At 45.9% G+C, this 139,654-nt stretch overlaps 10 protein-coding genes and 1 long non-coding RNA gene across 17 annotated transcripts; 3 read left to right on the top strand and 8 right to left on the bottom strand.

Annotated features, from left to right (window-relative positions):
• Window positions 1–41,219: 41,219 nt before the first annotated feature.
• gadd45ga (growth arrest and DNA-damage-inducible, gamma a) lies at window positions 41,220–42,732 on the bottom strand. Its single transcript, XM_057033762.1, has 4 exons — window positions 42,573–42,732; window positions 42,380–42,481; window positions 42,069–42,279; window positions 41,220–41,947 (listed from the first exon to the last, which is right to left on the bottom strand). The coding sequence occupies exons 1-4, from the start codon at window positions 42,623–42,625 to the stop codon at window positions 41,834–41,836; spliced, it is 480 nt and encodes a 159-aa protein (XP_056889742.1). The 5' UTR covers window positions 42,626–42,732; the 3' UTR covers window positions 41,220–41,833.
• A 1,740-nt stretch (window positions 42,733–44,472) lies between these two features.
• On the bottom strand, window positions 44,473–49,240 carry creb3l3l (cAMP responsive element binding protein 3-like 3 like). Its single transcript, XM_057032303.1, has 10 exons — window positions 49,080–49,240; window positions 47,917–48,057; window positions 47,342–47,735; window positions 47,124–47,227; window positions 46,941–47,033; window positions 46,696–46,802; window positions 46,347–46,415; window positions 46,187–46,271; window positions 45,985–46,078; window positions 44,473–45,852 (listed from the first exon to the last, which is right to left on the bottom strand). Exons 2-10 carry the CDS (start codon window positions 48,055–48,057, stop codon window positions 45,467–45,469), a joined length of 1,473 nt encoding a protein of 490 aa, XP_056888283.1. The 5' UTR covers window positions 49,080–49,240; the 3' UTR covers window positions 44,473–45,466.
• Window positions 49,241–49,766: 526 nt separating this feature from the next.
• Window positions 49,767–57,061, bottom strand: nim1ka (NIM1 serine/threonine protein kinase a). 2 transcript variants are annotated; one of them, XM_057032299.1, is made up of 7 exons: window positions 56,911–57,061; window positions 53,684–53,958; window positions 53,244–53,540; window positions 53,043–53,155; window positions 52,018–52,139; window positions 51,790–51,936; window positions 49,767–51,262 (listed from the first exon to the last, which is right to left on the bottom strand). In XM_057032299.1, the coding sequence occupies exons 3-7, from the start codon at window positions 53,537–53,539 to the stop codon at window positions 50,510–50,512; spliced, it is 1,431 nt and encodes a 476-aa protein (XP_056888279.1). In that variant the 5' UTR covers window position 53,540; window positions 53,684–53,958; window positions 56,911–57,061; the 3' UTR covers window positions 49,767–50,509. The 2 variants fall into 2 exon arrangements, with proteins under 2 accessions (XP_056888279.1, XP_056888280.1); XM_057032300.1 differs by lacking the exon at window positions 56,911–57,061 and adding an exon at window positions 55,012–56,904.
• Window positions 57,062–57,577: 516 nt separating this feature from the next.
• On the bottom strand, window positions 57,578–62,151 carry znf131 (zinc finger protein 131). 3 transcript variants are annotated; one of them, XM_057032294.1, is made up of 9 exons: window positions 62,005–62,151; window positions 60,976–61,123; window positions 60,789–60,890; window positions 60,379–60,526; window positions 60,139–60,241; window positions 59,856–60,047; window positions 59,398–59,776; window positions 59,159–59,289; window positions 57,578–59,016 (listed from the first exon to the last, which is right to left on the bottom strand). In XM_057032294.1, exons 2-9 carry the CDS (start codon window positions 61,106–61,108, stop codon window positions 58,492–58,494), a joined length of 1,713 nt encoding a protein of 570 aa, XP_056888274.1. In that variant the 5' UTR covers window positions 61,109–61,123; window positions 62,005–62,151; the 3' UTR covers window positions 57,578–58,491. The 3 variants fall into 3 exon arrangements, with proteins under 3 accessions (XP_056888274.1, XP_056888278.1, XP_056888277.1); XM_057032298.1 differs by having other exon boundaries at window positions 59,398–59,773; XM_057032297.1 differs by lacking the exon at window positions 62,005–62,151 and adding an exon at window positions 61,782–61,914.
• A 2,440-nt stretch (window positions 62,152–64,591) lies between these two features.
• Window positions 64,592–66,819, top strand: selenop (selenoprotein P). Its single transcript, XM_057032302.1, has 4 exons — window positions 64,592–64,819; window positions 64,972–65,184; window positions 65,281–65,398; window positions 65,491–66,819. Exons 1-4 carry the CDS (start codon window positions 64,617–64,619, stop codon window positions 65,830–65,832), a joined length of 876 nt encoding a protein of 291 aa, XP_056888282.1. The 5' UTR covers window positions 64,592–64,616; the 3' UTR covers window positions 65,833–66,819.
• A 405-nt stretch (window positions 66,820–67,224) lies between these two features.
• LOC130525483 (uncharacterized) lies at window positions 67,225–69,804 on the bottom strand. The gene is made up of 2 exons (XR_008950499.1): window positions 68,884–69,804; window positions 67,225–68,788 (listed from the first exon to the last, which is right to left on the bottom strand). It is a non-coding gene; the product is annotated as an uncharacterized LOC130525483 (long non-coding RNA).
• A 577-nt stretch (window positions 69,805–70,381) lies between these two features.
• On the bottom strand, window positions 70,382–87,371 carry ghra (growth hormone receptor a). 2 transcript variants are annotated; one of them, XM_057033230.1, is made up of 10 exons: window positions 87,002–87,371; window positions 80,868–80,998; window positions 76,202–76,337; window positions 75,937–76,103; window positions 75,446–75,624; window positions 74,933–75,086; window positions 74,745–74,835; window positions 74,496–74,565; window positions 73,924–74,159; window positions 70,382–73,768 (listed from the first exon to the last, which is right to left on the bottom strand). In XM_057033230.1, exons 2-10 carry the CDS (start codon window positions 80,992–80,994, stop codon window positions 73,015–73,017), a joined length of 1,914 nt encoding a protein of 637 aa, XP_056889210.1. In that variant the 5' UTR covers window positions 80,995–80,998; window positions 87,002–87,371; the 3' UTR covers window positions 70,382–73,014. The 2 variants fall into 2 exon arrangements, with proteins under 2 accessions (XP_056889210.1, XP_056889211.1); XM_057033231.1 differs by lacking the exon at window positions 80,868–80,998 and having other exon boundaries at window positions 87,002–87,369.
• Window positions 87,372–91,580: 4,209 nt separating this feature from the next.
• Window positions 91,581–96,694, bottom strand: fbxo4 (F-box protein 4). The gene is made up of 8 exons (XM_057031878.1): window positions 96,425–96,694; window positions 95,826–96,091; window positions 95,510–95,730; window positions 94,990–95,065; window positions 94,714–94,886; window positions 94,416–94,612; window positions 94,209–94,336; window positions 91,581–93,943 (listed from the first exon to the last, which is right to left on the bottom strand). Exons 1-7 carry the CDS (start codon window positions 96,587–96,589, stop codon window positions 94,253–94,255), a joined length of 1,182 nt encoding a protein of 393 aa, XP_056887858.1. The 5' UTR covers window positions 96,590–96,694; the 3' UTR covers window positions 91,581–93,943; window positions 94,209–94,252.
• Window positions 96,695–96,760: 66 nt separating this feature from the next.
• rimoc1 (rab7a interacting mon1-ccz1 complex subunit 1) lies at window positions 96,761–100,464 on the bottom strand. The gene is made up of 6 exons (XM_057031883.1): window positions 100,369–100,464; window positions 99,626–99,735; window positions 98,301–98,447; window positions 98,034–98,165; window positions 97,810–97,924; window positions 96,761–97,737 (listed from the first exon to the last, which is right to left on the bottom strand). The coding sequence occupies exons 1-6, from the start codon at window positions 100,460–100,462 to the stop codon at window positions 97,502–97,504; spliced, it is 834 nt and encodes a 277-aa protein (XP_056887863.1). The 5' UTR covers window positions 100,463–100,464; the 3' UTR covers window positions 96,761–97,501.
• A 109-nt stretch (window positions 100,465–100,573) lies between these two features.
• Window positions 100,574–124,722, top strand: oxct1a (3-oxoacid CoA transferase 1a). Of its 3 annotated transcripts, none has more exons than XM_057031874.1 (17): window positions 100,584–100,945; window positions 101,779–101,890; window positions 102,278–102,368; window positions 103,141–103,276; window positions 103,660–103,809; window positions 103,945–104,051; window positions 104,543–104,603; window positions 111,544–111,651; window positions 111,808–111,922; window positions 112,330–112,424; window positions 112,969–113,017; window positions 113,193–113,265; window positions 114,266–114,341; window positions 119,942–120,031; window positions 120,767–120,847; window positions 123,916–124,017; window positions 124,111–124,722. In XM_057031874.1, the coding sequence occupies exons 1-17, from the start codon at window positions 100,841–100,843 to the stop codon at window positions 124,144–124,146; spliced, it is 1,587 nt and encodes a 528-aa protein (XP_056887854.1). In that variant the 5' UTR covers window positions 100,584–100,840; the 3' UTR covers window positions 124,147–124,722. The 3 variants fall into 3 exon arrangements, with proteins under 3 accessions (XP_056887856.1, XP_056887854.1, XP_056887855.1); XM_057031875.1 differs by having other exon boundaries at window positions 100,587–100,945; window positions 101,782–101,890; XM_057031876.1 differs by lacking the exons at window positions 120,767–120,847; window positions 123,916–124,017; window positions 124,111–124,722 and adding an exon at window positions 114,696–114,748 and having other exon boundaries at window positions 100,574–100,945; window positions 119,942–120,030.
• Window positions 124,723–126,191: 1,469 nt separating this feature from the next.
• plcxd3 (phosphatidylinositol-specific phospholipase C, X domain containing 3) lies at window positions 126,192–138,133 on the top strand. The gene is made up of 6 exons (XM_057031879.1): window positions 126,192–126,359; window positions 132,153–132,409; window positions 133,849–134,022; window positions 134,862–135,037; window positions 135,500–135,601; window positions 136,201–138,133. Exons 1-6 carry the CDS (start codon window positions 126,257–126,259, stop codon window positions 136,355–136,357), a joined length of 969 nt encoding a protein of 322 aa, XP_056887859.1. The 5' UTR covers window positions 126,192–126,256; the 3' UTR covers window positions 136,358–138,133.
• Window positions 138,134–139,654: the final 1,521 nt, after the last annotated feature.

Raw genomic sequence — 139,654 nt, 5'->3', positions numbered from 1 at the left:
CTTGTGGTTATAGTGAAGACTAACGCTTCTGGAGGCGCCACATTCACCACTGTGACTGTGGAAGATCTGTGGGATCTGCTGATCCTTTCACACATGGACAACTGCTGCAGGTGTGTATCAGGGAATTATCAGCCGGTAATTTGTTACAATTGTGCATTTAACTGGGATTTCAGCAAAGTCAATTGGTATTTTGTTTAGTTTTCTGGTCTCCTGTATGGCTCCTGTGTCTTTTTAAATGTTAAATACACAGATTTTAGAGGACTTTTCACCAGGAAAAAACACATTTCCTCTGACTAGCTGCCAAGAATAAGATGTGATGTGAACAGTCCAGCAGATGTTCTGATGCAGCTCTGCACTGAGGGAGATTTGATAGACTGAAGCATCTGATGTTCCATGAGACCACACTGTCTGGAGAGGTCAGCAGCTGTGACCACAGATGTTGTTCACTCAGAAGACTTGATGGAGAAAAAAAAATATATATATATATGTATATGTATAAAATATAAAAATGAAATTCATCTTATGTTGCTCCAGCTGCACACCCCTGCAGGATGCATGAAGGGTCCATCCACCAAGTGGTGTTGCACTGTGGGACTATATGGGTGGTCCAGCTCCACCTCTGCAGATGTACGAGTGAGATTAGGGTAACCCTCGACCCTGTCATTATAAAGTCCCGTGGCAATTCCTGCATATCTGACGTCACGCTCCTGTTTGGCTGAATTAGAAGTTTGCAGATGCTGCATGTTGTGTGCCTTCCCCACCGGGTCGTCTGTTTGCACCACTGAGCGATTGAAATGAACCAGAGCCTTAGTCCAACCGTTTTAGTTTTTAGAGTGATTCATGTCCAAACCTGTTTAATACCAACGTCTAAAACCTAAATTAATGAATGTCTCTGTGTGTATTTCCAACCACCCTCTCATAATTGCAGCAGGTTCAGGTACACACACACACACACACACACACAGATGAGACATGTGAGTTTTGGATTGTGTGGCAGCAGCACATTGCATGATCTGGTGTTTGTTGTCTCTCGGTGGGTGGTCTAGTTGAGCCTTGTGAGAGAGGAAACACGCGGTGTTAGCGTTTCCTGTCTGTGGACCTGGCAGCCGTTTGCTGTGTGTGTTATTGATGTGCTGTTGACATATTTCTCTGAGAGCCGTCACGTTGCGCTAGAACACCTTTCTGTATTTGTATCCCTTAAAAAAAGTCCTCTCCTACTTTTGCACCCTGTATTAAATAATATTTCCACCTTCACTTCTGGTAAAAATGTTTTCCTCTGGAGGTCTTGTGATAATGTCCTTTAATATGATCACAGGTATATTCAGATGAATGTGAGTACAATAGGCACCTGGAATCCCTCAATGTTAAATCATGAATATGGCGATGTCGAGAAACCTTAGAAGGGAACTACCCACATTCGGCCACAAGATGGCAGCACATGCAGCTACGCCGCGGTCTCTATGACAGCAGCACAGTAATAATGTTCATTAAGTAACATTCATGGTTTTCAGTGAGACAAATTTGATTGAATGTGACGATGTTCACGGTTGAATTGTAAACTGGAGGTCCCTCGATACGGTAGATAGTCTGTGCATGACCAAATAATCCCATTTGCAGCTGCCGCGGCTGATCTGCCTTTACTGCTGTTAATATTTGACATTTAGATTAAAATAGTTCAGCCACAATCAGCAGCCAGTATGAAAATTCTGAGAAAATAAGAAGGCTTGGAGCAATATGCTTGCAGAAGGAAGGAAATATTTTCACTATCATTTCCCCTATTTATTCTCCCGAGAAGAGAACAGGCTCTTTATATTTCTGAGGAAAGGACCGCGGGGCTTTCAGTTTCCCAGAAATCACCGGGTTTCGGTACCAGAGGACTGGTCCAGCTCCAGCGAAAGAGAGATGACGTAATCCCATCGTTTGCACTGTAACTCTCTGCAGAACCGAGAGACTCGAACGGGAAATTCCTCCAGGCTAAACGAGAAACCATCCGGGAAATGCCCCGCTTCCTGCAGGAATCTGCACTGATTTCCGAAAACAGGGACTGGGAAGGGTGGGGGGAGAGATAAACAGCTGATTCGGAGTCAGCAGCTACGATTGGTTCTTTAAAAGCAAGCAGCCTGTCAGGATCTAACACTTCCACAGGGAGTGGGGGATTTCGGGAAAGCATGTGACAACAGCAGCCCAGACAATCATTCACAGGCTTTCTCCGATGTTGTCGGTGGAAATGCTGGCAGGATCACATCACAAGGATCGTGCGTGATCGTGCTACTGGGAAACGAATGGAAATGACCTCTGATATCGCCTCCAAAACAACACGTGACGCTACTTCCTGTCACTCCAGGGCAACGTCGCCGTTCTTGCTCAGCTCCGCATTTCTCCCTTTAGATTTCACCCAAATCACGTTAACATTCTACCCTGTGATTAACAGGAGAACAGGTGCGCCACTAAAATGGTTCGGTCCATCAAAACAAACCTGCTGGGGGTCAATAATGCCATTACTCAATGGGTTTAAAGACAAGAGTGGCTTCAACTCGGGCAGTTCAGAAAATGTCCAGCAGATGTCAGCAGATACTCGCTGATCAGATTAGCTTTGACGGTCTTTTCTGTAGCAGTTCGGTAACTTATCCAGGTCTTCACTGATAAACACTTGCTGTTCCTTATCCTGGAATGTGTTCTATGAACGCATGCATGCCAGACGCCACTGCAGAACACTCCTAGAACGCTAAAATTGTGCAGAGGTGGTATAAATCCTTGGTTTCTGGCGTTAATTCTGGATCAGGCTTTCTCTCCATTTTTCGTTATCATTGGTATTTTGAACTTTTCTCCAGGCAGTGTGCACCTTAGAGGCAATTGCGCGGCAGGATGCAGTGCCGTGACTTGCATTTTAGATTAAGTAATCGTGCATTACAATGCTCATGTGCCGGTCAGGCTCTCTCTCACATGACTGCAGTCAGGACTCAGACTGACTGTCACTGCAGGCTTGTTGGTCCTATCCCGTCACCTGACGAGCACGATGAGAAAGAACAGTAGGTTCTGTTACAGAGTGTGCTCTGTGTTAATTGCCTGAATCCCTTCGGCATTTTTGGATGGGTTTCGGGGCGGTCATGTGGCTTTGGTATGCAGAAGAACACTTCCCGGCTCCGCAGCTATGGCATGCGGTGACATCACCGGCCTGCTGACGGCCTGACTGCGGGAAAAAAAAAAAGACTATGTTTGGAACTGTTGGCATTGGTTCAGTGTCTGACAAAGCAATGATGGAAAAAAGTGAAACCCCCAAAGTTCTTTCCAGCCAGTCAGCCTTGTCCCAGTACAGAAGGGAGGCCTTGGCTTCTGTAACCTGTTAGTCTTTCCAGTGACATTCCCGCCTGTCTGGGACACAACCTCCTCTCAGCCTGCAGGACGTTACGAAAAGACTCCTGCCCTTCCCATCCCCACTGATTACTCCCAATCCTGTCTGACAGACACCAGCTAAGTCTCACACACGTCCTTTCTGGCTGTTAAATAAGAGCTGCAGGTCGAACGGTTTGCTTTCACCCCCAGTTATTGTCACGCCAACATTGCTGTTGACTTTGCACAATAGGAGAAAAGCCTCAGCTGGAGCCTGAAACCTGATCCAGACCTTATGAAACAGTGCTTGCAGAAGCACATTCACCCACATGGCTGTATCAGCCACTTCGAGGCATGAGCAGAAACAGCGGGAACCTATAAGAACCTATCTGAGATCAGCTGTAAATGACTTTTACGCAGGGTACATGAAGGCATCATGAATGCAGCAGCGTCAGACTTCAGCTTCTCCTGTTCAGCCGCGCTGCCAAACATTTCCCGCCACTGCACTTTGAAGCCTCTGCAGTGTTTCTCAGAGGGGAAGAGAGAATGCAGAAATGAATGTTTGGTTTCTGACTATCAATCATCACCCAGTACCCGGTGGCCTTTAGCTGTAATGCCTCGCCTTTTAGATTAAAAGAGGAACCTTTTCACTTTACATGCGCTTTGACCTTTGCTGCAAAAGAGGCAAAGGAGCCGCGCACCCTTTCACCATGAGCCACCCCCCCATTCCAGCTGAAGGCAGCGTTCAGTGATTCAGGCTCTCATTTCTGCTCGGGTCCCCATTAAAACTGTCGAGAGGTGTGAAGCTGCAGAAACAGCCAGCCGAGGGTCTTTATCCGCGGGGGATAAAGACCCTCGGCTGGCTGTTTCTTTGTCATTTTTCATGTACAGCAAAGACGACACCCCGGGGGTCAATTACCCAGGGCGAGTGAAGAGGAGAGAAGGGAAGGAAGGTGAGCAGAGGTTGTGATCAAAGTGGGGGTTAATAGACTGGAACGGAGAACAACATTAAAGATGGTGCAGGACATTCTGACCCTCTGTGAAAAGAATGGAACAGGCTGGAGTAACACTGTGTGTCTGCTTTGGCTCCCACAGCGACGTCCCGTGCCAAGAGTGCCAAAGGACACACACACACACACACAGAAATACAAATACAAAAGAGAATGTAGTTTGCATGGACACTTTGGTTCCCATAAGGCTTATGGGAACCAAAGTGTCCATGCAAACTACCATCATGTGCTTATGGCATAAGCACTATTGCACCAATGTCAGTGTTTATGCAAAATGTCCCCATTAGTCAGCAAAAACAGACACACACAGTTAACAGCGTTATCCAAAGAGAGCAGGAAGAGGAATCAATAGCTCTCAGGATGCACTGTGAGGTTGTATTTCGCTCTCTTCCCTCTAATGTGTGTCATGATTTGTTTCAGTAAAAGGCCTTTCCTTTTCCTCGAGCTACAGGCGGTTACCGTAACAACCAAATATTACCAGAAGCACTCTTTGCATTCTTCTGTACCCAAAAAGCTATTTTTGCCTCCTATCTCTAATTGATGACCAGGAAGACTCTGGTTTAGGAGCATCCCTCCATCCATCCCACAGCAGCCGCAGAAGATGGCCAGCAGAAACTGGTTGTTGAAGACGTTGAGCCCTCTCTGCTGGAGAGCACGGGCCATATTTACCGGCGCAGTGGAGGCTCTTATCCACGATTAACCTTTGCAGTGAGAACATTACACCTCACAAATGTGCCCGCCATAAATCCACACTCCTTTACTGGAAGTTCAAAGGACTTTTGTTGAAAGGACGCCGCTGAGCAAACTCTGAAATGGTTTCAGAATGTGCAAATTGTGGCCCTCTCGTGCCGGGAAGGGTGGGGGTATTCATTCATGTTTCATAACAATGTAGTAAAAGATGAAGGCCGGCGAGCTCCGGGTAGCAGGTTCAAACCAAACAGTTGTGTTTGCTCTGACTCAGCGTTCGTACCCGCAACGCCGCGTCTGCTGTCCTTGTTCTTGTTCTCTCTCTTTGCGTTTACACGTCCCTGTTTTCTCAAACCTGGGAATCAACTTTGCACATTTGTTTTTTAGCCAATCCCTCCTAAACAAGCAGATGTACCATCATGTTCTGTACACTGGAAACAGAACAGAGTGGTGAAACAGCAATCTGTATGTTTTTGGTGTAAAAAGTCTCCCTGAGAACTTCCTTGACTGTGTTGTCTCCGCGATAGAAGGTCGTATCACGGACGATCCGGTGCCTCGCTGCCGCGGTAGCGCCCACAAACCCGTCTTCTCTTATTAAACGCCACATGCTGGACTAACAGGAGGTCGCTCAGTAGCAGACTGAGGGGTCGCGGGGTCAGAGGTGGGCCCGTGTGCTGTAATTTTGCCGTCCCCTGGGCTGTGTAAGAGGCCGCGGACAGCTGTCCTCCCTCATAAAGATACATTAAAGCGGCCTCGGCTGAGTGCAGACTGGACATGCTGGTGGATGTCTCTTTAATTGCGCGATGATGAAGCTGAGCGTCCAGGCAGCTGCAGCAGCGCCGCGGCGTCCTGCTTCAACAGGAACGCACCACTCGCAGATCTCTGCAAGGCACCACGAACAACAGCCACTGTGCCTCCATTAAGGGCCGGCGCTCTTTGCCTGCTGCAGCTGTTGTGTCTCCCCAAGGGCAAAAGAAGGAGGGGGGGGGGGTAAAGAGGACAGAGAAGAGGGTCTCTGCACCCCCCCTCCTCCCCCGCTCCCTGTCGTGCTGCTGCTCTTCTATCTCTGCCCGCGTCTCGGGTTGCAGAACCCACACGCCTGAATCACACTGTCGCCGATGGAGTACACAAGTGTGTCTATTTGCTTTGCACACATACGCTCACACACACTTTCAGCCCCTCAGGGATGAGTCATGGTTACCCCCCCCCCCCCCACCACCACCACCTCTCTTTCTCCCCCGGGTGCAGTGACTCAGGCTGGCTAAGAGGAGCAGGGAGAACAGACAGAGCACAATACAGTAAAGCACGAGGGGAACAGAAAGAACATTGCAGTAATGCAACAATGAGCAGTCTGGCCTTCGGTGCTTCTGAGGAGGCAGCAGATGCTCTTCACAACGCACAATACCAGCCTGAGTCACCACGGCAACTGTTGTACGGAGCTGGCCCCGTCAGTGACATAAAAATCCGTTTTTGTAGGGCCATAAAGTCATTTTCATTTGTTCAAGGCAGCATTTAGGTAAAATTCTATTCTCTTTGCAAGGAACTTCTGGATGCAATATTGACGCGTCGAAAGAAGCAACTAAATGATTTTCCCCGCAAGGATTTTTTAAAACCCGGGCTTTTGTATCAAAATGGTGACCTCCGTGTGCCACTAGCAGAGAGATGAAGAAGCTAATCATTTATTCCCAGGAAAATGTGTTAATATGCACGGCTATGATATCAGGTTTTTGATTGGCTGCATGGATCATCGTCAACACGCTCCCGACCACAAGGGGCACATTGTGAAAAGCCGTCTGGGCACAACACCGCCGTGCACGAGCATCTGGATCATAACAAGTTTACAAGGCCTCGCCCGAACACGCAGCAAAGGCCAAACATTTTTCTAATCAATCAAATGAGCCACTTTGTCAGAAAGCGAGCTGACCTTCTGATCTCGCCGCATCTTCTGCATTTCTCCTTCACCAGCACTCCCTCCGGGCACGAGAGGAGCGACCGCCGTCTGTGACCCGACTGCTGCTAATTGGGGCCGTGATGGTGACCTTTTCTGCCAAAGCTGCTCGCTGAGTCAGAGTCTGTAAAGTGCAGCGTCTTCAAGCGTGTCCTGACCACATGGTGCAGGGTTGAGGGAGGGAGAGGACCTTTCTACATGTATGACTCACAGCTCTTTCTTTCAGCGGTACTTTGTGGGTGTAAATGTGTGTATGCCTGTGTGTGTGTGTGTGTGTGTGTGGAGGGGGGGTGGAGCAGGTAGGTGTGCTGCATGTACCAGCTCGTCGCCTACCCTTTCTTCGGCTCATATTTGGTATCAAAAGAGATGCTTTGAAGTGCACGTGCACCGGGGTTCTGGCTTTGATGGCACTGATCCTGAATTGATAATCGGTGATCAGAACTTTACGTTGTTGGGGCTGAAGTTGTTTTTTTGCAGAAGTGAAACAGCCTTTGAGGAGCTGCCCACAGTGTCGTGGAGTTTCCTTCAGTAGAGGAATCCCCCAAACACCAAACGCGCTCCTGTATCCGCCACTCACCCCCACACACACACCCACACGCGCACAACTGTGCTCTACTACTATGCATATTATAATCAGATAAGTTTTAGCTGATTCTCTCTGTTTTGCTTTATATTCCTTTGGCCTGTGTGTTCATGATAACGCTACTTTTATACCAGTTTGAGTGTCACTAAGACAAAGGTCATTGCTGGTTGACCCCTTAAACAGAGCAGAGTGAACTCTGACCTTTCTGATCGCAGCAGCTGTGGCACGTACTGACTCAGCTGGAGCATCGGCTCACGACGTGGAATGGGGGAGAGCATTCTAGCTGGGCATCGGTGCGCCGCTGTCCCAGCCAGAGAGGAGGAAGTGAGCGGAACGTCAGATGATTATCAGAGTGACAGGAAAGCCTTTTGTTTCTGGGGTTATCTCGCTGCCTGCAGAGGACATGACGTGAACACTGGAGGACAGAAAGGCCTTTTCACCATCACGCCGTTCAGACGGTTGCGCTCAGTCAACAACTGACGACGCCACGACTGCCTTTAATCACGCGGCCCACAACAGAAGTGGCGCGCGTCGACAGGAAGACCGCTCGCTGCCCACCTTCCATCGAGGATCTTTTCATCCTTTTCGTCCCAGCGCTTTGTCCCCGTTCAGCAGCGATTTCCAGTGTCTTGATGCTCTTTTTGCTTCATGCAGCACTTAAGATCTTCATATAAGATATGACTGATGGGAATCAGAGTGCAATGGCTCCCGAAGCAGTCAAGCAATTTCCTTCTCTCCTGTTATCACTCACTTCGCCTTCACCCCATATGCAAATGTTGTGCATCGACAGTAAACATCCCTTTAGCATCTATCCTGCACGCTCTAAACACGCGCGCATCATTGGTGCATCCAAATGGGTGAAAACCCAGGGGGCACCATTCATCGGCTTCCTTTAGCACGCAGGGCTCTGTTGTGTGGTATGAAGAGCTGTTTTTGAAGATCTGAATAGCTCCCGGGGAGATTTCTACATTTAGGTAGATTTGCTGTGTGCTCTGCAGGCTTTTGGGGGATTTTAGGATTTTTTTTTTGAGGGGGGAGGTTTCTCTTGTCACACTACCACTGCAAACCAAGCTGTCAGGTCACAGTGAGAACCCGATCATTTGCCCTGTTGCGCTTGGATTTTAATTTCAACGCTGAGCCAAGGAAGGACTCCCGCCTTTGTGTCCTCATGACACACGCGAGCGCTGATCTCAGGGCCCGCTGCTCCTCTGAGCTGATGAAATGGACTTTTAAGACCATAAGAGGGGATCTGCTGACTTGGAGAAGATGCTCCTTTTTTCACCATAATGCTGGAGCAGGCGGGGAGGCTCGCTAATCCCATTGACACAAGTTCTTTATCTAATTAGCCCCAACAGAAGGTGATACCGGGACAGGGCACGACAACTGCAGTCATGCTCTGATCGTCAGGAGTGATATTTTACCACCAATTTCATAGTTCATTCCGTCTTTTATTCCCTTCTCCGGTACCCCTGCTGATCCTCTTGAGCCTATAATTCCATGTCTGACTCGTCCAATGTTCTGAGCTGTCTGCTGCGCTGGTCATCCGAGGTCCTGGTGAGGGAGAAAGGTCGAAATAGGACGTGAGCCTGCCGGCACGCACGCGGCGGCGGCAGGCAGCACCTCACCGCTGCAGCTCAGTCTCTTGTGCTTCCTCATGCAGGCGTGCGTGCAGGTTTAATGTCCATCCCTGCCGTTTACATTTTTAAACGTAAAAAGTTTTATTTCTTATTTCACTTGCAGGATGTCTTTGTGTGTTGTACTAACCCGTGTGCGTGTGTGTGTGTGTGTGTGTGTGTGTGTGTGTGTGTGTGTGTGGGATGACCTTTGTCTGCAGCCTTCTGGAGGTTCACCAAAGGGCTGGGTGATGTTCAGACCTTCTGCTGTTACTGGCGATTCATCCTTCACACACTCCCGCAAAAAGACTGTTCACACGCGCACACACTCAGAGACGAGCACGCACGCCCTCACGCAGATGGTTCCAACACACCCACCACTGATTTTTTTTTCCATTCACGTGCACTCCCTGGCTCCTCGCAGTCGCCCCGAGCACAACGGTCGAGTGAAGCTGCAGTCACGTCGCACATGCAGACGCCGACACTTTCACTGCAACAGAAAGGGGAGGCTGCCGGAGCGAAATGGAGGGTTTTAATTCGAAATTATACCGTCTGTGTGTCATTTGTCGCTTTGAGAATGAGTGTTCCAGTTCTTCCCAACCTCACGTCTCTCGGTCTGAGTCAGGATCGGCTCCACCCTGCAGAGCAGAAGAAGGAGCAAAGCACTCATAGGAGTATCTGTAGATGACGAAGCGATCGCCTGGGAACTTTGTCGAAGCACAGAATCACACAGACAGAGTCATATTGATAAACTGCTGCATCAGAGGGCTGCTCAGGTTACAGCGGTGTCGTCCAGAACGTCCAAACCGAGGATATTCTGACATTCTGATATTCTTTATACCAGGTTTGCAGAGCTGGAGCTAGTGTGGAACATGCGAGCCGCCACAAACACTGAGCCTTACTGAAGGCGGCCTGTTTTGCAGCCGCAGCTCCTTCCACGTAACTGCAACCACATAAGCTTTTTTCCAAGGCCAGCACGTAGTCGATTAAGCTCCGACAGGTTTAGAAGGCGCTGGATTTAGAAGCAACAACAGCCTGGGATGGAAACCACGAGATGAGGCGCCTGAAATAGACAAAATAGTCCCTTTAAAAAGGAACAGAGGCTACAAAAATAAACCCTACCCGCTCCATTCGGGATTAACTCACCAAGAATAGCACACAGGCACTGATTAGCGGATATTTGCAGCCATGTCATCCACTTAAAGTTGCACATATTCCCCCTCTTGTCCCACATTTGTGTCCTCCCCACTAGACACTCACATAACCTGTGTTATTCAGGTGAGACTGAAACTGCACAGTTTCTAGTTCTCTCTGGTAACTTCTGGGCAGAATTTTAGCCCGTAGATGTAAAAAATAACTCAAGCGTAGCTGCTAATAATACAGCCGTGAGAGGCTGCGTGGAGCCGCCGTGCCTGTGGGCTGCTGCATGACCGTAGGTGTGTGGGAAAGGAACGGAGGCAAAAAAAGAATTGCTCTTCTGACATCTTCTAACACCTTTATAGTGCTTTTGTTTGCCGGTGCGTGATGTCCGTGCAGAACAGTTGTGCACTCTCCTTTCCAGACCCCGAGTCTGTGATCAGGCCCAAAGTCTGAGTTCAATTTTAGCTTCGAATGTGCGGATGTGCAAGAAAATCCTCCAAAGGTTCTGAGCACATCAAGCCGCTGAAACTTCTTTGACTGACAGGAAATGAACCGACCGGGAGACGTCTGAGAGACATCAGGCATGTGGTTAGCAGACCTTGATGCTCATGAGCATTTCTAAAACCCTGATGGATGCTGTCAAGCTGATATATAAGGATTCATTTAGTGTTTTCAGGCTAAACTAAACCATTTTAAAATACTCTGAAAGAATTATCTTGCTTCCTCTTGCTGTTTTTACCAAACTGATTCTTTTGCTTTTCACTGCTCTCGGCCATCTGCCTCTCTCTCTCTCTCTCTCTTTCACACACACACACATGTGTTTGCTGAATGGATCCAGTCAGGCATGTGACATGGCTGTTCACGGTGTCCCTGCTGTATCCTGCCTTTAATCCACTTCCTTCTGAAACACTTCCTTTTCCCTTCCCGACTGCCCTCACATACGTACACAAACTCCGGCTAACGCACAAAACACGACCAAGCGCACTCCCACACACTCCTTGCAGTCCCGATCCACTGATTCAAACCTCCCACTCGTCCGAGTGTAAATGCATCCGTGTGTAGGTGTGCAGCGTGTGCGTACGTGACGGCGCTTTCATAACGGCTGCATCTTTGTTCATGAAATTCTTCTTTGTCACCTCCATTTTACCCCCCCCCCCCCCCCCCCCCCACTCAAATTTCGCCTGCGTCCCATCAGACGGCGTATGACTAACAGCATCGGCTGCGCTATGAACATCGGTGTAAAATTTGCTCTCGAGCACTTTCAATTCACCTGCTCCCCCCTTTCTGGATGCGTGCACTTGCACTAGTTTCTTCTCAGGCGTCGGGGACGCCTTGTGCGACCTGTATGTGGCGGATGTAGGTCATCCAGGCCGGCTTTGAAACAGGAGCAGGTCAGGCCAACAACTGTGCGCTGTCCCAGCTATCACACCTTTGCTTTTGTGTTATTGGGAATCGGTGAATGACCCCACCCTTCGACATCTGTAACATTACGCTGCAGCTCTTTCTCCCCAGGCCTCAACATGATGGATGGGTAGCTGCAACATGATAATGACAACGAGAGGAGATTGAGCTCTCGCATTAGCGGTTAGCATCCTGTTAGCGAGCTGCAGGAGTCCGGACCAGAGGGGCTCCATTATTTACAAAAGCACCAGCAAAGTGGAATACTTACTTTTCCTGCATCTGCCCTATAATAGAGAGAGGCGGTAATTAGAGAGGAGAGCGGATTTTTGATGAGGCGGTTCAAAGAGAAGCCGTGACAGCTGCGCCGAGCACCGGAGGCGCTGAGAAACGGCCCTGCATGCGGAGGTGTTTGTATAAAGTCTATCTGACAAGATCGATTTAGCGGCCTGTGACGGGCTGCACCCTTCAGGGGAAGACGTGACTAAACGTCCAAATAAAAGACTCCAAGATGGTTTTATTGCATGTGCGGCACAATGGAAGTTATTTTTACTGTGCAAGCTGCAGACGTGTATAATCCAAACTCAAGAGTTTTAAAAAAGGAAGAAGAAGAAGAAGAGGTGAATGGCTCGGCACTGATTTTCTTCCATTTTCCATACATGAAACGTTTCACAGCTCACCACATGAAAAGGCTGGAAAAAACGTCATCCACAGCAACTTTCAGACATGTGTGCGCAACTCTCCTGGCCAGCATGTTTGTCGTCTGTGCACGTGCAGAAGCAACATGTGTGATGGTTTCATACCTCAGAGTCGCAGTTTCAGGAAAAAAAAAAAAAATTGTGTCATTATTCCACTTCTGCTGCTCACAAAACACTCTTGAGCTACTCTGATCTGGCTGCCATCACCAGAAGCCCCCCCACCCCCTATATCTGCCTGGTCCTGCTCAAGGTTTCTCCCTGTCGTTGATGGGTCCTATTCCTGTTGTTTGAGGGTCTGGCTCTGGGTTTATGCAGTGCCCCACCAGAGGCGATATAAATAAAGCTGAACTGGATTGAAAAGGAGCAGTAGATGATCTGAAGGCTGCACTGTTTTAACTTCTGACCTTTGACCTCCAGCTCATCCTTGAGTATGAATGGATGTTCTGTGCAACGGAGGAGAGGCGCTCTTGCGGTTTCACCCTCACAGTAGCCAGAACCGTCGGTCCGGGTGGAGGAATAAACCTGGAGCAGCTGCTAACGTCTGCCCCGCTAACATCTCAACCTGCCTCTGCCACGGTCTGCGCACGCCCTTCGGATCTCTTGAATGTCTGAATTCCTCGAGAAACTCCTGTCCGGATCCGAAAACACGCAAGGGCAGGACTGCCGAATGGTCTAAAAATAGAACCCTGTTTGTGCTCTGGAGATTGAAAAACCAGGAGGCTCTAAGCAGTTAAGGTCAAAATACACCTGGATTCTCCGCTTCTAAAAATATCCCATGGAAGCAGGGAGGGGCCAGTCCTCTTACTCACAAACACTCGTCCATGACATCACAATCCTTTTGAAAACACACACATACACACACCAGCACAGACAAAGGGAACGTTGTGTTTTACTGGGTCTATTTGCGTCGCAGCGGCTAAAAATGAGCCGCTCTAAAAATAGCCAGGCTAAACCATAAACAATGGAGGCAGGACTGCGGTTATTATGGATCCGAGGCCCTTTTATTTCAGCGTCGGTGCGATTACTGCTGCTGACGTGGTGCCGGCTGTCATAATGACCGCCCAGGGAAGGCTTGGAAACAGTCTGTGCCTGACCTTTCCCTGCGGCGGGAAATCACGCCGAAACCGAGGCTTCTGGAGGCGTTTCAGCGGGGCGAGGGAACTCTGTCTAAATGTAGTCAACCAGGCAGCCATCCACAGAGAGACGCCCCGGCTTTCCCAAAGAGTCGAGAATCCCGGCTGCATTCCTTGCTATTTATAGACGCGGGGGATTTCAGACGGTGGAAAATCCACGTGGGCTAACTTGGAAGCCTCGTCCTGCCCTGTGATGCTGTTCCCTTTTCTGTCTCCAGACCAAGTTTCCCAACCATTTACTCTTTTAACTGCTCTCCCAGATCAAATCTTTGTCTCCAGTCGAACCCTCGGCCTCTGTCTCCTTTCAGCAACAGCCGCTTTGTTTTCCAGCTGAGGGCCATGACGCCGGTGATCCTCTTCACTGAGCTTCCACAAACAAAATTAATACATTTTAACAACAGCTCCGCTCTAATCCTGATCAATCTGTTATGCCCCCCCCAACCTGTGGGCCCCCCCTTCAATCCTTGATCACAGCAGCAACCATATGTGTGTTCAGATCTCTCTGATACACACAAACACACTCCCCAGGGATTAAACTACTGAAGGTGGAACCACCATTGTCGTAGCATTATTGCTCATTATAGCATATTCTGGGGGGGGATTGTGGCATTAGTGAGTGCACAGAGGGATTTTCAGGATGATGCACACACAGCGATTAGCACCATCCAGATGTTGCTAACATGGAGGTTCTGACCACTGACAAATAAACATATGGCTTCTGCGTGACTAAAACAATGAGCTGATAAGGTTACCACGCCAGTCTTCAGGTAATTCGTTATGCAATTCGTTGCATTACTTTCCCAAATAGCCCATAAAATTTTACACTGAGCCCTCTCCTAAGTTACAGATGACTTTATTGGCGAAACGACAGGAAAGCTCGGTCCGTTAGCTTTAGCTTTATCTGAGATAAGGACAGCACGTAATATTACAGGTCTGACTGTTGATATACTGACAGATTTATGTCCCGATCAAAGACAAGCAACCAAACGGACTCCTTTAAACTCCTGGGTTTAACTTAACCATTTCACCCAGTTCTAATCTGTACATCTATTCTAAAGAAAGGAGGGAAGCCGCAGAAAACATCTGTCACCCGAGGCAAAGGCTAAGATCTAACAGCACCTCTCTTTAATGTTTTCAGGCAGGAAACTGGCAGAGGAAGAACAAAAAGCAGCTACAGGACAACTTTAGCCAGCACTCTGGAGACTGAAGAGCGAACCCGTTGATCCACAAGTCACCAAGCACCTTCTGCACGGCACAAACACGTGACAGTGCCTCGGGAGCACGGTATGCTAACACGCTAATGTAGCAGGTTCAGAGTTCACTGGGTGCGCCGCCATCAGTCCCGCGTCACCCAAACCACATCAAACACTTGTCCTTCCCCTCATCTCTCACTCCTCTGCTTGCAAGCTGGTCTTTTATTCTCTCTCTCCATTAGCCATGCTTGCCACTTCTCATCCCCTTCCTTCCACCTCTCCTAGCCGTTTTGTCCTGCGGACCCCTCCCTGATGCCTGACAGTCAAACAGACAAAAAGAAAGCGTCCTATTCTTTCAAATTTGCATCATATATCATAGAACCAGTGACGTGCAGTCAGAGGAGGCGAAGGAGGCCAGGCTGGTAAGAGACTACGCAACGGACACAGCACCGCCTACATCCGGAGGCCAGGTGTGACTGGGCCTCTGAAGAGGGCGGTGCTCTCGCTTTACGTCACTATTAAATGTTCAAATATGAATACTATATGAACTAAATTTTCATAGTTTATCTGATTTATATAATGAGCCATTGTTTTGTCAGCAACTATATTTCTGTAATGTGTTCCTTGTGCCACAGAATCGGTGGCGAAGGGCGGCCGACGCTTCTCCGGCCTCATGCTAGGGGGCACTAATGATGCCAGGGATTGGAATAAGCGATTTACAGGTAGCGCGTCAAGTGCTGAGTCATCTTTTTATTTCTTCCCACCTTGTCATACGTTCAGAATGGCGGATTATACTCAGGAGCTAAAACAATTTTCAACTGCCAATGAAATGGTGAATACGCTGCTCTGGAGGGCTCATGTGACGTTTGTAACTGTGACTGATGACGCCAGCACCCGTGAACATCACCGCACGTCACTGTCTTCCACTTCCGCTCACGTGTGGCTGAAAATCTGAAGCTTCTCTGTAACCACCGTCCTCAAACTAACCTACTGTATGCAGGCCGTAAAACCAGGTCAGTGTGTCAGGCAGCGCAACAGCCTCCCTTTGGTGGCCGAACCACACAGTTTATTGTGGCTGCGCTTTAGAGACCCCCCACCCCCCACCACCACCCTCCCAGACCCCCCTCTCCTTATCCATGTGGCTGCTGGCACCTCACGTCTCATTAACTCTGAGCCGACAGGTGAGAGCGCAGCTGCACAGATCTGCATACATCTGTCAGAGCCGAGGGGTCGAATGCAGAGAGGGAGGGACGCACACAGCTGTCCTCCCGTGCACGTAATGGTGATACAGTGGACGCCAGATGACAGACCGAGCCGCTGGTGACAGCCCGTCCTCTAGATTTAATAATCAGGGCTACGTTTCAATGTGTCTGCACAAGCACAGATACAAGACAGGGTGAGCTGTAACGACGGGCTACATATGTGATGTAAACAGTAAACAGTAAACAGTAAACGCGCTGCCGTTATCAGCTGCTGATATGTCCTGACAGGGCTGTTGCTTTTAGTGTGAAACGGTCAGTGGAAACAGGAAACACGAAAAGCCGCTCATCAGCAGCTGCATGCTGACCTCTGTCTCCTCCCGTCTCTCTCCACAGAGCTGGATTCCAACTGCTTTTGTGGCAGGTCCGAGGTCAACTGACCCACCGGAAGACGAGCGCGCTTGCTAATCTACCCGCTTTTCACACTTTAGGTCGTTTTTACGGCTTTTGGTTGTAAAGCCTTTCTCAACTTATCTCAGGAGCAACTCTTTGTCATTACATACACCCCCCCCCCCCCCACCCACTTACCCACCCCCTACACACACACACACACACACACACACACACACACACACACACAGAAGCAGACATTGTTCAATCCCATGTGGTTTCCAGCGAACCAGATCCCAGTCTGGGCTCCTCGGTGTTTGGGCTGATAAGTGAGGCCTCACCAGCCCACTTCCTCCTTCACCTTGATTGATGGTTCGCTATCAGAGCGCGTGACAGCCACAGCTGAACGTGGAGGTCAGGGGTCAGAACGAGAGAGATAACCACCTGCTGCTGTGGCTGCGGCGCCGGGACATACATCACGCGTCCCGGTGCGGCAGAGCGAGTTGACGTGGTCGGAATGATGAGCGGCGAAGGCCGAGCTAACAGATGTTAGCCGGTAAATGGTCCTAATGAGCGCAAGGCTAAATCTAAACACAGCTGCGCTACTTCAGCGCCACGTATCCCTCTGTGGATCAGCAAGGTGATGTAAACACCGAGAGAATGAGACACACCTTTAACAAGTTTGCGGAGCGATTAGCAGCCAGGTATGCTGCTTAGAGGGGTCGACGGGGGCCGGGCGAAGCCTTTTCATTAGGGATCACAGACGCAACACGTCGGCGTTAATAACTGCGTTTATCCACGTCAGCTCCACCCGGTCAGTGAGCATTACAGCACCAGTGACACCTTCCTGACAATGATGGTGGATCACCCGCCCAACTGAGCAGGAAGTGGGTGTTACCCAGAAGATGGAAGACTTTCAAAGGAACACCTGGGGTGAGCTGACAAAAGAGGACCGCAGCTCCCACCTTGTTAATGCAAATCCACAGATGCAAACCGCCTCGCGTAATTTCCAGCGGCCGACCCGTTAATCTGCTTTCCTTAATTAAATTGTCAAGTCTGCTCTCAGGACAGACCGACACACATGCAGGAATGTGTTTGTTTGTGGGCTGCTGGGGCTTTTCGCTGCAAACGTAGCAGTCCTGTGGGGCTCTGCGGCCCTGCACACCTGCTTCCTGCGTAGACACGCCGAGAACAATCGCCGACTGTAGCGAGAAAGGCGGCTAATTTCACGTTGATTGGAACCTGGTGACAGTGCTCGCCTTCGAAACGCACTTGTCATGTTAAGACGAGGGGCGAAAATGTCGGAGCACAACGTAAGAGGGGTACGCCAGCACAATCTCCTCCCCTCATGGTGTCAGGATGAGACAAATAAAACATTCTAGCAACAACTTCTGAGAATTTTCCTCTCTCCTGCTGCCAGAAAGCCCTCAGACACGGCCGACAGCGGGAGGTCGAGGCTCTCGAGGATGCAAAGTGGGCCTGGTTTCCTACTGGTGTTAGTTAACAGTCGATGTTTGCTGAAGGACGTTATTAATTAACATCATTTGTGTTAATGTTAATGATTTTTAAGTTGCAGTCCTGTTCATGTTAACTGTCTTCAAATGAGATTCCTTTATGACGTGTCAACCCCCTGTACCCCCCCCCCCCCCAGCTTTGTTGCACTGAAGGCCGTTGGCGCCCAATTCCTGCCGTTGGACACTTAAAACAACGATCTAAACCTGTCAGTCGCTGAAAAGAAGAACTTTTGTGAACTCACTCTGACCTGCTGAGGGTTTACTTTGCAGCAGCTGTTTAGCATTTTCCAGATGCCATTCCCGACCAAAACTACACCGATTCCTTTCTTCGCCCTGAAGATATTCCTCCTGTTGATCATCTACGGCTGAAGACATGACACCAAAGCTTTTGTGGAATCTAAAGAAGTCTATTTATCCTCCCAGGCTTTATGACAAGGCTTTTGACTCTATCTTGTCTATCTTGACTTCTGTATCTTGTGTCTAATTTGACTTGTCCGTGGAGGAAAGTGTCATTTGATTTCATTGTGATTTCATTGTGTGCCCCCCCCTCCCCCCAACAAGCAGCAGTGGCAGGATAAACTCCCTTTTACTAGGAAGAACCCTTGATCAGGACCTGGCTCGGACTGGGGGGACTCTACTGTTGAAGGCCAGCCAGGTAATGAAAAAAAAGCCCATAATGAGCTACTTATCAGATGGTTAAATTTGGGGTGAACTGTTTGGTCAGTCTTATCCAAACACCCTGGAGACACCTCCAGGGGGTTGGCTGTGCCGCTACCTCATCTGTGATGCAAAGCAAACTCCTACGAAGCCCATTACAGCCAGTGGGGTTGGTGGGGGGGTGCAGACAATACACAAAAGGGGTTATTGTAGAGGTACACAGCTGAGAAAGAAAGAGTCACATCAGGTCCAGCTGTTTTTAAAAGAAGCTCTTTAAAGCTGTAAATCAAAGAAGCCTGATCTGCATCAAAGACCTCTGCTGATCATTTAGGGTCATTTTAGTTTAACGAGACAGTTACGCTAAACCAAGAAGATTTTTGAAATGAAGATCACACATGCACACCCAACCACTCTCTCTCTCACACACACCCACACACACACGCACACACACACCCACCCACACACACCCAGGGGAGAGAGCTGAGGGAATCCCCATGTGGCCTCCTCTTTTGGTGCGTGCTAAACACTCACAGCAACAGCTGCAGACACGAGCGTGTGATCAGCGAAACCTGCTGCTGAACATCAAACCACCCAAAAAGCCCATCAACTCCTTAACAAGCCGGGTGGGCTCCTTGTTGTCGCCGCTTGCGGCCCCGCGTGCGTCTGAAGCGCTCACACCTGCGTGAAATGCTGATATCTGCGCCGGCGTATCGGAAACATCGGCCTGCTGTGACGAAATCAGGGTCAACTTCAGGATAACCTACAGCCACCACTGTTAATTTAAAACTCTAATCTCCATACATTCATTATCTCGTCCTCTCTGGTACTGGGGGAGATTACAACTGGAGGAACAATAGAGCAGTTCAACTCAAGATTAAAGATTAGGAGAGAAAATCAGGTGGGGAAACCGAGTCGCTTTGACGCCACAGTTCCTCTCCAGTGTGATTTCTCACTTTTGTAACTTGTTCCACTTAAAGACAAAAATGAAACCCCATTGTTTTGTCCATGGTTGTTTACGTTGCACAATCTTCCATATGCTTATCTATAAACGGCGGCTCCCCCTCAAAGAGCACACGATGTAATCCATCAGTGTCAGATTAGGGAACGCTTAAACTGTATTATTACCACCATATTCCTGGTTAATGGATGTGAGATTAAGACAGATGAACGTTGCAGGAGGAGCAAAAACAACGCGGATGCCGAATGATGAACGATGGGTTTCGTTTTAATCTGGAATAAAATCCCCCGTGCATTACAGACATCCAGTCAAAAACAGGCTCACGCCACAATAATTGAACTTATTGACATTAGGATTGATCTGATCCTCATTCAGCTACTGTACACACACATAAATACACACCAGTGTGTGTATTTATGTGTGTGTACACACACACAGGTGTCAGCTGCTACCACCTGCTGTGAAAAACATGCAGATGGATGGATGGATGGATGGATGGATGGATGGATGGATGGATGGATGGATGGATGGATGGATGGATGGATGGATTGATGGATGGACGGACGGATGGACGGATGGATGGATTGGGGGTTTATGAAGCATTGATCCTTCTGAGACGTCTCGTGTGTGTATGTAAACACGTGTATGTGGGGGGAGCTGCTGGATTTTTCACTTTTCCAGCATTCGGTCCATTCAGTCGGTGGGTTTGTTGACTTTTCGTTGGCGATCCTCACCTGAAAATGCACGAGTCATCCATTTGAACAACCATTCCTCCCCTCTGCCAGAGACCAGCTAGCTTGGCTTAGCGACAGCTGCCTTGAGCACAAGGCAGAAACAAATGGGTGAAGCAAGGAAGAAACAAAACCAGCTTCCTGTAAAGTCACCACCTCTCTCTCACTCCTCAGACAACAGCGCCTGAACAGGTTCCATCTGTGTCACCTGGTTCTGAGTCAGCATCGCGCATTGGCACAGCTCTGTGTTTGCGCTCAATGATAATAAGAGCTAAAATGAAATAAATATGCTCAGGGTAAACCCCCCTGACTTCATGCACGTGCCGCTGTGAGCAGCCGGTGTGCCGGGCCTGCACCGCGAGTTTACCTGGGGTAATCTCCACATGTGACCCAGATTACAGCTGCCTGTGCTCAGACGTGCTGCTGAGCTCAGGGTCCAGACGCGGCAGCGTGCTGTGCTGTGCTGTGCTGTGCTGTGCTGTGCTGTGCTGTGCTGTGCTGTGCTGTGCTGTGCTGTGCTGTGCCGTGCTGTGCTGTGCTGCAGGCGCCCCTGTGCTGATGCAACAAAAGGCAAGACTGGAGATCAAACACACGTGTAGCAGGAACAGTGACTGAAGGCCAAAAGCAGCCCCCCCCCAACACACACACACCCTTGTGTATGTGTATAATTTTTCTAACAATGCATCAGTTTATGGAACATTTTAACACGCGCTCTCTGGTGGGGGCCCCACGCAGGGGCAGCGTGTGTCCTCTGTATAATCAGATGGTGAAGGTTAGCGATGGAACAGAGCCGATTCTCTCCAGCGTCGGCCCGGATAACGTCAGAGGCCCCTTGGATGCGGACAGTTACAAGGTTGTCTGGGAGGAATCCAGAGGGAGCGGTGGGCCTTGGTGGCGAGGGGCAGGACTGACCCCCTACAAGAATGAGTAATAACCCCCCCACACACACACACGCACAGGCAGAGTTTGTTTGTGTCCAAGGTTCTAACAGTCCTGCCAGCTCGGTCCTCCTCTGCCTCCACCTCCTCAGGCTTCTCACTCCCCCCCCCCACCACCTCCCGCTGACTCCTCCAGCTCTGCACACTGGAACAAAAAGAATCCAGCTTCCCATTCATTCATTCAGCAGCCCGGCTCAGACCCCCCAGTACCGGCCCCAGCCCTGCCATCACGGCGCCGTTCCCTACGTGGTGGAGGGATGATAGCTCGATGAGCCAGCTCCAGTGGGAAGGGAAGGAGAAGAGGCGGGAGGTGGGACGTTTACTGGGGGGGGTTGATGACAAGCAGCACGTTACGGAACCGCCGAATGCGTCTCGTGTTTGACCGCGCATGTGTTGGCGCCTCGCGCACATTTAGAGAGGATTCATGTGAGAGCGTCTAAGGAGCTTAAAAAACGTTCTTCCTCTAGAATTTGTTTCCCTGGAATAACACAAAGCGAGACACCGTTTATTTATAGCTGCAGCGTTCGGAAATAAACTGATGACTCAGCGGAATTTCACATGTTTCCCGGTCTGTTCCCGTTGTTATCGGAACAAAATCTGGAGCAACAGTGCAAACCTTTCCTCAGAGTTCAGGAGGAGCAGCGCTGGGCTAAAATGCTAAAGAGCTCTAAGGTTCCAAAAATGTGTCAAAAACCTGAGTGGGTCATGCGGGAGTGTTTCTGTGATCGGTCGTGGGTTTTTTTTTTTAAGGTAATCTCTGCTGACAACAGGACAGCAACAATTGATGGCCCGAATCTGGAGCACCATCATCTAGGAAACAATTTGCTTTGCTCCACATTCGGTTTCCAGACACGTTGCAGCAACCGTAACATGTGCACGAAGAAACGTGCTTTCACACAGGCCTCATTCACTCAGTCTTTGTCATGTCGACCTATAAACGGGAATATTGAGATTTCTTATTTGAATGTAAATCTGGGATGTGGTTCTGTTGGAGAAAGCAGGCTGGGAAACAGCAAAAGGATCTCTGTGTTCTTGTTTCTGGTATGTGGGAGAAAACCAGGAGAAATTGGCGGAATGGGGACAACATTCCAACTTTACACAGTACAGCCTGAGCTAGAATCGAACTCACAACATCCTGCTATGAGGAGACGCTGCTAACTGGGCAAGATTATGCACCAGGCGTCAGCAACCCAGACCAAAAGGCCCCGATCCAGCTGGGTTTTCTGTCCTACCTGCTTTCAACAAAGGAAACTGGGATGTCAGGTGACAGCAGGTTGCAGATCTTCAGGACTGGGATGACGACCGCTGTATTACATCAGTGGTCGATAAAGTTAGATTGCCAAATGCTGCAAAAGAAGGATTAAATGAGGGGATAAAAGTAGATCTCTGGAGTGTGAGAAGCAGCATGTTAGCCTGCTCATGTTTATTAATTAGTGGGACAGAATGAAGGTTTGTAAACAGCCGATGAACATTTCCAACATCGTTGGTTTATCGCTCTGGCCTGTGTGGCACATTTCTGCATGCATTATCCTGCCATTCATCTTCACAATTACGTCTTTTTTCCAAGTTTGAATCTCATTTGGAGGGAAACACAGCTTTTGTGGGGACCGTTCGGTCCTCGTTTGGTCCCTAAACTGCTGCCCACTGCAGATACCATGTGAGGGGTCGTGTTTCCTTCGCCGACCAACAAACCACCTGGCATGTCCCAGCGCTGCGTCAAGGTTACGCAACCCTGCGTAACAGTCCAACAGGTGAAAGGCGATAACACCACGTGAGCTCTGCGTTCGCCCTGGATTTTCCCTATTCTGCATTCAAACGCAGCGTCCTTCTTGTTGTCAGCGTTTTAATCGGTTATGTGCACATTTCATCAGCTGATTGGATGATTTATGACACCCGCTGTTATATTCTGCCAACTTTATTGCTGTTTAATTGTGCTATTATCAATAACTGTGTCACGCCAGCTGTTTCTAGTAGCTAGTAGGAGGGTCTGAAGTACTGGACGGTGAAACAATGAAGGGTCTGAAAAGCTCAGCGGTGCTTTGTTGGAGGCAGCGGGATGTAAACGCAGACGCAGAGTCTGGTCTGTGATGCTGCACAGATGGCTGGTGTTGATGGGTGATCTTTGTCCATACTGCTCTCACTGGTTCATCCACTTGTTTTATCCTGTTTTGCTATGACAGTTAGTTGCAGCCCGACGTCGAGCGTGACTTTGGTGTTTCCTCCATTGGCGACTGAGGGGAAAAAAAGGTTTACTGTCATGCTTGTTTTCAGACATTTAGGATTCCTTGAGCACCCTAAAACTGTGCTGCTGCTCACAGAAACATTTTTAGCGCTTGCTAAAAACACTTTTTGAAGCCAGACGTGCGTCTGGCTGGTAGACAGCCATGAACAATCCTGCACACAAGTCTACCGCAGCTCTGCAATTACAGACGGTTCACAAACTACCGGTCCAGTCACTTAAATATCCGTTAAACATGTTACTGTAATGGCTTCTGAAGGCGCCGCTGGCGCTCCTCAGGCACCGCAGTAATTGGAATTCCTTGTTTACACTGCCGATTACATCTAAAATCATTTTAGTATTCATCTCTTCACTCAAACAGAAGCAGGTTAAAGGTAACTTCTGCATGCTAGTGCTGGAACATTTCAGCTGTGCAGTATTCATTCGTCAAAATGTCAGAAAAAAGAGTCTTCTTTCTGGAGCTCCACATTAGCGTCCATGCTGGGCTGGGTATTTGCATCTGATGCACGTTTGAAACCTCGTGTCAGCAGCCGCCAGCCTGTGTGAATCACACCCTGGAAAACACATTCCTGTAGGATGAACATGCTGCACGCTGCATAAACAGAATTTCTTTTCCCCCCCATTTCCTTTCATGTGCAACCTGCTCTCACAAACGCCCTTGTCTGAGACGGAGACGCTCCAGCCTCCACGACGACATCAGACCACAAGATAAATCTCAGAGGCTGTGTGTGTGTGGGGGGGTGGGGGTGGGGGGTGACCTCACCATCCACTTGTAATCTTTCTAAACTGTAAATACTTTAGACAAAGATACAGCTTCCCTCACAAAGGTGCTACACAGAAGATACAGGCCGCCTCGCAGCTCCACATCCGAAGGCCTTATCTCATCGCAGGTTCTCAGACAAGAGCTAATTCTTCGTACGTTGCTCTGTGTGTGCTCATTGTTGGAGAAAAATCCAGGCACAGACAGTCTGCACGAGGGCCCGGCTCCAGATTAGGTCGTGTCTGTGTGCAGCGGGCCTATCAGAAGTGACAGTGTGGAGCTCATGAACTTGGCACGTTGATGACATCACCTGGAAAACTCACCTTCCCCCGAGGTGTCAAAAACCACCCTCTTTTGTTTTTTTTCACTCTGCGTCATCGGAGGAGGAAGTCAACTGAAGTGGGCTATCCGTAGCATACGTGCAACCAAACAAAGGCAACACATGTTCCAAGCGTGATGCCTGGGCTTTAACACTTAAGCACCATTACAGCCATTGAGAGCCATGTGTTTTTGTCTCTAAAGAGCGTGTTATGGAGTTCATGGAGGTTAGATAATGCTCCTTCTGTCCCTGACAGTCAAACTGTCCTCCACTCACTAGGAGGGCTCTGGCGGTTTCGCCGCACATCCATCAGCAACTGTACAAAAACCTCCAGAAACCGGATCCTTTTTCAGGCAGCTGTCGCGTGCAGCTGGTAACCTGACACTTGGCTCTGGAAGAGGCTCTTAATTCCTCACATGTGGCGCTACCTGTCCACTGTGGATTTGAAGATTTTATACGCGTGGGGCAGCTGCTGCCACTCGTAAGACTGGATAAAGACCGGGAGGGGTCTGGAGGCCATGGGGAGGGGGGGGGTTTGACTGTAAAAAGTGGCCCTCCTAGATCGTAGCCGTACAAGCATTGGGTCATCCCTCATTCCATTTTTGGTGATTAACCACATGTGTTTGGACATGTCAGGAAAAAGGGAAGGAGGAAGGTGGAAATATGTCACCCTGTGCATCTGTTTATGAAACCTTATCACCGGCTGCTGCCGCACAGTTAGTCCCCAGGAGACACTGGACTGATAGACGGATGTTAGGGAGGAGGACAAGAAGGAGATACGTGCAGCACTACAGTACAGATAAATGCTAAGTGAATTCAGTGCCGCTACTTTGGGAGCAGCCTGCATTTTCATGGTGCACAGAAGCGTTTCTTTATTCACTTTTTCACTTTGATTCTTTCCCCTGCAGTTGGACAGAGGACTACCTGGAAAGCAAGACTCTACCAAGAAAGTAACTGTATCCCCTCGGGGACATCGCTGAGCCGTGAGTTCAACGGCACTTAGGAGCGTTTCTCAGTACCGCCGGACACACCCCCCCTCTCTCGCTAGTTGAGTTTCCTCAAGCTCATCCTCCGTCTGGACGCACATGTGTAAAAGGCCGATCATCTTGGATAATTTGTTATGGAGCGTTTAGAGTTTATGTGCGGAGGCTGAAACGGAAAAGGAGCCTATTTACGGAATCACTCTGCAGTTTTAACTTTTAACTTTTTTTTTCATGATTACTCACTCTGCAGCTGCTTGTGCTGTAGGTACTTCCTCCACCGCCGTCCTTTAATCTCTGTCCAGTTCGCAACTTGAAAAGAAAATATGCCTGGTGTGCAGGCGAGGAGGTGAATGCAGGTGAATGGGGTGGGGGGGTGATGGAGTTTCACTGAGTTTACAGTTCAACAGTGTTTAAACTTTTCACACCCTCCATGACCCCTTCCACCTTTAAACAAACAGGCCTGCGAGTCTGCCATTGAGCAAAGTGTTCAAACCCCACACATGTTTCTGACTCCATCCACATGTCCTGCCCTTGTGCTTTGTGCTTCCAACTTCCGCCACCTTTCAACACTAAAAAAAACCCATTGCAAGGTCTTTTTAAACACATGGGTGCTGGTCCGCCTGCAACGGAAGTACCCCCTAAAACCCGTGTTGGCACCGCTGTCACGGGGAATCATGCAGGCTGAAAGCTAATTGTGTTGCGGTTCCATCAGGGCTGCTTCAGCCTAAATAAAGCCTAGAACTGTGAGATGATTTATGGTTTAAAATCTTGCCTTTGTCCCAGCATACATGCACAGAAGTGCTCTCTTCCCGCTCGTTACTCTTGAGCAATTTCCGACTGGCCTCAGACAAACAGCATCCCAGAGGTAAACGCACAACTGTGGACAACATCGCATTTAACAGTCCAAAATAAAGTTGTTGAAGCTCCTCTGTTTACCTTTTCTAAGTGCTCTTCAGCTCAGGGGGGGTCAGGATCTGGTGCAGAAGACCTCGTCCAGCTCCAGCGTGACTGGAGGAGAAGATGGACTTTCTTCAGTCTCAGTCAAACTAGCAGGTTTACGTGCACTTTTGTATTCCACTTTAGGTCAAACTAATGCACTAATTGGTCAGATTTCTTGAAATTGTTTTGCACTGTGAAGCGGAGTGTTCCCAGGGAGGTGCAGGTCGGTGTAGGGTCCCCCACCATACAATAGGCCTGCGGGTAGCTCAGGCGTAGGCTCAGTACATGCGATTGATTATTGTATCGTTTTTCTTATTTGCTTCGTAACTCTGCATGTTTGAGCTTATTCACAGGAAAAAAGGGGCGGGGTTTCATCTCTGGCCAGGAGTTTAATGACCATCCGAGGACATCTCCCACTGACAAACAAAAGGAAGGCTAACTGATTAGGAAAGTGCTGCTTGCTTTAATTGTCTTCTAGTGGTCGCCGTAACTGCCGCAAAAGCAGCATGTGCACATTCTTTAGTGGGAGAGCCGCACCATACAGTTCCCCCCAGTTCAGAGAGGTGGCCGGAGTGGGAGAACAGGATGTAGGTGAGTTCTGATCTGCCAAGAAATAGGAAGTCTGCTTCACATTAGAGGGTGGCTGAGGTCAACGTGTGCACCATCAAAGCGATCCTGCATTAGCCGGAGCAATAAAAAATCCCACTTCATTGAGCGATCTGGTTTGGATGTGTTTATTTTGGGATGCTGGGTGTTTTATCTTAAAGCCAAACGCACGACAGCGTCTTAAACTTGCTCACACTCAAAGGCGGCGCTTAATGTATGATTATGTTCCAGGAACAGTGCTTCAAGATTAATTTTCTTTGTACTGAAGGATTAGGTATTTACAGAGTTTAAGCTTATCTGCCCTTCTAATGTGATTAATCCTCCAGTAAATGTATCATTTGATAAGGGATTACCCCCCGGCTCTTTGTTAGCCTTTCAGTCAGAGATCCTCCAAAGCTCAGATGCATTAAATCATCCATACGTGAGGGTGAATTGATGACAGAGAGCAGCTCAAACAAAAGCACTGATGAGCTTCTGCTGCAGATCATATTAGATCACTGTGGACAGTTCAGCTCACTCATCTCTTTGACAAAGACCAAAACTCCCCTCAGTCTGATCAAAGGCTTCGTTGAACTTCATGTTCTCTTTCTTTGTTCCTTTCTTTTCCCGCCGACTTCAAAGTCTTTGAACATCTCAAGCTGTGGCTTCACAAACAAGGGGGGGGGGCGGGATCTGCAGTGTGGCTGCTTGGAGCGTTAAACATAATGAAGCTGGCAGCAAGCACGAAAACAGCTAATAATACTGTACATACAGACGGCGCTTGTGGAGCGTCTGTTTCCCTCCCTCCCTCCTGCTCAGGTTGCATTTGGTGGAGGTGACTGTACGGTGAGTCAGCTCGGACTTTCCAATCTCTCCTCTGATCTCTGGAGAGCTCATGGCACCTTTACTGGCCTTGTGCACACACGCGCATTCCCTTACACACACACACACACACACACACACACACACACACACACATTCAACAGTCAAGCTCCACTCTGTTTTCTGCAAAAGGCCAAATTTCACACAGGTATTTGACATCTCACCTTCTGACTCCTCCTCCAGGCTCTACTCCCCCCCTCAACACCACCACCACCTTGGAGCAGGTGGTTGCTAACTTGTGCCTGGTAAAGACCCCTGGAATCCCCCCTTCTGGGTTGGAGGGAAGATTAGAGCGCCTTCCAGACAGCCTCACGTCACAAAAGAGTGCGAGGCCGACCTTTCACCTTTTCACTCCTTTCTCAGTTTTCACGAGGGCTCGGGCTCGTGCGCAGGCAGGGTCGGGAGCGCTGGTACGCTGGTGTGAGAGCACGCCGGCGAAGATTCTTACTTTGAATCCCACCTGAGAAATACTGAGTGTTTGTCAGATATGGCTGAGCAAAGGAAACGGCACAGAGCAGAGCAACAAGGATCTGTTTGTTGGGGTCGAGGCGATGGTTGTGCAACTCCTGATGCAGCAGAAGTCGCACGTGCGTGTGAGCTTTGGCACATGAATGCAAGGAGTGCATAAAGGGAAGCATGACTGTGCGGTTTTTGTTTTACTGTTACGACAACCGCTCTTGATTCTTATTGTTCTTTGGGATGTTCTTGTTACTGTTGACGTTAAAATCTGCGCTGGAGATGCAGAAGAAGCACTTCTCGTGATTCTGTTGTTGTTTGTTTATTTCTCTCTTAAACCCAAGCTCAAACGAACCCCTGCCACATTTACACCGTGCACCATAATGTGAGATCAACTCGATGCAGCGCTGTGTATCTGCAGGTCTGAGGGTGCTGTTCCGTATTTACGCCAGTCACTCACCCGTGACTCACACACACTCACACACACCTGTCTGGCAGTACAAGTCTGTCACTGCTAGACGCTTCTGCTGACTTGTCCATGAGCTTCAGGGTGAACAGCAGCCTTGGGTTGAACACAGTGACATAATCGGCACCTCGAGAGTCGTGCGTGTGTGCATGGGGTGAGGAGGAACCATGAGTCACTTCACCATTTTGTGTGTCTCTGACACTTTTCCATGCATTCATCTGGATCTGTTTCTCTGCATCAGCGCTACTCAAGGCTATCTTATGAAAGTATGCTGGCACTTGTGTCCGCGATGATGTCGTGGACGTTTCCTTTCACTCACTCCTGCAGCTGTGCGGAGGAGGCTTCTATCTAGACTTTAGTATTTGTAGACTTGTTTAACTTTGCACAGTCGGGAGTCGGGGTCCTGGAAATTCATGGCAGGAAATGAAATGAAAACGCATCAGTCGACTGACCTGGGTCATCAACACGCAGTTACATTCCTGGAGAGGTGTGTGTAGGGGGCTGCTGTATCGGCTCCACATCTCAATTCAGCTTTGCAAAGCTGTATTATTGGATGGGTCAGGAGTGAGGACGAGCTATTTTGAGTCTAGGTGACGTGTATTCTGTTCCACCTGATTGTCTTGTAACATTACTTTCACAGTACTTGTGAAAATGCCTCATGAACATATCAGACAATAAAGAGTTGGATAACTCACACACACACACACACACACACACACACATGCACAAAGAGCTGGTGATGGATTGATAGCTTCGTGGGCTACACAAGAAGCGACAGGATGTTCCTTCCACAGCCATTCCCCCGGCGCGTTGCTGCGCTGCGTGATAAACAGGTCTGGGTAAATCAGATCAGATGGCGGGTCAGCAGTAAACAAGGTGGTCCAACAGGTAGACTCAGTCAGGGACGGCGTTACAGAGCAAGTCAGACAGATCCTAATCAGCTGTGCAGCAGTTTGTTGTTGTTAGTGCAAACAGCCTGTCTAAAGGCTACAATCAAACTGCTGAAAGTGTGTTTCTGTGTCTGTTTCTGTCCATATGTATGTTTATATGTACACACAATGCAAACAGAAGATGTACTACAAGTGTCTGCGCTTGTGTGTGCGAATTACATGCATGCACACACAAACACAGTGTTTGTGTGTCATTGTGTGTTTGTGTGTCAGTATTTTTCCAGTCGTCATTGGATTCAGATATAAATCTGTCAATGTATCACAGAAACAGGCAGAGGAGGGTGTCAGAAAACCCCCACCCACTGACCCCCGTGCCAGAGGTCACCAGAATCACCTGACATGGCTTCTTGCTGCCTGTTAGGTGCCACTTTCCTCACCTCTGTAGATTCAGCAGGGTATATGTTTATAGTGTGTTATTAGCAACAACGTTAGCTAGCATTTGAACTAAACCTCATTATGTTTGTGTGGCTGGTGTCGTTCACCTCGTCCGACTGCTTCGATGTGTTCGGAAACCCCACAGTTGCTGTGGTTAATGTCAAATTAAACACATTCTCTGGCACCATCTGAATAAGCCATGCGCAGGCGTTCATTATTCATTGTTCTCCATTTGCTTAGAGAGCTAAACAAGTTTTTCTTTGCCAACAATGACAATGTGTGTGGCGCACAAAGACCCCGTAATTGAATCAACCGTCGTCCTAATTATTGGGACATCCTTCCCGTTAATTAGGGGTCGCTCATTGGTTGTCATGGGAGCGGTGTCAGTCTCCATAGAGCTGTCACTCTGGATCAGACTGACGTGAAAAGGAGGGTCAGTGGGTCTGCAGAGCGTGTGGAAGATGTAAGATAGGAGGAAGAGGAGTCAAGGTCCAGGCTTGAGCCGAGGGCTATCAGTTCTTCAGAGGTCAGCTTTCTACTGGCTTTTTTCCCCCCTTCATTCACCTCCATTAGCTGGATTTTGCAAACATATGACTCAGTGTTTTTGAAAGCTTTTAACCTTCACTGCTGTTTGCTTTTTATGATGCTTTAAGGTAAATGTTGGCGTTGCAGCCAGAAGGTTTATTTCTTTGCCCAGCAGGTGTGTATGTCTTGCAAAGCCTCTTTGCTGTGTAAATACGGTGTTGCGGAGCCCCGCGACTGCTCTGTCAACAAAACACGACTCTTTCCTGGTGATGCTATTGAAAATTAAAGTGCATAAAAACAGGGCCATAAAATGCTCATTAGGGTGGCCAAAGTCTGCCCGTCCCCCCTCCCCCCCACAGAATTCTGGTTTCCCCCGCAGAGAGTGGGCTGAAGTGTGCCGCTCTTTATGTCGAAAAATAAAATCCACACCCATTTAGTTCAAAAGCCCACACAGCAGTGGCCCCACCATTCTTCATTCTTCATCGCTCTCTTGTATTTATGAAAGGGCCTGGCTCAGATATCCTATAGGCAGGGCTAACAGCTGTCACTAAGCCACCATAGCGGGGGCCTCCACTCGGCACTCAGTGGGGACCCAAAGCTCTCCGTGTCTGTCACTGTCTCCATCCTGTTGTTGGGCCTTTGGGCTGTCTGCTGCTGCCTCTGTTGCCCGTCTTCCTGCCCCTGTAATTACGCGGCGTTCAATTTTCTATTTCCATTTTCTATTCAAGAAATAAAATCACACACGGCTACAACGAGCAGTTAAAGAAGCAGAGGCAGCAAAACAGAGGGAAATGACACAGGAGACGAGACAAACAGGGGACGTGTGTCTCTCGTCCATTTATTTTAAGGGCTAGAGAAAGGCTACACATTATCATTATCATCATCACTACACACACACACACACGCACACAAGCACACACCCCACCCCAGCCATCCCCTAATCTGTACTGTTCCACCCTGAGGGCCTGAGTCTGGGGCAGCTGCTACTGATGGAGCCAGAGACCCAGCTGTCCTCACACACATACATATGGGATCACCACACACACACACACAACACACACACACACCACACACACACACACATCTCCATTTATTCATTTGGGACAATGGAGCCAAGATAGGCGTGTGTTTGTGTGTGATTCTGAAGTGTGCCACAGCCAGGGGGAGGGAGGGGCCTCCACAGTCAGTAAAGTGGTTTTTTTGTTCACTTTGTGTCTCGGCAACAGTTGGCAGCACGTGTGTCAATGACACGGCTATCTCCTTTATTGTCCGTGAAGTCGGTGGGTTTAGGGTGAACGGGGGCAACCCCCGCTGACACACTTACAGGAACATAAACATGCAAGTGCACACACAAAGGAATGCGTGCGGCGAGGCAGTTATGGGGCGGAATATAAAAACAGATACTGTGAAAAGGACAAAAATAGACTGTTTTTCCCAACAATTTCATCGTCTCACACCACCTGCGACGGACAGCTGCTTTCTTGGAAGAATTTGCTCCCAAAGTTTGGACTTCCTGGAATGTAACTCAACAATTCTTGCACGTCTCTGATGCTATTGCACATTTGAGTAAGCTCTTCGAGAACAGCCCTCCGGTGCATTCAGTCTCTGCATTGTGATTGTTTTATCCCTATCTCCAACTGCTTTAAGGTGCCTGCTGCCATTGGCTGGCCCTCTTTGTCCCGGATTGGCTCAGCTGCTGGTTGCATTCAGCCGGAGCTGGCGGATTGGCGGAGCACCGGCTGAAAGGCTGCCGTGACTTGGCCCTGCTGGTGCGCTCACCAGTCGGGGCAGCCTTCGAAAATGCTGCAGCTGCTTTGGAGACAAGGGGCGAAAGCAAGCGCGTGCAAATACACACACCTGACGGCTGCCTCGCACCTGTCTGGGGCTGAGTAAGATTCAGATGAAAGAGGAGTCCTTAGGTCGTGTGTGTGCATGTGTGTGTGAGTGTGGTTGTGTGGCTTTGTATTTGAATGTTGCATGCCTGAAAAAGAAACAGCATAAATGCATGGTGCTGCAGATCGCACACAAGCACCAAAGAAAGAAAGAAAGAAAGAAAGAAAAAAGAAAGAAAGAAAGAAGAAAGAAAGAAAGAAGAAAGAAAGAAAGAAGAAAGAAAGAAAGAAAGAAAGAAAGAAAGAAAGAAGAAAGAAAGAAAGAAAGAAAGAAGAAAGAAAGAAGAAAGAAAGAAATTATGGAATCACTGTAATTATGGAGGCTGCAGGTTTTAATTTGCCGCAGGGGTTAAAGTTCCCTGACGCTCACACACACACACCCATCTGCCAAACCTACACACAAACGCGCACATACGCAATCAAAGTGAGACATTCAAAGCCGAGGTTCTTTCAGTTCGCCCACAAAGGCAACAGAGTCCGTCTTTGTCACTTTCCGAGTCAGACGTCAGCGAGCCTGCCTTGCTCCAGGGCTGCGGAGAGAGCTGCCCACACGGAGCCCCCGTGTGTATCTGCATTTGTTATGACCACCCACTCTCACCTCTACACACAGTGTGACGTACAGGAGAAGCCACTACTAGGGGCAGGAGGAATCTGTGATTTCCCCTCCGTGCATTCTAACTGCGGCGTGGACTCACAAACGGAGCGAGGGCTCGCTTTTGTGCGCATGCACGCCTGGGTCAGGGTTGAGGAGCGAGCGGAGGAAGCAGGTTTGGGTTAAATCCCTTCCTTTGTGTCGGGAAAGTCGGTTTACATCGGACTCAGTGTCTGACAGCTACTACAGGCAGTGTTTTTTAAGGGTTTTTCAGGGACAAAGTCAGAAACATTGTGGATTTGCTGATCGGGTTACCTCTCTCCTGGCCTGGGGCCATACTTAACTGTGAGATCTAGCTGGGATTTAAGGGAAAAGGCACAGAGGATAGAGAAAAGACAAAGAAGGGACGCCTTTTAAGAATATAAGGGGCTCTCACTTATGCTGTTAGGAAGCTCCTGTGTATGTACAGCAGCTGCATCCTTTATGGCAGGTAGCACACACGCGTGCTACCCAACACGTGCTTCGTTGTTTATTGTGGGGAAAGTGAAACAAAGATAAATAAGTCATTAGAAACATGAAACTCAGTGTTGCTTACATTTACTTTTATTGGTTCTTATCATATTTATCACAAGGTGGACAGTAGAGCGTTGTGGGTTTTTAGTGTTAACTGGAAGACAGAGAGATCCTGACGGTAAAGGAACCACAAATGGGTGCCAGATCTGCCACACAACCTCTGTCACCTGTCATAACAATAACAGAAGCTCACATGACGTTATGTGCATGTAATAAACACACACATACACACACACACACACACACACACACACACAAGGTGGAGGGATATAATCATTTAACCCATTTCCTAGTTTAGAAATCTGAAAAGTGGGATTTTCACTAGTTAATGCAACAAAAAGCTGTGCGCGCACACGCACACATGCAGCCTATCCCTTCATAACTCTTCATTGGAAGATTAGACTGTTGGTTTTTAATTGGCTTTACGCCCTGTGTTTGTTTGATCCTGGTATTATTGCCCAGCATGTTTTCCTCCATGAGTGAGCTGATTAAAATCTGCCGCGTGTCAACACGCTGCCAGATAGACGCCGCTGTTTGATTGATTCTCACGCACAAACACATGTCATAATCCCCGGACTCCCATTGGCCGGAGCAGAAGCCCTGTTTCCAAAGCAACATCGGAATGCCGGGTGTGCAACGCCCGCCCCTTTCAGGAAGTGGCCGCATGTAAACAAAGCCACGGTGTGCGGAAGGGCGCCTGTCTGAGTCTGCGGTAAACACAGTGTGACTGAGAACAATCACATGACCTCTGGGATTACATGTTAGTCTGCTGGATTTCAGTTCTGGGTATCTTTGCAGGCCTGGAAATGTTGTTTGTGTGCGATGTTTGAACTATGCATATAGAGAAGACATGTGGGAGCTGTGAAAGGATCCAGCAGGTGTAGATTTACAAGCGCGTGAGGTTGTTCTCCAGTTCTCTGGAGCAGGGAAAACAAGTGAAAGAGCAAACGGTGCTGCGTTCGTGTCATTGACCTCTCCTGCAGCGTCACATCTTCCCTCCCTACGCACGACGCATTTACAGGATGTCCAGCCTTTTCGTGCTACTGTGTTTGTTTTGCTCTGCAGCTTAGATGTTAGTAGAGTTTGTCACCGAAAGGTGCACAACAACTTGCATTTTCCTCAGCTGGGGCCCCTGGACCATAATGTCATCTGTAAGAGGGGAGAATAACAAGGTTACTATAGAGCATAATAGCAGAAAAACACATTCAAAACAGTGATCAAAATACCCACAAACTGGAACACCTATCCTGTTGAGCAAGAACTCTCAGCAGCCAATCGCATTCCTGTTACCAACAGCAACTGCGTGTGTTTATGCCTGCCTCTAGCTAATCCTGTCCCGTGATTGGCTGCTGAGGGGGCCACGCAGCACAGCCCCCCTCCACACACACACGCACTCTTGCTGTCTTTCCATCCCTACAGATTAAGTAACAGCGGCAAAACAAAAAGAGCTTATTTTTGTTTTTCATCAATGGCAGCGCAGCCACAAAAACACGGCGCGTGTTTGGATGCAGCGGCGGCTGCTGTTGATTAGCCGAGAGACGGGGAGGGGGCTTCAAGAGAGGGGGCTGACTGGGGAGGCGGGAGAGCGTCGAACACTGTTGCCACGCACCATCAGTCTGTTACTAGGTTAAGTATGGTATGTTGCTATGAAAAAAAAGCACGTGCAAGGAAGTGGGGTAATTGCATCATGTGTTTGCCAAGTCCTTGAAATCCTGCCTGTCTCCTTCAGTGCCCCGTGCAATACTCTCTTTGCATCATGAATTTCAAGCACGGGGTGCACGGGCTGGATCCTCCACTGCAAAACAAGACAGAAATCAACAATAAAATCCATTGTTGGCTGAAGATGCACCGCTTGTTGCAGTTTTCGGACGTTATTTGGCCAATTCTGCCCCACAGTCAGATGGTAAAAAATACATTTCTGACACGTCGCCGTTTGCTTTGTGTTCGCGTTCATCTTTTTGAAACACCTGTGGCCAATATTTCCTGTGCCTCAGCGGAAAATTTACATACACAGTGGGTGGAAATGACTTCACAGCCATGTTTGGATGAGGGTACGACGAAGGTTCAAAGGCATGAGGTAGATCATGGAACACGGTGAAGACAGTTATTATTAAAATATGGCAAAACATTAACACTACCAAGAACTGTATGTTCCTCCAGAATTGATGACAAGGTTGAGATTAAACCCAGTCAGGGGGGCTTCCAAGAGGAGCTGCAGGAATTTCCTGGCTGTGCTGGTTGTGTACGACTGTTCAAAAACAACAGCGGAGCTGAGTGGTGTCAGCATTGGGCTCTCGGCTGTTTTTCTTCAGCTGAAGCTGAGGCCAGTCCCAAATATCACTTTTGGCACAAGACCTTCTGACCTTTGTTAGAAAGATAAAGATGTAGAATAATATCACCTAATATCCACAAAGACTTAAAACATACCAAAATATGGTTCCACCAGAAGATTAGTCCAGACCTGAACCCAGCTGAACATCTGTGAGGCCCTCACAACCTGACAGATTTGGAGCGCTTTGCAAAGAAAGCCTGCGCAAGACGTGCCGTGTTAATAGAGCTGTAATAAACTCAAAAAAAGTTTCTATTAACAGCACAGTTTGGCATCTCATTCGAGGATTTGAGGCAAATTTCCAGGCGGAAATGTTCAGGTCAGGTCTCTATAAATAGCATTAAAGCCATATGTCAGTGTTGCTGTGACTCAACAATAGCGTGGATTCACTCTCGCCTTGGTGCAAATGTAACAGGAATATTTGTTTCTGTGAAAGCAGCTGATTTCCCAGGCTGTTCTACACACACTCTCTTCCATTAGCAGATGACGACAGCGCTCCGATTGGGCTCGGTGTTTTTGTCAAAAGTCTCCCGATTCCAGGGTTATCTCTTTTGTTGTTCTTCTCTTGCGTTGGAGTGCGAACATGTAACCAACTGCTTTTGTTTTGGGCCATCACAGCAGCGGCACTGCGAGATAAGATACCGTGCCAAGAGCGCGGACAGGCCGTCCAGCTCTGACTCGGTTACACAACCCTCCGGCAGTTCAAGGAGCGTGTTTTAGACGCGTCATGGAAACAGGCCCTCTGAAAACAAGCAGCGCTAAATTTAATATTTAACCCGTCGCAAAAGACCGCCGCGTTTTGGATGTATATTTACGTGCACACGCACGTTGTTTGTGCACAAGCGAGAGACTGCCACGGTGAATCCTGCGCGTTTGTTCCTCTAATGACCCTGACCTGCAAACCAATGACGACACAGCACAAGCAAACAAGGCCTGTGTCAGGGATCCTCCTCTCTTCTACTCTTCATCTCGCTCCTCTGCCACCCCCCCCCCCTCCTCTTCCTCTGTCTCCCTCCCAAGTGACGCCTCCGTGTCCTTTTACCGGGTCTTTAATTAGCATGGGCGCTAAAAGCAACGTGGCAGTTTGCACCTGTGATTGGATGAGCGTGCTATTTCCATATTTTGATATTTAGTGGTCTGCTTCCTGTAGGAAATGCATTTCTTCTGCTCTCCTGCGAGCCTTAACTCCATAAAAGTCAGAGCGAGCTCTGCTATTCCAGACAGCACTGTACTGGAGACTGAAATAATCTCGCACCTCAGCGTGGTGGAATGTGGAATCCGCAGCATGCGTGTCATCAAGTATCTCGTCTATCTATCTATCTATCCTTGAATAAACCCGGTCACCCAGTCTGCAGCCTCTGTCTGTCTGACAGGGCAGAGCTCAGTCTCCAACAGCAATCAGCCTGCGTCTCTTCTGCGCTGTGGCTGTTCCAGTGCATCTCTCATCTTCTCCGAGCTGCATGCCTGAATGCCCGTCCTGCCTTTCCGGCCCGCTGCTCTACACGAGGATTGCAGGTCATTAAAGAGGAAATTCCTGGCAAGTCTCTGAGTACATGTGCTTCTGAAAGGATAAGCTCAGCTATGTCAGCAATGCAGCGGCACAGTTACAGGCTGCGCCCCATATTTGGCAAGTCCTTTAGTCATTCGCTCCACCTTTGCCAGACTGGTAGGCAAACCACAAAATATGACGGGAATCCTGAAGATAACAGGAAAGGCATGAACAAAGACCGTTTGCTTCACTGAATGGCGCGGTTCCTTTGATATTTCCAGTTCATGCCAATGCCCTGAACTAGCCCGGAGGACCCGCCTTCATTTGATCGATTCTTTGATCGCTATCGCCGCTCATGCACGTGGGTCATGTCGGGTCGTCGCCGTGCTCCTTTCAGACCGCTTCTGTCTTCCTGCGTGTTGCGTGGCTGCTGCGCCGCTGTTTCCTTGTCGAGCGTGACATCTATGTCTGTCAGATCAAGTTTATATGAGGTCATTTTCATAATGGGGTCACATGGTGTCAGGCAGTAACGAGGTCGGACGTATAATGCGCCAGAGATACAGAAATCCAGACTCTTCCTGTCAATCCTCCCTGTTGCTACTGTACAAACACCCTGATGCAACCCTGGAGCAATTTTCTGAAAACAAACACCCAAACGATTATGCCGCGCACGAATGCTAGGGGTTTGCGTCGGCGCGCCGTCAATTCCACATTCAAGAAGACTGCCGCGCTGGTTCTTATCAGAGAAATGCCAGCGTGTTAGGAGGGTAAAATGGCATGACCTCAGCCGTAACTACCTGATCTCCGTGTCACTCTACTCCCCTGCAGGGAGGCTCTGGATCTTTTGCAGTGTGGATCAGATGTGTGTGTGTTTGTAACCTGGCCGCCGTCCCCTTGGCTCACAGGTGCTTTTACCCCTAATGATTACACACTCTGCACTAAAACGCTGTGTCATGTCATCTTGTCCAGTCAATCCTGGTTGTTTGGGCGCGTGAGTCCTCGTCCTGAGACAGGTACCTCAGCCCGCAATGTGACCGCCACGGGTGCGCAGGAAGCGCCTCGGGCCTGAGTCAGCCTCGCCGCCACGCCATCTCTGGGACGTGAGATCATCGAAAGCTGAGCAGTAGCAGGTGCAGGCGCAGGCGCAGCTTTAGGGCGCAGCTCACGTCTGCCCTGAGTGACACATAACTTAGATTAGAAGCTGTCCCTCCTCTTTTTATCACTCCTTCTGCTGCCCGAGCCAGTTGGGCCTTGAGATCATGGTCCCGAAGTAGCCAGACGGGTGGGAGCGAGAGCGAAAGTGAGGCTGAGCGCCGGGCGGGGCTCAGAGCGGCGTTGCCTGCCAGTGTAATCCCATCCTGCTGTGGTTACAGTAAGTCAGATCCAGACGGGGAACGAGGCAGCAGTTCGCCGTGAGAGTAATGGCTCTGGGAAACACACAGTTTAACCGTGCTAAAGTCCCACCACAGCATTTAGCGGCTACCGTGCGGCCGCACGTCTGGGAATCGCAGCCTAATCAGAACACGCGCGGGAACATTTACAATCGCTAACCAAGATGGATCATGTTGTAATGCAACAGCAAACCGTCTGTAGATAAAGGGGGATAGGCTAAATTGGGGAGTGTCAAATGTTTACATACTGGATGGGCCAGCGAGGGGGAGCTGCAATAGGGAGAAGAAGGTTTCGCAGGCTGAAGGTTTCAGTTGATACTGTGTAGTTTCGATCCCGCCTGACAAGAAACAACCCCGAAACACTTGGTTTTACTCTAAAAGACGAGCAGTCAGCTATTACTCAGGGTCGGGCTGTGTTTGCGACAGCCATCTGATCCATCAGAGATAATGTGATATTTTTGTCTGGGTCGGTACCTCCTGTGGGTGAGGGAAACCTCAAATGCACGTCACGTCGGAGGGAAAAGAAGCCAGCGCTCTGGAGCAACTTACTAATTTGCTGTTTTCCAGTTTTCTGAGCGGCTGCACACATCTGACTGCTTTTTGTTCACTAGCCTCCCTGTCTATCGTGGCCGTAGATCACTGGCTCAGACTTTGTGCCCACGGCCTCAGCCCTGGCAGCCACGGTCGACAGAGGGGAGGGAAGATGTTTGTCCAGAGTGAAACAGCCTCTTTATGACGACTGTTTTGCTCCCAGATCGCGCTGTTTAGACATAGCCAAAAGGAACAACAAAAAAAAGGTTTCAAACAGAACCCTCTCCACCTCCCTTTGCATTAAGTGAAGCTACAGAAATTAGCTCACAGCTAATGTGTGTCTGATGCAAGAAGAGAGCGCAGAAAAGCCTCACAAAGACCACTTACAATAGATAGATAGATAGATAGATAGATAGATAGATAGATAGATAGATAGATAGATAGATAGATAGATAGATAGATAGATAGATAGATAGATAGATAGATAGATAGATAGATAGATAGATAGATAGAAAAAACAATAAAAATCTATCTATCTATCTATCTATCTATCTATCTATCTATCTATCTATCTATCTATCAAGCAGCACTAGCCAAAACAGAAAGAGCTGCATGAAACACACTGACCTGCATAGACAAGATTCCCAGAATATTTTGAGTGCTTGGAAACTTTGTACAAGAAGTGAAAGAAAAAAACAAAAACAGAAGGGGAGAGACTTTTCCATTTCTATTTCTTTCTTGCCAGCTGCAGCTTTTCAAATTTTTCCCAGTCTGCTCCATCAGTTATTTGGGACTTTTGGGGGGTGATTTTCCTGGAGACATTGTTTGTGATACGCGGGTGAGCCGCAGACAGTCATCCAGCCGTACATTTGCTGCGTATCAGCGTTTCACAGCACTGCTGAAGCTAAATGTGGCAGCTCCTGTGATTGTGTGTAAGAAAATGACTCTCTTCTGTAAGCATTTCTGGTATTTTGAAGCCTCCCAGGTTCTTAATAGTGCAGATAGGAATGTCCTTGGAAAGCCCCACTCTTTCTTCTTTATAACTACAACTGGGTTTCTGAGTAGAACTTCCTCTGTTTTAGAGTATGATCTCTCTCCATCTCTCTCTCTCTCTCTGTGTATGTGTGTGTGTGTTTGGTGGGGGGTGGGGTAGCGGTTGGCTGAAGTACAAGACACTGCCAAGAAAAGTGAGTTCCTCTGAAGTCCTTTCACTTCTTCACATAGGCCACCTTTTACAGTCAGCCAACCACAGAACACACACGCACACACACATACATTTCTCCTCACCTGAAGCTCTTGCTGACCCCCGTGCTCCATTTGTGTGACAACGTGCGTTCACGTGTCACCAAAAGGAGCATCTTCTCATCTTAGGATCAGTGTTATGTAGCATCTCCAGCTAATGGCTAACAGGCTGTTCAGCCTCCTGTGTCTTATTGCAGATACTCGAAGCCCTCCAGTTGTCTGTGCACGAGCAGCTAAAGAAAGCTGTTTCCGGTCCCACCCCCACCCCTCCCACCCTCAGTGCCGGTGGATGTATGGTAATGATTGTGCAAGCTCCTAAGAAAGGAGTGAACGGCCAGTGCCTGGAAAGGGCAGCGCGTCACGAGTGTTGCCATGTTGCAACGACTCACTATCTCTATTAGTTTAATCTCTCTCACAGCAGCCCAACGTTCCATCTTCCACTGCTTCTTCCATCTCGCTGATGTCATCACTTCCTGTGTCTGCTGAACCCCCCACCCCCCCACCCCCCGGCCCGCCTGCACTTGGCTGCAGCCCAAGAATCTGCGATAGTTGAATATAAAGAGACATTTCTGACAAGAGAGTGTGTTGCCAAATGGTTTTTATTAGTATCAAAGTATTCAAATAATTCAAATCAATGTTGCAATTTTCTGCATATTTGAAAGAAAACAATGTCCATCAGGTATCACAGCTCACATCAGGATCTGCAAGCAAAGTCTCTGCATATTCCAAGAAACTTCCTGGTAGCTGTGAGGCAAAGTTAGGTCCATAAAGACAGTCTCTGCTCTTCCAAATCTTGCTCCCTGTCCTCTGTTGACACTCCGTCCAGTCTCTGAAATTTCACCCTCCTCTATTTTCCTGCACGGTCCCAGTCACCAGTGTGACCTCTGCTCAGTTCTTCCCCATTGTCTAACTGGGTCAAAACATGCCGGTGGCAGCGCAGCGCACGGGTCCTCCCTCAGTGTCCATCGTGGTTTCCACCCAGCCCGTCAGCACCGGAACACCAGTCCACGCTTTCCGTCTGAGCTGGAACCAATCCAGCCAGAACCAACAGTGGTGACCCACAGCTTGCACCGGGCTCCAGCCGCAGCCTCGTATTCCACACAAGTGAGGCAGAAAGGCTTGAAGCTCGGGTCCTTGACTTTCATTTCATCACCTTCCCCGTCGTCATGTAAAGCAGCGCGGGCGGAGCGTCTCCTCAGCGCTCCGGGAGGGTGATGGTGGGCACCCAGTCATACACGCTGCGGCTCTCCTCGCAGAACAGGCTCAGTTTGTCCAGAGATGGGTTTTTCCACGGGTTCGCACTGGGACTCTGGAAGGAAAACAAGGAGACGTTCAGACTCAGACACGGGAATCCAGACGGGGAGGGTGGGGGGGTGATGATGATGCATGCATGATTCACCGGCTGCTGCGGTGCGTCTGGGGAAACTTACCGTGACAAGAATGCAGTGCACGTCTTTGGGTTCGCCGCTCTCGTCCGCGCCCACGAGGTCGGCCAGGCGCTCGATGTCGTTGACGCGCACCACGTTGATGTCGTTGTCGAAGCAAAACGCCTGGATGAGCGTGAAGTGGATCTGGAGGGCGATGTCGCACTGGTACTCCTCATCGGTGGCGAGCACGCAAAACGCCACGCTGTCTGGGTCACTGTGGGAGGACGAGAGTAAAAGCGCGATCAGATCTCCAGGTCCGTGCGTTTCTTTTTCGTAAAAAAGAAGAAGTTCACGACGCCGGCTGCGATACTTACACATTCATGACTTTGGCGGATTCGTAAACTCCAACTGTGATGTAGTCCTGCTTCTTAGCAGCGACCAGCAGCTCCTCCAGGGCTGCGCCTGCACTTTGCACCCTTCACAAAGAAAAACGCACCCCATCAGCACACGGCGCAAGCAAAACCAACCCCAAAAATAAGCCAGTTAAATAAAAGGTGGAATATTTACCTATCTGTGTTTTCCATGGCGTTCTCCTGTTCGTGGATCTCTTCCAGAGTCATAGTTATAATCCAAAGGCGATCGTGATTGAGCTGTGAACTGAAATAGGCTCTCTGCTCCGGTCTCTGATCTGCTCTCTGTGCGTCTCCAGTGTTATTCTGAGCTCTCGCCGGCCCGTGGGAGGATTTATAGTTGCGCTGAGTCGTTTCTCGTCAAGGGGCGGGCCTATGCCCCACACGCCTCTTCCTATTGGCTGACGGAGCGGCCGGAGGGGGAAGGAAAGCAAAAGTCCCCCGCACCAGTTTCTCGAAACATGTTGACAGCCCCACGTGGGGTTAAGATTAACCAAGAAACCCCCCTCTTCCTCCTCCTCCTCCATCTAACCTTGTTTCACCACCTGCAGCGCCTCCTCACCTCGTCAACATTCAGCCTCACCGTGAACTAAATATTCCAATCCTGTTTACGCTGGACTTTCCCAGCACAGCTGACGTAACGCAGGAGGGGGGGGGGGGGGGCAGTGGATCGATGCAAAACATTTCAGGTCATTTCATAAGGCACACTATCCGTTTACTGCATCGTGCAATGTTGCAGGAATAAACGAGATTTTCTGTATTTTGTTGCACTCTAACTTTAGGGAATACCGGGAATTCTGCTTCGTGTTTTGTTGTATAATTTCTAGACATCAAACGCTTTCCCTTCCTGCGCGCATTGACTGTACTAAGAAAACAAATTTTTCCTGTAAATATTTATTTTGGTTGAACAAGTGCGTTCATTACTTTATGGCGCAAACATGTGCAAAGTGGACTTCCCGATCAAGGAGTAATCACTGAGGCGTTATTTATAGATCTTGCCCTGAAACGCCTCAGCAGGACACGCACCTGCGCGCATGCGCAACCTGGCGCGTTATTTAACGCCGTCCGACGTACGAGAAACTTCTCATCACAACCAGATCTGGGGGACAGGTCTGACCCCAACTGACTTCTGGGTAAAGTTGACTGATAATTTCTTCAAATTGTCACAGTCGTGCGCAGTCGTGCGCAGTCGTGCATCCCCTACTTGCCCCCCTCAAACACACACACACCCACACACACACCTAGCCAGCAGATGCCCGACAGATGCGCCACGTGCCGTGACCGGCGGCGTTATAATCTTATCAGCAGGAACGCGTGTGTGCGTGCATGTGTGTGTGTGTGTGTGTGTGTGTGTGTGTGTGTGTGTGTGTGTGTGTGTGTGTGTGTGTTCAAACAGAAATCTATTAACTTAATAATAAACTAGTATAAGATATTTTTGGGAAAACGTCATTAACTTTGCGATTTTTGAACCAGTGACAAAGAAAACGCGCGTTTCCTCGTACATGCCGACTCGAACTGTAAACCGGCCTAATCTTTGGCAGCAAATGAAGCCGTCCACATGACGATTAGCCGGGTTGATGTTTAACCTGGATTCTTGCGTCTCATCTCGGCCGAAATATTGTCCGACGGCGCCCCCTGTCGGCGACGCGAGAGGCACTGTGACCTTTCCCCTTCCGCAAAACTAGTCTCAACATGTTGATCGAGCACATGAGTCAGGGTTCCAACACAACACTTGTGAGTCACCAAACAGCCCCCGTCTGCCTCCTGTTTTCGCCCGACAGCTGAGGTTGCATCTTACGTCGGGCAAATATTGTTTGTCAGCTTTAAAAAATTACATTTAACGTAGAATAAGCAATAAATCTGCAGTTTCATTGGAATATTTAAGTATTTGATATTTGCCTGCCAGCGTACCAGTAGGACTGATAAATATGTAGTGTTGCGTAAATGTTACCACAGCTGTAAACATGTTTACAGATAGTTTTGTCCTAGGATGGCGGAATGGCTGTTGCACATGCATGTTTGATAATCAGTCGAATTAATGTCTATAAACACATCAATTGTTTCCATGATGTATAAAAACTTTATTATAATAGTCCAGACATGACATACATAAAAGTTTCAATGTACAGAAGAGCCACAATCATTTAAGCCTATTTACATTCCCTTCTATGTCAAATGTCAGTGCATTTGGACATTTAAAATCTCATTCACCTTTAAGAAAAATTTTTTTCCTATATAACACATGTATCATTTTTTACATTAATGCAACAACGATAATAGTAAAATACAATACACAAACAAAAAAATGTTTCGCTGAAAAAACAGGTCATTACATTTTCCTGCAAGACGTTTTATCGAGTCAACACCTGACGTGATAATACAGTAAGATCTGTCCCATAGAGCCATAAATGAGGGGCATCAAACATAGACTGAACTCCTAAAAATGTCTGTCCTGTTCTATTGTGTTGACGTTTTATTCTTTCTTTACTGTACAATGTAAAAACAGCATTCCATGATTTAAAAGAAGCATGGATACCCTTGTTACAAGGGAAATACAAGCAAACTTTACAAGTCTTCTAATGGCCAAATGTCCTGCAATGGCGTTTATAATAAGCGTTTATCATTTGGATCAAGCTCGATGAGTAACAAGCAGCCTAGCTTCTATGATGTGATGGATGTCTCCGGCTATTTTTCTGCAGACTTGTTTTTTTGAATATTCAACAGGAGTAACAAACCCGAGGCGTTTCTGGAATACTAAATAGCGTGATTTTGTGTGACGCCCCCACAGATTAAAAACACAATTGTTCTTCATTAGCACCACTGTGTGAGAGCCTCCAGTACTAAAATGACACGTTCTTAAACGTCAATAACTGATGCTGCTAAAATACGAGAATTTCCAGTAGTTTTTGGCTCACTGGCCTATTAGAATTAAAAAAGAAGCGTGCAAATTAAGTGACAGTAGTTAAAAATATTTAACAGCCCCCCCACCCACCCAGCCAAACATTAAGATTCTGGCTCCCTCTGCTGGACAGGATGAAAAGCACCGCTTTACTACATCTCATCTGAACGGCGCTTCTGTAATATAATGGACGGGGGGTTTCGGTCTATCCAGTTATCTTTAGATCCTGTGACCTCATAAGCCACAGCTCCATCCACAGACCCTTCCTGCAAGATCCCAACAGGACCTGGGGACATCTCTTTAGCTTGGGACGGGGCGGGGAAGTCTGCCGAAGAGTTGCTGTTGACTCCGGTTTCGGAGTCAGACTGCTCCACCCTCTGGTAGTCGGGAGTGTGATTATTCTGCCCGCCAGTGAAGATAGATCCGACGTTCTCCACCTCTGCGTGCGGCACCAGGAGAAGGTCACTCTCTTCAGGCTCGAGGTAAGGGAGGGCGTCGGTGCTTTCAGGTGGCAATGAGCGGAGGGTCCGGGAGATGACTGCAACAATAACGGGAAGATAGAAGCTCGGTAAAAGAAAAGAATCGACAATACTCTGACATAATTAGCCATGAAAGGATCAACAACCCTACAAAAACTGAGAAATGAAAGCCCAATTTGACCCCAATTTACCAGAAGAAGGGGTGTAGAGTTCCTTCTCTTGTGTGGTTTTGCCGAATGGATTGACTGATGGGAAGATGATGAGACAGAAAGAGAGCAGGAACACCTGAAGGCAAGACCGACAGAAGAGTGAGAGCAGCAAAACAAAACCCAGCTGAGGTGTGAAGCAGAACTACTTAACATTTCTGAGAAATTCAAAGGAAAGAGCACTTACCATAACACAAGTACTGGTTGTGCTGGCCTTCATGGTTGACATCTTCACCATGGTCTGCAGCTTCTTCAGTTGTTCTATCAAGGACCTGCGAAAGCAAAGGAAAAGCATTTAGTAGAACAAACCTTTTAAAAAGCCATATGACATGTGACATTTCTCTCACATGTTCTGTTTCTGAAGCAGCTGGACTTTCTTCTGCAGCTCCAGGTTGTGTGCGGTGCAGATGGCAACCCTGCGTTACACAGACGTTCATATTAGCGTTTGGCTAACTGATGAGCACAGACTCTTCAATTTAGTTATGCGTAATAACATAAACCATTTGGTCAAATTTAGAATTGTGCAACGTAAATAACCGATGGGCCACAATCCAACCAGGTTTTCTGACCTACCAGGTAAACTACTCACCATGGCCGGGAGGACATAAAACCTGGCTGGATTGCGGCGCTGGAGGACTGGATTTCGATACCCCTGACACTCTACTATTCCCTGAACGGCAGGTTCAGTTAAGTCACCTGTTTTCCAGTCCGTCAACATACACCTTCTTCTTCTTACGGCTCTCCTGCGCCGACTGCTTGTTGCGGATTTTCCTCCTGATTCTCTTCAGCGTGCGCTCTTCTGCCTGTTAAACAGAGACAAACCATTCAAATCATCAAAACAACATCAACAATAATTACTGGAGGAAAAGACAAAGAGTGGTGATGTAGTGGTGCTGGAGCTGGTTCCACAGCTGGTTTAGGTGGGTGTTTGTCAGCGGTACCTTTGTGAGAGGCATGTCTGTGGGAATAGTCGCCCCCTCCTTGGACAAAAGTCTCTTCTCCTCCTCAGTGAGCACAATCTCTTTAAACTGGAACTGTGATGACGAACAACCAGCGACGGCTGATTAGAACTCACGCTTGCAACCTGGGATGTTGTAACATTGCGTTTGAAGAGTTGAACTGACCTGCTCTGGTTTACTGAGCACAGCTGAGTTCTGCAGCAGGTCCTCCATGGCCAAAGTGCACGGCACAGTGGGTTCGTCCTCCACCGCCTCACTCACCAAGTCGTCTAACACACCAAGAAAGACATTTCAGCTAGGATCAAATCAGAAGGATTTAACTGCTCCATTGTTAAAGCCTGCTGCTGAGCTCAGAACTATCAGGCTGCCTTCATCACACCTACCCAGATCAATGAAGACGTCTCTGTCTGGTTTCTCCGCCCTGACGCTCTGAAGGACGTCCATGTATTCCTCACCGCTCTGAAGCAGAGCGTAGCTATGATCCGTCTGGACAGTTAAGGCCTCCTGGCTTTCTGGCTGCATCTCTTCGGGGACCAGTGCAGAGTCCGAGTGGACCGGGCTCGGCTGAGAGTGGCTGGGACTCGCCACCACGTCCGTGTCACTGCCCTGGGGGCTCAGACACCCCAGGAGGTTGTTGTGTCCAACCCCCGTGCTGCTGTCATCAGAGATACCGCTGTCGCTGCCCACAGGGGAACGAGAGGGACAGAACGTTTCCATGTTGCTGTCTCCTTCCAGCAAGCTGGACAGGAAGTCTTCGGTGTCCACACCAGTCAACATCTGGCAGGGAAAACAAACTGATTAGGCTCTAAAACCACAAAGTCTGTAAAGTAATCATGGCTTGAGAGATTTTGGCTGTTCTTTCTATTTATATGTACAAGCCATAAAAGTGTTTGCACGACCCCAGTTATATAACGGTGTAAACAAACGCAGAGACACAGCATCCCAGGCAAATGCTCACATCTTGTTCAGACAGCCAGGACTCCATGAGGCCGTTCTCGACAGGAAACAGAGGCTCGACGAGCCCATTCTCTTCACCCTGGAAAAACAAACCCAACAGGTCCGTTCCATCCATGTCTGGAAGGTCCTCAGCGAAAGACATCTGCAGCAAAACAGGTTGGAAATCAGTCAACAGTACATCAATGATTGGGAACAGGATTGGCTTTACACTAAAGCGTGACGTCACTCCTGATGCCGACAATGACATCTTGTAATTAAAGGAAAAAAAATATATATATATACCGTGTTAAGCTATTAGGAACATGATTTCCATGAATCCTGACAAAGAGTGTTTGTTTTCTAAACATACAATACAATTATTTTTTTTTTAATGCTGCTCTTCATAGTGATCTGTGGGTAGAACCTGAAGCACTTTCACTGTTTCCCTGCTTCAAATCACTGAAAGTGTCAGTCGGGTTAAGTCATGGAGTGCTCTTTGCGGGTTGTGCGCAGGCTGCACAATCTTTAATAGTAGAAAGACACGTTTGTGTTCACCCACGGCACAAATCTTGCGGTTCGGCCCATTTTCCTTGCAGCTGGTCTTCACAGTGACGGCTGCAGGACATGGGTGAAAATGTTCCGGAGGCAACAATCTAAACATTTACGGTGACGTGGAAGAGGTAATGTTAAACGGACCTGGTGATGAGACGCGCACATGAGACTATATTCAATATTGCGTCATCGCCACGTTCACGCCATGACCTCATCTTGTCGTGGGCCACGCCCACACAAGCCCTTTGTCACGAGATCCGCACAATAATCAAATGTCAAAACAAATACAACAGTTATCCTGCAGAAATCAACGATATCTGCAGAGCACAAACCAAGAGGAAAACAATAATTATTTATTTATGAATGAGGTGTAGAGCACTGTCAGACATAAGCATGGGCTTGGAGCGTGGGGCTTTGTGTGTCTACAGCCCTGTTTCTTGTTGTATTGCATACAAACGCGAATTACAACTCGTATTTCGTTCTATAATGAAAATACGATGCCACTTATAAACATTGAAGATATTTTTATCGCCACTATGGGCCACTACTGGCTTAATTATGCTAGCAAGAGGGCGCCGTCTAACGTGCCTTTTAAATACATCAATTTGTCATCTAACACCTTTATTTGCTTACCGTTCGATGGGGGAAAGCAAATTACCATTCGACCGAGTACGTCCTTTTTGTGTCTCTCAGTTTCTACTCTGCGTTTCTTCTCTGTTCTACAGTCACAGCGCTTCCTCCCGAAACCACCTTCCAACAAGGCAAAAAATGCGTCATCGCGTAAAGGCGGAAGTGGGTCATGTGATTTGCGAGGGCAGCTGGGAAATGTAGTACGCATAGAGAAAAGCGGCTTTATCGTGCCAGCATTAAATGAAAATTTGGAGATCTACAAATAAAGTGTTTACTAAGCAACAAAGGAAAACACAAAGTATGCATCGTTAAACTCGGTCTTATTCCTAACATTCATATAATCACCTCAGCTGGTAGAAATTTGAATGCTCAGTAAAGTTATGGCTAACTTCTGAGAGATTCTGCAGATTTAAGGGCCTAGAATCTAGGGACCGAATGTTACACTTTTGTATTCATTTTCTTATCAACTTCTGCTGCTATTTAACGTTGCTTATTTTCTTTGTTTTTAGTTTTGATTTCTATTTGGAGGACTTTTTCAAGTCAAAACCTGGTGGTGAACATTCTATACTTCCCCATGCTTGACAACATGCTCAGTGAGCAATATTTTTTTTTAAAGCAATATTTCATGAGGTCTTCCAATTCCATTTTGTTAATCGCTTCACATTTGTAAAAAAAAAAAAAAAAAAAAAACACCTTAAAATGTCCTTTTAATTGAATGATCACATGAACAGTGACATGAATTTAGATGATGTCATGATGAAAATGATTTTCAGGTAAAGCAGAAGAATGAATTTGCCGCATGAACAACTATGACACTAAAGACACATCCTAATATACACCAACATGTCAGCTCATCTTTATTTGATATGTTGGTATGTAAAACTTAATGACGTTTTAGGTTTCAGGCCACCAGATTATTAGAGTGATCAGAGTGAGGTCATTCAGTTATTCCTTATTACATCTCATACATCACACATGAACGTACTCCGAGCACTCTTTATTCATATTATTACAAGATATAAAACTAAGGCATCAAAGAAAAGTGCAATTCAGCATTAAAGACATTTCTAACGTCGCCTACACACTCCTTTCTGCTTCTGTAGTTTGAATTTCATGTTGCTACATTGAGTTTTATTGGTGTTCCAGCACAACTGAGAATGGATGTGGGAGATCTGGCCTGCCTCACTGAATATCATGCAATCCATTAATCAATATAATTCATTAGATTTCAAAAAATTCTCCTTGTTTCAGCAGCCACATATATTTTGATAAAGGCTAAATGAAACATGCCAAAATAAAACCCCAGCTTTCAGGTGCTGAGTGATATTATATATGCCATTAATTCTGTTAGAAATGTTGATAGAAAAAGCACTTATTATTCCAATGTGATTTGATTCCTGATTTGTTTATCCAGAAGGAAGGAAAACATGTGGTCACAGAATCACACATAGCTTAGATGTGTGTCTTAAACTACGATACACTTTTAGCTTTTCCTTCTTATTTGTTGGGCCGACCACTTTCGTGACCTTGGCCACGGTCTCCAGTGCCCGTCTCTTGTGCGCACGGTGCAGCAGGATCCTGTAGACCCCTGTGATGGAGCTCCTGCAGTCTTTCCCCTGGTTGTTGAGCAGGTGCTCTGAAGTGATTCCTAACGTGTCCAGCGCTGCCTTTATGGCCAGGTCTTCCTCTCCGAGTTCAGAGGGCTCGCTCTCTACTAGATAGGAGGGGTCTAGTTTAAAGGGCTCCAAGGCACATGGGAAGTCCTCAGGAAGCAGCCACTCACAACCCATCATCTGCTCCAAAGTACAGCGGTCAGACGGTGCAGGCTGAAGGATTCCCCGGATAAGCCTCTGGCAGGCCTCTGGCACCCATGAGGGTAAAGTGTACGTCCCTTCCAGGATGCATCGTTTCAGCTTGGCCACGGTGTCGGCCCTGAAAGGCATGGTGCCCGTCACCATGAAGAACAGCATCACCCCCAGAGCCCAGATGTCCACAAAAACACCCACGTAATGCTCGTCCCGAAAGAGCTCGGGTGCTGCGTAAGGTGGAGAGCCGCAGAACGTGTTGAGCATCTCCGTACGGTGGCTCAGTGTGCTGAAGCCAAAGTCCCCCACCTTCACACAAGAGCTGCTGGTGTAGAAGACATTTTCCGCCTTCAGGTCGCGGTGGATGATGTTGTTTTCATGCTGTGGTACACAAGGAGAAACTCTGTTACAACCACTGCTTTCCAACAGCCTGGATTTGATGTCAATAAAGTGGCCCTATTTCTTTAATAAATGGTTCTGTTTGGGTTTGTGTAACTTTAGGGCTTTGGGGTTGTAGGTCTCATTTTGATGACATTTCTTGTGGTGCTAACTTTATTACTGACTGCCTTAACACCACCAAGGAGGCACACTCAAAAATGCAATCAAGAAAAGAAGAAAAGGTTGAGAACCATTGTTTTAACTAATGAAACTTCTCAATCGGTGGCTATGCGCTGACTGTGGGATGTGAGGTGAAATCAAAGCATTCATTTTGTCATCTCAACCATAGTAACTGCTGCTTAAACAGGTTCAAGGTGGGCTAACCCTAACCCTAACCTTATAAAGAAGCAGAAACCTTCTCATTTTTTAAAAAAAAAATCAATAGTCTTAAACTTCATGTAAATAAATCAAACGGACTGACTCCATATCAGAACTGTTCTGTGATCACGCTGTTGTTTCGGTGTACTGACCATATGTTTAACAGCAGAGACGATCTGAGCAAAGACGATCTTGCTTTCAGAGTCGGACAGTTTCCCCTCTGTGGTTATCTTGGTGTAGAGCTCTCCACCCCCAGCATACTCCATCACCAGGTGTAACCTTGACAAGGTCTCCACGACCTGCAGAGGGAATCATACAGATTCAGCCTGATTACAGAAGTGGTTTATGGATGAGTCAGTGTGCTGGTGTACGCTTCAAACCTCATAGAGGCGAATGATGTTGGGGTGATGCAGCTTCTCCATGCTGGAGATCTCTCTGGACAGCAGCCGCTGTGTCTTCTGATCCAGTTTGGTTTTGTCCAGAATCTTTATGGCAACTTTGTCTAAGGGAGACAAAACAATCATCAATAACCTATCAAGAAGGCTTTGGTGTCAGGGGAAGCTTTTGTAAATTTGTAAATTTAAATGAAAATGGAAGTCCGCAACTGTAAAAAGATCAGCTGTTAGAATAACTGCAGCCATCAATGTGTCACATCAATCACCTGAAGATATTAGACAAGAGCTTCTTTCATCTCAGACAACAGAATGCAAAATCAGTTTTGCTCTTTATGTGGTGATATTCAGGGTAATTGCTCATTTTTTAAATAAAGTATCTTAGAGCTGAACTGTGATCATGAGGAGGAAGATTGAAAATGACAGCAGCTTGACCTTGAAAAGACAAAAAGCAAACATCTGATATCTTTTCTGTACGCTGCTAAATGATGCATTCAGCCAAGTAAGATTGATCCCAGGTAACCAAACACCATAAAGTCATGAAGCAACATTATGCTGAGACATCTCATTTTGTTCAGCGTGCATTATTCAGAGCAGTGTTTGGATTTCAGGGCTATGACGGGTCATTTCGTTTGTGACGCAGGTTCAGAGTGTAGAATAGGCCAGTGTGGTGAAAGGAACACATTTAGATGAGCGTGAGACAGAGATGCACATACATTCTCCACCATCTCAGCCTCACATGAGGCATGAGGCGATTTTAGCTGTAGCTAAGGAAACTGGAGAGCCCTAATCAATCATTTGTTCAAGGGCAGCAGCCGGTGTGTCCCCTCTGTGGCTGCATCAGCCACCTGAGCAGCTATGGCTCACTCTAACTGCATAAGGACGCACTCAAGAGCCCATCAGTGGAAACAACTTGAGAGCCAAATGAGGTCGCAGAGAACGAGGGTCATGGTTTAATTCTTTATTCACTCGCATTTTTAACAGATGTAATGGTGAAACTTGCGCTTTCGTACCTTTGGTCAGGGCGTGAATTCCTAGTTTGACGTGGGAAAAATTCCCACAGCCGATTTCTCCTCGAATTTTGTAAAATCCGATCCTCCTGCCCACGGTCAGCTCTCGGACCACCCTGTGATCACATGACCGTACAGTCAAAGTGCTAAACATTTGATCAAATATCAAAAACAACAACCTTGATAAATGATACACCTTCATACCTTTCATCCTGGCACATATCAAGGTTCAGTCTTTCCAGGGGAGTGAGACGGCGGACGCTGGCCCCCTCGTCATCCGTGTTGATGTCTGAGCTGTCCTGGTGGCTCCAGCGGTTGAATCTCGGGACGCCGGCGATGACAGCTGTGCTTCCCACTGAGGCTTGGACAGAGCCTCCATTAGAATCCACAGCCTCTGCAGCAGACGCTGAGATGCTTGCGGCCGTGGCTGCCCTGGAGCCTGTCCTGGCTGCAGCCTCAGCCCCTTCTGGGCTGCTCTCAGAGGGACATACAGCAGTCATCCTGCAAGGAATATAAATATTAACGTCAGCACACCAGACTACATTATAGCACCATCCAGTCGGTAGCAGCAATGTTTTATTCTGTCTTTAGCAGATCTGATGGTTGTTTCTTAAATGGCCAACCTACCAAAATCCTTGACTTACCTTCTACTTTCTACACCATTCAGAGGCTACATTTTTCAGTGCTGCTGTCTACACCATGCAAAGGTTATGAGGGATGGCTTTGTGCATTAGTCCTCCACAGCAGACAATTTATCTCCTGCAGGCTGGCACTGATGTGGTCATGTTCTCTCCCCAGTATCCAGCAGGAACAGCCTCAGCGTTCCTTCTGTGTAGCCGTCGAGGGAAAGGTGAGGAGGCGGGTCAGCCGCGTCATGGCTATGGGATTTATGCCGCCCGTTGTCCCCAACTGAGGAGCTCTGTGGAGCATTAATAGCTTCGTTTGAGAGTGCAGGGTATAAATAGGCAACAGGTTGAGGAGGAGGGAAAGAGGGGATGGGCTGTGTGGGGTGGGGGGAGCGGGGTGTAGGAAAAAGGTTGAACAGATGATAGTGTCAGGCAGCAGCCATGGGATGGTCAGTGGGACACGCTGCATTAAGGCAGGAGAGAAATGCTTCAATAGCATCTGAGCTACTTAATATCATTTTAACATCTGCATGTTCATTTTGGTCACAAAGAAAATAAAAATCTGTCAAATAAACTAACTCTCTTCTGCTCCTTTTGTTCATTTAATCCTGTTCATTATCTTCCTTCAGCTAATACCTATTGTAATCCGAATTTAATTTAGTGCTCGAGTCCTGCGCCAAGAACAGCACAGGCAGCATGGGTGTGGGTGTGGGTGGTAACATGCTCATGGGTAGGCTTGGAATGAAGTGATAATTGCATGGTGTCACCATGCAATAACAAATTTAGCCAAATAGAGTAAATTAAACCAAATATAATGGAGATGTTTTGGAACGTCTAATAGAGATTATTGGAGCTTCCACCATCATTGAACTTTGAATAAAAAGGACAGCACCTATATAGATGTACCGTATATCATTTGGTCAAGGTCGTGTAACTGAACTACAGAATGTAAAGCAGTTTAGTTTGTTCAGGAAAAGGCACTGAAACTGGGTGTGTGAGAAGCAGGAGTTGAATTGGTCAACTTCTACTGGTATATTTTATCCCCCAGCTCTCTGTTAACATGAATGAATCAGAGCCCCGTCGGTAAATCAAAGTGGCCCCCTTCTGCAGGGGCCTTGATGCTGGCGACACTGAGAAGCCTTTCTGCTCTCGCAGCATGAATATCTACGCATTGATCTCGGGCTAGAGGAAAAGGACCTGTGAAGAGAGAAGAGGCTTCTGTTTTAGAGCACAAAGCTACAAGCCCCACCAGCCTTTTATGTTTTTATCAATAAAAACACAAGAGGAGGGAACTGATTGAGACGAACAACCATGATAAAAGGGAACTGGGGTTATTTGCAGATTACCTGTGTGTCCAGGTCATAGTCTTTTCTAATGCTTCACACTTTTTTCACTTCAAAAGTTCTCTCGTCCTCTAACAAGTGTGACAAGTGAAGGTTGGGTATCGCCACAGTCCTTCTGAATACTAACGGATGACCGGGTCGCTTTCTTCACATCAATCTGGTTGCTTAGTGATGATCGCCGACTCGGTTTGTTTGTCTTCCTTGCTGAGGATTAGACATTAAGTGTCAATGGCTGTGAGGAGAGAGAACACACTGTGCCATATCATATGGAGCTGCATTCTGCCTCATTTCTTGCTTATGTGAAGGACTGATGCATAAATGAAAAGTGCACTATAAAACTATCAAAAGCTAAATCCCTATATATAAAAAGCTACAGAAATATAAAAAGCTTAAAAAAAATCATCTGCGACAATAATTTTAAAGCAATAGTGGCAAAAGCATAGTGGTGCAACCATCATTTAAGGATGTGATGCCCTTCTGGTTAAAACACCAAACATGCTCACGACAAGCAGCTTTGAACACAATACGTCATTCCTTCATTGGCTGACACCATCGGCTTATCCAAGTACGGATCCTTAATCTTCACATCAAAGAGAAGGAACCGGACAGGGTTTTCCTGGTGTGCAGATGGTTGCACTGCTCCCGCCCGCGGCTGCTTAGAGACGCTAAAAATGAGGATTGGATGAGCTGTCCAGTGGCGAGCACACATCTATCTGTGAAATACGCAGATAGGACTTGTCTCTAATTGCCCCAGGATCTGCATGTTCCCACACCGACAACGGGTTCCCTCAACACAAATCTCCCCAGTGTATTACCGGTACCTTTCAGTGCACAGCCGTTGAGAATAAAGAGCTCGACAGTGACAAAAAGAGCCGTGACAACAGAGACAGTAGGAAGCCGGTGAAGCCCTCTCTGGAATCTAGAATCCTTCACGATGAATTGAAGGGTTGCAGATTCTTTTTCATTCCTTTATTCTAAATTTCATGAATTCACAAGGTATGGTGCTGTAAACTGGGAATAAATGTGCATTTGTGGCATTTCCTGGCATATTTCAGCCATCTGACAAGCAGCTTATTAGTCGTTAGTGGTTCAAAGAGATGATGAGCAATGTTTGTGGAGCACTTCAACATCAAAAGGACAAAATGCAGCAAGCAGGACACAAGCAGGTCAATTATAGCGTCACAAGTATGGAAATATATTCATCTTCCAATCCTACAAAGAAAGATATCCATTTGAAAATGCATAACAAGTGCATTTATTCCAGTCTTAGTTTTGTTGTTAAGAAATTTAATACACACCTTTTCAATTAAAATAAATACAGATGGTATAGATATATTGTATAACGGCATCTGATGGCATCTAACCAGGTATTATCAGGGGTTCAAAATGAGCATCCAGAACAGTCTGCCTCTAAATCTAAAGATTTGCCCTGGTGTTTTTCCTTACATTGGAAACATCAACATGCATTAGATTTATTTTAAAGACGGATGAAGTGAGCAGCCAAACAATCCCCCATGCTGCAAAACAGATCAACAATGCAACAGGTGAATCTCCACATCCGCTTTTCGTTTGCAGACAATCCAGTTAAAAGAAATAATAAATCAAATAACTGATCACAGTTCAACCGTGTGTGCGTGTTTGTGTCAGCGTGCCTTTTCCCTGCACTACTCATTTATAAATGGGTTTATAAAGCAACACTCTCATCATCCTGTTTTAAATGCAGGCCTTAAATATAAGGATTTCTATTTGGACCGGTGTGGCTATCAGCTCCTTATTTTCACAGAACCCTTGATGTTCGGTCGAGTTTGCAACGTCTCATCGCTGTAAACCACGCAACGAAGCCGGCATTTTCATCCGCACAGAATCAGCATCACAGGATCAAAACTTCAATGCGTGACTTACTTTGTCGGATATCTTCCGCGGAGCCGAGGCGACAGACTTCACTCTGAAATCTTTTTCGCCGTCCGGTGACATTGAACTCAACGTCTCGGCAGCGCTGAGTTTCGCCTGTTGTCAAGGAAAATGAGCCTGATGGGCAGGTGCGGCGACCAATCAGCGACGAGTTTAGGAGTACCCTAACGTCTGTTAACCAATGAGAATCAAGAATCCCACTTCCGCGTAACTTCAGTACCAGGAGCTGTCCAGGCGGCAGCGGAACTCGCCAGGTAACCTGAAGTGTGTGAGGATGAATCAAACTCAGGTGTGCTCGTGAAGTCAGGAGGGGGTTTCAGCTTCGCAACAGCGTGTGTGAGTATGTGTGGTTGAAGGAACCCATTCTCCATTGTGGGTGCTGGTATGGCCAGAGGTCTTCAGGGTGAACCTAAGAGCACGTACCCAGGGTGACCCCTGCTCTTGCCCCGCTCACACACACAAGCAACCCGCGGGAGGTCAGGTTTGTTGCAGCTCTTCATCATAAAAGTTGTTGCTCTGATCATTAGATTCCATAGCTGATGATACCTTATTCTAATCAAAAAGACCCACAAATCCTCACAGCATTTGACATTTAACTCTTTTGTCCATGGGATTATACCAAAAGAATGATGTATCAATATACAGACTAAGACCGACATTCTAGAAAACAAGTTTATTTTTTCTAAAAAAGAAGCCCTAAACATTTGAACCATATCTGTACAATGTTCATTTAGGTACAAATCTTTGTCATTACTGTCAAACATGGGGGAAAATCTTTTTTAACTAGTCTATTATACTCATTTAACCGAAAAGAACCCAGGACTGTTTCTCCTGTTTGGAAAATTATACTCATTACACTAAAACTTATGTGGAGGACTGAATAAACTAGATTTGAAAAAAAAAAATTGCTCAAATTAAAGATCTGGGTTGTTACAAGTTACTTTGGACCTTATTGGTAAATATACTCCATTGAGTTTTTACAGCTTGATAACAAATTTGCCTCCAATCTGTTCAATATTTCATTGGGGAATATGGGGAGCACAAGTATAATGAAGAAAAGGCATAGACATATTGAAGCCCTCTTCACATTAAAAGGTACCTTTGGCATCAGAAATGATGGCATTCATCCAGATATTTAGAGTTCCAAACAGACGACGCCATTTTAGAGATCGATTCCTGTCCAGTCACATGATTGTCACGACAGAATGTTTAGTATCACATATGGACTAAGCTGCCTTTACTCACAGCACTGTATAAGGTCACGTTTAGGGCATCCAAAGTGATTGAGAGACTGGTCTCACTGTGGGTTCTTGTAAAATAAAATCAAAACGTAAAGCAAAGCGCTGCAAAAGAAACCTGGGTAGATAAGGAAATGTCATCCAGCTTTAAAATAAATTAAGGATTATGATGTGTCTTCAAAAAAGGGTTTAGTAGCTGAAGCTGATGGAAAGGGGCATTCATTACAGCGACATCCTGATGTATTATTCCACATGCAGTTTTTTATTTTTAAAAAAAAACAAAAAAAAAACAACATTTCTGCCAGAGAGAAATGCAATTAACGCAAAAAATATATTAAATGACCACGGCTTGTTCGGCTTCGTCAACTTTCACCATTACATCCTCCATCGCCACTTCCACCTGAGAGTTCACCCCCTGCTGCTCCTCTCCGTCATTTGTGGTCACGTGGACCACCTGGATCTCTACCCCTGCCTGCTTTAACCTCTCCACATCCTCCTCGCACATCTCCGCCACACCACCGTCCTCCACCACGACCGTTGTCGTCTCCCCCATCTCGATCATGTCAACTGGCTCCACTGTGACGTGTTCTACGTGGATTCCATCGTCCAGAAGGACCGCCCCGCCTTCTTCGATGCTCTGTGTAGCGATGGCGAGTGCAGCCGCAGCTGGTTCGGCGATGACCACGTCCTCGGCAGGTTTGTTGTCCTCGGACGAATGGACGAGTTTCAGATGGGATTTCAGGTCTTTTGGGTTCGTGAACCACATGTCACACATGGTGCAGTGGTTGGGTTTGTCGCCTGTGTGGATCACGAGGTGGTCTTTGAACTGGTCCCAGCTGTTGAATACGCTGCTGCAGACCTGACAAGGAAACATCCAGAATGAGGTCAGCTAATACACAATCTATTCAGGAAAAAAGGACACTGTGCTGGGGGACGCTACTGTAATTTTAAACCGCTGGTACTCTACATATATGGGTGCCCTGATTATGGAAAATACGTACCTGGCATTCATAGAGCTTCTTTCTTCCTTTCTTGGCCCCGGCCCCGTTCTGACAGGCCGCCATATGGCACTTCAGTGTGCTATTCCTTGCAAATCGCTCATGACAATCTGGACACTCGTACGGCTTTTCCCCTAAAGAGAGCCACACATGAGTTTGAACATGAAAACACAGTGATATTTAATAAGTTGCAACAATAGCGTTGTAAAAAGCAGAACACAAACGGTCTCATTTATTCTTACCGGTGTGCTTCCGCAAGTGCTCCTTAAAGTGGCCAAAGTGGTCAAAGCTTTTTTTACAAAATTCACAAACGTGTAGTTTTTTCTGGGGTTTCTGGTTTTGAGAAAGTTCCTCTGCATCGAAATGAAAGGTGCCAATGTGCTGCTTTAAGGCGCCCTCCCTGGTGTAGGCTTTGCCGCAGTGAATGCACACGTGGGGTTTCTCCAGCGAGCCCACGTGTGTTTTTAAATGCTGCTTGAGGTGGTAGTACAACTTGAAGCCGCGGTCGCACTTGCTACAGCGGAACAGGTTGTCTACTTCAGAGATCTGGACCTCGACGACTTCCACATTCTCCAGCATTTTGGAGGCAGCCACCGTTTCCTCCTGGTACACCACCTCCTGCTGACAACAAACACAAGCAAAATACTTGCTGCACCAAACTAAAAATGGCTTAAATATAGAGTTTATATACAATATGTACCTCATCTATTGCTTCCTTCTTGATGACCTCGAAGGTAGAGTCTCCCTGCTGATACTTGCTGGTAATGTCAGCCAGAAGAGCCAAAGCAGACTCATCTGATCCACCTGAAGCATTCTTCACCGTGTTGACCACCTCCTCCAGCCCCGCTGCTTCTACCTCAATGGCACCTTCCCTTATTACCTCAATCTCCACCTAATAAATAAATAATGAATATATTTTTAACATGAAGTGTTTACAATTACATGTGAAGACAAAACCAGAATGACCCAGATATTTCTTTTACCTGTTCTTCAACTGAAGGGAGTGTTTCTGTGATCACATTAAAAGTCTCCGCAATTTTCCTCTTTTTGCCTTTGTTTTTTGCCGTCAACGGCAGTTTATCTACCCTAGAGAGAAAGAAATCGACGCAATGTATTTGCTGAAAATAGTAAAACCTGTAAGTGAAAATCTTGAACTCGTTTAATATAAAATGATGCTACTACTTTCTCACAATTTAAATTTTCTGTTACATTACATTACTCACTTGTTGCCTTCGAGTGCTTTGAGGGCTTCTTGCATCTGGAGATATTCAGCAGCCTTCCACACATCGTAGGTTTCCTCGTCTCCCGTGACGGCGAGTGTTGCTGTATAAGTGAACTCCATTAGATGGTGAAAGGCTGTGTTACTCACACCTGTATAAGTATGACAAAAAAGGAATTTGATTAATCTTGTCAACAAATTTGCCATGTGTTATGTCATACTTTCTGCACCACCCAAAACCATGAATACCCTGGCGGACAGACCTCCCCCAGTGGGCTTTGACCATGAAGCAACCTACTATTATGTACCTTTGTATTAATACACCTATAGCGTATATATGCTAAACTACAGGTGTAGGTCACAATATGTGGGCCATGTGATTGGTGGTGGTGTGTGATCTCTGACGTTTGATACCTTCTATTTCCACCAATGGCTCCTGGTTAAAATCTTGAAAAAACTTATGGAAAAACTGGCTGCAGGCTGCCAGCACTGCTTTATGGGCTCTGAACTGGTGTCCTGTTATTGATGAAAGATAAGAATAAAACAAAAATACGACACACAGGTATTTCACCAAGGCACAGTGAAAGTACATCCTGCGTACCATCAACAATTAATGTAATATCTGTGAATTGGTCCAACTGCCGTTGTTCATTAAGTTTGTCCATCATGACTTTGTAAAGTGCAGGGTACGCAGTGCTGCCTTCCAGCTCAACAGTCACCTCAGCCACCATCATGGACCTTCTCCTTATCTGAAACAAAAGGAAATTAAGAATTTCTATATTACTGGAACATTTGCATTCACAACTTGTGGTAAAGCATTACGATTGTATCCTTAATGTCCTGCAATATGGACATTCTCCTTTACAAAGCTGGTGTTTTTCCTTCTATAAGTAATGTGGCTGAAATCTGAAGCTTGATAAAATGAAACTGAACCATTGCACTGATGTCATGGCAACAGCCTGTATTCGTGTCAGGATGATCTGGCAATCTTTCTTTATGCCTAGTAACTCCAAAATAGGTTAAACCCTCTAGACAATCTAAACAGGTCTAACTTTATGTGCTCAAATAGCAACGAATAATTCGAACATTAGTGGAATAATGTTACATTCGAATGTTACAATCGAGGCCTGTACGAGCCAGATTTTAAGATAAAACTGATATAAAGTACATGTAATTGCGGAATATGCTGCTAGATTTCCCCAGAGTTTCACTGGAAGGAATCGGTCAACTGACCCAGCCTGTTTCCAGGGTTATTTTCGTTGGTGTGGCTTACAAGCACAGTCGCGGTCTGCTGATACATGTTAGCTTAGGTTAGCAAACACACTTTAAAACCATTCCCCTCCACAGAATTAAAAAGTAAATTGTTTGCCATAAACGAGAAATACATGTGACCAATGTCCAACTTACCGGGTCGCGTATAATGGGTGAAATACGGCAGTATAAAAGAAATAAACATGGTATAACCCCTTACTGGTGCGGGAAAGGGGCCTCTTAGCACACTCGCCATTTCGCATTTGACCATCAACATTACGTCATCAAACCGCGCATTAAAATACACTTTTCTGAAAATGTTTATCGCTTTACAACACAGTGGGTCGAAATGCACATTATAAACAGTTTATATACATACCTTAAGTCTGATTTGGTTGCTTTAAGACGCTGTTTTCGAATATTTTTCCTTCGACGTATGTACCGCTGTTCAACTCTGATTGCTCCAAAAAAGGGCGGTCTTTGCGCACTCGGGCCTCAGTTTCCCAGAGGCCTTTGCGAAGCAGCATGCTGGAGTGGGTTGTCAAGAGGTGAGCGATATTAGAAATTCGTCGACTTGCTTCTTCTTCGTCCTTTTGGTTCATTTACTTGTTGACAACGTCAACGGGTGGAATAAGTATTTCATTAAAGTATTCAGATGCATTTTGTATTCTATCATTTATAGGCATGCGGTTTAAAGTAAAATGATTGCATGTAATGTATGACAGGTGACACGAAAGACCGAGCAATAAAAAGCAAAACAAGAACAAGTATATGCAGTACAGTAAATCAAAATCGTACATTGACTTAAAAAGAAAGATCATTTTGAAGTTGGTCCACATACAAATGAACTTCTGTTTTATGATTTTGGTTGTCCTATAACTAGTTATTTTGTGTTTGGTTCAAATTACAATAAAGTTATGATTTATTAAGAACTGCACTTACAAATATCAAGACCTGTGTGTTCATGTAAGGATTCTACTATTGTTCTGCCCATTTAAACGGGTTTAAATTAAAATGTAACTGCCAATCATAAGCTGAGTCTTGTCCCATTTAAAACTCGATAAGATATGATAAGATTTATTGTCTGTAATAGCCGAGATCACTCTTAGATAATCAAGACGACACAGGCTGTGTCATCAGGTTCTTCCAGAAACAACTGTGAACAACATCAATCTCTCCACCTTCCTTTCCACAAGTTTAGGAAAATGCCTCAACATCACAGTTCTGCACCAATCTGATTGCATGATGGTTGAAATAAAATACCAAACATCGAGTACTCTAACATAGCACACCATCAGTTTAATACTCGATAACGCATGTATATATTCACTTAGTTGCACCCATTTTTCCAGCTTTTTGTGTGATTTTCACTCCCCAAGGAAAGTTTTGATATATTCATACAGTATGTACAGGCCATAATTCTCCAATGTGTCACTGTGACATAGATATAGAGTGTAAATGAGTAACCTTGGAACATAGAACAAACCAGTTGTGACAGGACACTAGTAACACATTGTCTACTGCTTGGATCTGCGCAGTTTATACTTAAAAGCCTGACCCATGTGTGACCTATAATACAGGCGTCTTTGCTTTGTGGTCCACCTGATTACTGCTTTAAACACAGAAATGGGTGCATCCTCCACTGTACCAATCACTTGCTGAAAGAATAACCTTTGAATCCGATGATGTTAAAAGTGATTGCTGCAATCTAGACAAATGGAAGGGAAAAGGAAGAAACACTCCAAAAATGTTAATGCTCCAATCTAACCACATTGCATTTATTATTGAACAGTTTGAGTTTGGTTTAATATCAGAACTGTGAGTTTACATAAAATCTAAATTTGCCGTATCCCTCCATATGTAAAATGGACAAACGTGATGCAATTACAGTTTATGTAAAAGTTAGTTTAATCAACAGTAACTAGACCACTGCCATTTACTTGTTTATGATCTCAATCCTCGTCCATATTTCCTACCATTACCATCTCACTAAATTGTAAATATCTAAATTGCCCTGTTTGTGTGACTCAGAAACATGCAGAACTCAACCCTAAGCCCCGCCCCTTTCTTTTCCACTTCTCTTTTCTGCACTTTGTGTAAAAAAAAAAAATCAAAATTGCGAAATCAAATTCTGTGATGTTAAACTTTGATAAAGTACATCATACAATGTAAAGACCTTTTACCAGTAGCTCCGTGCTCTGTGGTCCATGCATTTTTGGATTTGTGTTTACATAAAGGTAAATTTTTGTTCTCCTGAACTAACAGAAACAAAGAAAAATCATTTCTTCCCCCATTTTGTCGACACAGAGAGTTTTCTTCCTGTGTTTCCTGAAAAACATTGCTGTCAGCAGGCTGCTGGCTGAACTTTGTCCTTCATCTGGGTTGGAAAACAAGTGGGAGAGTATAAAAGGGGGAGCGGGGGAAGACGATGCTTGTTTTTGCTGGAGGAGTTGCTGCAGTTGCGAGTGAGCAGAGAACTTTTTTACCAGTAAGTGAAGGAATTCTGTTTTACATCTTCTATCCAGAAATCTGAAGGTAGTTCTTGGTCTAATCATCTAATGCATAGTTAGCATCTGTAATACTATATTTCAACATAATGAATAAATATTTTTCGCTTAAATGCAAATATTTTCAAAATAGTTTAAGCTTATACTGACCCTTTTTAGGTATATGGACGATACACATTCCACTAAAGCCTGCTTCCAGTTGGGTTTATTTTTAGATGATATCTCCAAGAGCTTAATTTCTTTTTATGGAAACAAGAACAGATGCAGAGATATGATCTAAGCTGCAGTTTCTAATCCCTCTTATGAAAGTGTTGCGAGATGCATCTGGAAAATGTAAAAATGATACTCGTTCTTTAAGATTTGGTACAACTTTGCATGACCTTCTGAAGTTGCTCTCTCCTTCTACCCCCTTCCCCCCACTTCCCAAACTATCTTGTATTTCAACCAGATCAGCTGACTGGGGGAGTCAGGAGGCACAGCAGAGATGAGGGCGTGCCTTGGCCTGCTCCTCGCTCTCTGCATGCTCCATGGAGGAGGTGCAGAGAGCGAAGGGGACGGGCCTCGCTGCCAGCTGCCGCCCGTCTGGAAGATAGGGGACCTGGAGCCGATGAAGGAGGCGATGGGCCGCGTGACTGTTGTGGCCCTCTTAGAGCCCAGCTGATTGTTCTGCATGGTGCAGGCATCCAGGTATACAAACATTAGTCAATTTTGTTATAAAGGCACAATAATGTCCACTCAACATACTTGTTCCCTACTGAGCATGTGTAAAAGCTAATAAATATATACCTAATAATATTTTATTTTCACTTTATGCTCTCTGATTTCCTCCATCTGGGTAGAATGGACAGCCTGCGCCAGCGGCTTGAGAATCAGGGCCTGAGAGATGTGGTCTACATGGTCGTTAGCCACCAGGGGGCGCACGCGCAGGGGCTGCACGCCATGTTGGCGCAGAGGCTGACAGAGCACATCAGTCTGTACAAGCAGGACGAGGCCCTGCCCGATGTGTGGCAGACACTGGGTGGAAACAATAATGACTTTTTCATCTATGACAGGTTTGTTACCCGCAGAGGGGAGCAACATTTCTAGTTTGTTTGAGATGTCACTGTTTTCTTTACAATAACAATGCTTCTCCATCCATTTGTAAACAGGTGTGGCCGCCTCACTCACCGAATTTCCCTGCCATACTCCATTATTGGACACGGACACGTGGAGCGAGCGGTCAAAGATACCTACTGCAATTCTCTCTGTGGCGAGTGTACCCATGAGGTATGAAGTGCAGGAAGTCACCATCACTCAGATGAGTAATATGCAGGAATTCTCACTATGTTGTCTCACCCCCCTCCCTCCTACCCCCACAGACCACTGAGACCCTACAAGAGTGCACTCCAAAAACCAGTGCACAGCCTGATAATGGCGTAGCACCTGGAGCAGAAGAAACCGGGCATGAATGCCATCACCATGGTCGCCAGCACCATGGTGATGGTCACCGTGATCATGGGGATAGCCAGTGCACTCACACGCGAGGTTCTGGCCGAGGTCATGGTCACCACCATGGCCACGGTGGACAAGGTCAACATGAGGGTCGCGTGCACATGGGTGACATACCTCAGAGGCCAGATCACTTAGACCTAGGCCAGGCACAGCAAGCGCTGAACCTGCATCACCTGCCACCGCACGATGCAGCAGCCACGAGGCCCTGAGAATCAAAGAGGTGAAAAGCCCAGTTCAGCTGACAGTGGGCAGAAGCCTCTGACACTGGCGCCTTTCCTAAGGCCAGCTGATGCTGACACTGACGCAGGCTGTTCGGCGATGTGGTGGGTGAGGAGCCCGTCGGTCTCTGACACTGCAGCGAGGCACTGCCCGCCTCCTGACAGTGACACGGACCGACAGGCGACGCTGTCAATGTTGTTAGGGAGACCTGACAGTGACGCTCGCCCCTCGCCGTCTGACAGCAGCCGCAGCCAGCTCAGTGAGCTTGACCCCAGGGTGTGAACTGAGGGTGAGAGCAGGTGTAAGCTGGCTCTCCCTTAACTCATACCATCTTTTTACCAACAAGTATTACCCTGAGAGAGGGGACGGCACCCCTGACACAGATAAACACATCTAAATCACACAAATGCAGCCCCAGTTGGTGATTAGTTTGGAGTTGTGCAGCTAATGTGATCACTGTCAGTGGGCTGCTCCCTGCCTCTCTCAGGAGGGCGTGTGGCGGTCATGTTTGTCGGTCGCCTTCTCCGTTTTGCTCTCCCCATCTTCAATGAAAGCCGGCGCAGAAACTACGCTCTAGTGGCGTCTGCTGGAAGTCAGGCTGGGGAGAGGGGAGAGGGCTCCTCCAGAACATGTCAAGCCTTTAAAACAACGATGAAGAGGAAGGAGAAAATCTTTTTATGTTTTTCACAACTTGTTTTAAATTTTCCTTTAGCAGCCATAGGCTTTAGCATACACACGGATGACGTAAATCCAGAGCTTTCTAAGAATGAAAGAGAAACAGTAGCTTGTTGTTTTAGTAGACAAGAAGAACACGAGGGACGCTGATGGAGCATACTTCCTGTACTCAATGATGGCTTCTGTGGGAAGATGAACAGTCACCCTGAAAACCTGATGCTTGTGCAGAGAAGTGTGCAAAGTTACACATGTATAAAATGGAACCTGGGAGTGAAATAAAGACGGTTGAGCTACTTTTAAAATGTGTGGCGTGTACTTGACAACATGGCTGTGAGGCAACATAACCGCAAGACCCTTTGACCTTTCCACTTCATAACTCTTCATTATATGTTTTACGTCTGACATGCGTAGATAACGCGTTGATATTGGTAAATGCCTCAACTTATCAGCAGGTGGCAATGAAGGACCACAAACTGGAATGACGGAGGGGGGCTGATTTTACTTGATTTGGTCTCATCATTTTAGGTTATTATTAAAGCCACTTGCTGAAGCAGTGATGAATCTGGTGGAAAGATAAAGCAGAATGTAGGAATAGAGGGATGACAGAACAGGTCCAGGCCAAAGGAAAAAGGCAATTGCACCTTATCCATCAGTGCTTCAGTGAGGACCTTTGGACCGTGACTGCAATAAAATCTGCATACGGATGATTTAGTGCATTGTAGGGTTTATTGAGCAGAAGAAATGAATGAGCCTCTTGATGACAGGTCAAACATCTATAAGGAACCACAAGAAGGTCTAGTTGACCTGTTTTATGGTGAAGATGAGTGAGATACTTCAGCGCTGAAACCTCAATGTGCTTTAATCCCATGAAAATGCAATGATTTAAAACAAAAAGGCTTCTGATGGGTGCACATACATAGAAATGTGTGTATGTGTGTAAACATACATCGATACATGCATACGTGTGTACACACATCCTCATATTTCTATCTTTGTGGGGACCTTTATAGAACTAATACATTACCCAGTAATTAAGTCTTAACCCTTAAACATTCCTTTGAAGTTGTGGGGCCCAGTAAAATGCTCGCTTCTTGCAAACAAGGCCACATTTTGCTGGTAGAATGAGTACTTTGGTGCTCCATGTGTAGTAAATGTGAGGACAAATACACACACTCGCAAACACACGTGCATTGCAATTTAAAGCTAACTTGATAAGATAGTTTTTTCCAGACTTCCTCCTATTCATTACCAGGCACAGAATACCTCTCTGTCAGGAACCTAGCCGCTGTCAGAAAGAAGACGCAGGACAGGAAACCACCACCTCTGCTTATCTTGTCGCTTCAAAGCCGAACACATTCTGAAACCTGGACCTGTAACAGGAGGATGCTGGACCATTTTTCCTGGACTCAGGTACTGTGTGGGGACAGATGGTCTGGTTATGTCAAGCCTGTTCCTGCTGCTCCACCCATCAACAACAGAACAGTCCCCCATTCCAGCCTGGCGCTGTTCGACACTTCTTCCGGTTAAAAGGGATTCCCCCCCCCATCCCCGCTGTTGCACGTATCAGCTTCCTCGATTGATAAAGATGCAAAATAACTACAGCTGAATGGAATTCCTTTAAACTTTCCTCCCCTTCATGTCCAAGCACCCCAGCTGGCTTTGCACTCTATTCTAAGTGGGTCAGAGGGTGTAAAATTGACACCGAGTACAGTGAGGAAGGCCAGTCACGTGTCTAGACACGAGAAGCCTCATGCAGAATGGACAGCTCAGACTGGTGATGCACTCAGAGATCAGCACAAAAGGCAGAACCACCTAAAATTTACTCTGACTTGGAGCTTTTCAGTACAATTTAAAGAATCTGTGGTAACTTCCTTACCAGGCTGTGCAAAGGGCAGGAGCCTGAGCCACAGACTAATCTCCCTGCAGGTCAGAGATATCTGACATAACACGTCTCCTGTTGATAGCAGTGTGATATAGTAATCTGTAGACTGTGAATTCTCCAGTATTCCAATAAAGGGAACGGCTTTTTCCATGACCTTCAGCTGGGTCTGATGACTGGTTGAAAGCTACGTGATCACCCTGGAAATAAACACCGAGATGAAACATCTACAGAGAGCTAACCTGATACAATATATTAAAATCTGGACAGTGTATTAAAAAAGCAAAATCTAAAATCGTCTTTTCCCGAAAACTGCGTGAGTGGCACTCATGCGCTGCGACTCCACCTCAGATTTCCCGGACCTGGAGAGCGACACGGAAAAACCCCAAAACCTAGTTAGAGAACACAAAAACAGACACACATCAGACATACAAGACTAAAGGATTCAAGGCCTTCTATACACTTAGTGAATAAATCCACAACTGACTGTCATTGATTTGATGGTGAACTTTCACTGGGGTTTGACCACCAGCAAAGATTTTCTTGGAACCCAAAAACATGATGAGATGATTCAGATGCAACAGAATGGACAGACTGGGATGTGAAGTTGACATCCTCCCAGCTCAGCCCCCCTGGGGTCCACCTGTCAGGACAGGGATCATTGTCAGATGCGGCTCTGGTACTGAAAAATTATTTAAATCCATCACTGCTTTCATCTCCTTTCTACCAGGCGAGCTGGAATATTCCATATTTCTAAAAACAGGAAATCAGAATCACTTGCACCAAGTTACACAAATAATTCAGCATTCCTTTACTGTTTTCCTGTGTTGGTTCCATATCTGATGGTTAGATGGGGGCAAGCCTCACGTTTTTAAAGATTATATCTTAAAGGACACTCTAAAAAAATATTTTCTTAATTTTTAATTGTTTAGTTTTAGAATCTGCGAACTCTCCGTAGGAAGACCCGCGCCGGAATCAACCCTGCATCCTTCTTGCTGGAGACTGCACCGACTATGGCTCCAGATCTTTAGCTAGCCTGTAAATTGATGGCTTTTATTAAAGTGACAGTGTATGAAGACACAAAGGTGAAGAAGCAAAAAGAAACCTTTCCGATTTCTCTTCTTCTTTACGAAAACATAGCGAAGAAGAAAATCAGGAATTGGCTGTCGAACTGTCTGAAAAGGTCAATAAGCAAACGGAGGTGATGAATGAGGCCTGGGGAGGACTGCCTGTGTGGGCGTAATTGGGCTGAAGATCCAATACAGGGGAACGGTGACTTATGGGTAATTACCAGCAATGTCCTGAGAAGACGAGCTGTGAGTGGCTGTCTCTCTGATTCAATCAGCTGCACACAGAGCAGTGCAACACACAGCCTCCGTCTTAATTGTCCAATATGCTTTCACCACAATGCACAACTCTTGCTGCAGCCGTTTCCTCTAAGTGCTGCAACAGGGGAGAAACACACACACACACACACACACACACCACACACACACACACACACACACACACACCACACACACACACACACACACACACACTCTCTCTCTCTCTCTCTCTCTCTCTCTCTCAAGCACAAAGTGCTTCTGTGTTGCACGCAAACAAGTATGTACTTTCCATCCTGCAAATGCCACACAATTCCCATTTTCCTAGCTTTCTCTCTCTCTCTCTCTCTCACACACACATGCACACACATGCACACACAAGCACACACGGACCAAATTTGCATGTGAACTCTCCCACAGTGGGCCAGTACATTTTGTTCAATAACATCCTTTCCTGTCACTGAGTGCTCCTTGTTTACTTTTAATCACACGCCTGGTGGGTAGTTAACGGGGGTCTCGTGTACGCAGCCGGTGGGTTGCGTTCACAATTGGATTTAAAGTGCACGGCTGAACGGGAATCGCACGCTGGTTCGTAATCGACATCTTCAGGTTTAAAGGGCTCAGTTTTCTTGTGTACAGAAGGCAACAAAAGCAACAATGTAGCAGCAAAGTGCTTTTATTTATTTCTTTTTTTCGAGGTCAAATGATGACATAGACAAAATAATTGAGATGCTGTAATTATATATTTTCTGGAGCTTATTAAGCACACATACAACACAGGAAAAGCTGAAAGAGGACGCGAGCAATCCAACACAGCTTTGATTTTCAGTAAAACCAGCAGCGTCAGCTGTCAATATCAGCTCTAAAGTAGAGGGTCTGAAAAACAACACAAAGGCCCATGCGCCCCATTTCAACACACAAATTTCACCACAAAAGTAATGCAGCCATTATCCACTGTAATTCTGCAACATGTGCTTCAAACAGATATAATAGCAAAGCCATTACTGACGCGTGCTCATCGGATGGTGGGCAGACCGATAGAAAAACAGGGAGGAAGATGAACCATTCGAATCTCTGCTCAGCTGGACGCCGTTTCCAAACCTCCAGATTATTTCCTAAACTATAAAGTAATAAAAAACCAGCCAAAACATGGGGAGAGCAGATTCAAACACACATAAACTCTTGGACAGGATGAGAGGAGAGATAAAGGAGAGATGCAGGTCTTTTTCTGATTTATCTAGCCACAAATCTGACAGCAAACATTCAGTACCCTATTACAGTACATTACTCCATCAATCTGGTAGTGTAAAAAAAAGAAAGTCTACCCAGAGAACACTGAAGCTTTTTTGTCCGATTACTGCGCTGCATAATTAAAATAAACACAACGCTCTAGTCCGGAAACACACATTTTACACACGTGAACAAAGTGCTTGCAAAGTGACTGAAACATTTCTACACATGAAACAAAGGCTGCACACTCTTACACGACACCGTGGACAGGCAGAAAATAAAAGACAGCAAGGTATAACCCAGACATGCTAGACTGATCAAAAAACCCTCTTCTTTGTGGTAAAAGCGCTGTGAGTAAACAAATCAACAAGTCATTAACGTCCAGTTTATCACAAACCTTCACATTTATACAAGTGATTTTCTGGCGCGTCCTCACGTCCCATCAGTATGGCATCCTGATTAATAACCCCAAAAGCATGAAATTAGGTGCTTGTAATGTTAGACTGCAGCACTGGTAAATACATTAAGACATTTCTACAGCAGTGCCTATGCGGTAGCTCTTTGGGAACAAAGGGACGGCAGAAGAGAAATGGCACACAAGTATCTTGTTCACATTTTCATAAAGCGCCTGGTGGCCCTGGCATCGCCGCTCTCATTATTGTGTGGCTGTTTGATACCAATGACCTTTCCTGATACAATCATCTGCCAGCTTTTCTCAGGGACGCAAACAAAAGCAATTCAGAGTTAGTGTTGTGTTCAGGTCGTGGTTGCATTTGTGGGCATAATTACAATCTATCGGGAGTCCTCACACAAAAGCTTTGCAGCTACCGCCTGATAAATGACAATGCTACGATGCAAAAATTCAAAAGCACTAGTAAGGCTATTAAATGAGCAAATAACACTATCGTGGGCACGTATGATCGCTATATATCTGCCCGTTAATAAGTTTAGCATTGCAACTAATTGCATTCACAGTCTTTCCACTTGTTCCAGTTGCTGCCCCTGCAATAACCGAGCAAAATAGGAAAAAGTGTACAAGTTAAGAGCTTATGGCTGAGTTGGGGATTCCAACCGGTGGGATCTGGACGCCCTCCGCCCGTTGTGCTAAATGACGTGCCTTTGGTTAAGGCACATGATGGTGACAGTTACGTGTACCAAGCAGCTCCCAGGTGTCAATGACTTGCGTCAAGGACTGCTGGGGAGTAAAATATCTAAAGTATACAACTTTAAAAATTAGAGTTAAAAAGCTACGCTGAGACTGACCACAAAGTCTGTCACTTGTTACTGAAAATTTCTTAACTACCCCCCCCCCCCCCAAAAAGCTCTTATTCCCGTTTACCACCTTTAATACAATCAGTAATTTCCTTCATTTCATTAATCTCCCTTTTTAGGGCAAAAATGGGATAGTATATAATGGTATCCATCAGACGTGGATTATTTTTCCTCAGTTTTTGTGCATTGATACAGTAGCTGTGTAAAAAAAAAAGTATGTATAATCTATGAAAATATATCTGACACCATTAAAGTAGGAATGCTAGGGAACACTGCATAGTGTTGTTTTAATAGTGTGGTTCTGAGGCGGGCTAGTGCTAATGTATAAAAATATAGCTCTGCTGATGTATTAACAAGATAAGAAATGTATGATTGTGAAATCAAGCGACCATTGAGCAGCAAAACATCAGTCAGCAAGCGCTGTCAACAGCAACAATGACTTCCTGTGGCACGGTGTGAAACACTGGTTCGGCTGGAGGCTTTCTGTACAATTAAGACTTCAACACTGTCATTGTTCAAAAGCACGATTAGCCAGAGGTTTCATGCGATCCAAGGCAGGTTTGGCAGAGAGCAACTGCTTCTGGACTCTTGTCTTAGTTCGACAAGGTGCACGGACACCTCTGGATACCCCAGCATGAAATTAACTAACGTGTCATCCGCTTTTCACATTTCCCTTTGGGCACCCTGCACACATCCGTGTCTCTCTGCAGGGACATTTCAGGTTTCCATCAGGAACTTGGCAGAACCAGGACGCGAGACCTCCCACCTGAAGGTCTAAGGCTAGTGTCACTTTAACGGGACAGGTTCCCCAGAAGGTCTGGGGTGACGTATCCCACGGGCATAGCAGGCGGGGCTTTAAGGGGATTCTGAGGCACAGGGGGAGGAGGAGAATGGCGGGCAGGCGGGTTGAGGAGCAGACTGTGTTGGCTGTCCAGCTCTTGCACCACTGTGTAGTCTGCAACAGGAGCAAGGACTTGTGTTTGGGGAGAGTCAGGAAGGATATACGGTGACTGGTGACGCTCCGCTGTGGCTGCTGCCTGAGGGGTTGTGGCTCCGTAACCCTCGGCAGGCTCGGGGGAACAAGGGGGAGTGTTGAACTGTCGGGCACTGCTCTCCGTGGTGTAGCCGCTTCCTTCGGGATCCATCAGGAGCACCTGGGGCCGCTGCTCGCCCTCTTTCTTGTCCTCGGCATCCTCCCCGTCTTCAGGATCTTTTGCCTTCTTTTGCTTCTCCACCTTTGTGGCTGCCATGCTTTCCTGGATTCTCAGCTGCTGACCGGGGGACAGCACCACGCCTCCAGAGGGCATCACGTTGCTGACCTGGGCGTAGAAGTCCGTGTTGACCCAAGTCTGGGCTCCTCCGGCTTGGCCTTGGACCCCGGGTGTCTTTCTGGTGTCCTGTGACAGAGATCCTGTGACGCTACCATCTTTGCTGCTGTCTTCTTCGGCTTGGCTGGGCAACAGCGCCCCCATCAGGACCTGAGTGTCGGGATTAAACGTCTCGGGGTCATAAAAGCTGATGTGACCGGAATCATCATGAGGGATGCTGGAAGAGACAGGAAGACAGCAAAGGGGATCCAAGTCAAAGACGATCAGAACAGTCAAAGGTGATCTAAAAGAGCTCAAAGTTGCAACAGGACGTGTTCCATTGACTTATTCACAAATTAAACAGAAACATCTTCCCCTTCCACTTCCTCTTACCTAATGGTATTGGAGCCCATCGTGTTCACGCTGTGGCTGACAGACAGGGGCAGACCGAGCAGCTTCAGGGTGTCCGAGTCCCGGCTGTTTAGCTTCTCTCCAGCGTCTCCTTCCTCAACATCCACCTCTATGAACTCCACCCACGGCTCGTCTCGGTAGAACTCCGGTGCGTAGCTGGGCAGGCTACCCATGCCCCCACTACTCAGGATGAAATTAAGATCATCCAGCTTCCCCTTCTGCAAGGACACAATTTTTCCATGTCAATCACCTGGATGCGGCGAGGCAAATGAAAATAGGATTTCAATTTGTCTACATGAGAGGACACAGCAAACCCACCCCAGTGCGCTTCACATTTTTCTGAGTGCAAAATAGCAACAAAATGAATGAATAAATATCATTCCACCTACAGGAGCCACTTTGATCTCAGTATTCATCAGCCTCTGTGTGTATTTACACAAAGCAACGAGGCCTATTTAAAGAGGTTATAGGCTTTGAATGCGAGAATAACTCTATGATTGAAAATACATCACATCATTTGAAAACAATTATGCTCATATGACGTGTTGCTGTACCTTTAAAAGCTCTGGATCGATGCCTTTAATTTTGGGTGCTGGAACTGGTGGCAGCAGAATCATCATTAACCTGTAATAGCAGAGCAGATGGAATTTAATCAGCTGTTGGGAATGTATGCATATGCAGTCTTTTACCATAATTAGCTTTTAGCATTAGCAATTGTAATGCATTAGTATGTCAATGAGTCATCAGAAAGATGGAAGAACAAATGCATGTGCTTGTGTGCCTGTGGAAGAGTTTCTTCCTACCTTTGCTGCTGAGATACAGCAACGAGCACAATGAGCACGAGGATACTGACGGCCCCAAACACCAGTGCCAGGGTGAGAGAGAAGGGAGACTCTGGAAGACACCGTGAAACAACGCCCGTCATCACAGCAGCAGTGGACCCGAAAGCGTGATAACCAACGGCTCTACAGAGGAGCCTCCATCAACTCACCTCTGATGGGAATTTCAGTCACTTCAATCAAGATGGAGTCGCTGAATTCTCCAAACTTTTGGAACGCCTGCATCCTACAACGAATGTGCACCTCGTACTCTTTTCCTATGGTCAGGCCATAGATGGTCTGGTGGGTGTGCCGCTGAACTTCCAGCTAATGAAAAGACAAAGGGAAGTTTAAAAAAAAAACATAAACTGAATCTAAACAACTTATCACGGTGAGGCTGCTAAGTTTTAAGGCTTAGACCTCATGGGTAGGGTTACAAACTCGCACTCCTAGCTGCACATCACACAGTGGCTCAGACGGAAATGAATACGAGTCTGTTCGTGGTCCCGTGGCCCCTGACCTACAGATCCCTCCTTACACTCCCTCAACAGAGACGCTGTTTTGTGCTACCAACATAGCTACATGCATTTAGCCACAAGTGATCAGGGGGAGACAGGAAACCTGTGCCCGGGCCACCATACTTTAAATTAAACTAGATGGACCTGTGTCATGTATCTGTGACTTACTGCTTCCCAGTTTGTGGAATTCCTTTCCCTGTACTGGATCTCATACTCTATACGCATCCAGCCTGCCTTGACGTCTGCAGAGGGCGGGGGCTCCCAGTTTACGATGACATCATAGCTCAGCCCGGAGGGGCTTATGTTCAGCAGAGTCCAGTTTAAAGACACTGGTGGGTCAGGACGAACTGGGGAAAAAAGTGATTCACATGTTTGATGGAGTAAAGATTGCACTCGAGCCACTCATCGAGAGTCACTCATCATTTTTCACACGTGAGAACATTTTTTTGTGGGATGTGAGGCACCCCCCCACCCCCCCCACCCCAAAAACACTGTTTCATACACAAAACACAGCCTGGTCAGACACTTGCCATGTAAACAGTGTGTGTCTGTGATGTTTGATAACGGAAGAGTCCCATTTCCTCACGCCTTTATGCCAGCTGTCAGTAACACTGTCTCTCATGTCTCCACTGTGGGACGGACGTGCAAATGTTACGTACCGATGTTCTCCACAAAGAAACAGTAATCCTGATCAGAGTAGGTGACGTTGTGGCTCCGGAGCTGCATGCAGTAGTTGGTCCAAACCGAGGTGTGATTTTTGTCAAAGAAACACTCCCTGTTCGAATGGATATATTTTGGACACTCCTTCCATTCGTTGACCAGGGAGCTGAAATTAACAGGAGAAAGAGGAGAAGCGGAGCGAGCGGTTAGACCTGTGCTACGTGCAGACGAAGCCGAGGCTTTTGTGAGTGGAGGGGCCGTTACCCTGACTCCCTCTTCAGGTAGAAGACTCTGAGGGCCCCCGGTGAGGACAGGTTGTGAAAACTGCCTAGACTCCACCAGCACTGAAACGTCTCCTGGTTCCTGGAGACGCACTCGGTGAAATGAGGCTCATACGGGGCTAAAAGACAACAGGAGGAGGACAAAGAAATAATGTGAGACAAACCCTACAGATATCAAATAGCTCCGGGTAGATGAATCCCATTTGCTGACATCTCTGAGGTTTTGTGTAACCAAAGTTCCACAATGCCAGTTCCCACTGCAAACATGCTTAGGGTACTCAAGTACACAGTAAACAACACAATCACATAATATTTCAAATCCACCGAGCATACATATGGACCAAATTGGCTGAGAGTCAATAAAATGTTCCAGCTGAAAGGCTGTGACACGCTGTGCAATCATATCTTATTACTGCACAAGGAGCTATTTTACAACCTGGGATAGGAGAGCAGCTGGCAGACGCACACGGCGTCGGAACTGTGCTGTATATTTTTAGCGATGGACGACTTACCTGTAGCTGCCAGAGAGCTGCCACGAGGAAAACACACAGCCTGAAGGACCCCAGCAGCTGTGGCACTACAAGCAAGATCTAATCTGCTGTAGATCCACCTTTAAATTTTAACACAGTGATCGCCTTTTCTAAGGTTTTCTGGCTCTCCCTTCTCGTTGCAGAATGCAAAACGCACCGCCTCCCCTCAGCCACTGGGGGCTGAATTCCCATCCCCTCCTGAGTCACATAATAAGGGACTGTTGGCACCATAAATAAGCAACCGAGGAAATTATTGATTTCTCCTGTCCTCCGGAAAAGGCTGGAGCATTAAATCACGGCCGGATTGAGGACATAAACAGGCTTCACAAGACAAAGTCCGGGATTAAAAACAAACCTCAGGTTGTGGGAGGCAATATGTGGTCATGTTTTATTCTTTATGGGTTTCAAATAAAAGAAAGGCTATACTCACATAACCCCACTGAATGTTCTCACTTTTAAAGTATTTGCAAAACATCTGTACACAAGCATTTGTGCGGTCAACAGTTAACATTCCATTGTGCCCCCGCTTCTCATCCTTTTGGCCCTTTTCCGCTCTCTGCAGACTGCCAATGGTTGGGAGAGCTTTGGCCTGGTCCAGCTTGAACACTGGCAGTCGAAACACGATTGTGCTGCGTTTTATATCAGTTCAGAACATTTTGTTATGCATTCACTTTCATGGGAACTTTTCCCCTCTTTTAAACCTGCACATCTGTGCACATTTGTGCCATCCATTGCTCCTTGTTCCAGTTCTGTGCAGAAGCTTTAACAGCACACAGTGGCTCGCCCACCTCGGTGCGAGGACTGGAGCTCAAGGTCAAAAGGTGACGGAATTTTAGAAAATGCTTATATTTGTGAACCAGAAGTGTGTCAGAGGTGAAAAACCCGGAGCGACTCGTTATTCAAACTGAGGTGAAAACCGGCTGATCTGCTCAAGGTTATTTGGTTTTCACTGTCTCCTCCCGCAGGCCAGACCTGAACATTTTCCATGCAGAGACGCAGGCGCTCGGGAGATGAAGCCTGCCTGTACCTGCCAGCTGCCTTTAAACACGTGTGTGCACCCGTCTGGGTGTGTGATAAATAGCTCAAAAACCACTTATCTTCCTACATGTGAGCTTCAGCCATTAAGGTTTAAACTCTGCTAAAAAGTCCAAATAAAGGGTTTTCTAAGGTTCTTCTGCTGGCAAAGACCGCATAAAACTCATCAAGAAGCGACCCGTGAAAGGTTTTATTGGTCAGATAAATACTTGGCTGTCACGGGGGCGCGAGGGAACAGAGGCTGCTGCTGCGGATGAATTATTACCTTTTCCAGCTCATTTGCAGAGCTAAGTTAGCGTTGACGTTAATAACGCTTCAGGGGCCCACTGAAGGGGGAGAGAAGACACCGTGGTTTCAGTTAGCCTGCGCCAAGAGGCAGGGGTGATATAGCTGGCTTTCATATACTGAAAGCCATTTTTGGCAAATGTCAAAACACAAACACTGCAAACACTAGAGCTTCTGTACAAGCTCAGCTTATGTTATTAAATGCTATTAAGACTTCTTATCTTACAAAGCTCAAAGATTATTAGTTATTGCTGATAAGAGAGGTAATGGCAAATAAGCATTCTCAACATGAAGATAGGCTTTAGGCAGGATAATTATCAGGCTCCTTTTTGAGATCGAACATAATGTGGAGCAGCTGGGCAGTGCTAGCTCAGCCAACAAGGCCTCCAAAATATTGTCCTACTGCTGGTTCTGCCAGAAGAAATGTATGCAGCCTCCTCCAGGGTTCTGCAAGAGTCAATCTAGGTGAAGGATCTTCGTGACCCTTAACGTGCCGCTCAAAGGGATCTTAACTTTTAGACATTTTGGAGCAGCCAAGCGTTTGTGTGTTTGGACAGGTATTTCCTGTCTGAAGCCAGGAATGGAGGAAAAAGATATAGGAAGGTTTCGAATAACTTGTGATAAGCTGATTGGTGGCAGCAGATCCCAATTTAAGAGCAGAATGTGTCTCCGCTGCCCACTTTGTGGTCAACATACTTGGTGCTACTGTCCATGCCTGAGGATCCACATCACTTCCTGTCTGCGCACACTTCTGTAAACCAGATGGATAAACTGGCGCCACACGCTGACAGTGACGGTCAACACTGCACCAGGTTCCCCTCGCGCGCGCACGACTGCAGATGTTATTTGTCTTTCAGGAGGAATGTGTCTTTGTCCGTGCCAAGGAAGCGAAAAACGAAGAAGTTCAGAATGAGCGGAGGGAGCTGTGGTGTTAGCAGGCGAGGTGGGGGGGTGGTGGTTGGGGGTGGGGGTGGGGGAGGGATACTGCAACAGGTTACAAAACAAGGGACACAAAACAGGTCTTGTAAACAACCTCGGAGGAGGCACTTTCGCTCACATCTCCTCCCAGCCTGACTGTTCACTCCTCACCGTAGGTTCAGGATCAGGGGATCCGTCTGATTCCCATGACGCTTAGCATCAGCGTTCCTATCGTTCAAGTCCGACAGGCGGAATCTGGTGTGCTTCCACCACGCAGTCACCCGGTCGGCTATTATGATCTCAGCGATTTATTATCCAGTACTAACGAGGTTAATCTCCTCTAATGGCATTAAAAACCCAGAGAGCTGGCTCGGTTATGTCATCTTACATCCAATTGAGCAACAGAAGAGCAGCAAAATCTGGTTTATGGTGCTTTCTCTCTTTTGTCACACTTATTTTAATACCTTTTTTTTAGTTTTATATGCTTCAGTGTGGGAAAGGAGATAAAGCTGGACGACGCCCACTGGGCCCCTGTGGAGCACCTTTTATATAAAGTCTCCTTTAATGGACTTATTATGTGTCTGCGACTAAAAAGTGCAAAAACAGTGCTGACGGTGGTGAAGCCTGAGAAGTTTACCGTCTGCCTCCATGTTTGTTCAGGCTATCAAGAGCGTGCTGTGTTTACAGATGTTTCAGGGGTTGTTGAGGAAGACCAGGGCGAGATTTCCACTTCAGAGTCGATTTTAACGACCGAGTGAGCCAGACAGGCAGGATGTCGGTCCATTGGCCCTCACACGTCTCACAGCTGCTCGTCTGGGAGCTCATCAGATAAGCAAAGTGAGCCAACAGAGGCGGGCAGGCCCAAAGTCAAAAGGTCAAAGGGCAAAGACATGGGGCACAAAACATGGTGGGGTTTATTTATTCACTTACAGTACTGAGTACTGAGACATGTGTACGCATCCGTTTATTTGAAGGTTGAAACGTGCGTAGCCCTCTAAAGTTCACACCTTTCTTCGACCCTTCCTGGGACTCGACCCCAACTCTCTCATCAATTGCTGAATATCGTCACATAGAAGACGTAGCACGTGAAAAAGCCGTAAAAGAATCAAAAAGCTTTCTGCCATGAGTCAGTCTCTGCCGCTCTCCATCTGATCAATTTTCTCCATTATATTCCTCAAAATATTTACTATTTGGGAAATGTGAACAGCACAATTTCATAAGGCATTAGAAAATAAAACGAAATATTAAAGCAGAATCAAAAGTCAAACAGATTCACAAATTCAAGAGCAAAATCGATCTGTTCCTGGACTCGCTGTTAGCGTTTCGCTAAATCATGTGCTGCCCAACTAAACGCAGACTAAAGGCAAACAGACGCCCTGGCACACCTTCCCCTCACCTGCAGCTGCAGTGGCTTCAGCCATTAGTGAAGAAGCCAGATTTGATCCTTTTCTTCACCGTGGAATTTTTTTATTTTATGCCTCCTGGACACGGTTTTAGAGGGGTTTGGATTAATAAATGACACTCAGATGCTCTCAGCCGAGGCATTCTTTTATATAAACACATGTGATGGTTCAGAAAGAGCTGGGTCAGCTGTCTGGACATCCTGCATCATCCCGTCCCTGGACTTTGACAGAGGAGCTCTGATCATATATTTACCCCGGCTTTATCGATCAGCCTGGGTGGCGTTTGCTCAACAGTAAACATTTCCACACGCACCCCCAAGCACAGAGCTTTCTGCACTCCGCGTCTGACATAAGACGCGATAAGGAGTGTCAACAGGACAACCGCGATCGCACTTGTTAATGTTTGATGAGCACCGGGACGGGCAGGGAGGGATCCGTCAGGGTTTGTCCGGATGGCGCAAAGACGGCGGTGACCTACCGGATGATGTCGCGCCACCACGCTCCATCAAAAAGGCAGAGCTGCGATTGGACACCCAGCTCAGGGAGGAAATCAGGAACAGGAGCAGGAGCAGGCAGGGGGAGAAGGAGGAGGAGGAGACAGCCATGATGCTGCGGAGAGAATCAGAGCGGTCACTCACAGAGGCATTCAAATTATCAGCCAGACGCTATCGTGCCATGAAGGCGTGAACACACGTGAACACACTCTTCCTCACTTTTCACACCCATGCTCCTCCTACTTTTTAGTCACAATATTCCCATTTCTGGTTTTTTCCCCTCAAACGGACTATTTATCTACTTTGGCTCTGTTTGTGCAGAATGATAGATGAGAGGCTCTCTATTCCCCTTCTGTTCATATTTTTTTAATTAATATGGCACAATCGGGAGAGTGTTCGCTGCAGAATGAACCTAAGACTGTGATCCAGCTGCAGCCATGAGAGTCACATCTGTGCGTAACAGGCCCTTTAGGTCAGACGTTCCTCGTGGCAGAGGTGGAGATGTGTTCAAGACAAAAAAAGAAATGAACTATCAATTTAATGGATTTTTAGCTTTTCTGTGCAACTTTTTATTTTGAAAGAAACCTATCACATATATACTCATATATATAAAACCAAAAGGGGAAAAAGGGGCAGAAAAACAGTTCCCTGATGTTTTTATATAAAACGTTTGTGGAAAATGTAGCAGCTGAAAGGTGAAAGCAACCCTCCAGACAAAACAGCCACGGAGGCAGCTGGCAACATCAAGGACACCTACATATCCATGTTTTGCGTGAACTGTTGAACAGTTTAGGCTGCGCGCAGGTGAACAACATTCCAAATCTTCCAAATCCTGATTGTGATTATTACTATCATTCTGAGAATCCCAAAAAAATAATAATTCGGAAACCTCGATTTTCCAACATATTACCCCAAGAGGGGCTGCTAAAAATACTTCAAAGCATACTTTTACTGCGCCAATGTCATTTCCTGTCTCATACACTTCATGGGATTTGGGAAGGAAAGGCAAATCTGACGTTTGTAGCAAACTGGATCATAGTTGCCTGGGAAATAGAAAAATCCTGGACTTGCACTCTTTTTCGCCGTTTGGTTCTCCCAGTCTTTCTAAATATAGGTTAAACTTTGTGTCCGCACCCTTGGCTATATTTACAGCTGTGTCTCCACAGCGTTGCTGGGCTGCCAACCATTGAGGCTGTATTTCAAAGGGGACTCTTGCCAGATACTTCCCCACTCTGGGCAACATACATCTGGGTAAGCTTGCTAACATAAAGCTACCATCTTTGCAACTGGACGTCAGCTCCTGATACATTCACGTGGACTAAACCGCCACTGGGTAACGTTGCAGCAATAATAAAAGCTTTAATGCATAGAGCATTCCAAAAAAAATGCTGTGTGTGTGTGTGTGTGTGTGTGTGTGTGTGTGTGTGTGTGTGTGTGTGTGTGTGTGTGTGCGCACATTCCAATGGTCAGAGGCCATACAAGGCCAAGTAATACAGCAATTTACTGCTGAGTGCTGTCAGCCAGCAGCAGGCTCGTCTAGCCTGAAGAAAAGATTCTCCGTCTCACCATCAATTATTGCTCTTTTTCTGCCTCTGACAAGCTGTCTAAATCCTCCTTTCTCCAACAATTCTAAAAATATTTTAAAAACCTCTTTTTTCTTTGTTTTTTTAAGTAAATGGGCCTTACAATCCATGGAAAAGAAAGTTGAAAGCAGTTTTCATCAAAACCTCTGGTAGAGTTTGTCTCGTCCTCATCACTAGAGCATCCGTTCCCCATTCCCGACTCTCTTTCTTACCCAGTCAAAGTTAGCCTGAGTCAATCGGAGCAGAGGCAGCCTCTGCCCAGGCCTCCGGGGGTTGCTTGGTAAATGGCTAAAGCCTCTGTGGTCGACCTTCCTCCCAGTACCTCTGCTCTAAAACACACATGCAGAACATTTGGACTTCACATCCTCTCTGGCATCGCCAATCCTCTCCAAAGTTTCCTCAAACTCCCTATTAATCATCTGTGTTTGTTCCAAGGGAGCTGACAGCAGAGACAGAGGAGGGGGGTTGGGAACAGCCACGGTGTCAGGGTACAGCCAGAGAATGTTTACCGGGGGAAAGGTCACATGATCTTTGCATTAGTATCTCTTGAACATGCACACCCAATGCGAATACACCTTTGGGGTGAACATTAGGGAAACAGCGTTCATACATGACCCTGAAATGACCCCACTGGCCTGTTTGCCCAGGCTTGTTTTTCGGTGCAATTACCTGAGCGTTTCAACGTCACCCTTTTCCTTCTTATTGCTCTTTCGCTCAGCACTCTGCTAATATAGGACAGCTGCGCTGGTGAATGGAGCGGAGTCAGTCGCTCAGGCCAGAGGAAATTAAGTACAAGGTAAACACGTGTGGCGGGATAAACGGGAGAAAATCACACGAATCCACATCTGGATTGCAACCAAGTCGTTCAAGAATAGGCCGGTGCTGGTAGACATCGGGCAGACGGACTCCTAATGCGGCTGCAGATCTGCACGGTTTCATCCCTGGGCTTAGCCCCGCCTGAGCTGCACCTCCGCCTGACTGTCCTGACGTTGCTTTGGTTTCCCCCTCCTCCTTTGATTACCTCCATTAAAGAGGTCGGGTGATAGCCGCCACTCGCCTGTCTGTTATGAACGGATGTTAATGACATTTTCAGGAACTGTCTATACCACAACAAGGAATCTTTGCAAAATTGGAGAAATGGGCTATTAGGTGGAGGTTCGCTCTCTGAGTGATTTTCTAGTTTTAGTTCTGAGTTATTTCTGGATGTTGGGCAGATGATGTTTATTTTTCTGTTGCTCTTCAGAAGCACTGGCATTTCAAACTCATACTGCTGTATTTTAATTTAAAAAAAAGATATTTACAACTCATTGAGATGAACAGATACTGGTGATCTGAGGCTAAATAAGTGATTTGGTAAATGTAATCATTAGAATCAAAAGAATCTTTGTGATCCACATCACTTCCCAAAACTTTTTCCCCAAAACTTTGTGTGGACATCAGGGTAGCCAGAGAACAGCATGAAGAAAGCGTCCTGCAATGAGTTTCCACAGCTGAGCAGCCTTACATCACTAAGTGCAATGGAACATATAAGAATCTGGGATGTAAAGTGCCGCCAGGGGCTCTGGAGCTGTGCAGATGTGATCTTTGGAGGGACACATCTGCCAATCAGATGAACGGGTCTGGGTTGGGCCATTGCCAGGAGAACAGTGCTGGCCTGCCTGTGGGGTTGGTGGTGGGGGGACGGTGCGGGGGTAGTGTTTCAGGTTGGGCTTGACTTTTATTTCCAGAGAAAGGAACTTTTTATGCTTCGGACAACCAAGACTCCCAACTTTGTTGGAACAGTTTGGAGATGAACTCCTTCCTGTTCTAACACGAACAACAAGCAAAGTCCATAAAGACAGTGGTGAGTTTGGGGTGGAGGAACTTGTTTGGCCTGCACCGAATCCTGACCTCAACCAGGCAGAACACCTTTGGGAGTTTCTCTCTTTTTTCAATTCTATAACTTAAAGTTGCATTTAATGTCACGACAATTTTAATGATGTTTCCATGAACCCACCCAGCGCTAAGCCTGCTTACCGTGGACAATCTGAGACCACTTTTTTGGAGAAAGAATCTTGATTTTGGAGATTTGTTTCCAGGTTTCAGCTACTTACGCAACAGATCTTAGTAAAACCTAATCCCCTGGCCAATAGTGCAGTTTTTCTGAGTGAAAACTGAAGACAGACATATAATTAAGATGGAGGGAGGCAGCCTGCCTGGTGGACTCACACACCAATGTTCATGTTGGATGCCTTGGACTTCTATTCCTCACACAAATCATGGTGATTGCAATGGCCAAGTTCATATCCAGCTTATAATCAAGCAGTCCTGGAGGGGGAAGCTGTGGTAATAACCGCGGTGCTGTGCCACCAAACTCAGTTCCACGTTGGTTGTAAAATGGGAATGGGTGCTTCACCATCAGACTAATGCATTCCCATTTTGACTTGTGGTGATTTTAAGTGAGCAGGTGCTGTGCGTACGCATCAATAAGATTAACTTTGTAACAAATGTTTGGATCCTGCTATTTAGGAGCTAAGGTTGCTAAAACCAACCGTCCATTTTAAAAAGAACCCCAGAAATGACTCATTACTGCAAATCTGGCCGACCAAAGTACAAAAAGACACATAAGTAAACAATGAGTAGCATTCATACAGCAGGAAGAAGATGGCAAGATTTCATTAATTTCACATGTAGTATGCAATGCTGTCCAGATTTTCCAAAAAAAAACACAAGAAGAATTTAAACAGTCCTTAGTTTACAGCCATTCCCCCTTAAATTCTTACCTTAAACTAAAGAAAATGAGTAAACAAACCATGGACCAGAGCACGCAGGTCACCCCCCATACCCGCCAAACGTGCCTGACGGATGCGGTTTCAAGCACACGCTGCACGTGTTCAGGCTTTTAAGCCCTGGTGAAAATGTGAGAAGAGGGTATGTGCCATGGTGCACAGGACATGCAAGTTTAACCCCTGTGCATGTGCAGGCTCTCTCAGGCATTCACCTCTAATATCTCTGGCTCTCACGGCACAAGAGAGTGGAAAACTCAGAGTCAGCACACTGGCGTGAAAGGAGGTAGAGCTGGACACACACCGCAAGGCAACGACACGGTGCACGTAACCGAGTGTGTGTACCGGTGCGAGACAGAGAGAGGGCCAGCAGTGACTCCGGCGGGAACAGCGTGTGCTGCGCAGATGTGAAAACTGATCTTTGTGGAAAACCACTGCGCTGTAGCGTTCCGCGTGCTGCAAGAACAGGCGCGTAAATGCAGCCATTTGTTGAGTTGAATGACAACAAATGTACCAAACACAGTCCAAAGTTAAAGCATCCAAACAGAGCTGCTGGGTCATTTCTGGACAAGTCACGTGCAACACTCAGGGTTTAACTGGGTCAAATAAGTCAAGATAAAGTTTATCAAGCCGCTTTTTTGGTTTTGAGACTACACAATTTCCATGCGTGTTGAGCGTACTGGTTTCTCTGGGGCGCGGATCTGTCAGAGGGAATGGAACACGACAGACAGACGCTATGCTGCGTGGGAGGGAAGCTATGCTTTGCAACATCAAAAGTGATGGCGTAATGAAAATATTCCTGATTTTACTTGAATGATGCGTCTTATGAAAGCCGTCATTCGCCGCAAATACCTTCCAACACCAGCACGGCTTCAATCTCCTCTGCAGTGAAGTTCAGCTCGGGTGGATATTCAGCCTTAAGGTGGAAGGCTGAAATATAACTGGTAGCAGGACGACGTCAGGTGTACAAGCCTGAATCAAGCCAATCAGTCGATTTGCTGCTTTATTCAGTTAGAAACTGATTCGATCGAAATGATGTGGAGCAAGAGTCACAACTGGGCGTCTGTCATAAATGTAATAACCTGACTGGAATGGGCAATGGCCAAGATGCCCATTAGAATGGACTGCTGCTCATGACAAGAAGGTCCTTCCTAATTAAATTGCATGGAGGCACAAAAGCTTCTGGTCAGATCAACAGTTACAGGCAATAAAGGTCGTATTTCCTAAATCTTTAACGTTTTAATGCTAATAGTCAGGGGAAACTCCAGTTTTGAAAGGCACTTCACCATCAGACTAATGCATTTCTGCAGGCAGCCTTTGGGAATCTGCCAAAAATACAATAAAGACTTAAAAACAATTTTAAAAAACAGTTGGAAGTGGGAATTTGGAAGCCTACAACCTTCTGCTACGTTCGTATCACGAATATCAAAGCAGGAGATGTTAGAGGTGTATCAATGGTAGTGACCAAAACACGCAAACTAGTTTTGATCCACGCACAGATGAAGACGCTGCAGCTTTAAAGGAGAAGCAACTTTAAAGCGACGCGACATCCGCCGGGAGAGGCTATAGCAGCTCAGGTCCCATCCCCAAAAACCTCCCACGGGCCAATGTTTCCTGTGCAAGGGCTTCATGGGGTGCAGCAGGTTGAGAATACACCTTTAAGTAAAACAGAAGGCTGGAATAACCCGCCGTGCGTTAACAGCAGACTTTCCTAAAGTGTCTAACGCATGCTGGTGGTTGTGGGGGGTTAAGGTCTGCAAAAGCACTTACGTGTTTAAAGTCCCGGAAACACCGAACTTTAGCTCCTCACAACTTGGACATCTGATGGAGATGGCGCGGAGGAGGGGGGGAAGTCCGCTTTCTTCAGGGTGCTCCTCTCTGTGGACCCCTCGGCTCAAACCTCGTCCGCTTGTTTCCTTCTGATGGTGTCGCTTTCCCCGGTGTTTTCGGTGCGATTGGTCGCTGCTCAGGTCATCGTGCAGTTCCCTCGCTGCAAATTCTGAAGCGGAGCAGTGTGTCGAAGGCGGAGAGGCGCCCCCACCCGCCGCAATCTTCTCCTCTACTCCATTATATGGAGAGAGAGGGAGGGAGGGAGAGCCGGGACAAAACTTCCAAAATAAAACCCTTCACCACCCAAAACTCTGTGTGGTGGAGCAAACGTTCACTGCGGTAATACTTTGTCCCCCCAAGTTTACATTAAATTGCCTTTACAAAGAGCAAGATGTGATCTAAAAGCATTTTATCCAATCGCATTATGTCGCCAATCAGGTCCGACTATGGGCGTGTAATCCGACTAATCAATACTCATAGTGATGACCGTGGAGCTGTTTCCAGATTAGGACTGTCTTTCAGATCAATTTGAGGCTAAATTGCTGTTGGGGTCATTATTAGAATTGGCAGCACTCCCCCCTCATTTCACGCTTTATTTTATTAAGGGAATTTTCTGGATTTTCCCTCCACCGCAGCTGGAATTCAGAGGCACCAGCAGGCAGCTTGTGTTTACCGGCCCAGTGTTTAAACTGTAGCCCAGCAGCGGCTGCAGCTCGGGTGGATTGAATCAAATCTGCCACCATATAGATCACAGTGTTTCGTGGAGGGGGGGTTCTTCTGTGCTTGTCCCCCGGGCCACCGTCTCTCTTCAGCAGCTGAAACAGTCACCAAAGCTGCTCAGTCACCAAACATCGGACGCGTTTTATGATGCCCGGGATAAAAGTCCATTAATCTCAAAGATAGAATGAAGCCTCGACTGTATTTGCCATTAAAAGGATGTATGGGCCGATGGCGCTGGCTGTCGTATAAATATATTTAATGGCGATACACCTTCGTTGATTCATATGTTTAATGCCCCCCCCCCCCCCCCCCCAAAAAAAAGAAGGAAATTATAGCGACAAATATTTATTTCACCCTTTTCTTCTTAAAAAAACCCCCAATTTAAATTCATTTTTTAATAACTTAACTGTAACTGTAATAACTTTTTGATATTTTTTAATTTTTAATTTTCAAGAAACAAACAATTGAGACAAAAGATTTTCTATTAAAGTTAGGTTGACGCCTCCTCTTCCTTTGCTGTATGTACGGGTGTGTGGGTGTGTGTGTGTGTGTGTGTGTGGGTGGGTGGGGGATGTCCTCACGTGGAGGGTCCACTGGGGAAGTTAGAGGCTCGTCCTCAAATTCTGCTCTCTCTCTCTCTCTCTCTCTCTCTCTCTCTCTCTCTCACACACACACACACACACACACCACACACACACACACACACACACACACACACACACACACTCCTCCGATGACGGTCCGCCTCGACACGTGAGGAGAAAAACACAGACGCGCGCACAGCTGTTGCTGCCCCGCACTTTTTTTTTTCTTTTTTACCTCCGACAAAAAATGGAGTAAAGGGTTCAAACATGGAAGCAGACTTTTACAGAAGTTAAGTCCAAAAAGAAACACAAAAGAAAACAAAATCAAGTTGGAGGTGCATCAACAGGGCCTGGGCCCTTTTAAATGAGGGGTTTTTCCTCGTGCCTCTGAGCCCACTGTGTGATTTGTTTGTCTTGTTTGGATCGAGGCAAAGGTCCCATTGGTGCAAGCAGGAGATAAAGAAACAGACCAATCTTTAATGTCAGTGCTACCAACTGTTGGGAAAAGGGAGAAACAATATGTCTGACTGTAGCTCATGTGGAGAGACATGGACCAGAGTTGACCTTTATGTCCCCAGTGGAACAACCCTTATATTTATGATAAGCAGATTCTTTACGAATCATTGCACGCCGTCACAGATGCTAATTCACTCTGTCTTTGGGCACCGAGGAGCGTAATAACCAAACGAGGTTAAACACCCGCAAACAATTTGGAATGTTCGCACTGACCAGAGAGAGCGTCCATGATAGCGGTCGCCTGTGGGACGGAGGGCTGTGATTGGAGGGGAAGGGGGCGTCCCCTGAATTAGACCCTTTGTTGTACAATACTTGTTCCTATGATTGTCTGCTCTGAGTAAACACGCAGGCTGCATTGACTGTGACAGCAGAACAATGCATCACACTCAGTGCTGCTGCTGGCTTCAGAACGGAGGGTCGCAGTGGGTCTCGCAGTAGCCCCCCCCCCATCCGGAAACAGTCTGGAGACCGAGACTCTCGGATGCAGCAATCAAAGGAAATCATTTGATCCTTGCTGAATACGAAGCTGCTCACATTCAGTTTCAATGAACAACGATCTAACTCAGGTGGCAGTGGCTCCGGTCCAGGGAAGGTTGTTGGTTCAACTCCAGAGCTTTGGAGACACCATGACAACGTGTCTTTGAAGCCGCATCTTACACACGTCGCACATCCATTTCTAGGATTTCTTTAAGAGTACAGTGACCTAAACAACGAAGCCTCGGCCTTCTGCTGTTGAACACCATGTGATGACCGCATCGTTTCTATGATGACACTAACACAGACGCGAAGACATCAGAGTATCAGAGGGACGGCTGAGAGTGTTAATCAGATTCATAATTGAATGGTGTAAAGTGCAGCGTTTATCAGTGTTTGCTGCTTCCATGATCAGCGAGACCACCCGATAATGAGCAGGTTCTTAGGGTCACGTAAACAGACTCACTGTGTAAACTGGAGCTCTCAGAGTGCTCAGAGAAGAACAGAGAAGCCTTGTTTTCTGTCTGTCTGTCTGTCTGTCTGTCTGTCTGTCTGTCTGTCTCTGTCTGTCTGTCTGTCTGTCTGTCTGTCTGTCTGTCTGTCTGTCTGTCTGTCTGTCTGTCTGTGCCTCTATCTATCCCTCTCTACCCATCTCTCTGTCTGTCTGTCTGTCTGTGCCTCTATCTATCCCTCTCTACCCATCTCTCTGCCTGCCCAACTATCCCTCCGCCTGTCTGTCCTCCTGTCTGTCCATCTCCGCCCATTTCAGCAGCTGTAGCTCCTGGGCTCTTTAACGGAGCTCCCTCTGGAGCTGCGCTGGTCACATTCACGTAATTGTATTTTTTTCCTTTCAACAGATCTCCTTGTGGCCGCCTGTCTGTTTCTATTTTCCACATAATGAAAGAGTGCCCTCCGTGTCATCCCCATCCAGCCAGCTGTAATACATTTAGTGCCCAAAGTGTGGCCTCTCACAACTACTGTATGTCAGCGCTCTCCCACCTATTGCATTAGGGTACGAGAGAGGAGATGGCTGCAGGGGAAACAAGCAACGAGCCCAGATACGGGCCTGTTTACTCAGCCAGCAGCTGAAGATGGGTCACTTTGCTCCTCGTCGTGATGGCCACAAGTTATTCACACACATAATCCAGCATTGCAAGCTCCCAACGTGCTATATGTGTCCACAGAAGGCACGAGGGGTGGACGCGGAACACGGAGATGAGTAAATTGGAGAGACCGGGCAGAAGGAGCAAGATCCACAGTGTCAGCGTGAGAGCCCCACCATGTGCAAAACAACACAATTAGGAGCCACGCTTAGGCTAATCAGTGAATGCATCATGCAAATGATGCTGTTTTTTTCTTTTTTCTTTTTTTTTAAATGCTTGCTTTAATCTGGGCTGTTGTTGTGGCATACAAATCAGGAACTTAGCTCTAATGAAAAGAGGATGAAGTGGAGGAAAAGGTGAAAGAAAAGTGAGCGAGGGGGAAGAAAACAGCGATGTCATGCGTCTCTTCGCTCAAACTGGATGGTTTTTAAGCAATGCTTAATAATGGAGTGGTTAATTTGTATTTCCTTTGATTCTGTCTATAGCACAATGGTTGCTCGGTGTTCTCTTACCAACATTCTCATCCAGACATTCTAAACCGGATGAACGGAAAAACAGATATCAATTCTAACAATACGGAGACACTCAAGTGAGGAATTTAACTTCAAGTATGGGATGTTTTAAGGTAATCTGTTGAGGACTGGTCTGGGAAGCGGAGGGTTCTCGGTTGGAGCCCCAGAGCATTCTAAACATGGAAGGTGTTCTGATAGTAGGGGAAGGTGCCAGAAGGCCCTGCGATGAACTGGTGACTCATCCAGGGACCCTCCACGTTCCCTAAAGGGATAAAGAGGTTAAGAAGATGAGTATGAGGTTTAAGAAAAAAAAAAGATCTGATCAGAGCTTCAAATCAGCCATCACACTGTCCACAAACACACCCAGGTCTGACCTTCCAAGCAAGCTCACCCCAGGAGCATAAAAGAAGCCTCCAAAACCCCTAAAATGTCACCACGGGGCCCCCAGCAGAGGCTCTTGCTTCAGTTGAAGAAGGATGTGCAAGTTCAACTTTCATGGGAGAGAAAATTGAGGCTTCTGGAGTCCAGATCTGAGTCCCGCTGAAGTGCTGTTAATCCAAAAGGCCCCACAAACTCTCACCATAAAGGCACAAATGAATCAGAATCAGAATCAGAATCAGAGTACTTTATTGATCCCTTTAGGGGGTGTCCATTAGGGAAATTAGCATCTCCAAAAAAATGTACAGCACTGTAGAAAATTACCCACCACCATTACCCACCATAAAAACCTATTAAAGATAATAAAAATAGAGTAAAATAAGAAATAAAATAGAATAAATTAAAAATAGAATACAAATATAAAATATAAAACTATAAAAATGTAAATAAATGAACTGAATGAATGAATGAACTGAATGAATGGATGTCCCAGTATTATGTTATTGCAGTGTTGTTCCAGTTCTCCTGTTGGCCTCCTCCCCCCCAGTGAGGAGTTGAACAGCCTGATGGCTCGGGGGATGAATGAGTTCCCCAGTCTGTTTGTCCTGAACTTGGGGAGGCGCGGCCTCTGGCTGATCAGGCTTCTCTGGCTGTGGATGACAGTGTGCAGAGGGTGGCGGACATTGTCCATGATGCTCCGCAGCTTGTCAATAGTTCTCCTCTCTGCCACTGTCACCAGAGGTTTCAGCTTCATCCCAACCACCGAGCTGGCCCACCTGATCAGCTTCTCCAGCCTGGAGAGAAATGTAACAATGAGTTAGCATACACATTATAAAACAAAGTCAATTTCTGTTGTTTACCTGCAATTAAATCCCTTTTCTTTCTAAAACCAGGGTTAAGATGAAGCATTCCTAATAAAAAACCAAATTTGTGGTGCCCTATTTTTTCCCACATGAACACCAGCAGTATTCTCAAACGTAGAGCAAATTTGGTGGACTATAGCCAACATTTGACCCAATGTTGACTGAATTACAGCTGCCTGGCACGAAGTCAGCTTCTGGCAACACGAGAGGAGACTGTGGGTCTTTGAGAAGTTAAAAAGAAAACCTTTGGAGAACTTTTAAAATATTTAAAATAACAAAATGAAATGAATTCCTTTTTCCTTATAAAGGACAGTAAATGGAGATGCTGTTTGACCTTTTGACCTCAAATCACAACTGACACATTTTTTAAACAGAATATATGTTTAGACTAAATAAGATCTTTATGTTAACACTCAGTACACCACAGTCCTCTGCATCCACATCCTCCCCTCAACGCGTTACACAAGCCAAGGACTTATTGCGTCAATAAGCCGTCTGGGGACACAAACACCGTGATGTGTTTTTTTTCTCCTTTCCATGGCTGCAGATGAGAGACAGCTGGAGCTCTGGTCCTTATTCAACCTCCCAAACGGTCTCCCATCCAAATAAACAGACCATGAAAATACCCCAAACAATCAGAGTCCGTTCCAGCTGTGGGCCGAACGTGCGCGTGCTGCGAACGCACACTGGCTTTATTATCATCAAGAGTTCAGCAGCTCGTTACTTCACTCGTCCAGAGCGTGAGCAACATATTCCTGACAGCCTCCTGGCTCCAGACAACATTCCTCACTTCCTTTACGGACACCGTACAGATGTGGTTGACTGAAACCAGCATTGACATGATGGTTTGTGTCCCTAAACATTGTTTTAAAGCCAAAAACAGACATATCAGCCTTTCCTCTACGTCAGAACAGAGAAATCACAGGATCTGCTTTAGGCAGCTACATTAGCTTTTTAAATTTAAACCTTATTGACATGGATTGCTGCGATGAGAGAACCTTTAAAATTAAAAAAAATAAGAACCCCTTTTATTCTCAGTATCATCATGCAAACATTAACATCACATTTCTTGTATAATTTGGTATTATTTAGGAGCAAAATGTGGGTGCTTTATTTGATAATGGAACATCAATTACCGGTATTAAAAAAGAGAATTACTTAATGTTACAAACATTTTATACAGTTACTGAAGGAAGGTTTCATAATTTTAGAATGACCAATGACCAATATCTAAAAAGGTGAACAATGAAGGTAATACATCAATAATGAAAATATGGTTTCCTTAAATGATAGTTTTGTGTCATTTCAAGCAGCTCAGATTAGGCTCCAACTTCTTCCACATGACAATTTTTTTTAAAAAAATGAATAAATTAAAAAAGAGAAACAGGAGTGAAATAAGAGGATAAAATCTGTCTAAACCAAATTCTATGCACTTTTATTCTGAAGTCTAAATGAAGCATCCCACACAGTGACGACCTGATTTATCATCTAATGTTTTTCAGAAAATACTTATGTAATTGAATTTTAAAAAGGCGAAAACATTTTATTTTAATGGCACAAAAAGACCTTTTCTGCTGGTAGACTGTTGAGGAAGTATGCATAAACAGTCACAGCCTGTTTCATACAAAATAAAGTATCTCTATTGCACTTTAAACCAAAAAATGTAGGGTTTAATTAAAGACTTCCGTGGTCACTTTTATCTCGCCCAGGCAGTGCTGCAGCGGGTTCATTCATGAACATCACATTACTCCTGCATTGACCTGCACTATTTCTTACCATTTATGTATATGCTGTATATATGTCTTATTTTATTTTATTTATCTTATTCTAGTGTTGTGTTCTTTATGTTGAATGTCGCAGCGTCACACCAAGACAAATTCCTAGCTTGTGTAATACTGTGTATTACATGAACAATGGCAATAAACCTGATTCAATTCAATTCAGTTCAATTCAATTCAATTCAATTCAATTCAATTCAATTCAATTCAATTCAATTCTGACAGAGAGCAAGAGTTCTATGGTGTCTGGCAAATGTTTGTCCCTAGAGTTTAACCCCAGAACACTTTAGCAACCAGGAAATGCCATCAAGAAGTCCAGCCAGTGATTCTGCCACAACGTCCTGCACCTGAGAAGGAGGCAGAGACACAGGGGTCAAAGGTCATGGATGGATTCACTGAGATACATGACAGTGACAAGACAACTACCATCCAGGGGTTAGCCATTTTGGGTAGTTTGAGCCTCTTCGCCATGTCCACACATGGAGTTCGATGGCTCGCCTGGTTTCTGGCTGTTTCTGGGTCTTCTCTAGCAATACAGGAGAGCACCAGCAGCGGCCTGGTTGACGTCACCCTGCCAGAGCTCAGGACGGCTCGGATGTGAGCAGCCTCTGACGTGTTATCGCCTACCGTAAGAAGGATTACTTAAAATATATATAGTTTGGGTTTTTTTGGATGATGTGACTAACAAGTATTTAAAAGTAATATGAACATAAGTTCATCTGACCTCTCCCAGGCTCTGCATTGGCGACGTAGATAAAACCATCCACCACTTGGCATACCTGCTGCACCTGTGGGGCGGGACTGTAGACTGGGCAGCCTGTCTCATCCAATCCTTCAGAAATAAAAAGTTTGCTGCCGATGCTCTGCTGCTGCATACGAGCTTGTTCTCTCTCTGCCCTGTGCAGAAGCACACACACACACACACGGGTCAAAGCTGTGGGGGTTGTTAAAAAACGAACAAAAAAAACCCCAATCAGGTGATGAAGTTCACACTGCTTACCTAAAGGTTGAGTACAGAGTCAGGATATTAAATTTGTGTTGTTTGTTAAATATGTAACTGATCCCAGAGCCAACACCTATAACACAAAAGTGCAGTCATTTCGGTTGCGCAGATGCAGAAAAAATAAAGATTGTGGCATAAAACTGCCACCTAGTGGCGAAAAACACACTGCATTGATTTCTACCTAAATTATAACGGAGTATTAAAGTTACTTATACAATAGTATGGTTTCCATGACAGTCCCTTGTCAATTACAGGTTTTAGAAAAAGTATCACTTCAAACACACTCTTGGTTCTATGTTAATCTGGTTTAAAGCGTAATACACAAACTATATTAGGATTGTTGCATCACAAATAGTTCCTATGCCAATATTCAAGATAGATAATGTGATTTTGGGACTCAGTTATTGCAGTTTAATTTATTGCAATCTGTCTTTTTTTCTTATGAAGCTTACACATCAGGCTATTTGTGTTTTTAATGCATGGGAAAGGAAGATCGATGCTTCACACACATCCTCACCATTTATCTGCCTGTGCGAAATGCCAGATATCGGGAGCACGTCAGGGTAATGCAAAAGCCTCGTGACAAGAGAGACGTCCAGCTCTTCCATTCCAGGGCCAAACATCGCATAGCGTGGCTCAGGTGAGGGCACCAGGGACTGCAGAAATGAGGTGACAACCTCATAGGCAGGGCGTGAAGGAAGCCATTGCTGTCTGCAGGACGGGCACCCCTTCAGGTATCTGTTGTTTTAAAAAAAAACATACAAAATACAGTTTGAGGGTAGTTTTTTATTTTTTTAAACTGTTGAGTCACCATTACTGAAAATAATACCCACTCTGACATGTAGTCGAATTTCAGTTCCAGCCCTTTGTCACTTCCCTCTTCTCTATCTTCCAGACTCTCATCTTCATGGATCACTGGTGCATCCATTTGGGGCATGGTCAGGTGATCAATGGAGGTCCAGTAGGGCATGTCCCTGAAGAGGAAGTACCTCCAGAGTAAAGGGTCCCTAACCATGGCCCTCCAGTACCTACTGGTGGCTCCCAGGCGGCAGATATCAGCAGGAGACAGAAAGGTCATGATCAGGAACTGCACATCCACCTTTATAAATGGAAGATAGAAGTCACTCAGAGCATCGGGGGGCCATAATACAAAAAAATCAGGGTTGTAGTTTGTGATTTGTGATATCAAAGACACCTATACCCAGATGTGAAGACGCGAACACACTAGCAAAAGTGTCATTTAATAGCAGAGAGAAGATAAAAGTAGAAATGTAACCTTTGGCAGGATTAGCCCAATAATCCAATAAAAATTGGGAATTATTAAGAGAGTACGATGTAAAGTACGATATATTGTGAAGACACTGCGATTATCGTGTCAACTTCTACGAAATTAAAGAACTTAAAAAAGAAATGTAATAATACGTAATCGTACCGGTAAATTGTCAAGATATCCGGGTTGACAGGGCTCCGCGGCGTCATTTACAGGTGGAATCCCATCTTTTATAACTTTGTCCGTGTATGGAAAATATCTGTCTCTGAATCGCCGGAGGCTGTTGATCACGGCAGACTTATATGCCTGTCCGCTCTTGGCTGCCATAACTTCACAAGTGAAGAAACCCAATTTACAAAAGCATATTTACATCATCATGGACACCAATACACAGCTGACGTTTCCTCATTCACACTTCCTGTTTGCGGGCGCTCGCGGAGCCTTGTGGGTAATATAGTCCTGGAGTGTGGCGCTGTTCAGCAATGAGACACGGATAAGCGCGTTTTCATAAATGGTTTATTGTCAACAAGGACATAAAAAGCATTTTTTTTAGCAACACAACCTATTAACAGTTATACTATCGAGATTATTTAAGTGAAAGAAAATGGAACTTGCAATTGACAAATAGCTTCTTGCAAAAAATTGCCATAAACAAAAAAGAACACTTAAAATGGCCATAGAGCTTTAAAAAAACAAAGAAAAAAAACAACTTTGTAGTAGTTGGCATTAAAAGCATAACAAGATGGCAACAAAACAATAAATAAAATGTTACTGTGCAATGTCTCATTTTGAGTTGGATTATCTTCAATATTTAAAAAAGAAGTCAAATTTTATTAATAACATCAGTAAATTTATTCACGGTATTATAACACATTCTTGGAGCAAAGGAGGTGCCCCAGTCAACATTCTGGAACCAAAATGAAATCTGCTGCTGGAGCAAGGGAAAGTTGGGGGAGGGGGGGAGGGGGGGGTCTTCAATAGCTTCTTCTAAAGCATCTGCCTGTTTGATTCCACCCGTCTTATACTTCCAAACCTCTCATCGGCTTCCTTCACCTGGGCTGTTTGGCAAGAGCTGAGGTTGCCTGTAGACACTGATCTCCACATAAACCTTCTCCTCCCTCCTCTCACCCCATTACATTACGCCCCACCAAATGTGTTCCTTTTTTATCTAGCCAGGAGCTAACACACCTCTGAAATAATGACTTTAGATCTGTGGTGGCGGGCAACTTTCCTCACAGTTCACTGTAAAATACTAAGGATTTCCTTGGCATTCTCTGTGTTCCAGCCCTGGCCGTGTAGAGGACCCTCACAGGCGAGCACGTATTTATTGAGGATTTGTGTTCCAATGTCCCGAAACTGGAGGCGATCTTCTGTGCGGTCCATGGAGTCGGCACTGCAGTCCTCGTACTTGACTGCCCAGAAGCACATTTCCCCGATATACATCATTGTCAGCAGGTGTGTGTCTGAGAAGATGCCTGGAAGAAAACACGAGCAGCTAGCTAGTATCTTACCAAGATTTGAAATTGCCAACTAAAGTTATTATTCACCTTCAGACAGGAACCCAGCTGTGGTGGTGTCATGAAGCACCACGCCGTCATTCAGTTTCACGGAGTTTCGCACCTGAAGCATCCGCATCAGGTAACGCACCCCCTCCTGAATACACTGTTGAAATATGAGTGCGCATTAGACCCGGCGTGGGTGTGTGGCAACATCTCCTAAGCTGCAGAGTCAGTAAAGCTCACATTTCTATCTAGATCCTCAATGTGCTCACCTTTAGGAAAGTGTCCTTGTTTTTCTTTATCCACTGTTTTCTCTGATGAAGGGTGTGACAGTACATGTACAGCAGAGCCCCACGTCTCCAATAGAGGCATTCCAGCAGCTCCAGGCCCAACACAGACTGCACCTATCATTGCAAATAAGGCTCTCGTTAATACAAAGGGATGAACAAGTAAAAGTGTTTGATTTTTTTAGTGGCAAATAAGAGGAAACTCAGGTTTACCAACTCTCTGACGGACAAAAATGATCCAAATATACACACCTCTTGTGCTGGGGCTAACTTTCCAGCTAGAATTTCTGGTTCAGTCAGGTCTTGTAGAAGCTGTTGGATTTTAAATGGGGAACAGTCCTCTGGAAACTCTTGGTCCACCAGTTTATTCTCTTCATAGAATGTGATGTCTAAGATCACCTAATCAACAGAAGACAAACAACCTCACTGGTACAAAATTAAATCTATTTCCTTTTTCCTCCCCCAAATAATTCCACTAAAGCAAAGACGCAACCAGAATCAAGTGTTTCTCTTGCAACTGAGCAGGAACTGATTGTTATTTTTATGTTATCTAAAAAATAGATGGCAATACAGGGCTCGAGAATGGCACTAATATTTTCACTTCAATATTAGATTGTAAAATGTTATCTGTTTATTTGTAAATTGACATTAAAACTTGTCAGGAAGTGGTCAGATCCTTTTCAGGAAAGAGTCTAGCCTGTTACTACAGCAAGAAAAAATAAAAAGAGTTCTTTGAACTACTTCGAATGAGTTATTTCCTGAGCAACAGTTTAAATTACCTGGGTAACACTATTGTTAACAGCTTAGTTCTATTATAGGGTAGGTCTGTCAAAGCACGGCAACAATATCATGCCCACATATTTGGTAAAGTAGCAATCCTTGGTACTATCCATCCATCTTCTCCCACCTCTCCAGACTTCAGGGAGGATTTGTCCCAGTGTGACATGCCTTAAAACACCTCCTGATCAAAGGGGTTCAGGAGGCATCTGATACAGATGCTAGAGCCACCTCAGCTGGCTCTCCTCTGAGCTGAAGGTCACCGCCTGAAGGAGGCAGCAAGACATCATAGTCTGTGAAAAGCAGTGATGGAATCCAGTGGTTCCCAAACTGCAACCCCCCCCCCCCCGCCCTGGCTATGCCTACAAATACTGTCCATGACAACAAAGAACAGAAGGGGTGACAAAGGGCAGCCCTGTCGAGGTCCAACATGCACCAGGATCAGGTCGGACTTACTGCTGGCGATGCAGATCACACTCCTGTTCCTGTTCCTACGGACCTTTCAGCCCTTCTGACCCCTCACTCCCAAAGCATCTCCCTCAAGATGCCACGAGGGACATGGCCGAATGCCTACTCGTGATCACTGTCAACATTTCTTTAGTGGGTTACTGATCACTTCTTTATTTGAACACAACGCAACAAAACCTCCAAACACAACTAAAACTGCACTTGTAAACCTGGATCCACCAGACAATTTAAAGATGTCATTGACTTCACAATTGTGCTTAAATGTGAATCATACATTAACGTACCGATTAAAGTGTTGTATACATTGCTTGAAATTTAATATAACAACATACCTGTGTGTAATCCTGAAGCACCTTTGAAAGGTTGTGACCTTCTCCTCCTTGCCTATAATAGCTTTTCAACTTCTCCAGTATGGAAGATGCATTCTGTAAATAGTCATCATCTATGATGGAGGGAAAGACACCAGTTATAAAGGAATACTTAAATGAACTATAGTGAACAGATCAACTATTGTACCGATTAAAAGACCCACGACACTTCAGGAAAAACACTAGAAAAAAACAGTTTAACTGCCCGTCAACGAACCAGAGGGACAAAATGACAACGGGACATCAAATTGTTAAAATTTCTGTGGTTTTGCAAAACGCTGAAAAGTGATGTCTTACATTTAGTGAACAACAAAAAATAATCTGCCTGACTCCAATAGCTAGCTTACTTATGTCCTATATTTATAGCGTAAGCTATTTAAAAGATATTGTGCTAGCTTAATGTTAGCGAACATTGGCTAACAGTAAAAGAATAAAAATAATCAAATATTGAAAGCAACAATCGCCGGGAAGATAAGACGTTGCTAAAGTAATCAAGGAAAAACAGCGCAAATGAACTTGGATTACAAAGTGCGTGCTGTCGAAATGCAACATTTCATCAGACGGCAGCTGTTGTTATGGTAGCAACAAGCTGACTTAGCAGGCTAGCTAGTTAGCTGCTGGTAGACCTGGAAAATAACAGGAGTGCATGCAAAATGCCCGAAATGACCACGACGCTTATCGGAAACTGGCCAAAAATCAATCAATACCTTGCTTTTCGGCCCTGTGGCTAGAACATTTGATGTCTAACTCAAATATCCTTCTCTCCAACTCGAAACCTTGTCGCCTGCACTCGTCGGCCATGACTAAAAAGAAACCGTCACGTGAGTGCAAGATGGACCACGTGCGCGCAGGATGTCAACACGTCATTGCTAATGTTTATCTTACGTCGCATGGAAGTGGGCCGATCTCAGCTCTCTTTATAGTCATACATTCTATGCATTAATCAGGTAAAACTCGGCCTTTTGCGTTTTATTGCACGGAGGGGGGTTAACTTTAGGCATAACATGCAGCCTCTCGCGCTAGTCCATCCTATTGGGGCGTCAGCCAATGTCCTCGCGGCGCTCGCTTTTGCCACGTGAGCAGCCGCCGCTCTTACGTAGCAGTTAGCCTTCACCGCCGCCGCCGCGCCCCCCGCCCGCCTCTGCTCCTCCGTACGAACCCCGTGTGCAGCTCTCAAACATGGCGGCCTTCAGAGCGCTGTGCAGGACGGACAGCGTCTTCTTCAGAACCCTCTCGGGCTGCAGCAGAGCCAGATTAACCTCCGTTCATCTCCAGTTGAACAAGGTCGGTACTGAAAGGCTGCCCAGTAACGCACTGGCCTGTTGACCATTACAGGGAGAAGCTGTGCAATCCTAGAAGGTCAGATCGGGGGTAAACAGACCCCCCCCCCCCTCTTTGTTGTCAGCTGAATTGCTCAAAGTTTAACAGATGCTTTTTTAAATAGTAGCGTTTGGCATATGTATGTATCTGGGCCTCGCAATACTGCTGGCTTCACAAACCCTCTGTGTATTTGTTATTGCATTTTGCATTTTTATTTGACCACCTTGTGCATTGCATGTGACACATAACGTTACTTTCCAAGTAATAGATAGTATGTAGGATCTCGCATACCTCTAGTATTTTTTCATTGAGTCATAATTGGAGTGAAATATACCCCTGGCTGTTCTTTAGAAGTGCATATAAGCGTACAGGTCAAGGAAGGATGGACTTTAGTCATGCAGACCTGTCCAAGAGTGTTAGAAGCTGACCCCAGGTCTGTTGCTAGTATCTGTAAACGAAATTACAATACAGTTGGGACAAACTATTAATAAATATATCTTAATGATTGGAGAGCTTGGATGAATACCAACGATCTGATAAATGATGAAAGGGGCTTTTGAGTCTGTTGGGTTAGAGCTTGCCTGTGAACTGCCCGATATCTTCCTTATTTTGTTGTGTGATTTGTTCAACGGTTTGCTTATTTTTCCTCACCCATTACCAAATAATCTGGTCCAGCAGCACTGTGCAAACAGCAGCGTTGCCCTCGGGTACACGGGCAGTTGTTAATCAAGACTAATATTCTTGTGTGAGGGTAGTCTTTGATAAAGTAAATGGTTTACTTTTCAATCCGCTTTCAGCAGACCTGCAGCTGTTACTTCTCTACCTCGAACCAGAGAAGCTCACAGTTCTACTCTGACCCTTTTGAAGCAGTCAAAGACATCCCAAATGGAGCTACAGTCCTAGTGGGAGGTGAGATGGGGATTTAAGGAGTGAATCCTAATGTTTTGTTGGGAAACTGCATGACAGAATGTGTTGAGCGAGCAGCAGTTTGTAACTCTGTGGCTGATCACTACCAACGTAGCACCAACACATTCCTCTGCTTTTATTTATAGTCCAGTTATGAGTGATGTTGCTAAATATTTCCCAGCGTGTCACACTGGATAAATGGCTTATGGTTTTCTTTTAATGCCATCTGATATTAAACATTACCTTCACATGCGAATCCACTTTTCCTTTGGGTGTGTTGTCTTCATGGTAGATGTTTCATGTCTCTATAGCTGCGGCTTATTGCATTTTTCATATTTTGCTGTATTTACAATGACCTGTTTAGTGATCTCCATGTTTATTCCTACTCAGGTTTTGGACTGTGTGGTATACCTGAGAACCTTATCAACAGTTTGTTGAAAACTGGTGTGAAGGATCTTACTGCAGTCAGTAACAATGCAGGGTAAGAGAGTGTGTGTGTGTGTTTATACTTTACATGCAAGGCAAGGGCCTTTGTAGGTTATTCTATTGTTTACATTGTCTTCAATGTCATTGCATTTAAAAAAATCTGTTCTGTGAACTGATGAGAAAGTTGTGGTTAGACACAAGTTACCAAGTTGTTTTCGTATGTCCGGAGTCCTTGGAATGGTTAAAATTTACTTGCTCAGGTGACCAGTCCTTCAACGGTGAGATGGTTTTAAAAGAGTTGGCCATTATTGTGTAATTGGATGCAGTAAGTCTAAAGGTCCTTGTATTCTAGGCTGACATTGATTGTTCTTATTTACAAAACCAGGTTAATTTTATGCTTCCTGAACTCATGAAACTAGGGTTACATTTCCAGGCTGTGAGGGAAAACTTGGATGCAAAGGATTGTGATATTAGTATAGATCATAAACAATGAAATTAAGTGTGTCGGAAAGCTGAAAACTCCAACCTTGATCGGGAATATTTCATACGTCTAACAAACTCAACTCTATTGAGCCTCTAAACACTGCTGCATTGTGGGTAACATCAAAAGGGATGAATGGGACTTGGTGTTAGAGTGCTCAGCTGTGGCAGGACTGTGTTTTCTCTGGCCTCGTCTTCTTTAATCCTCTGCTTCAGTAACGCTCAGTAAAAAAAGCTGGTGAAGATTCTTGGAGGTGCTCTGTTCAGTAAGCATTTAGTAGGAAGCTTTAAAAGCGTTCAGCTGATCACTTGTAGTGTCTCTGTGTTTGTGCCTCTGGTTGATTCAGAGTGGACGACTTCGGACTCGGCCTGCTGCTCCAGACTAAGCAGATAAAGAGGATGGTCTCGTCCTACGTTGGAGAGAATGCAGAGTTCGAGCGGCAGTACCTGGCCGGGGAGTTGGAAGTGGAACTGACGCCGCAGGTGGGCCAAAGGTTGCCAGGGGCCGTCATAATGACCACAGCCATGCTGTAATCTCAAAAAACACATACTGGATGTTTGCATTGCAGTTAAGGTTGTCAGTAAGTAGAAAAGGATTTGTCAATACAAAGAAAGTATAGGTAAATATTAGTTTTTAGCTTCCTTGCGACAGTGGGGTTTACTACTATCTCTGGGACCAGGAACAGTCTTGGCTAACAGCTGGAATGATGCCCCACCAGCAGGCCTGCATACACAGCTCGGTCTCTACCTTGAGTGTCTATCCTTTATTGATTCCGGGGTGCCTGTTTTACAGTCGGATTTGCAGCTGCAGTTTGCATTCATTTATTGAAAATATTCTTTTAAACCCACCATGTCCTTCCTAACAGGGGACCCTAGCAGAGAGGATCCGGGCTGGTGGTGCTGGAGTTCCAGCCTTCTTTACAGCCACTGGCTACGGAACACTGATCCAGGAAGGAGGGTCTCCTATTAAATACAACAAGGATGGCAGCATTGCTATTGCCAGTGAGAAGAGAGAGGTAATGGGGTTACTGGTGTGGGTTGGAACACACTCAGCTGACTTTTATCCATCCTTGTAGAACATACATCAGGAAAGGCAGAATTTGGCAGCCTCTAATGCCTTTTAAATCTGATTTTTTATTTTATTTTAACAGGTAAAAGAGTTCAATGGCAGGCACTACATCATGGAAAAAGCCATCACTGGAGATTTTGCATTGGTTAAGGCCTGGAAAGCAGACAAGGCTGGAAACATTGTTTTCAGGTAAGGTTAGGAGGAACGCGGGCTTGAATCATGCTGAAAATAAAAAGCAGGCAGATTTATCAGTTTCATTTTGCAAAGGACTGAGCTTCTTTCTGCTTCCGAACATGGATGTGTGCTCCCGAGCTGCCTGTGTTTCCACAACAGTCTGCAGATCTGGGGACATGTGATGGCATTGACTCGTGGATAGTCTTTGGAACAGTCCATTACCAAACGCTCCACAAACATGACGTCATGTCTGTTTACACACAATCATCAACACATTTCTGAACACAGTTTAGACTTATCTACATCCACAGTTCAAATGCATTCATCTTCAGGAAGGTCAATCCCACCAAACTGTTAATGTTGGTGTTAAAGTCTGACCACAAGAGGGCAGTGTCGGCCGTTCAAGTAACTGCTACAAAGCCTTTACACTGCCCTAATTATTATAAAGTAATATTTGCTAATACGGGTTTGTATTTGTCTCCTCTGTCATCTTTTCTTACTTTCAGGAAGACAGCCAGAAACTTTAACCAGCCCATGTGTAAGGCAGCCAAGACCACCATTGTAGAGGTACGACCTTCCAGAAAACGATGCGTTTGCAGTAAACTGACATTCTCAATGTTGGAGTCGCTATTTTAAATTCTGCACTTGAGATTTTTTTGAGCGAATTTCCTGACTTCAGTTGAACAACTGATATTCCATGTAGCCATCCACACACAATGTGACAACTCATGCTAAAATGCTAATCTGGGCTAATTGATCGATGAATTTGAAATGAAACTCTGAACACAACCTCACGTGTGTCATCAAACTGACAAAGTCAAAACTGTAACACAGGAGAATCTTTTTTAAAATGACGGTCGTTCTTCGGGCAGCTGTATTTATGTGGATTCGACAAAATGTTCACATCTTTTTTTCACTTTACTAACATTAGAGTCAATCATTTGTAACTTGCCACCTCCTGTTAGTTGGCTGTTGTCCTGTTGACAACACGAGCTAGCAATGTGCTTTGGCCTTCATATTGACGTGCCCATGATACTTCTCCTGATGAGCGTGTGGCATGATGTGAGTTGATATATCTGCCTCCAACAGGAGTGAAAGGTAAAGCTCAGTAATGCTATCAGAGTATTGTAATGAAACCCTAATTGTGATGCTTGAAGCCCTCTTCTCTTATTTTGGAACCTGACTTGCCTTCCAAAAATGCAAATTCTTCCTCTGGCATCCACGTTTAAATTAGAGCGTGTGAACGTCTATTCTATTCCCAGTGTGTGTCTCCGTCTCCTCCAGCTCCTGAACGCACACATGACTTCACACCTCGGTATAAACAAACATTTAAATTGGAGAAAAAGACCGTGTGAAAAAGACTGTGAAAACCTTCAAACTAACTGGAATTCAATAAATGGTCCCATTAGCTGGAAAGGTACCAGTTATCCCATAGTAACCACGTCCAAGCTTGAGTTTGCGGATGACTAAAAAGGCCTAAAACCAAATGGGGAGAATCAATATTCTCTCTGTGGACCTCTAGTGCCCATTGATTCCTAAGCCTTTTGTTAAGTTGTACATAGCACCTGTACAGTATTAATTGGCCTGAAGCAGCAATATTCTGTCACATGTAACCACGGTAACCGCCCCTGAAGGTAATGATATCTCAATCAGTCCTGCAGGTCTGAGTCCTGCTGCTTTAATAGTGCCGATGCCTCCAAGGATTATTATGGGTGCATGAGACAGGTGTGAGCGGTGATGAAGAGAGTGACACATCAATAATAACACCTCTGCTCAGGGAGCTCTATCACAACGTGCCAGCGTAATTGGATTACGGTATTTCACATTAATCTGTCTGCGCCCAGAAAAGGCAACTTTAGCGAGGGGACGGGATGAAACAAGGTCCCGAGAAGCACATTCCCCAAATTTCCAGATGTGTTGGCAGGACGGTTTTGATGAATTTTCTCCGTCTCGGCTGCGGCGAGGCGGGGGAGAGCCAAAATGATTTGACAAGTGGAAAGGAAAAACGATATGCAACAACATCACAAGCTTCCAGGATGCGCCCGACACACTTCATTTAACAAGGCCTGTGAAAAAGCTGGAAACACAAATAGCCTTAGAAGGCTTGTGGATGCACAGATGCATCCATTTCATATTCATTTAACAAAGTCTGAACCAGTGTTTTTGCAATATTATTAATATTCCCATTGGACACCTGTCACATACTTTAATTCCCTCCTCATTCATCTCAATGTAGCTTTTAAAGCACCAGTCAGGGCGTTTGTGGCATCGGGGCCTTCGTTTTTTACAGCACCTGCTGAATGCTGCGCAGGCAACAGAGGAGCGATATCGACGACAACCCTGCTTATTGGTGGCAATAAAAAGACAGACACCAACACCAGATGCCCATTAAGCAGCTTTTTATCTCTTCGACTAAAGCAATTACTTCCTCCCTGAAAACAATTTATCTCAGAGCGCCAGTGCGTGTTCAGTCATAAATCTGGCGCTATATTGTCAATATTGGCCCTTTTGTCTTATTGACCTAAGAAGAGACTGAGAACCAACAGACGGGGTCAGAAAGTCTCTTGTGAAGAGTTCAGACCAGCCTGCAGTGAGCTCCCTACAGATGTCCATATAACTTGCTCCTGGAAACATCTTTCTCTGTAGATTATCCCAATCCAGGAACAGTCGGGCTGAAAGCGAAAGAATTAACAATCAATAGGTTGGAGAGATGGGGCTTTTCTTAAAAAGCAACAGTCAACCTCATTCTAGAAATATTGAAAGCAAACATATAGTCTAGTATTTTGTCTCATACATAGTCGGAGGATTTCTAGAAATCGGCCCGTCATAAAAGCCAGATTGTCACCCATACATCGACTTCCACGAGAGCTCCTGCAGGATTTTGCACGGTGTCATCACTCCACACTAGAAGTTTGCTCCCTCTTCAGCTGCTCCAGACGACATGTGAATCCATGTGGCTCCTTAACACGAATCGTCACAATGGGTCAACTTCAGCACCCTTTGTTTTCAAACCCCCAGCCGGGAGCCGCTCATCATACACCTACAGCTTATTGCTGAATTTGAACTGTGGAGGGCGGGGAAGGGTGCCGGAGCGTGAGATGACACGAAAGCACTTGGAAAAATTACCAGATCATCACCAGTTCCCGCCACGGTTGCTAGGCAACCCAAGCCTGCTATTCAGCCGTTGAATGTTCACGGGTATTCAACTGGTGCGCTTATTCCCTTATCGCTGGTCTAGTGAAAGGCACCGGTGCATTGTGGGATACAATGCACCCAAGGCTTAATCTAAGCAGCGGCTTTTGTCCTGAGACGATCATTTAAAGTCAAAGTCGGTGACTTTGCTCCCTCCCTGTGGGAATGCAGCATAGCGGTGTAGTTGTGCAAACAGACGGACAGTCGCACACGCGATTTAATCTGCGGATGCATGTGTGGGCGTATTTCTTTTAAACAGGTCTGAGGTGAACTTGATTAGCTTCCACAGTGCATTTTATGTAAAACCTGATGATTATTTATTGTTTGTGCCTTGTTTTGACAAAATATAGGTATCATCACGGCCGATTAAGTAATTTCCGCGCCATCACAGATGCCTTGTTAGCCTGCGACTGGAAACCTGATTGCGATCGGTGCCCTTGATTAATTCTATTATTCAAGCTGATGTCGGCAAATAATTAAGACTTCGGCGCATTTGGCATTTGGACTGGCTCCAGCATTCCCACTGTGTCATCGCTGAGTTGAAATTTCACTTTTAAAGGTAAAAAGCCCCCAAATTACTTTAAAAATCTAGATTATGTTATTTTACAACTGGTGTTGAAAATGACTAGTAAAACATCGCTGCAGCAGCAGGGATGTATCAATACATATTAAACCATGCAATCAAGTCTGATAGCATTAAATGTTAGATTATATATGGTCTTATCTATTAACAGAAATACCTCGCTGCCTGCTGTGGTAAAATATCAGCATTATTCAGCAAACACCACAGTATTCTACCCTCCTCCAGGACAGCTCAGCTGTGATGTGTGCAACCTTGGTGCAGAATTTTAATACTGTCATTATACTGTTAATTAGTTTGCAGAAATGGTTTTAAAGATGAATTGTGGGGAAAACCTGTTTCAAATTGCACTAGAAGGCTGTAATGAAACATTTGAGTTTTAGATTGAAGCAGAAATGAATTCAGCTCTGAAAGTAAACAGAGAGAAGAACAAGGGCTTTAGGAAAGGGCAGATTTATTGAACACTGGAGATGGCAAATTTACATACTGACTGCATGGTCAACATTCCCTAGTAGCTGTCTATCATCTGCGCGCACAGGTGAACAGAGTTTTATATGTTCTTTGCAATGTAAACATTGCACAGCGAGTGCAGCTGCAGGTGTCATCTGAAAATAGTGTATTTTTAGTCCCCGTAACGCCGTCCAGGTTTGCAGTGGCTCGCTGTCCCTCCCGTTTTCCAGATAGGATAGAGGATAAAGACTGTCAGAGGCAAAGGCAGCCTTTCATGGGGGAGAACAGATTGCTCACCTTGTCAGTATTCTGGGTTGGAAGATAGAGCCGCAGCTCAGCACCAAAAGTGGCAGCAGAGCTCAGCCAAGTGGCCAAATACACAGCCCTGCGCACACACACACACACACACACACACACACACACACACACACACACACACACACACACACACACACGCACACATCGAGAGGAAAATGGAATAGCTAAAAATACACAGGGTAATGACAGTGTGGTGTCGCTGTCATCCCCGTGCTCTGATAGTTGTAGCCATGGTATCGCTCATACTTGAAGGACATGAAGTTAAAATGTTTTAAAAAGAATGAATCTTAAATTGAAATAAAAGGCCAAAAGGCTCCTGCTTTGTAACAAGGAGCCCAGAAATTACCCACAAATCACGTCTGTTGTTCTTTTAGCATGAGGTGTTAAAAACTGCACCATGTAGTTGATAAATGATCACGTTAGATCACTAATCAACGCAGAAACGGTTTCATACGTTGCAGAGATCAGTCTAATTTTCTTCTCCTGATTGCCAGCCAGGAAGCAATAAAGAAAATAGCCCCTGGGTGCTTTTGACTTATTAACATACTGTTTCACCTGCAGTTGGCATAGACACAAAGTCAGCTAGGTGTGTGTGTGTGGGGGGGGGGGCATTGGAATTACAAATATGATGACCTTAATAATAGATAACCTGCACTGACGGATAGAGTCAGCCAAAATTAACAACTTTCACTGACGAGTGTTGGGTCAGATTGTGCAGTCAACATAGTTGCTGTGTGAGAAGCACGCTGGTGGTTTCCCTAATGTGGTCAGATGTAGGACCTTGGGTGGTTTTGGCCGAGCCATCAAAGGTGTTAAAAAGAGGTCCTGTTTGTGACAAAGAGGAAGCTCCGTTGGCGACCTTGGAGGCTGTGGATTCTTCCATTTTGAAAGGAAGGAGTTTAGCAGAGCTCACAACCTGCAAAAGCCCCATCTCTGCATGTTCTGACCCTAGGTGGCTCTTTGATTCCTTCTAATCTCCTGCCAGCTCACTTCTTCTCAGCCCTTACTGATGTCTGCAGACATGGGAATATCTGAATTTCGGCTGGTTTTGTCTCCATATATCTGCTCATTTGCTTGTGTGGCTGTGCTTTATTTAATTTATGCTGTATTCTTTTAATAGCGCCTTGGTCCCCATTCTGTTTGAGCTGCATCTGAGCGCCACTGCAGCCGGAACACATCACCTGGATGAAAGGACCAGAGTTTTTTTTTTTTTTAATGTGGGAGGAACATTTAAATTGCATGAGCTGGTTATTGTGCTCTGACTTTGCTTTAGAAGGCTAATTGAAAATTGAGTTGAATGAAGGGTGCCAACAAATAGATGAGGGAAAGAGGTGTGAGCTGCTATTTTGGTTTTTATTCTGGACTTGGACTGGCGCATTATTCAATACCTCAGACAACATTTGCTAGTGTTGCAGATGGAAACTCATTAAAAATGCCTCTCAGGCACGTTTGCAGTTCGCCTCCCCATTTTACGACTCCAGCTGTTCTATAATATGATGAGCCCGGTCCTGTTTGATAAGGATGTCTGTGGAAATTATCATTCTCACAAAAGACAGATCAAGCCCTCCAGAGAAAGATGTGGGCGGATGTGTGGGACTGCTCCATCAGTCCTGTTGCACTGCCAATCTCATCTTCTCTGGCCTTGTTTTCACTGTGGGGCATCCGAGACCTGCCATAACCCAACCGAGAGAACCAGAAAAAGAATCTAAAATCACTTTACGCTCCTGAGTGGCCCTCACTCGCTGCAGACCAAAGCCTGTGTATCCATGACAACACCAAGATGGGATTCACTCCCAGCCATTGACTCCTCTCAGTCAGCGCTGAGTGCTGAGGCAGGAACTGGAGATATGGAGAGATTCAATTTAATTTGCTGCTAAGGCTGCTTGCCCCCCCATGTAAATGGAATAAATGGGTTACGCTCTGAACTACACTGCACTGAATAGTAATCCTAATGCTTGATTGTGGTCATCTTGTCTTAAAATATTGTGCAATTTTAAGCGAAATGCCCTTGTTTTCTGTCTGGAAAATGAAAGAGAACTCTCCAGGATCCCATTTATCATGCGTGCTGTTTTATATGTTGTCTTACTGCGATAAGGAAAAGAGCAAGGCAGCAAGAGCTAGTTGAGCCCACACATTCCAGGTGTTCAGGATGGAGGCTGTAAACCGGCTTCATGCCGGTCCCTTGTTACCTAAGGAGAAAAGACCAGGTGCATTTGTTCTTGGCTTTCTATCCCAGCCACGTTGACCCTCTCCACATGGATCAATAGCCAGTTTCACCCCCGCCACGCTAGTCGACAGAAATAAACTTTCTGGATGTTACATATGCCACTTCCCCTGCTAATAGCATGCCAGTTCAGCTCTCTCAAACGACAGAAAGCTGTAATTTTGTTGGTGGAAGCTAAAATGCAGAGAGAGTTTAAGAGCCAGTGGCTCAACGGTGTTTGGTTTGAGCCGAGTTCTTTCAGCAGCGACACGCACTCCTAACACACACTAATTTCCATCCCCTTTGATCAAGGTTCAAGCTTTGTTCTCTGTAGTCGGTGTGTCATCTATTGGCACTGTGTTTTCAGACAGGCCAGCTCCAGCTGCACAAACACATTTAGTTATCACTGGAAATGTGGCTGCGGCCATCTCCTCCGAATGTTAACCTTTTCCTCCGTGGAGATGAGAACGTAATATGTTTTTTTAATCCTGCAGAATCCTATTTGGACAACAAACATCTCCTTGTGTTTCATCTTTGCTGTTCAGAGCTTCGTAAACTCCAGCAATCTCCAGCGGTTAGCCGGCGGGACGGCGAAAAGAAAAGGAAAAAAACTCTTATGTGTTGAATTTCACAGCTCAAAGGCAGAGGTTATTTTCTGGTAGCGTAGTTTCATCAACGCGTGCCGTTATCTGGGCTTTAATCTGAAGGGTAGCCAGACGTGTTACAGGTGAGGGCGGAGCTCATCATTCTGCATCTTTGCTTAGGTGGAGGAGGTGGTGGACGTCGGGACGTTTGCCGCAGAGGACATCCACATCCCCAGTGTCTATGTTAACAGAATTGTCAAGGGAGGCAGCTATGAGAAAAGGATTGAGGTAAAAAAATAGAAACCAACTGAGTTGCGTTGCATATTGAACATACAGTTCTATTATTGGTCCGTTTCGAAGGGTAATAGCCAAAATCTCTGTCCAAATGTGTCCCCGTACTTCCTGTTTCCTCTCTATGTTGACCGTGCCTCTGCATGCTTCCAGAAACGAACAGTGAAGAAAAGCCAACAGACGCAGCCCAAACCGAAGAAGGACTCGGACATCGTTCGGGAAAGGATCATTCGACGGGCTGCTCTAGAATTCCAGGATGGGATGTATGGTATCCTTCTACAGAAAAACAAGCACCCAATCCATAAATCTTTTCCCCGCTGATTACCAAAACAGGTCTAGAGAAACAGAAACCCTGACAGATGTGCATTATCTTGTGCTCATTTCCTCATGAATAATAGCATTTGGTTAAGTTGATTATGCAAATCCTTGATTTCTTCAGCGTTACCCATTTGCATGTTACAGTCGCAGCGTTCGCCTTCCAAGGTGAACGCGGCGTCAGTTTTATAACGCGCCGTCAGCGATTAACCACAGCGTTTCGGATTAACATCCCCTCAGTTAATTTGGATGTCGTTAATTAGTGCAGTGCCGGTTTCCGTTCGGCAGAGTTTTGTTCCTTGTTACACTGTAGCTGGTTTACATTGCAGCTTGGTTGCCGTCTTTAACCCCCGTGTTCAGCCAACCTCGGCATCGGGATCCCCATGCTGGCCAGCAACTTTATCAAACCAGATATCACCGTCCACCTCCAAAGTGAAAATGGAATATTAGGACTGGTAAGATGCACGCTCGCAGCCCCGCCTCCCTCCAGGCATCAGTTCTTTGAATTTCTCATCCATTAACAACCTTCCCATTTTCCCACTGTTGTTGATGCTGCAGTAAACAGATTTACATGGAACTGCACTGTGGGTTTAGCATAATGAAACGCCAGCCAGTACAAAGACTGGTTGCTGACTGCGTTTGAAACGTGCCGGACTTGTCATTTAAGACATAATGCACGCTTCTTGCCAGCTCCCATTCTCCTTTTCATTATGAATCGGCTGTAGACGAAGGCTGTGGATGCTTCTTCCAGCAGTTCCAGTTTTGTCTGAATGTACAGTAGGCCCTCTTGCTTAAAAGGCTTCTTTAAACCCGCCATACTGTCTTCCCTCCACTGCAGCCACAACGTTTGCTGCCTTTGTTGAACGCGGAGAAAATCAATGTCTCATCAGAAAAATGGGATGGCGTCTCAGCCTCCCATTGTGAGGTGGCTGCCCAGGTCCATTGATGTATGCGAGAGCACCGCATTTGTGACTGACAGTCTGTCTGTTGTTTGTCTAGGGCCCGTACCCCACCGAAGACGCCGTGGACGCAGACCTGATCAATGCTGGTGAGAGCTGTCTACATACGCACACAGAATCAAATAAAACAACTTAAAAGTCCTGTGAGGTCACGTTATCGTTACACCAATAATAGAGCGTTTGCTGAAGGTTTAGCTGTGTACATCGCCACTGTTTCCTTGCTATGATGGATGAATAATTTATCAATAAAATAAATCATTTCAGGGAAGGAGACTGTCACTGTGCTGCCTGGGGCGGCCTACTTCTCTAGCGATGAGTCATTTGCCATGATTCGAGGGTAAGCCCTTTTGTTTATGAGATTCGGAATCTTGCTGACTGTCAGCTAAACATACTTAAATCTACCAATACCATTGTGTTTTCCTCTGTCATGCATGGTCTCTGCCATTCACCGTAGGCTTGCTGCAGACAGCCTGCGCTGAGCCTGCTGTGAGTTCAGGTTAACCACAGGATGTAGCTCTGATTTGTACGCCTGGATATTAACAAATGCCTTCAATCACCAGCATAAGACGTTAGCTTTGCCAATATTCCCGAGGTCCCCGGTTCGTATTGATTCGCCAGCTGTCTGAGATCGCCCACCCGCACTCCCAACACCGTCAGTTCTATTTGTCCACCCAGTGGAAATTCAATAGTGCTCATGAATAGCTCTGTCCAGTCACACCAGTGGGGACCAAACAGAAACAGCCCGCGTGTGTGTGTCTGTTTCTGGCTTGCGTTGGGCAAACACAGTTAAGTCTGAAAGTGCTGTGAAATAATAGCACCACATATGGTGAATTGTGAGTCCTGTTCCCTTAAATCCCCCCAACAGCGTCTTCTTGTACTGTGATTATATTGTTAAATTTTCCCTTATTTATTGCAGAATGTATCACTTCCTAGCCTGCATTTGCGTGTCTCCTCACACCTGCTACCCATTTCTGCATCCGCCGATGGAGAATGGGAATTTTTAAGGGGCTTTTTAATTTTCCTGCAGGTTGCCTGAACAGATTTCCTGGTTTATTTTAGTTCCCCACATGTTGTAATGGTGCTATAATGGTGCTAACCGCATTTTAGACATTTAACCTTGCAAGACACACGGGGGAAAAAAGGATCATTAAGGAGAAAATGCTGACTGCACTGGCCTTCAGTACATCATATCATACATATATCATGCAGCAGGTTATAGGGAAACCTGCAGATTTAAGGGCTATTATTGTGACATTTCTTTTGTCAACATCAACACTCCAATTTTTTCTCTGGCTTCTTGGGTTGATTTGTGTCATCGTTTATTTTTTTACCCCCAGAGGTCACATCAACTTGACAATGCTGGGGGCGATGCAGGTGTCAAAATATGGAGACTTGGCCAACTGGATGATCCCAGTAAGTTGCTTTATTTTTTTTTGCCGGTGATGGCACATATCTCTTCTGACTTTCAAATCCTTACCCTTCAAAGATGATCTGTGAGGGACACCAGCTGAGCCCTCGCTCATATAAAACTCTTACGGCGTTGAGTTAATGGTTCGTATCAAAGCACAAACCAGGCAAGGACAAGACGAGAGGCGCATGTTGTCGTGCAGCAGCTTGGCCTTCTGATTTGTTAATATATGTTTTAATTGAAATGTTGGATGTGTATAACCCCCAGAATCCCCTCCATGTGAGCAGATCAGGGGATAAGAATTGTTTATGTGTACAGTAATGTCATGGGTAAACGAGTCCCTGCAACTGTCTCATCAGGTCAATTGGTTTCAAGACCACGCAGGCCCGAGTCCTCCTTGGTGATTACTAAGGTCAGAAGCCCATTAAAAGCCCTATGTGGGAGGGCACCTTCAGAATGCCCCCTGACCACAGTGGTTTCTGCTTGACTGAAGTCCACAAGGTTGTTTCATATTATGAGCTCCTCCCCTCAGAACACAGAGAGGACTGAAGATATCTGGCTTTTTATTTTAAAAGCAGAATAATCGAGAAACAGATGCACGGTCCATCTCTGCTAATTATTATTTACTATCAAAAGTGGGTGCATAGCGTGAAATTGGAAATGTACGTAGGAGTCGAGGACGTGGTAATTTCAGCGTGATTATGCCGTTTTTAAGCATTTTTAATATGCAAAATGCAGATGACAAATTTTCCAGCCGAGGGCTCAGAAATGCCCTCGCATCTCCATTCAGCCAGAAACCTGTAAAAATAATAGATGGTGAGAAAGGGATAATAGAATAAAGGGTGGCATTTTGGATTTAGCGTGGTGTTTTATTAGTTTGCTGCCCAAGCTTTATCGTGCTTGCCTCATCACACGGCTCTTTCATTCAGCACCTCACAGATGACATAGACGCTGATATTTTCTGGCACACAGTGTCTGTCTATGTACCCGCCTTGACTTTCTCCCAGCAAATTTTGGCCTCAGCCATCTGCAGATGTAACACAATTCACATTGTAATATTTTGTTGCGTTCGCGGGGCCGTGTAAATCCCCTAAAACTAAGAGTAAAGAGAGAGACTGAATGTGTAGGTGGGGAAAAAATAGACTGGATTCTCTTTAAGTGCGGTGATAAATATTCCTGTCAGATGTATGTATGTTGAAATCTGTTTTTTTTCTCCTTAATATTCCTCAAACTGAGAGCTGAAATTTGCAACCCGTGAAAAGGCTCAGTATAACTGAATCAGTGCTGCGATACCCTGAGCTGTTAGTAGCTCAAGTGCTTATGTCAGGTCTTAATGACAGTTTTAATGAAAGAGCTGCTTAAGAGCAAAATGCTTTTGACTCACTTCCCCTCGCCTCACTGCTGTATTATTAAAGGATTAATCTGGAAAGGGGTTTTTAGTTTGCAATAAGGTAAAGCTAAGCCGTAGTTTGTCTAGTTCTGTAAATGTTACCTGACTTGTGTGCACGAGACTATGGAAGTGGTGAGCTTGTTATTTTAGGCACTTTCTGTGACCATATTTGGGTTGACAAAAGACGATGTGTTTTTAATAATTATTATTTATTATTTAGCCTCCATCATCACCATCTCCATCCGTCCGTCCGGCCTCCCTTTCTCTCTCCCTCGTTTATAGCCAGGTCGTTCCCAAAACTTCCCTCTCCCCCGGCCACTTTCCCCAGAAGAGCTGGAGCTCCCAGGCCAGCTGGGAGACGCAGTGCTTCCTGGTCTACACTTGGAAGTCCTTCTTAGCTTAGCTCCTTCTTTACCACAACAGACAGCACGTTTGTTTCTGGTTGTTTGGTTAAAATCTCAGACTTATGCTTCCTACCACTTCAGCAGATGGAGAAGATTTTAATAATGGCTGCGGAAAGTGATGGAGATTAGAGCATCACATTGATGTGGCTGAGGAGACCCAATCAACCGAATTAACCGAACGCTTCCTCTTTTAAAAGATCGTTCTTTTCAACAGGAATAAACCCCATTAAGAGTACTTAAAAAAGCAGAATCAGGATCCCATCTAAATGTTAATTAAAGACTGTGATATAAACTGTGGGTCATCGCTGATGTTTTAAGATGATAGATGACACTGTGTCCAAAGCACATTTAAATTTGACAGATCTATCTTTGTGCCATTTTCATCCTCGTCATTACAAGTCTGGGTGGCAAAGACTGTCGCAGTTTCACCTCCAGAGAGACGGTCGGAGGTATTTGTTGGGGAGACAGACTCAACTCGTTGCAAGAACTCTCGGATGGTGATGAAGGTCATTTTCCCCGCTGCATCTGCCTCTGACATGAAACAGAATTCTTTCATAACCAGGGAGGAAATTGTTCTCTGTTGTCACGGCAACCCCACCCAAAACACAAGCCGCTGATAAGCCGAGTAAAAGTTCAGGCCAAATTATGACTCCCGGGTTGATTCTGAATACATCGAGGCCACGGCAGAATAAATTGGAACACATTTGTTTGTTGTTGTTGCTTTTAAGAGCTTGATAAAGCAAATCTGTCCCAGGTAACACCTCGTCTGTCCCTCACATGTCATGATAGATGTCATATGAGTCGAGCTTTAACTGGAGAAGTCCCGTCTTATCTGGGTTCTGCACCTCCTGCCATCCCCCGCATTATTCCTCACTTTAGACAGTGTATGAACGGATGTTCCGTCACTCACATCTTCTGAAACACAGATCTAATTAGCATACGGATGGGTTCCTGTATATCTGCCCCTGGCAAGGATTAATTTCAAAGACATAATTCAGGGAGCCCGAAAAAGTAAAATTGCGGCTTCCAGGGTTAAAAAAAGAAAGTGTCTGTGGGAGCTGGTGCATGGAAATATTCCCATTACTCTCTAAGTGAAGGATTTAAAAGCAGTAAAAGTGCACATTTTTATAGGAGTAGCTGTATATGTAACATTACAGTTGTTACGTAATTAATCGTTATGTAATGTTATGTTTTTGCTCAAAAATTGACTTAGCTGCAATTATTTTAGGCGTTCTGTTGCTAAGACTGGGTTAGATAACTGGAAACAGGGTAAATTCAATTAAAAACCAGCGGGGCTACAGTCAGACCCGGACATTGAATATCATCAAAGCTGCGCTAATTCTTTAAAAATATTCGCCCACGCTGCTGTTGGAAGCCTTGGTTATTGTAGTTATTAGCGCTGCCCTGTAGCCAGGTCTGCGGAGAAGCAACCCCTGTATTTAAGTGGAAATCAGACAGTAGACAGTATGGCGCCCCGGTAGATGTAGTCTTTAGACTTAGGCTTTAATATTTGAAGTCGGACATGTTGATTTTTAATTTTTTTTTTCTCAAGCCAAGAAATCGAACTTTGGACGAGTGAGTAAAACCACTTTGGTAAGCTGGAATAGGTTATTAGCACATCCCATCATGCCATTTCATAAATGACTTTTTCATCGCGGAGTTATTGTGATAAGGCCGAGGTCTGCCCCACAAAGCAGCTTAGATCAAAGCGGGAACAGATAAGGACGCAGCTATGCCAATCCCTCCAACAATTTGGGCCACTGGAAATGTAAGCAATGGGGTCAAGTCGCACACACGTTATATTCTAATAGTTTTTTTTAATATTGCTGTAATTATTATTATTATTATTATTGTTATTCCTGTAAGCGCGGCTGCTGTCAGGTCATTAAATGTTTCCTGTCATTCATTCAAGACTGAATGCCTCAGAACTCTTACTGCAACTTCTTACAAATGGTCCTTGCTATTCATGTTCCCTATTATTGCTGTTGATGTAGCATTTTTTAAATAGACAACCGTGCTGCTGCAGTGGTTTGATAAGCATGTTGACTTTTCTTGCCGTAAATTGGAGCGGCAGGTCAGCATGTGGAGGTCTGTGTTGCCCTCCAACGATGTTCCTCCTCCGAGCACGGCCGACCCACCACAGCCGTGGTCACGCTGGAGAATCCTCTCCACGGCGTCTTTCACGTCCATCACATCACCCTCATGGAGTCTGTTTAACAGGCGGATTCTTGGACAGGAGTGGACTGATGGAGGTCACGTTCTACAGTTCTGGCAGTCACCCTGTTCCTCCTTACTCAAAGGAGCAAATGGCAGTTCTGCTCCTGGGTTGTTGCCCTCCTACAGCCACCTCCACATCTCCTGCTGTACTGGCCTGTCTCCTGGCGTCTCCTCCACATTCTCGCCACTGTGCTGGGAGACGCAGCAGACCTTCTGGCCGCAGCGTGTACGGCGACGCTGCACTATTCGAGCAACTTCTGTGGGCTGCAGATACCACCTCACCCTTACCTCTATTGGCGAGGGCGCTTGGAAAAATGTAAAACTAGAACCAGCCAGAAGGGATGAGGAGAGGAAAAGGCTCCATGGCCATCACCTCTAAAACCATTCTGTCATGCTGGCATCCTTTAGGTATGATGGAGCATGTTTAAGGTTGTGTTGTCAGCTGTCGGGAGCTCTCTCGGTTGATTTTCTGTAAATATAATCAACTACATACGGGATAATTACCGTAAAAGGACCCTCAGTCTTTGCTTTTCTCCACCATTTTCACCCCACCACCGTTCCACTCCCTCAACTGATATCTTCTCGTCCCAGCTGGTCTCCCCAGAGGCAGACAGTAGCCTGGTGATGCACCACACCCGGCATACGTGTCCCCTGGTTATAGAGCGACGAGCAGAGCAGCCTCTTCACATGATTGATGTCCAAATGGGATTTTAATCCAGTTACTCAGTCATCCCCCCGTGGCTGTATCTGCATGTCAGCAGTCCTGATTTGGAAGCTTCCTTTATTGGGAACAATGAGGGACAGGAACCCATTTCTTCACCCAGCTGTCAGTTTTAGTCTTTTGACCTTTCAAACGGCTGATTTTGAGCATTCCTTTTAACACTCTGAATAGAAAATATTTTCATTTCATTTTAATTTTGACTTCAGTACACAAAATTTTATTATTTTATTAATTTTATTTGACCAGCTCACCTAAGCAATTCTATTAAATAAATTGGAGCTAGTCTATAATATATTAAAGGATTATATTTGTGAATATCATAAAATACGTGTTCTTATATGGCTGACCCCCTTTATCCAGCAGGCTGGGATTCCAGGTGGTCCATATCACCTCTGAAAGTGTTCTCAGGACTCTCAGCATTAAGTTAGCATTGCTTCAGTCTTACCTCAGGTCAGAGCTCAGCAATCGTGAGTCTCCCCGTGCCACCAGACCAATTTCTTAGACCAGTTTGAAAGGTTTCCTGTTTCTCCCCGTCAGACTAACGACACAAGTATGAGGGTGAAGAATTTTTCAGTATTTTGAGCAGCCCCAGATATCAACCCCAGCACTTTCATTTCTTGTCTCTAATTGGCAACGTTTCGTGCTTTTGCCACTGTGACCTCACCACCGTTCTCTAAAGCTGGAGATCCATCACAAACTGTGCAGATTTCCTCCCTTCTGAAGTCTTGTTGGGCATTTTTCGTGCAAGGATGGAATTAGTCGGTGGAAGAGAGCAGTGTTTTTACAACTTTCAGTGGGGGATATAACTCGGTATGCTCAGAAATATTTTAATTATAGTTGATAAAATTATCGTTTTTATTATTGTTATTATAGGGTAAGATGGTGAAAGGAATGGGAGGGGCCATGGATTTGGTGGCGAGCGCAGGAACCAAGGTGGTGGTCACCATGGAGCACTCGGCTAAGGTGTGTAAACATGTTTGTGTGTGTGCGTGTGTTTGTGTGTGATTTACTGCCCAACAAAGCCCTTACAAAGGACTCAGTCCTTTCTTAGGAAACCAATTAAATTTCTCATTTTTCCCCCCCACTTGGGCTTCACCAGCTCACCTTGTGTTTGCTTCTAATGCTAATGGCTGCCATGACTCATTAGGGATAAATTTGTTAATGGATTTGCTTAATGCACCTTTAACGGGCGTCCTCGGCCCATTTTTAATGACACGCAAACCATTTGTTCAAGTGAGGCTGCAGTTACACATGAGTATTCCCACACGGCCTCCCGTAATAGCGGTTTGGAACCCAGCTAAAGCGTCAGGAAGTCCAGCCCAGTGTGACGCAAGAGCCACGCAACGCTCCGTATTCATAGAAGCAGGCTTTTTTTCCTGCTCAGGGGAGCCTGTCTGGTGCCCGGCTACAGAATATTGTCCAGATGGTGCAGCAGGTGGACATAAATTTACTGGCCTGAAGCCAGTTTCCTTTTTGAAGGTGGCGGTGGGGGGGGGGGTGGTGGTGGTGTCCTATGATCAATGATTTGTGATGGTCACATCTTGAATGCGTGCTTTGCTTTTAGAACGTGAGCACAACTAAGCAAATGACAGCGATGTACATGATTTACATATCACCAAACACGCTGAATATGTTTGATGAGCTCAGTTGAATGTCCCCCTCCAGTCATGTTTACTGACAAATTGCTGTTTATTTCAGGGAGGGAAGCACAAGATACTGGACAAATGCAGCCTACCTTTGACCGGAAAACATTGTGTGGATCGCATCATCACTGAAAAGGTGTGTTTTTCTGTTTGCTTTACCAGTTACTGCAATCATCCACTCCCATAGTTGGCTGACAGCACCTCAAACACATCAAAGCAGATGGAGCTACTGAAGATCTGCTGAGTTTCATTAGTGGAAGTGAATTTGAACGCGGGGCTGTCTGTGCTCCCAGACGAGTTGGCTTTTCTGTCACCGTCGTGCACAATCGTAGCAAATAGTCTGGGTTTGTATTTCCAGGACGACATATCTGAAAACGCAGCATGTGGGACCGTGGATGGTAACACGACTATCGGGACACTCGGGGATGTGACTGTCAGGCTGAAATTGGACCATAAAATCATGACTGGTCCAATGAGCTCCCATTTCTGTTGCACTACTCAGATCATGCAGCCAATTTCTGGCCTCACTATCCTTACTGGGCACATTTTGAACCCCAAATTAACAAATTTCTCTATCGAACATTGATGCCGTTTGCGATTCCTCCAAATGGATTCACCTGCGCTTGTTTTGCCTGTTATTTCTTTCCTGTCCATCTCCACTTCCTGAATGTACAAAAACAACAAAACGCAGGCACGATGGCAGAGACCTGTCACGTCGCCACACGCCATGCTTTGACAGATTGGCATGTTGCGTCGCACACTGGCTGATGGCAGGGGCATTAATGAATTTACCACTAATTCATGATTCATCACGATTTCTGTTGAGAAGCTTATCAATTTTGCAACATCTTATAATTTCCTAGCGGTTGAGTGAGTGGGCTGAGTGCTCCATTTATTTATTTAGTTGATAAGCCTCATGTCTGCGTCTGCCTCATTCTTTCAGTATTGATTCTTTGAATTTCCTCATACTGCAAACCACACAGGGCTTCGGGTAATATCTCGAGTTTTGTGATAACATGCGGACATTCTGTTGGAAGTTGGTGGATTTTATAAGTGCCGCACTATATAGAATCTTTACAAGCATGTGTGAGATAAAAGCTCTGCGTATTTTTGTACTTAATGAATGCCAAAATCCACATTGTACTAGCAAAGTGAGGACATTTTGGCTGGTCCTCGGGTTAGGTGAGGTTAGGTTAGGTTAGGGTTGGGGGTTAGTTGGGCTGGTTAGGGTTCATGTAAGGAGCTTGGTGATGCACCATGCCTGTGATCCTACGTATGAGGATGTGTGTCAGGCAAATAGAGCAAAGGTAAGAACGAGACCCCTCCCCAGTGATGTGGCTTCAGAACATGCTTGAAAATATGACCTATCAGCCAACGTCTTATTGAGCTGTCCCCGTCTTATTTTCCCCTCTGTCCTTTTATCTGCTCAGTCGCCTTTTGTGGTGCTGGTGTGACTAATAACTGTCAATATTCATGAAGGTTAAATCCCGTTTAACAGCCTCGGCGCCGCCTCTCTGATTTCATCACCTCAAGCCAACTGTGTTACCTGGTGGCTTATTTTGATGAATCATTTTACTGAGCAGCACCATACGATCTTACTGTATTTCCATTGTATCAGCAGGAATACCAAAGGTGGAATTCAGTGGTTTAACAGTGGGAGTTGCACTCAGAAGGATTTCTGTGTAAATTAAGGTAATTTACAAAAAACTTGACAAATGTACTGTAAATCTAAATGAGTTTATGCTCCCCCAGCAAACAATCAGTGCAAGTTTGGCAGTGTCTGACAAAATCTTATTTTTTTATTCCTGACTTAATAAAATATGAAGTTTGAATAAATCAATTGAAAGAAACCTTGTTAGACCCAAACAACATTCAGGTGTTTGAAAGTAGAAAAGAAGAGCCTATAAACCAAGTTTGCAGACTTTTTATTGGCTTTTTGTATTTTATTTTTTGCTACTACATTTATTGGCTTGTTTCATTTAAGACTTGGAGCTTTCCAAACTTCCTAAACACACCCAAAGATTGTGAAAGGAAGGTTGTCCTTCAGGGTGGGTGGGAAACCTGTGGCTTCACTGTTTGACTCAATCGTTCAGGGTTAATATGATGTAGGTTAAAGTGTGAGCGCCGAACAAAAGGTGACGTTGCAGTTTCAAAATTCACTCGTCATCATCTCTTTCTTACATTGCACCCACCGATCACGGCCCCTGCAGTGTTTTCTGCACCGCGCCTTTACAAAATTTCCAATTTTGCACTGCCGGGATTTGCGCGGTGTCACAATTAGGGCTGCATGTCAGCGTCTCTGTTAACAGCAGACCCCCCCGGTCCTCCTCGTGACGTTCCATCTGTCTCGCTATCCTGGAGTGAGATATCTGCCTCCTGCCCTGTCACCGCGCTTGTGCTCTCCTAATGAGCAGAGAGTCCTGACAGGCTTTGCCTCGACGTGACTGTGGCTGAGCCCGTCAGCCCCTGCTGAGAGCAGCTCAACTCGCTCAGCCTCCTCCCCGCCTTTTTTTTCATTGTGTGCATAAATATGGAAATTAGCATTACTATATGTATTACAGTAGTTTATGTTCTCTTGTTTTGTCTCATTGCTCTTCTGGAGAACAGACGACAGACGTGATCAGGTTTGATGATCTTAAAACAGGCTTAAAATCAGCCGGTAGGTGGTATTTGCAGCTGGTAGTTGAAAATGTCCACCAGAATGAAGCTTAACTAGCATATTTTGTATTTAAACACAACTGTTACATAGACAAAGGCAGAGGCGCGGGTCCTTTCTGAGCAGTGGTACCATGGTGACATTTGAGGTCTGAAATTTAAAGTTAACCTTTAAGACAGAGCAGCTCAGTACTCACTGAAGGTCATTCATTTTTCAGTCCTACGTCTGAACTCCCGTCATTCCTTCATTTCCATCTCCTCCTTGTCTGCTGAAGACCAGCGGCCCTGTAATTCCTGCTTCTTTTGACTTCTTTTAAGTATCAAACAGCAGAACAACTAAAACTATTCTATCTTTGACAGTCGACATTGGTGCAGTTTTGAACGGCCCTCTGAGGATGCTTTAGACCAACGGAATTTTGCCGTTTGTGGATGACACTAAAGCGGTGCTTCCCACCCCACCTGAAGCTCTGCTGTCATCATTTCGTGGAGGCCGACTACATGACATTTTACTTGATAATTCTTCTTTCTTTCTGTCTCTGTCCTCACCAGGCTGTGTTCGACGTCGATCAGACTAAAGGCCTGACTCTGATTGAAGTGTGGGAGGGGCTCACTCCTGACGATATCAAAGCCTGCACTGGCACGGACTTTGAGGCGAGTGGTGTTGCCGTTTGCCATATTTTCACTTCATTCACAAATTACTAATGTCTATATTGTCCTCCTTGTCCTCTGTCCGTTGCATTTTAGGTGTCTCCAAACCTGAAGACCATGCAGCAAATTTAAGGGGTCCCGTGGTGAATCAAAGATGTACTGTTGATTTTGCAGTTATCAGATAGATTTATTGATCAGGGTTCATAGAGGACACCTTGGGCCCTCTGTCTTTATTAAATGAATTGTTTCTGGTAATCTAAGTGCAGTTATTACCAAGTAATCCTCACACTGACTGACTAATGTATGATTTGTAGCCGAGTGCAGAGCCTGAGTCCTCGCTCATCACACTACTGCCTCTCAGGTCAAAAGGTCAGACCGTCCACAAGTCCACCTGGGTGAAGTTGAACAATGTTAAAAATGTTGCATATTTGTATGTTGAAAAGAACGAAATAAGTGCTTTTCCCATGTCACTCAAAGGAAAATATGCAACTTTTACTGTCTCTAAAAACCGCAGTACTATTTTTTGTTCTGTATTTTCTCATTTTTCCTCTTCAGACATGTCAAACCAGGTCAGCAATCACTCATTCTTGAAATTGTTACACTTTGACATTTGTCGGCTTTTTTTTAAATAAAAGGTCACAGCCAACTTTGCAGAGTGGAATTTTCCCCAAATCTCCATTTCTCAATAAAAAAAGGCTTTAAAAAGCAGACGACTGGTATGTTCCAATGTTTGAGCTCCTCAAATCACACGCTGCTGGAAAGTGGACGTCTGGTTTGAGAGTGATGGCTTGTGACACGCCACAGGTTACCGCCTCCCGCACATGCCCGCTTTGCTTACTCTGACATTCTGGATGCGATTCCTCCGCCAGAGTCGAGAGGCGTTGCTGTTACCTGAGGCTTGTTACGTCACCAGTGCCGCTGGGCCCCACGGTTCAAGAAGACGGGTTGGATCGGCCCGTCAAGCGGAAAAATGGAAGGGAATGACAGGGGCCGCCGCCCCCAGCTGATGATGAGCACACCCCTCCGTGAGTCAGAGTGCTCGGCGTTTATCCGACTGACCACATTAGTGCCATATTTTAATGTGCGGTGGCTGATTTACAGTACAGACAGGTTGGCTGGAGGCCGCGCCTGGAAAGTACTTGAAAGCATCAATCTCATGTTTCAGTGGTTTATCGGGTGGGACTCGCTGTGACGTTTGAGTGTCACCTTCCCATTGGTGTTTGTTATTGAATATTGATTATTCGTCACCCTAATTCTCCCAATCCTAATCATCTTTCTGAGCCAGCCTTTCAGACCCCGGCATCAAAGCCACTGAACTGTAGTGATTTTAAATAATGGGCTGGTTGAAAGGCTGCCTCATTTCTGATCATGCTGGATGGCTAAATGTCAATATTGATTACATTTGACTGCAGTAGGTAAAAAGAAATTTGCAGTCTTTGTCCCACATACCAAACTTGGATCCAGATGACAAAGCACACATAATGGGTGTGTAAAATGAAATAAATAAATAATAAAATGAAAATCTGCACAGGTGTGTGTGCTAACGGCGTATAAAAACTGTTTTTTAAACAAACATTGACTGGGTTCCCCTCCGTGGATGCTAAATAGTAGCCTCGAACTGGCTGGAGTTCAAATTGAAGGGTTTTTTCAATGCTATTTAAGTATTTGTATTCATATTTCCAATGTTGTAGCAAAGTCAAGACGCACTGGAACTTTAAGGCTAACAGGATACTTTAATGTCACCTTGCAGCCGACATTTTCGACTAGACTGATCCTAATTAAGATTGAAGGTGTGCGTTATAAGTAAAAGTCCTGTAGCCTAATGAGAAGCCTGACAAAAGGCTGCGATCCAACTTCAAAACATCTTAGCGGAAGATTAATTATCATTGATTATCTTGGGGAAATGTCTAAATTGTGATGCCATTCTGGTGAGATCTGAGCGACAGTCGATCCAGGTGCCTTTACTGCCGAGACTTAGCTCCTTTAAGGTAAAACGCAGAATATTTTCATATTTGGATACAATTTTCTATTTTTCCCCAATGCTGCACGGTGACGCGCGCCTGGTCAGCGGGGTATAGGCTGACGCGGTGTGTGTGTGTGTGTGTGTGCGAGCGAGCGAGCGAGCGCGGAAAAAGAGCGAGAGAGAGAGAGAGAGGGGAGGGAGAGAAAGAGAGAGAGAGAGAGGGGGGAAAGCGCACCAGGTTGGCGCAGGCACCAGGAGATCGGAGCGCGCAACGGCAGCATGGCTTCGTCTCACGGGAGAAGTGACCTGCGCTTTGTAGACTGGATGGCAAGTTTACCGCAGAGCATGCACACCATCCCGCTCACCAACCTGGCTATCCCCGGTAGGTTCCTGCTCGGTCCTTTGCTCTTTATTTTAAAAAAAACAAAAAACGGCGCAGATGTCAGAGTTGAGTAGAAATATAAAGGGCTGAAAAAGCTGCCGCTGTGCGCAAGAACAGCATTTTACTGTTCTGCAAAGTTTGAATGATTTTACTTTACAGGCTGTTTCCTTGCTGCAAATGAAAATATTGCATTAACCCTCGGGCTGACTCGGTAACCTGTTGCGCAGGTGCGGCGCACAGTATTTTCAGCTCTCCATCTTTCCTCCAGTTCTCTGCGAAATGCTTTAAAATAGTGGAGAAGATGACTGCTTTGTCTTTGTTTTATAACAGCGATGATGCCTGCATTAAAAAAAGAGACTTTTGAAGCCCTTCAGAAGATTCAACATCGGGTTCACCGTGTCGCTTTATTTTGCGCCGGACTTTTGGGTCTCGGTGCTGGGGTGGTGGCTCAGGAGGAGAAGAGACACACGGAGAGGTTGGATGTGTTGGGTCTGTGCGCTTCCAGAATCACAGCGCAAAAAAAAACAACAACCCGCGACGTTGACGCCTTTAACCAATCGGCGCGCAGCTCTCCTCAAAGTCCATTCAAATTGGAAACGCAGGTTGTGACAACCCACCAATGATGGAAGCGACTTAGTGATTTAATAGCAGCAGCCTGTTAATTCTATATCTCTGCCTCTGTTCGGAGATTATCACCCACACAGCCGCGCGCTTCTTCATTCCCCCGTTTTCTATTCGCGGAACTACCTGGTGCGTTCAGGGTCTGGCACCCACATGGCTTGTGACCTAATAACCAGCACTGACAGCAGCCCTGAAACAAGCCAACATATAATACTAGTAATAATAATAATAATAAATCGAATGTAAAAGCAGAACAGCACGACGTCTCATCCGTCATCCTTAATTCTATTGAATTTGTGCTTGGTTTGGCTGCAGCTCGCCCATGCCAAGGCGACATGGAGACATGCTCTGTCCCATTTAATTAGGTATCATTACTTCCTGCAGCTTGCAGCTCAGATGCTCCAAATGTACCCTCCATTTGGATACTGAGTCTGTAAACACCCCTTGATTCTGTGTACTTTTCTTCTGTTCAGTGCACGCACACTTGGCATACGCTTTGTTAAAAATAAATTCCATAATCCACAGGATTTTGTGAGCGCTTATTCAGCCTCGACTGAGTGCTCTCCTCCTGGCTCTGTCTGCGTACATTGAGAAAAGTCAGTCTCATTTCACGTCGTTTCTGTCTGATCTCAGAACACAGCATTGTTCCAGAAGCACGTGTCCTATATTCTCCATTGCTCTGCCATTTTGGAACAATATTGCGAGCTCCTGCCTGCGTTTGAGAGATGCTATTTATTTTTCCAGAAAATGGAATTATAAAGTTCACCAGCCAAAAGCCGCCACCATCAAGGCCACAGGGTTTTGGCACTTCACAGCACCACACGGGTAACGTGATACCACAACGTTCTGTAATTGACTGGCAGGATTAGCAATATGGCACAGCTGCCCTTATATACAATTACCTGGTTATGGGTTAATTTTAATTAACCCATAACCAGGTGATTGGATAGTTGCTGTGGAAGCAATTTAATAGCTTCTTGCTGTAGCTTTTAAAAGAAATCCAGTTCAAGAGCAGATCCTGGTCACTGTGTTTGCAGAGCTAACCCTCATCCATCAGCCAGAACACTGTTTACCTCCTTTGTTAATTGTGTTGTAATTAATGAAGCGAGAGGTAAACAGTTGTCATTAATTTTACCTACGTTGGCACTCATCTCCAGACGAGGTGATGGGGAAAAAACAAAACAGCAAGATGGTTGAGACAGTGTCTTTTTCTGAAGCAGAGTGACAATAAGGGGAAAAAAAACCACATCATCAATCAACTGTCACCCACAGAGCTGACTCAGTGCTTCACGGTAGCGCAGGCAGGGGAGGAAAAAGCTGCGAGAGAAGTGCTTTAATAGAAACATATAAATAAAAATGGTCATTTTTACGTAACTAGGAGACATTTAACCAGCCAGCTCTTTTATTGATTGCACAGAAATGTCAAATCTTATGTGACATAATTCAAAATTTCAGCATGCTGGCATGTTCAGAGCAATTCTATTCATCAGCTATGAGTGGTGCTGACCTCACCCAAGTGTCACAAGACCCACTCTGGTTCTGTTCTAAAGCTGGAACCGTAACACAGTTGTTGAGGGCTTATTAAAGAGATGGGGGTCGGGAGGGGGGGCATTAAGGCCATACTGATCGGTGGGTAACACAGTGGCTATTGTTAGAGCTGATAGGTGAACAATGCAGCCTGGAAACGTGGTGGTCAGCGAAGGTGTGCCTTCAGTCGGTTAGACTGCATGCGCTTCTGTCAGTGGGAAACACACAGAGAGCCTGTTTAGCCTTAATGAAATCTCCAGTGTGTTTGTTTCTATCATCCACCACACCCAAGAGCTGCACAGGGTGATGTCATATATCTGATTCTGATTTTGCAGTCTTGACTGGCAACACAGCCTCTGACTGCATATGCAAATAACAAAATGGCAGCAGGCTGTGATCAACGGGGAGGGGAGCTTCCTATACTGCTAAGAAGGGTTTTTGCTACCAGGCTTTAAACAATTTTTAGTTTTGCTCAAAATATTTGCTTAATAAGGCAAATAATTTGATTAATGTTTCCCCTCGTTTGGACCAATCGCCTTCTGGACAAGAGAGGACCTGCACATTGGTGCATTTTCCAGTTCCTAAAGGAAACAACGATTACTTTGATTTAAGGCTGATTGTTATCAGTGGAATATTAAGCTGGGACCAGCATCAATCATTACATCTGATCTGATAATCCTGCCTGATCGCGCATGGTTATGCATAAGATGCAGAACCTTTTTAATATCTGGTGCTGAACTAACATTTTGGTGAAAGGAAACCCTGCTTCTCATCCAATGGGTTGAAGTCAAAATGCCCTCAGAGGAAGTAAATACAAATTTGTTGCAGGAAAAGAAATCTTCTGTACTGCCAGGCTCCTCTGGACAGCAGAAAAGGCCTCAGGTCTTGAGCTGTAAATGTGACCATCCGTCCCTGGGTGACATCACTCTGCTGCCACTTAGAAGGAGGAAGAAGAGGGCTATCAAATGGCAGGAAAGCATCCGGCTGAATAACAAAAGACGTAAGCGAGCAAATCAGCAGGAAAATGAAGGTGTTTGGTGAGATAAGGACCATTCCTCCCAGTGATATGATGAAAACAGATGACAGAGTTATTTTCCCTGATGGATGTGACCTTAGGAGTCGAGGCTTAGCGCTGGTTATTCCAAAGCTGTGATGCCTGGCAATGGAAGTGAGTTTGAACACTCGCTCGACCCCGCAAATGTTATTTTTTTATTTTACCAGGAGAATCCTGTTGAGATTAAAAACCTGTTTTTCAAGGGAGCCCTATTAGAACTGACAGCACAGGATAGATAATGCGTATCTAATGCGTAACCCATTATATGTTCCCAGATTTTCTGCATTAAATTCCCCCAATTATGTATTTACATATATAGAGTATAGATATTGCATTTTAAAGCTGTTTGAATTAAAGCTGTGTCATAAGGAAATGCGAATGGTTAGTAATGGCTTCTCCTCACATTATGTTTGCCGCTCTGCAGTTAATTGAGTTTCCAGCAGGAGAATATTTATCTCAATTCTACAGGGCAAATAATTCATCCGCTGAGGAAATGTGTGCATTTAGCACCCCTCCTTCCACACAAACAGGACAGGAAGAATCTCTGCACCGTGGCAGGATGAGACCGGGCCAATTCAACAGGAGTTTAAGGAACAGTCATGGTGGCTTACGCCGAGGGAAAGAGCAACGCTCCAATAATGAATCTGAAAGTCAGATTCACCGGGGACACTGTCAAGCAGCAAAGATTGGGGGGGGGGATGCAGGGTTATATGTGTCTGCATTGAACTTGAAGTGTAGTTTCTTCTTCTCCCCCCTCTGAGTGACATCACCTTCCTTGTAGCATTGCTAACCAGCTAGCGATGACCTTATTTAGTAATATTTGAATACCAATGAGTGTTACTCTTACCTCCTGTGGGGAAGGATCGGGGGAATTTGTAGTTTGCTGGTGTTTTCGCTCACTAATTGTCCCCGAGTCACGCCTCAGCAAATGAGATCCCGACATCAATTACTGTGAATGGCTGCAGCGCAGATGGCAAAACCCCTCGTCGGCGCGTTCTGTCCGTCGCCGCTCAGATTTCTCTGCACATTTTCAAAGACGGTCGGAACACGCGTGGCATGGTTTCGCCCGTCGGTCTCAGCGTTTCCCACGAGGCCGCTTCTCCCTGCAGCGTAACGATGCACTGGCCTCATTCGCTCCCATTTAAAGCAGTGAGTTATTGTTAAAACTGCCACCGATGCTCCTGTTCAGAGCTCTTTTGAGGTGCAGGTCCTGGCTGCAATTCTTGGCTTTTGAATTCCAAATACGCAACATTCTAATGATGGAAAGAGATCAAGCCTCGGCCTAAGGCCTTCAAAACGCGAGGAATGGCAGATTTTAAAATGTCTCGCGGTCGTGACGAGGCGGAGATTTGAAAGCGTCGCCTTACGTAACGCGAACAGCTAATGAAAGAGGGAAGACATTTCAAGAAAGAATGGTACGAAACATCCACCAGAGCAGAACAGCGACGTGTCTCTGCCACAGGAGCGGAGCGAGGTGTTGCGACTACTTAAGGTCAGCCTCTGATAGGTTGTCACCGTGACCCTGCTGATGCGTTCAGCCTGCGGTGATGCTATTCTGCGTCCCGCCCCAGGCTTCAGCTGTCTAGCCTGCTTATGGTCATTCTGTAGGCTGGCTGCAAAGACCTGGCACCGGCGTAAAAAGCTGAAGGTCAACCCAGGATATGTGCGCGCACGTGCACGTGTTACTTGTCTCACTCCGCCGACCTTCACACTCCCCGCGATCAGTCACAGCCACTATTATTATATTGATACACGTCCAGAGGAGACGTTAGATTATCTGTTGAAATAAAAGCTGAATAAATGTTGGCTGAAATATAAACGGATGTTTAGGTGGTTTATAGGAGGTTTTAGGTGGCTTCATAATCCTGCTAAAGCAGCTAACGCTGTTCATGTCTGTTGCAGACATCCTTGAATGCTGATGCTGAAAGGCTGTCGGGGGTGTGACCACCGTTTAGGTGAAACATCGTGAGGAGATTAGGAACCTGGATGAGCTGCAACAGGATTGATGTAATTGACAGATGGTTTAGGAGCCAATAGATCTATACATTCTAATTAAATCTGTCACAGTTTATTAACATTCATTGGCTGTTGCTGTTTACAGACATGAAACAAAAATATAGGTGTGTTTTGACCTCTTGAATTTAACCAGTGCAATGAAAATTGCTTTCTTCCCTTACCTGTTAATCCTTTGTTATTACTAAGATTATCAGCCTTTTTCCAAGCTCACGTGACAGCTCACGGTTATTTAACGGAAACGGACGTAAGGCTTGAATGAGAACTGAACTCACGCTTGGTCCTCCATCAAAAGCGGAGCCAAACGCAGGCACAGAAAGTCCAACCTGTGTTTGAGGAGCTTCTGAGTAGCGAACCCTTTTGAAGATGTGCTGCTGAAGCTCTGACGGATGAAAACTGTTGGTGTAGGTGAGCACGGGTTCGCTTCTTTTCAAAGACTCTGGGGTCACAGTGGGACTATGGAGGCTGTTGTTCTGTGCAGCTGCCCCGGGCTGACCCCCCCCCAACGTTTGCAGCTGTGTCCCTCACAGAAATAAAACGGGCAGCAATCAATACCTGCAGGTTTCTGTCTCCTCCAGGTTCCCATGATTCCTTCAGCTTCTACATTGACGAGGCGTCTCCAGTGGGTCCCGAGCAACCGGAGACGGTGCAGAACTTTGTTTCTGTTTTCGGCACGGTGGCCAAGAAGCTAATGAGGAAGTGGTTGGCCACGCAGACCATGAACTTCACCAGCCAGCTGGAGGCTGGGATACGCTTCTTCGACCTGCGCATCTCGACCAAGCCCCGCGACCCAGAGAACGAGCTGTTCTTCGCCCACGGACTCTTCAGTGCAACGGTCAGCGAAGTCCTGTTTCTGTCCTCTGTAATGAGCACCCAAACGTCCAAACAGAGCGGGAGCTCGACTATACAGGGATCAGAGTTGATGTAAAGCAAAGTTAGGTCAGGGATTTTTTAGGGAGGGATTATCAGTGGTGACTGTGACATTAACTGCCCCAAGATGTCACTTTTATGCACCCCGAGTTCGTAATGATTGAATTTATACAGTTGGAATAATATATCTGACTTTGTCTTAGTGCACAATAAACAGCTACTTATTTAAACATCCACTATAAACAATATCCTTGCAACAAAAATAAAATACATTCTGATATAATCCCTCATAACAATCGACTGGATCACAAAGACAATCCAGGCTCAGTTAATTGGCAAAATTCAAACCCTCTACAGTCGCTAAATTCAAAAAAGACTCTAAACACAAACCACCTGGTATATTTACTGAATGTTTCTTAGGTTTCACAGAAAAAATACCCTTTCAGTACAGACTAAATAGCTTTTTAACGTGCAACTATTCAACCTTTAACAACTAAAATATCTCTTTCACAACTCAGTGGGCCCACACACAACACACACATACAAACAGCCAAACCAATATAACCCCTTTGCAGGCCTGATATAGTGATCAGGTGCGAAAAATCCACAGTTTAAATCCAAACGGTCCTCAAAACCATATAAAAAAGGATGTTACCTGGGATATAGCTCAACTCCAAAGAGCGGCGGTTTACCGGTGCAGGTCTCTGATGAAAGGAGGCGCTGCAGGTTGATGTTGGGAGGGATGCTGTAGTCTCTCCCAGGCATCCCACAACTACCTCCAGACCAGTCACATACACACTGGCAGTGGTCCAGGCCGATCCTCACCGTCACCGTGACAGCAACGTACAGCCAACAGCAAGAGCTGGTTCAGCTACTAACGAATACTAATACGTGCGCAGCTAACGCTGACCTTTCGAGCTGAAACGTCTCTGGCTGCTCACCATTACCAACGTCCAGAATGTCGAGGAGACAATCTTTTAAATACTGATACTACCCACTGTGCAACTCATCCCAATAGCATTTTACACCTGGCCCACCATTAACACCTCAACTGATCAAGAATCAGTGTTCCACTCTTCCTCAAGCCTTGCCTTTAATAGTTTTAAACAAAGATAAACATTGTTCTTGTGAATAGAAATGTTAGCTGGGTTGCATGTGAAACATTTCAGATCAAGAAAGGCAGCACAATTGCAATGCTAAAACAGAACCAGACTTTTTATAAATTTGATATAATTTTGCATTAATAACCTGAACTGGAGTAAAAGCTGCATAAAACACAAAACACTTAGCGAAACCTGGAATAATAAACCGGAATAATAAGAAGCCTTGACGGTTATTTCTTTTGTTTTTATCTCTCAATACTCATGAACGATCTTTCATTTCTGATTCGTGTGTCTTGTTTAGGTGAGAGCGGGTCTGGAACAGATCAGTAGCTTCCTGTCGGCTCATGCCCGAGAGGTGGTGTTCCTGGACTTCAATCACTTCTACGGCGTGCAGAACCTGCACCACGAGAAGCTGGTGGCCATGTTAAAAGAGGTGTTTGGAGACAAACTCTGCCCGGTCGTCTTCGCACAAGAGGTACCGTCGGATTCAGACGCGCATGTCGAGTGGGAGTTAAAGCCATTATGTAAACAACACGCGGGCCTCAGATATTTTTAAAGATCTCTTTTCACATTTAGCAAGTGTAGCCTGTAAACACATGGATGCAGATTTGGTGTCTGTGCACGACTTTATAGCCACTGTTTTCCCAGGCTGAGGGACATTGGTGAAGCTCTGCACTGCGTCCATGTTCTGATATGTGCTGCCTATTTTTAGTCATCTTTACAGTTCACCTTCCAAATCTAGAGAGACAGAGACAGTGTATACAGAAACATAAATATCAGGTTATAGCTGCGTGTTGAGGGTGATTCCGAAGAGCAGGCTGACATCTTACCACCATATTTATAATTATCGTGCAAGTTTCTTGATTTGATGCTCTTTAACTTATTTATATACAGCCACAAGAACCTTCCATCCTTCTTTAAAACTAACTTGTGTTTACTTGATATCGATGCTTAAAAGTGCGATATTTCTGGGTTTATTTGCACTTCTCCTAAACTGACTTTAACAGCTTGGAAAATTGTAAATTACGCTCTGAGCGGTTCCAATTCTCAAGCTCATTTCTCCGGAAGCGAGAGGTTGCGATTGGACATAAAACGCCGCTCGCTCGCTCGCGCGACAAAGCGGTGGCGGCATAAAACTGCTCACAGCTTTGGCGGGCAGGCACAAGCAGACATCAAAGCCATTATATCAGCTCATTTGATCAATGCTTTTCTGTTCTTTTGCATCCATCTCAGTGGAGGAGGTTGGCAACAAAACATGCTTTCTATTCATTTATCAAATTTCCATCGTCATGGTTTCCCCTCCTCCATCCTCAGGTGACTCTACAGTATCTGTGGGAGAAGGAGTACCAGGTGCTTGTCTTCTACCACCACCCCATGGCCCTGGAGGTGCCTTTCCTGTGGCCGGGCCAGATGATGCCCTCTCCCTGGGCCAACACGACAGATCCAGAGAAGCTGATCCAGTTTCTCCAAGCGTCCGTCACTGACCGCAGGTCGGGATTGGCACTCGTTCTTCGGCCAACGCCCTGTTGCTAGCGTCATATGCTGATATTTATCAAAGGGTTAATGGTTGCTGGGTTAATGAGACAGAATGTCTGTGTTTGTCCTGTAATCTACCACCGTGATGTTTTATTGTCATATTATCAGTGCGTCATTACTTTTGTTCCACAGCTCCACAAATGCACCAAAGTCCAAGCGTGATGCTGCATTATAGCATCATTCTGGTTGTTTATTGCGGGTTCAGAACGCGGGCAAAACAACGCTAATGGCTACATATTACAGAAAATCTTTATCACGAAAGCAAAACAGCTGAGAAGGAATGTTAAAATGTTCATGACGTGCTTTTCAGAGCTTAAGTACTTTTGGCTGTCAATGACTTCAGATGTTCTGTATTAAAGTGCCAAACAAACAAGAATAAATAAGTAAAAATGCTCTAACTATATTTCTTTGTATAGGAGGAAAGGGACATTCTTTGTCTCCCAGGTGGTTCTGACACCGAAGGCGAGCACTGTGATGAAGGGTGTGGCCAGCGGGCTGAGGGAGACCATCACAGAAAGGTGTGTTTTGTGTGTGACAGAAACACAGCGAAGTGTGTGTGTCCCCCCCGTCCATACGTGCCAAAAGTCGCGCCTGAGTCAGCGTGGCATTTTGAGGCTAAATCCTGCGGCGTGCTGGCTTCCACTTGCATCTGGAGGCGTTTGGTCACCGAGTGAGGTCAATGACCTCACTCAAGTCTTGTTTTGGAGAACAGCTGCCACAAACCCGGTGCGCCGCTTCTCCTCGCCCTCCTCCCTCTATATGTCCCCAAATTTCCCCTCAGCTTTGCCTTTTCATCTTAATGTCACCATTTTTAAAAAAAAAAATAAAAACCAGGGCCGTGTCAGCCATCAGTCTATTCCTGGAATGAATAATTCATTTCGTAACTCCGCTATCAGCCGCTCTCACCAGGCTGTGGGTGACTTTGATCTAGACGTCCTTCGGTATTCCTTCCGTGGCGCGGCCTGTCAGCTGTAACGCAGCTGGTGTGGGCCCTGTCGGAGTGTCACGCTCACAGCTGGTGTGGACGCGCTGCATGACACGCGTCTCTAATTGCGACGGTGCCCCTCTCTGTGTAAAACCCGCCCCTTTCTTGCCTTCCCGCTGTTTGTCCTCCCAGGGCCTTGCCCAGCATGATGCAGTGGATCCGGTCGCAGCGGCCCGGGGAGAACGGCATCAACATCATCACGGCCGACTTCGTGGAGCTGGGAGAGTTCATCAGCGCCGTCATCAGCCTCAACTATCACCTGGACGACGACGAGGACGACGCCACCTGAGGCGTCGCCGGGTGGGGGGGAGCGCGGCCACCTCCGGACGAAGGCCAGTGCTTCAGTGTGTGCTCTCATTCTTCTCTGTGGCGTTTATTTCAGGAGGAAGGCTGCACTGCTTCTTTCACTTTATTTAGGGCCGTGATGACTGGAGAGCTCAAACGGCTGAAGGGACGATGAGGGAAGAGGAGGAGCGACTTTGGTGTGGCGCCGTTGCATAAAGACAATGACGTGTTGTGTGTCTGTGTCCTATTTGGGGATATAAAGTGAGGTATTAATTTCATTTCCCTCCCCTGCTGTAAAAATACTTGCTTCCCCCCATCCCCCCTCAATCAAAAGCGCTGTTGTCAGTTAAAGATAAAGATTCCTCAAAGCAGATCAACCTTATACTAAATGATCTGCCCGTCTTTGGTGTTCTAGCAGCGGGGACCTTTAAAGGTCATTCATACTTGTAACCTGTTGTAAGTGAGTGTCTGTCGTCCTTTTTTTTTTAAAAAAAAGGTTGTTTCGGGGTGTTTTACTCAACCCAGACAAGAAATGAACAGTTTTCCTTTGGCCCGTTATCTTCTGTAAATAGACGACCCGCTGGTCTGTGCATCTAGAACCAGTGGCGAGAGCAATATTGTGAAGTGTAACAGTTCTGCAGCTTGTGGAGCCTCTTTACACGGCTGAGAGACAAGGACGAACTGCTGCTGCGTGCGTGTCTCCCACTCACGGCCCAAACAGCTAGAAATCTCCTCAGTGGTCCTGCTGATCTCAACAGTGCAGGTGACAGAGCCGTGGCACAAAGCTACCGTTCATGTGGGGTTAAGAGTCTTTCTGCTGGCTGCTGGTTTCTCCCTTTGCATCCAAAATCGAAGATCCACTTTATCCAATCAGAATAGGATCCATCAGCCGGAGTCGTTCTGCAACAGCAGCGCTTTAACTCCAAATATGATAAATGTTTGATAAGACTGTGGCTCCTTGGTTTCATGGCCTGAATGCACATATCTGACCCATTATGTTCGTCGGATGCATTTCCGGCATTAACCCCAATATCCCAACCGGCGCCCCGGTCTTATTTTTCTTTTCTTTTTGTGTACAAGTTTCACGATCTGTGTGGAATTTTCTGCAGCGAATGTGACTGGTGACGCCAACGGGAGGAAACTTTTGCTTTTTTGCATTTGTGATTGTTGGTGTAGTGTCTGTTGACCGTGCTGTTTTCAGGAGGGAGCGACCCGGGGTCGGCGTGGAGGTCGCTCTCATGCCGTTTAGCTTCAGTGTTAAAATGAGCTTCTTTCACTTCTGTGTGGTTCCGTGTTGAACTGTTTTTTTCTATGGTGGAACATTTGTACATAAGGTAACTGCAGCAACCTGTTGGTGGACTGTAAATTATAGAAAACTCTGCACAGAGTCTTTTTTTAAAATACAAATACAATTCCTGGTTATGTTTTTTTTTTTGCGTTTTGCATGAATCCAACTGTTTCGTTGGCGCTTCTCTCGGTTCTCCGTATCTGTTGATTTTCCTGCGCAGAACGTTCCCGTGGGAGCATGTTCGGATACAGCTCTCGACCCCTCGCTTTTGAATGTTGCCCCAGTGCAGGTGAGGAATGAGCCCACACAAAACCAATCGTGATGTAAGGACGTTGGTGTCGTCCCCCCAAACTGTTGTCACTGCCTTCATGTACTGGTGTGAAGAGTCCTTCTGCTGTTGTAAAAACTCAAAACCATTTTGTTGAAAAATGACTGTTCTAAGTGGAGAAAAAAAAGAAAAGTGGCACTGAATAAAGCTTCTGAGCCTAATGACCCACTGTGTGCAGTGATTGATTAGTTCCTTGATTGGGTTTAATGAATAGGACCAGTCTGAAATGATGTGGGCGGGTGGGCTGCAGCCTTGCGGTGCCTCTGAGACCCCTCTTTGGAATTCAGCATCTTTCTGCGGGCCCCATCAGCCGCAGTGACGCTGGTCAGAGGATCACGAGAGGGAAAAAAAATCACTTTATCTGTCTAACCTCGTACTTTCCTTTCTGGACCCAATCAGGACAGATCTATGAATGCGTGGTCAGAGGCGACCAGATTCAGAAATGGGTGCAGACGTCCTCACAGAGAGAGAGAGAGAGTTTGTGGGCATGTGCTCGTGTCTGGCTCGCTCTGCCACGCACAAACGGATGAGGAGGAGGTGGAGGTGTGGGAGGCAGAGATGGATGATGGCTTTCAGACAATTTGAAGGGGGGGGGCAGTAATGAGATGCACAGTTTGAGGAAAGTTTTGGAGTGGGAGGAGGAGGAGGAAGAGTGTTTTCACCAGCCACTCCTGTCGCCATAAACAACTTGGAAACAGAGTTTATCTGTCCAGCGTATCTATTAACACTTGTATCAGGGCCTGCAGGAAGGATCGCAGCTCTTGTGACAGCTCTAAGTATCATTTTTTTCCCCTTTCGAGGAGACATCTCAAGGCACCTGTCAGCAGCTTCACGTTGTTGCTGAGTGCAAAAAAACAAGCAGACAATGGCAACTTTGAACAAAATCAGGTCAACCTGTGTTAGTCTGAGTTTGAGGACAGACACTTGTGCTTGGACGACTTGCCTGGATGCAACCGCGGCAGACGTTCTGCAGGGGTTGAAGAGGAAGAAGGAGGAGACGCAGGATTGTTGCCACATCAGACATGGAAGAGCGTAATGCTGAATATCAGTCTCAGTCAGTCGTCCTCTGGCAAAACTCTGACGGGACTTCCAGGGCAGATGGCGGTCAAATATGCCTTCAATCAAGAGCTCTACAGGAGCAGAACTAATGGAGGCCACGGTCTGGTGGTCCATTGCCAATCCAACTGCTATTCTTGGTCAAGTTGCTCCGACACGGCCTGATGCTCTACAGTAGCTGAGTCATTTAGCCAGAGGTCACAGGACAGGAAGTCATTTGTAACATGACCTGAGGGGCAGAGTTACTCTCAACACAATAATTTATGTTGGCAGAGATTCATTCCTAAATTACTGTCAGTGACACATTCAGTGGCTGATTGTGTTTAAGGCCCCCCAGGGAATAATAACACATATGAATGTCAAACAGGAGGCTCCATTTGTGACCTCCTTGCTAGAGATGAGGGGAAAAGGCCTGAAACAGCCACATCAGGAAAATTGCTTTGGAATAAGAAGCTCACCTTGAGGGAGCTTAATTTCCGGGTAAACGACAGCCCATGACTGTGTGCACAAGCTGTTTGTTTCAGCCATGGGATTCCCAATTTTCCCTGCTACTGGTTCAGAACCAGAGAATGAATTCGACTCCTCATGAGCAAAAATCACCAGGATGCAACCAGCAGCTTCTGTTTGTC

Source organism: Takifugu flavidus, chromosome 5 (assembly GCF_003711565.1).
Source record: "Takifugu flavidus isolate HTHZ2018 chromosome 5, ASM371156v2, whole genome shotgun sequence".
Taxonomy (NCBI): domain Eukaryota; kingdom Metazoa; phylum Chordata; class Actinopteri; order Tetraodontiformes; family Tetraodontidae; genus Takifugu; species Takifugu flavidus.
This window is presented reverse-complemented; position numbering and strand designations above follow the sequence as displayed.

Excerpts from the sequence above, each read along its gene's own strand:
- gadd45ga (XM_057033762.1), bottom strand. The coding sequence starts at position 42,625 with ATGACTCTGGAAGAGATCCACGAACAGGAGAACGCCATGGAAAACACA. Across the intron at positions 42,482-42,572 it reads GCCATGGAAAACACAGATAG|GGTGCAAAGTGCAGGCGCAG; the intron begins GTAAATATTCCA and ends TTCTTTGTGAAG. Across the intron at positions 42,280-42,379 it reads TCCGCCAAAGTCATGAATGT|TGACCCAGACAGCGTGGCGT; the intron begins GTAAGTATCGCA and ends GTCCTCCCACAG.
- creb3l3l (XM_057032303.1), bottom strand. The coding sequence starts at position 48,057 with ATGTCTTTCGCTGAGGACCTTCCAGACATGGATGGAACGGACCTGTTG. Across the intron at positions 47,736-47,916 it reads CCTGGCTGTCTGAACAAGAT|ATGTTGACTGGTGTGGACAC; the intron begins GTGAGCATTTGC and ends TTTCCCTGCCAG. Across the intron at positions 46,272-46,346 it reads CTGCTTCAGAAACAGAACAT|GTCCTTGATAGAACAACTGA; the intron begins GTGAGAGAAATG and ends TTGCTTTCGCAG.
- nim1ka (XM_057032299.1), bottom strand. The coding sequence starts at position 53,539 with ATGACTGCTGTATGTCCCTCTGAGAGCAGCCCAGAAGGGGCTGAGGCT. Across the intron at positions 53,156-53,243 it reads GATATGTGCCAGGATGAAAG|GGTGGTCCGAGAGCTGACCG; the intron begins GTATGAAGGTGT and ends ATGTGATCACAG. Across the intron at positions 51,937-52,017 it reads ACATCATTCGCCTCTATGAG|GTCGTGGAGACCTTGTCAAG; the intron begins GTTTGAAGCGTA and ends TTCCCTCTGCAG.
- znf131 (XM_057032294.1), bottom strand. The coding sequence starts at position 61,108 with ATGATGGTGGCTGAGGTGACTGTTGAGCTGGAAGGCAGCACTGCGTAC. Across the intron at positions 60,527-60,788 it reads GCCATTGGTGGAAATAGAAG|GTGTGAGTAACACAGCCTTT; the intron begins GTATCAAACGTC and ends ATACTTATACAG. Across the intron at positions 59,777-59,855 it reads AGAAGGAAGCAATAGATGAG|CAGGAGGTGGTGTACCAGGA; the intron begins GTACATATTGTA and ends GTTTGTTGTCAG.
- ghra (XM_057033230.1), bottom strand. The coding sequence starts at position 80,994 with ATGGCTGTCTCCTCCTCCTCCTTCTCCCCCTGCCTGCTCCTGCTCCTG. Across the intron at positions 76,104-76,201 it reads TACCTGAAGAGGGAGTCAGG|CTCCCTGGTCAACGAATGGA; the intron begins GTAACGGCCCCT and ends TGTTAATTTCAG. Across the intron at positions 73,769-73,923 it reads ATGGGCTCCAATACCATTAG|CATCCCTCATGATGATTCCG; the intron begins GTAAGAGGAAGT and ends TGTCTCTTCCAG.
- fbxo4 (XM_057031878.1), bottom strand. The coding sequence starts at position 96,589 with ATGGCAGCCAAGAGCGGACAGGCATATAAGTCTGCCGTGATCAACAGC. Across the intron at positions 95,066-95,509 it reads TTCGCACAGGCAGATAAATG|GTGTTGGCTCTGGGATCAGT; the intron begins GTGAGGATGTGT and ends TTTGTGTTATAG. Across the intron at positions 94,613-94,713 it reads CAATGCAGAGCCTGGGAGAG|GCGATAACACGTCAGAGGCT; the intron begins GTCAGATGAACT and ends TTCTTACGGTAG.
- rimoc1 (XM_057031883.1), bottom strand. The coding sequence starts at position 100,462 with ATGGCCGACGAGTGCAGGCGACAAGGTTTCGAGTTGGAGAGAAGGATA. Across the intron at positions 98,448-99,625 it reads TGCTTCAGGATTACACACAG|GTGATCTTAGACATCACATT; the intron begins GTATGTTGTTAT and ends TCTGTTGATTAG. Across the intron at positions 98,166-98,300 it reads AGTTAGCCCCAGCACAAGAG|GTGCAGTCTGTGTTGGGCCT; the intron begins GTGTGTATATTT and ends TTGCAATGATAG.
- oxct1a (XM_057031874.1), top strand. The coding sequence starts at position 100,841 with ATGGCGGCCTTCAGAGCGCTGTGCAGGACGGACAGCGTCTTCTTCAGA. Across the intron at positions 100,946-101,778 it reads TTCATCTCCAGTTGAACAAG|CAGACCTGCAGCTGTTACTT; the intron begins GTCGGTACTGAA and ends ATCCGCTTTCAG. Across the intron at positions 101,891-102,277 it reads AGCTACAGTCCTAGTGGGAG|GTTTTGGACTGTGTGGTATA; the intron begins GTGAGATGGGGA and ends ATTCCTACTCAG.
- plcxd3 (XM_057031879.1), top strand. The coding sequence starts at position 126,257 with ATGGCTTCGTCTCACGGGAGAAGTGACCTGCGCTTTGTAGACTGGATG. Across the intron at positions 126,360-132,152 it reads CACCAACCTGGCTATCCCCG|GTTCCCATGATTCCTTCAGC; the intron begins GTAGGTTCCTGC and ends TGTCTCCTCCAG. Across the intron at positions 135,038-135,499 it reads GCGTCCGTCACTGACCGCAG|GAGGAAAGGGACATTCTTTG; the intron begins GTCGGGATTGGC and ends TTCTTTGTATAG.